Source organism: Amblyomma americanum, chromosome 8 (assembly GCF_052857255.1).
Source record: "Amblyomma americanum isolate KBUSLIRL-KWMA chromosome 8, ASM5285725v1, whole genome shotgun sequence".
NCBI classification, from domain to species: Eukaryota; Metazoa; Arthropoda; class Arachnida; order Ixodida; family Ixodidae; genus Amblyomma; species Amblyomma americanum.
Genome location: NC_135504.1, coordinates 95,452,987 through 95,582,074, shown reverse-complemented (window position 1 = coordinate 95,582,074; position 129,088 = coordinate 95,452,987). Strand labels below are relative to the sequence as shown.

The window sequence follows — 129,088 nt, the reverse complement described above, 5'->3', positions numbered from 1 at the left end:
CTCGCCCGTATTGCCCTCGTGTGGATTACTTTCCCGCTCAAAAAGGTTTTGTTCGGAATTTCTGGGCACGAATATGTAAAAAAATACATAGAAGTGTATTCGGCCAGTGCTTTGTGCTGCGCTGAAAAGTAGGGGCGAGCAGAAAGGCGGGACAACAATAAAGTATTGCGCACTGGGCTTTGAAGATCCAGACATTAGGTGTAACGTGGTTAAGAGAGTGCCCAGTAGACAGCAGAAAGTTACGCAGCCGGGAAGCTCAGACGCGTAAGCGGTGAACTTAGAGCAAACTTCATCTTGAAAGCATCCTCCATCTAGATCTTTCAATGTTAACACACTGCTGCCACTTTTTGCGCGCCCACTTTGGTGTCATGCAACCACAAACGGCGTGCGAGAGCTGCTGCTGGTGCTTTCGCCTCCCCGTCATCCTGATGATGGCTGTGGCTACTCGTCAGCCATCGCACACTGCGAGGAGCTGCTGCTAGCAGCACTGAAGAGCGCGCGGTGCTATCCAGCTCTGACGTCACGCCGACCACATTGCTAAACAGAGATGCCTAGCAGCGCCGCCCTGTGTTCGCCGCACGAGCCAGCTATTGCAGCAGCGGCGCCAGCGGTGTGAAGTGAATACATGGTTGCGTGCGGCTTCGCTACAGGCGTTCCCTTATAACAGGTTCGCAACAACCGCGTTCACACGTACACCTCCTGTCCATCTGCTCATTGTCGCATGCCATAAAAGTACGATTACAGACAAGTAATTCATGAAGTTACATTTATCTGGTATGCCAATAGAAAATTCATAAAAAAGGTGCATGCGCAGTCTTTAATGGCGCTGTGCTCGATAATTGGGCCAAGTTTTTATTGTAGTAGATCGGTGCGAGCTGTCATGAAAGTGCAGTCAGTAACATGTGCCAATACCCTGCTGCGCTGCCAGTGCCTATCGAAAACTTGTGGTCAACCTCTGGTCTTCAGATCCTTCCTGTGAAAGCTTTTCCTGCAAACAAATGCGATCACATTACTAGTTTACCCTCACGGAGCACTGCAGACAAATTTCAGTTGATCTGTCATAGTACATCGCCGCGTTCAAATGAAAACACATTGCGTTCAATGTAAACAAGCCCTTTGTAAAAAAAAAGATCCCGAAAATGAAATATATCTATGAGCTCCAGCAGCCCGTTTTTAGGTAAACTGAACTGCGTCGCTAGTTTTTGTTCTCTGCTACCGGAGGCTACGCTAGAGTGATATGCGCTTCTAAACGGCGATCACATCCATTTTGGTCGTACAATGTGGCATTAATAAAAAGTATAATGGTGGAATGCAATGCGAGGCTATAGCAATTCCTAGAAATAACTGCCATGAAAACACTTTGCACTCGTCGGGCATGAGGAGACCAAGAAGGGGTTTCTAGTAAGGCATTTAAAAAATGACCACTCATAGTTTGCTCAATAGGCACCAGATTCCACGAGACGCGCATAGTGAGCAGTCAAACATCAAGATATCCTCAACGTGCATTGTAAGGTCTCAGAATGCACGCGACTAGGTTTTTGTGTGTACCTTGAGTCACACAGAAATGCCTAAAGATTGTTGAAAGTTTTGTAGAATACTAATTTTGACGTGACTCCGAAATTCTTGAGAGTGAGTGACCCCATGGAGCAGTTTAAAAAGAAATGTTGGATCTGCTTCTGTTGTGCGACTATATTGGGAGGATTCCAATGCAGATAAGCTTGTTAGACGGGAGGTAGAGAGGTTGATGTTTGTCTTTCTGGAATAACGATGATTAGTTATGGCGCGCAACATAGATTGAACTTTTTTCAATGAACTCTTGGTTATACTGGCAGGTGATCTCTCTAGTGACGGACGCATGTTGTTTTAGTTGTCGCCATAAGCAGGAATAAAATTGCATAAATATCTGTATGCTTCTAAATGCTCTGAGTAAACGACTGACCGCACTGAGCATTCTCATGCCATTCCTGGTGACGCGGCTCACGTGTGAACAGAAGCCAAGTGAAGAGTCAAAAGCAATGGTCGGGACTTTAACCTCGCGAGAAAGCAAGTCACCAAACATCCAATATGGAACATTTTTTGGAATTACATCTGACAGCGAAAGCAAATGTCTTCTTGCAGTAATGGTCAGTCATATAAGTAATAAATTCTGTAAACATCTCATTGTCTTTTGAATCCAGTGCAGCGGGCGGTTCTGCTTACTCGAGGTAGCTGGCTGGGCGTCTGCGCCCGCGTGTGCAGCCGATGTCTGGAATATCAGTGCTGTTCACCAATATACGCGGTGTTGTTCGCAATCGCAATGACATTTCCTGTGCCGCCGTTACCACATCGGCCGACATTATTGTCTCAACTGAGACATGGCTGAATGATTCCGCAAGAAGCACCAAAATCATCGCTACCCAAAAGCTATACTCTATATTTCGCTGTGATCGAGGAGTGTTCTGGTCACCGTCTTCTGCTGTGTTCTGGTCACCGCATAGGATCATCTTCGCATTTATATTCCTAACACACTGGAGTTTTTTATGTGTGGAGATCACGACTAAATATCAAATATTTTTTTTTGTTCCTGCTACCGCTCGCCCTCAACTCAAATTTGCTTTTCCAGAGAACTTCACGGCACAGACATCTGTTCAGAGCAATAAGGAAAGTGCTTTGATGTTGTCTGTTCAAAGCACTTTGGAAAGGACTGGTAATACCAATATAGGTCTGTAGTTACTGACTGCTTGTTCATTGCCACCTTTAAAAATCGAACAAACGCGCCCTATTTTTCAGTATTATAGAAAAACTCCAACTTGAAACATTGTGTTCATTGTATGGGATAGAATTGGGTATATTGCATCTCAGAAATATTTATAGCTACAGGTTTTAAGTCAAAACCAGCAGAAACTTTGTTGTTTATTTTGCTCACCATTCGTTCTACTTCATGTGGAGTAACGGGGACCAAATGTACAGATTTTGCAACATAGGGGTCTTGTAGCAGAAATTCATCCGTGTGAACTACATTCGTACTAATGATCTCACAACTATTCAGAAAATAATAATTCAGTGCTGACACGGCGTCCTTCCAGTTTACTAAAACTAATCGTGTTATAATGTTTACAATTGGATTGTATTTCCACGATTGATGTTTTTAACCTCGGCCCGAATTTTTCTGAACCGTTTCTTATTCTGTATTTCTGGATTTACACGGGTTGAACGTCCCAAAGCAACTCAGGCTATGAAGGACGCCGTAGTGAAAGGCTCCGGAAATTTCAACCACCTAGGGTTTTTTAACGTGCACTGCCATCGCACATTGCACGGGCCTCTAGAATTTCGCCTTGATGGAAATTCGTCCGCCGCGGCTGGAATCGAACCCGCGTCTTTCGGGTCGGCAGCCGGGCGCCATAACCACTGAGCCGCCGCGGTGGCTTGGAACTTGGAGTGGCTCGGAACTTGGCTTGGAATACTTGGAGCCTGGAGCTAACGCAGATTACGCAAGTAATCTGTAATTCGCTGATTAAATCGCTTTGCTAAGTCACTTAAGTTATGAATTGCAAATCATGCTCAATGATTTAGACGAGCGAGGAGGATGGTAGGTGTAAAAATTAAAACGCAGAAAACCAAAGTAATCTTCAGCCAAAAAATTTAACATAAAAAGTATAATTGATCCAACCTGAAAAAACTAAGAAAGACACAGCCAAAATTAAACATGAGAACAATGCCACAAAAAACTATAAAGATGCCGAAGCGTACCTTCTGTATACGTGAAACACTGATGCTATAACCAGGATACAACTTTAACCTTTGGCAACTTGGCGATGGAAGCTGGACCATTTTACCAGTGACCCAGACGCAGCCTGTTCAATGCTATCGCATTTCGTCCGCATAAATCCAATTTACTGCCGGCCGCCGCGTCAGATGAGTGGTTATGGTGCTCGGCTGCTGACTCAAAAGACGCGGGTTCGATCCCGAGCGTGGCGGTCAAATCTCAATGGAGATTCCCGCACAGCACATTCCCGTGTGCTGTGCGATGTCAGTGCACGTTAAAGAACCCAAGGCAGTCGCAATTTCCGGAGCCTTTTACTACGGCGTCCCTCATAGCCTTAGTCGCTTTGGGACGTTGAACCCCATAAAACAACACCGACAATTTATTGCTACTCAATTCTTTTCAACTTCCTTTTTACACCGAAGAACGCACCAATTTATTCATAGCGCAAAGTTTGCTATGCATCGCTTTTACCATTTCTTTTTTAAGTTTTTTTATTAACGTGTTTCTTCTGTCTGCAGCTGCAGCTAGATAGCTTTATGCTGTACTTTTACTGCTAATGAACCGCGACTGAATCAGAGCAGTGCGTATGGTTGCAGTAAAAATGTTTTGTTTATTTCTTCTCCACGAAGCACAGTGCCTCTGAGTGCTTTCAGGAAAGAGAGGCACTCTATTGTCGTTGACCAGATATATGCTTGATTTATACTGACGATTTCGTAGAGACGAAGTTGGTGGCAGCGTCTGGTTTCACTGGACGGCCCCTGGACTGATTAGCGGCTACTCGAAGGCATGAACTGTGTGCATGATCGGCAAGAAGACCAGAGTCACTGTGCTGTTATGGCGACAAAAGACAGTACGTTTCGATCCCCTGCTACTCAAGGCAAATTAATGTACGTAAATCGTATGGCCCTTTTGACATCCCTGCGGCAGTGTAATCATGGATTTCCATTCACCTAAATTGACGTTATGGTTTTTTGCTCACACTAATACACGTCGGCTCAGGATTGTGTATAAGACCCTTGAAATCATTCTCAGGTCTGCTGAACGGGATCAGCCTCCAAGCGAGTCGGATGCGATCTGCCAGGCTGGAGGAATCCGACACCTTTGCCGCCTTCAGTGAATTGTGAAACGGTACTGCTCGCTGTACGGCGGTTAATACGGACGAATCTGACAGAAGCTGCGTCAAACCTTACACTTACGTCAGATTTTAAAATGAACCACAATTTCGCGGCCCTTTCAAGCTCTACGAATACACTAAGTTGTCATACAACTGTCAAGCATGACTTTTATCCCACAGTTCTTTTGTAAACAGCTTATTTACGAAAACCAGGTGGTACGTGCTCCCAGGCTCTCTTTTGTTTTTCATTTTCCTAGCACCCAAGAAGTTACGGAAATTTCAACATACTTAACTACCCTTCTGAAATGTAGAACAAACCAGTAACTTCATGACCAGTAGCAGGATTTGTAGGCATGACCCGTTATCTGTAACTCTCGGTACCGCATCATATGTAGGCTACCGGCCTTTACTTGAAGTAGGCACGGTTGCTTGGCATCCAGCACCACCCAGGCTTCAAAGCATTGTAGCACCGCGAGGTATAGCAGGATCTTACAGCTATGGCTGTTTTTAGAGGGTGTTTTACTTAGTTGCACTGCGAGTACGGACAATACGGTTACACGTGGCTGTTTCTACTGATGCGCCGTGCTAGCAGGCATTTATGTGCGCTCGTGGTACCGTAGCATATTTACCATACGAGAGTCTCTGCTGATGGCGAAAAACTCTTTACGCTGTCCTAGGGCACTAAGGCCCGTAATCAAAAGAGTGCCAGCAGGGTGCAGCTGTTGCGCTGTTGGTTCAAGACGCAATGTTAAGGGTCGTGAACCCGTCAAGCACATGGTTGGGGGCTTCTGCCTGCAGAACACGACAGTGAGAGCAATAGGCGGCGGGTGCACACAACGAAGATGTTAAGTGAAGGGAACAGCGCAAAAGTCAGGAACGTATCACGAATACACAGGCACTGAACCAGCAACAGAGGTTAAATATCAAGTGAATCAGGAGAGAACTTAATGGAGGCAGTAATTACTTACTGACCTCTGTACCATGTGAGAGATATCTAAACTGGTAAAGTGGGTACAAGGAGCAAAATACCTGTTTTTCCAGTCGGTATGAATTTTCTTATAAATCTCAGGCCCATCCAGATAATTTTCACCAAGTAGGAAACTCATGATATATTTTGCAAAGAGCGATATTTATCAAGTAGTAGCACTAACGATAATGTTTCAACCAAAGCACTAGAAACCATTCTGTCATGAAGTCAAAATTCCTTGAAGTTAGTGAAAGTTTCGCAATTTCGCCTGCACGAGCAAGAATTCTCCTAGTGGTTCAAGTACTGTACTTCACTTCCTTTAAAACACATTTGGCCGACTCGTATGCTTTATGCAGCAGGTCTCGCAGCAGAAGCGCCATTCCCGTGCACTCTTATTCTGCGAAAAAAGCATATCTTGGTTCTATAATGGGTAGAAACTGCGGTAGGTTCATGCTTGCTGGGAGAAGTTTGTGCTCAAAGAAAATTAGTTGCGAAAGGTTTTTTCTTCTAGAAGAATTTGTACTAGAATGGCTTCCACCAACGGAGTGGTTAGTGTGTCACATTTACAACACGGGCAAGATAGAAAGTCAGGTAGGTATCTTCAATTCCTTTCTCATCGCCAACACATTTCTTGCTCTGTACTCTCCGGAGACCTGTGCGGAACCAGTCACCATATTGGGTGCAAGCAAATTGCATTCGTGGCATTCATTCTCCGGTAACCCGCAACCGAGTTCGCGATGAAATCTCGCATGGTGTATGCCTGTGTCGTCGCCAATGTAACGACTCATGCTTAAAATCGGCAGTGTTAGCAGCCCCACCACCGCGATTCGCGCGGTGGAGATCGTATCCAGCAGTATATGGTCCTCGTCGCAAAAGGCGCCCCGTCGGCGCCAGAGTGACGTTCACACGTTGCTTATAAGATTGAGACCTCAGTGGCTGTCAAAACGGATGTCAACACGCCGAGGAATGGCCAACACAACAATCTTATAACGAAAAACCAGGCTGGCAGGTATTTTTCTATTGTCTTCATTGTTTTGGCATTTCCCTAACTTCTCTTCAGTTTCAATGCAATATAGATGGCAGCCGCACCTGAGAGCAACTCTTGTTCCGCGCTTTTCTATTTCACAGAAATAGATTCCTGAACACAGTTCTAAAACAACAATTAAAGCTGTAATTGTCTGATATGAGCAAAACCTTACAACTGCACTGCAACTTGCATGATGGAGAACCCGCGGAAGATTATGCACCTTTACACGTGCATTGATTGTTTGAAACTTGGCGGTCGATGTGCGTCAGTAAAAAAATCTTGTTGTCAACGAGGCAACACGAGCCGCATAAAGCGAAAATAAAACGATCAACTGAAAAGATTACCGTAAAATCCACAACAGGAGGTGGCGAGTAAAGACGCAAGGATAGCGACGGTTTTTCGTAACGCTTTCTATTAGGATTCCTGGTTGCATCCTCAAACAATTGAGTTAATACAAAGAGAAAAAAAAACGGCAAGGAAAATTGTGCAAGAAAACGACGTTAAAAGCCGTTTTTTTTTCGAAAACACTGTTCGCTATACAAAGGGGCCTCTTTCCTGACATCATATTCTCTGGAGGGCGTCAACATGCCGGTCACTAGCTACTACCTCCTGACGACCTTTCTAGCCGCGATAATTCTAACAGAAATTTCTGAACAGGCGATGTACCGTGATGTCAGCGCCTACAAGAATGGTAAGCCTTGCAATTCCAATTAGCTTCATGCGCTTATTGTTCGTTATGTGAGCTGCCAATGACCGTGGCTTGCAGTGATTTTTTTCTAAAGGTGCAGGAAGCGAATTGCTTGTGGTCGTTTTCAAATTGATGTGGCTGCTATTTTTCTAGCGGTCTGCAATCATTGGGTTTTTTTTTTAATCACGTCAGTTTTCTGTAAACACAATGCCTGCACAAAAATGCAACTTTAGTTGGCATAAGTGAACCTATAGCAGTTACAAGGCAAATGCAGCCGTCAACATTTCTGATATGTGACTGCATTGTGCCTAAATTATCAAGGCTATGACTTTCTTATTCATAGAGCGGCAAGGCGGGAAGGGTTTTGCCTGGCAGAAAGGATATAAATTGACTAAGTCATTAGACGGATAACCGATCTTAGATGTCAATGTTCAAAACGTCCAGCAGAAAACACAGAAAATTTGAAGAACAAACGATGAACCATGCAAGAGGATAAGATTATTAGCTCGTATGTATACACATCATGTTCATCTTTTCAAAGCGATGGTGATGTGTCGTGACTTAATTAGATGGCAAACCGTCGCCATCTGCTAAGATAGAATTTGATACCAATAGCTGCCGCTGCAGGTTTATGTTATGAATGGCGGATGGTTGGCGGTACTAGCGACATTAGGTTTACGATTAGAAGTGTCCCATTAGCCAATTATTCCCAGCTATGAAAGATGAAATTTCTTTTTTCTTGCAGTATCTGCAGCTCTAAGCATGCATAACAATGACGGCTTATTACATTTTGTGCGATCAGATTGATTAATCATAACATGTGGTAAGTAATCAAGATGAGTTCCCACAAAGTATCGCACACTTTGGGAAGAGAAAGCAGTGTTTCTTTTTCGTCTTTTCTTACCTATTATAAAGCAGAGATTTCGCAGTGATCTTTAAAGAAAGTGTCCAACGGTTCCCGCCTCACAGCAAAGCCAGCGATTACAGCAGGTACAGAAATATGTTTCCTGTTGAACCACAGTCTTACACGCGGAGGTCTGATTTGTACTTTCGTAGAAAAAAGTTTCGTACGAGGCAAACCAGCATTTGCACGTTCCCGTTAACATGCCATGCGTATTCAGACTGAAAATGACAGACCGATACAGCGAGGTTCGTAACAGCGTCGATGTCTATTTCTCAAAAATATTCTTACAAGAAGGAATATATAAGTAGTTAATCAGAAAAGTATACTGCCAGGATGCATTCTTTCATAAAGTTGTAGTGAAATCATAGTATTGGGGGCAATCGCTACAGACTGAAGCAACGAATTTGAAGGAAGCTTCATGTTGCTGACCTGGAAGAATGCCCATATAATCGAATAGAAGCTTTCACAAAAATTTGCACGAAGCCCAGACCGATTTAAGAGCCTTGAAACACTGTTCGCGCTGCACCACCTCGAATTAGTTGACAACGTAAAATCGTGAAGTGTAAGATGCAGGTTTAGCTGGTTTTCAGTCATCATAGGATAAGCAGCGTTTGCAGACGAGGACAGTGAAGGAAGTACGTATACACAACTATGCTGATTTCTTATTTGAAGACGTCGAACTGCGCATTTTATGCGCCCTAGAGACAAGAGACGCGCACGCCCACCGACTACAGGTGTCAGCAGGAGGCCAACAAAACAAACAGCTGCTCGTGAAATGACAGCCTAGAACCTTTATCATCCCCCCAAAACAGAAGTAAATAACACGAAAGCAAAATCGCGAGATAGCGTGCCGACGGCCGAGAAAGTAAAAGCCAGCAACTACCACGGCTGTTAGGACCCCACATGCATACTAAACTTCTATTGCTAAACGCACGATGGAAGTGGAACAAAAACTTGACAGGCGTTGCGGAGTAAAAGTCGAAGCATGGGGACCCACAGCTGAAGCCCGCTTCGCCCAGTATTAAGCACTTAATTTTAAAGCGTGAAGCGATAGTCAACATATTTTGGAGTCACTCATGACTAGTCCCTTCGAAAATTGCGTGGTATGTGTTGTTCTCCGTCAGTCAAATTAAAGACCGAAATTTATGGCCACATTCGTCTGAGTGCCAGAGATTATGCTCAAATGATATATTGTTTAAACAGTTTTATCAGTGCTGCTCGCGTAACTGAACAAAAAATCTAGATCATCAACATAGAGAAGCATCCTGAATTGATTACCCATAACAGGGCAGCCAATCATACTCCTGATACCAATAACAATAACGCAAAGTAGTTTGAAGTGGAGACTGAAGAGTACCTGGGAGATCGCACTGCAACGAATTGGCATTTACCTAATAACGGTGTTATATTTAATATTGGCGCGCTCAAGAATAGAGCACAGAAAGGATTTGTGGACACGGTGAAATGCCTTCACAAGGCAGATGTGAAAAAAGGGAAGCTGCTCGTTGTACCAGGAGGAGAATCTATATTCTTATTTATATCGCCATTAGTACTTTCAGTGGAGTGGCCTCTAAAATCATACGTCTCGTTCCGGTCAATGAGCAGTGAGATAGCGCATTGGAGGCGATTTAAAGGGACTGGGTGAGGAAAAAATTTGAGAAAAGAACAATTTCTGGTTTGTTATAAACATGAAAGTACTATCATGAGCAATATGAGCAGCAACACGAGAGCGCGTGCCCGATAACCTTGAACCCTACTTGTAGCGATACGTGGCGGCAGCTTTCAGAAATAAATTGGAAAGGGAAGTGCGCCCTTCCATTTCTCAGAAGCAGGCAATGCAGCAGAACCCTTTTCACGATGTTGCGAAAAGCAGCCGCCGTGCATCGCCGCAAGGAGTGTTTGAGGATGCCTGCCAGGCAGTCTAAAGTTACTGCTCATATTGCTAATGATAGTACACACTTTTATGAATCTTTCGAAGTCTTACACCTAATCGTGTGCCATTTATATTCAACTCAAGAGGCGATCTGAATGTAAAGTGGTCAGCGACACACCACCATTTACGGACGGTGTGTTTTCTCTAAGCTTTGTTCAGTAAAAATATTTTTAAAAAACACGATATTTTTCATGCAACGGATATAGAAGCCCTAAAACCCATTTATGGGCAGCTTTCACAGCTAGAGCTTCTATCGAAGTGCCTGCACGGACGAACCCAGAACCCAAACGAGTCCTTGAACAGCGTTGTATCCAAAAAACGTCTTTGTGGGCGTACAGACATTGGAGATAGCTACATTAGATGCTGTTGTGACCTTCAATGGTGGTAACATCGCAACAATTAAGGTTCTTGGGGCATGAGGGCTCTGTCCGGACAACAACACTGTCCGATGGCTGAAGCAAGTCGACCGGCCTTCAGTTTACTTTGCTGATCGAGCTTCGCAGCAGGTAACAAAACAGGCACTGGAAGCTGAACGGCAAAAAAGAAGCGCCAACTGACCTAGATGATGACTATGCACTGGTTCTTACTAAATAAATTGGTGAGAATGAGTTGGCTAAAGGAAATTATGCAATTGAAGGTGTTGTTTACTGATCCGGAGTTCCCGGGTTCGAACCCGACCGCGGCGGCTGCGTTTTTATGGAGGAAAAACGCTAAGGCGCCCGTGTGCTGTGCGATGTCAGCGCACGTTAAAGATCCCCAGGTGGTCGAAATTATTCAGGAGCCCTCCACTACGGCACCTATTTCTTCCTTTCTTATTTCACTCCCTCCTTTATTCCTTCCTTTACGGTGCGGTTCAGGTGTCCAACGATATGAGACAGATACTGCGTCATTTCCTTTCTCCAAAAAAAAACAATTATTATTATATTTTGTTTACTTTAAACTCAGTTTTCTCGGGAAATTTTTGTTATGCCAGCAACATTTTTTTCAAAATCACAATAGATATCAAGCTGCTTTTTTCAGTGCGTACTGTATATATATGTGACGCTTTAGCGCAGTGCGTACTGTATATATATGTGACGTTTTAGCGCATTAAACTTATGACCGTGCGAGTAAAATTCTTTATTTTTTATTAATGACGTACAGAATTTGGTGAAACTTAGTGTAGGAAGTAAAAAAATCGCTAAAAATTTGATACTTTCTTCACTGAAGGAGGTTTCCTACAGTAGCTATAAGATAAAATTGATTAACTGATCAACAAAATGGCGTAAATATCTGGCCGCTAGTCTTATTAGCTGCTAAAAACAGTCAACCACACTATGCCCTAAAATACATAGGAAAGGTGGAGTTTACCCTGTCCCTCTTAGCGGGACAAGGAAAAACTGGAACTGTTCCTTGTATCGGGGAGGCTTAACATCATCATCAGCATGACTACACCGACCGCAGCGCAAAGGCATCTCCCACGTCTCACCATAAAACGCTGGCCTTTGCCACCTGCGTCCAGCGCATCCCCGCAAACTTCTTAACCTGATCCGCCCACCTAACTTTTTGCCGCCCCATGCCACGTTTGCTTTCTCTTCGAATCCGCTCCGTTACCCTAAGGACCAGTGTCTATCTTACATTCGCATAAATGACCTGGCCAAATCCGTTTCTTCCTCTTCATTTTAACCAGCGTTCGTTCACTCACGCACTCTGCCCACTTCCATTCTCTTAACACTACACCTATCGTTTTGTAATGATAGCTACATTACGGCAGCATTTCGAGCCTTCAGCGTGCCGACGCCGCCACGCTTTCACGTGGTGCGCAGCAGCTGCTGCTGCCGGCGGCGCGGCGCGCCGGCGAAACCCAGCTGCCACAGCTGTGCGCAAGCGCCTTGTCAAGCGGGACGAATCTGAAGAAGGAACTGCCAGCGAAATGAACCGAACCGGCGAGAGACCGACTTGCAATTCAACTGAGCAATTTCCACTCGGCCAGCTGTAGCATTCGCGTCACGCCAATTTTAACCAGAGCTAAACCACAGGCAATTTTTTTCTTTCCATACTTCACTCCGTTGTTCTCAACGTAAGCTGAACCTTTTTCGTTAGCCTCCGTGTTTCTGCCCCATATGGGAGTACCAGTGACATACAGCTGTTGTATGTATACTTTTATTTCTTTCTGTCAGCAACAGCGCGCCTTGTTCGTACAATTTAAGGAAACCAAACATATCTTGCTGGACACCCGAACCACACCGTAAGGCAAAGAAAATGAATTATTATTAACAATAATAATTGGTTTTGGGGGAAAGGAACGCAGTATCCGTGTCATATATCGTTGGACACCTGAACCGCACCGTAAGGTTGTAGTAGTAGTAGAAAACATTTATTCCAAAAAGGTAGGATAGAGAGGCGAAAATACAGATCTTGGGTGGAGTCCTTATTCAGGACCCCAATGTCCACCGCAGTTGCTCTTGCTTGGGATATCAGCTTTCGCTGCGTCGCCAAGTCAGAGCTGAGCAGGGCAGACTCCCACTGTTCCTTGGAGTGATGTTTGTCTAATTCGCGGGGCTTGGGACCGGAGCAGCCCCATGTTACATGATATGTTGTTGGAATTCCGCCACACCAGGAGCAGATGCTGTCATATCTGTCGGGAAAGATGATGTGGTACTTGTGTAGGTTAGGAAAGGTGTTCGTCTTTGACTTGTCTTTGTGTTCGGAACAGAAGGAGGCGCCGTACGTAGAGGGGAGAAGGGTGAGGTCGGGGAGGTTAGTCGCTCAGTTAGTATATCCTCGAGCTAGACTGTCCGCGGCCTCGTTTCCCTCGGCCCCGCCGCGGTGGCTCAGTGGTTAGGGCGCTCTACTACTGATCCGCGCCGTAAGGGACGGGATAAAGGAGGGAGTGAAAGAAGAAAGGAAGACAGAGGTGCCATCCTGGAGGGCAAAATTGGTGCTCAGGAAAGGAAAGGACGCCTGTCTCACGTATCTCGGTAGACACTCAAACCGCGCCGTAAGGGAAGAAATATTTCCGACGCGCGGTGCCCACAATTACAACTACGCGTTCCAGTAAACATTAGGTTTGCAGCTGCTTCGAAAGGGGTTGACGTCATGCGAAGCCCTCCAGTGAAGTGCGAACCGCGAAATGTATGATAATGGCTACTGCAAACATTGCGAAGCACGCTCTTTCTCCCCGCAAGTGTTCCCGGTATAGAATACGATTTCGTTTTCGTGTCGTTGTAGTAAGCTAAAAGCGCCAGGCTAATAATTGAATGCAAATAGAGCCACGTGTGTGAATTTTCAAGTGACGTCGCATCGGGTAATTGGGTGCCATTTTACAGCTTCGCTGTCTAACCACCTTCACAGCGTGGATTGGAGCCATAATTTTTTATTTATTGTTTCGCGCTTTCTTTCTAAACACACACCTATTAATAAGCGTACAGTTGTAAGGTAACGCAAATACTGGAATCACCTTTGTTCGCCCAAAACAACGTGGTTTTGTGGCCCATAGTTTGCGCGGTCGCATCGGTTGATAGCACCGTACTGGCTCCTGGGTTCAATTTTCCTGCATCCTTGGAAGAATTTTTTTATGCGTCGCATATTGCAATCACTCAGTTCAGCCATTGGGCGCGGCCGGGCAGCCACCAAACCACGTGACGTGACGTCACGACAGCCGGAGGAAAAGCTGGGCCCCAACTCGCGCGGTCGCGCGCGGCCGCAGCCACCACCTGACTCCCGCTCCTCCCGCTAGGGGCGCTGCGCCGGCGCGTGACGTAACGGAGGAAAAGCTGGGCCCCAACTCGCGCGGTCGCGCGCGGCCGCAGCCACCACCTGACTCCCGCTCCTCCCGCTAGGGGCGCTGCGCCGGCGCGTGACGTCACGGAGGAAAAGCTGAACCCCAACTGGCGCGGTCGCGCGCGGCCGCAGCCACCACCTGACTCCCGCTCCTCCCGCTAGGGGCGCTGCGCTATGATCGACGTCACGGCATATGTATAAAAGAGCTGCGCTCCTTCGCCGGAACAGTCTTATACCCCTGTCCCACGGGCATTTCGAGGGCCCTCGAGCCGATAGTCTATCGACTCAAAGGCGATCGAGCGCTGCTACACGGGCAGTTTCAATGGCGATCGAGTCAATAGCCTATCGAGTCAACGGAGCAGCACGGAACTCCATCGAGATATGCAACGCATTCTTGGCTTAACCAAGTTAAGCCTGGCCATTTTTTTTCTTTTATTACACGGTGACTCACTCAGACACCCAGTTTACTGTTTACTACTGTATTTTAAACTGGACTGCGGTAACTGCGTGAACGCGCTGCTGTAAAGTGTACGCGACCAACATGAAAATGGCCCCCACTCACCGAGAAGATCCATGACATCGCTACTGACGGAGCCGAGCAGTTCTTGAAATTACAACGTACACTACCTTGTAAGACGCCAAGAAGCGCTCAAGATCCACATTTATTCGGAGCAAAAAAGACACATGCATACAGCGATTTCTCAATACATCGATGCTTTATGCTTAACTGCTTAGGCAGCATTAACTTTAATTACAAGCTCTGTAATAACATGCTCGCCTGCCTTTGATATTCTCTCTATAAAAATAGAGAGACTGGAAAGCAAGTAGGGAAAGAAAAATTGTCAAGGGGCATAGAGAATAATAATAATAATTGGTTTTGGGGAAAAGGAAATAGCCCAGTATCTGTCTCATATATCGTTCGACACCTGAACCGCACCGTAAGGGAAGGGATTGAGGGGGGAGTGAAAGAAGAAAGGAAGAAAGAGGTGCCGTAGTGGAGGGCCGCGGAATAAGTTCGACCACCTGGTTATCTTTATTGGTTTTTGGGAAAAGAAAATGGCGCAGTATCTGTCTTACATATCGTGGACACCTGGGACGCGCCGTAAAGGATGGGACAAAGAAGGGAGAATTAAAGAAGGAAATATAGAGAATGAAGTTAGTGGTTTTTGAGGAAAAGATATAGCGCTAAAACTGCCTTACTTCTCAATGTACACCTCCAAGCTGTAAAGGAATGTTGGAGGCTGAAAGCGAAAAAAAATATTGGCAGTTGCTTAGCTCCTCTATGCTCTGATATACGTAGCGGGAGGTACGTTTCCCTGGCTCAGGTGCCGCTAGGGGCTCGAGTGAGCGGACGCGTCTCGCATCGACTCCGCCTATTTCTGGCTCCTGTGCCCAGCTAAATCTTCGCAAGGACCCATCAAGACCCTCAACGGATCCAGGAAGGTACACGGGCCCTAACCGTTATCATCTTTTGGATGTGCCCGATGATTCACAAGAACTGGCAAGTGAAAACTTCTCCGCCTGCTGAGCCGCTGCGCTAAGCCTCGCCTCAACGAGGCGAACCTCGCCGGCGCGCTGCGTTCCTCACTCACCGGCAGCGCGCCAACCCCTTAACAGCCATGGAGGTGCAAGCGCAGAGGGAAGACCTTCGTCCCAGTGAGTGGACCCCGTTACTCCGCGCGTAAGGGGGTGAAATCTGAAGCGCAGAAACGTTGGCCATATCCCATCAAGCAGCGTCTGTTCCATCTGAGCCTACGGCGTCCGCGTCTGCTACCCCTGCGACTTTCAAGCCTACATACAGGCCTCAACAAGAACAGCTGCGCGCCATGCACGCCGTCGCACACCGAAGCAAACAACTTGCTTCACTCCCTGCCGGCACTATACAGGTCGTTTACCGACCAAGAGAAGGCCTCGCTTTGAAAGGCACCATGGCGCAGCCACTCCTCCAAGCCCTGCAAGTCAGCGCTGCTGGCCGTGACCTCGGGGATATTCACCTGAGGATACACCTTACGAGTAACACCTTCACGATCGCTACCCCGCATGAGACAACCGCCCTTCACCTCGTCCGGCTCAGGGAAGTGGTCCTCCAAGAAACCGCTTATCCTGTCGCAGCCTACATTGCACCGCCGGCGGCTGCTGTGCGTGGAGTCATCTCACAAGATTACTGGGAGGAGATGCCGGAGCAAATGCTACGGGACCTCCAGACCCGTAACCCATACGATGATAAAATTGCAGCCCGCAGAAAGGGTAGGACTCATTCCGTACTGATCACCTTTGCGCACGAACCAGACCCCATACCATATGCTACATGAGTGTAGTGTACAGATGCACGCCGTACAAGGGAAGTCCAGACGCGTGCACGAACTGTCGTCGGCCGGGCCATAGGTATGACGTGTGCCCGCACCCCAAGACTGGTCTCTGCCCGCAGTGCAGAGACAACCATGAACCGCAAGCTGTGCCCTCCTGCATCTCTACCTGCATTCTCTGTGGAGGCCATCCCCTCACGGGCACCGGCTGGTGCATGGCTATAAATCGCACCGCACAACCACGCAACTCAACGCCCCAGAAGGCAATGCCCCCTAACAAGGATGACTATCCTCCGCTGAGAACGACCCTCCCGTCTACTGCAACATGGGTCTCCAAGGCTGCCGGGACGAACACCAGGGCCTCCCAGGACCCAGACATGAAGGCTCTGCGAGAGGAGGTAAAGCAGCTCAGGGCAGCCCTCTCTACCGCCACCTCTACTGTATCTCCCCATCCACCACCCCCTCCCCTTCACTCAACCAACCCGCCCAACCCGCCCAACCTCCCCGTAAAAAAGGCCTGATGAGAGCCCAGTCGAACCAATAGGCCTAGACGCCAAATTTGAGGCCTTTGCCCAAAACTTGGGAGTCAGGCTCACAGAGCGCATTACTGCGCAGCTCACTGCACAGTGCCAGCTTATGATTGAATCCACCATTACCCGTCTAATGGATAGTGTCATATGTAGCATCATGAACTAGGTAGAGGAGCGCTTAACTCGCCTCACTCCTGGACTCTCAACGGACTATCCTCCCACAGTACCACTCTCCACATCCCTCCTTCACCTCACTACCAACAACATGGCTCCTTCGATGGGCCTTAATTCTTTACAGATTATTCAGTGGAATTGCAGGGGCTTTCGGCGAAAGCGCGATCCACTGCAGAAAATCATCGCAACCTCGTCATCCCCACCAGACATTATCGCCATTCAGGACGCCAATGTTTGCAGGAAGCTGCCCGGATACGCTTTAATCCCCTCAGACCCCACTGATCCTAATCGGGTGGTCACATAAGTCCGTAAATCCTTGCATTACGTGGAGCACGTAATTACCTCCCCTATCACTAACAGCATTATTGAAGTCTTACCGCCCACCCCTGCAAAATCAAGCCTGCTCTTATTTAACTGCTACCTTCTCCCACGTCAGCCAATTAACTTACTCCCCTCACTTCTCAAATCCGCAACCCAGTTGGCCGGATCAAACCCCCTACTTATTGCCGGAGATTTGAATTGCGCTCACGTGGACTGGGGCTATCGGCACACCAACCACAGAGGCACAGGTTTATACAATGAGACGCTGGCGCGCCACCTGACCATCTTTAATGATTTCAGCTTAACTACGCGGATTGGTAACAGAGTTACTGCCGATACTAGCCCAGACCTCATGCTTGGTAGAAACTTGGACCACCTACAGTGGGAAAGAATGCTTTCCACACTAGGCAGCGATCATCACCTAATTCTAATAACGCTAAACTATCGCCGATCTCAGCGCAAATTTACCGTTAAACACACAAATTGGTACGCACTCCGAAAATTTAGACAAGCGCAGCCAACACAGGCCCCCTTCGACCTAGACACCTGGATTATTCAGTTGCAAAAAGACATTCGCCAGCACATTCAAACGCTCGACTCTACCCCAGACACCCCAGTTATTGACAGCGAGCTCCCTCACCTCCGCCAAGCACAGGATAACATAACGCAAAGGTGGAAGACTCAGAAGCCCAATAGGAGGCTAAAAATCAAACATGCCCAGATTCAATCCCAAATAGTACAATGTACTGCCACTCTTTGCTAAGCTAACTTGGCTAGGGTTTGTGACGGTCTCCGCGGCAATCTCACCACAATCCGCGCTTGGCATCTGTTACGGCACATGCTTGACCCTACGCAATCCAAATCTCAGACACACCTTAGCATTCGCCGCCTCGCTCACAACCATCGACAGAACACCGATGCCGTCCTCGCCCAGGTGAAATGCACCTATACAACCCCCGGTCTCGCTTGCAAGTATCCTGATTATGCAGGCTCACCCCAGCCCGAGCTTGATGCCCTTATTAGAGAATCAAAATTTCGTGCCGCCCTCTTGAAATTATGGAATACCGCTTCCGGAGATGATCAAATTAACAATGCAGCTATCAGAAATCTTGACGATGCTTCCATGTCTGACTTCGTCAACTACTTTAACGAATGTTGGGCGGCAGGTACTCTCCTTGCTTGATGGAAGTATGGAAAAATTATTTTTATTCCAAAACCTCACAAGCCTATCACCCTAGACAACATCCGCCCCATTTCTCTTACATACTGTCTAGGCAAGGTCTTCGAACTCTTGCTCGGCTAACAACGTACATGGAAGACAACCACCTTTTCCCCCACAGTATGCTGGGATTTCGTGCGCATCTATCTGCGCAGGACGCCCTACTTCAACTTACGCATGACGGGCTTGATGATACCACCCCCACCACACTAAAGCTATCCTGGCAGTTGACCTCACCAAGGCATTTGACAGAATTCGACATGATGCCATCTTATGGAAACTGCAGGCTCCACAGTTAGGCCCTAAAACCTACAACTACGCTCGCGCGTTTCTCTCGGGCCGCACTGCCTCCTTGCACATTGATCAGATTACCACATCCCCTTATACACTCGGAGAGCTCGGAACCCTTCAAGGGGCGGTTCTTTATCCCCTTTTCATTAACGTTGCTCTCATCCCCCTAGCTCAGAAACTGGCTCTAATCCTACACCTAAAGCCTACCCTGTATGCTGATGATATTATCACATGGACCACTCATGGCGCTGATGGGGAAATCGAGGAAACTCTTCAGTTAGCAGCAGACATCATATCCTCTCACGCGTCATTCATCGGGCTCGAATGTTCCCAACTAAGTCCGCGCTCTTCCTAATTAGGCCAAACTCTGGCGCTAACTCGCCCATCTAAATAAATTTAAAAGGATCCCCTATCCCCATCACACCCGCCCTCCGCATTCTTGGCCTCCACTTGCAGGATTCTGGACGAAATGAACACACCCTTAAAAGACTCAAGGACTCCACGCAATCCATGTTTCACCTTCTACGCCGAGTGTCCTCCCTTAACAAGGGTTTAGACGAAGCGGACAAACTTGAAAGTAGTGCACGCATTTACGCTTAGCCGCATTCTATACGCAACCCTATATCTCAAATTGAACAGCACGGAAAACGAAAGCGTGAACGCAATGATCCCTCTTGCGACTAGGGCAGCCCTAAACCAACCTTGTAGCACTAGCACAGCCAACCCTCTTGCACTAGGCATGCATAACACCATTCAGGAACTAGTTGACGCGCACCTTCAGACACAGTACCTTAGACTTGCCATGAGCGCCACTGGCCGCCATATACTCTCCTCCCTTCGCATCAACATACCCGCTGACCAGTCAATCCTTTTAGCCATCCTTCGACACATCCATACACCTCTCGTTTTGAAACACCTTCCTCGAAACGTCCATCCCCAATATCACATCCCTCGCCGCGTAGCTCGCTCTAATGCCCTCCATAAGTATTATGGGCAAGCCAACGATGTCGTTTGGGTAGACGCCGCATGTACAGTGCATGAAGCGGTAGCAGTTGCCTACAATCCAAGCATACCTCACCCCCTAACTCACCGTCCTCCCTCGTGATCTACCCCTGAGGAGGCAGAGGAGACCGCCATTGCCCTAGCCCTTGCAGATTCCCACCCCCCAGTACACCTTCAGCTACTCCAAAACGGCTCTGTCCAACTTTGCCAGGGGCAGAATTCACGCACCTGCCTGGCAATTGTTGAACACCTCTACCCAAAATTTACCGCGCAGGGTAGAGTTTCAGTGGGTGCCGGCTCACTCTGGGAGCCCTGGAAACCAGGCTGCCGATAAATTGGCCCGAGGTTAGATTTGCCTTGCTCAGGACAGTCTCGGTCCAAGATTCTCGAGGGAGCGGGCGCACAGCTTTGCGGAGCTCACGCAAATATCCCGTTTGGACCGTCGGACTTACCCTCCTCCCCATTCCCCTTTTACACACTTCCAACAGATCCTCTTCAGACGCCTCCAGACCCGCTCTCTGTCATCCCCTCAGCTTTTATCCCACTATTGCGGCACATCCCCTGCATGCTCCCTATGCGGTGACCCTCCCGCCACACTCTCCCATTTCCTTTTCGGCTGCCCTGTTGACCCTCCCCCGCGGGGACAGCACGTCATCTCGAGCTGGGAGGACTGGGAGGTCCTGCTTATGTCTGCAGACCCGACATCGCAGCTTGCTGCGGTGACTCGTGCTGCCGACTTCACGTTCCGGCATGACCTACTTGATACAGTGCGGGACCGCGCAGTGGCCCAGGGACCCAGCTGTGTCTGAAACTCACTTGCTCAATAAAGTTTTCCTGTCTGGCTGTCCCTGGCTGAGCTTCTTGTCCTGATAATGCCAAACGCAAAGTGTCATACAGTGGACTACTCACTGGTGTAAAGTCCTTCTGGTGCCACAGTCGGTCGCACACACTCCAAATGTGTCCAAGCGGATTGTTCACAAAGTCTGTTTCAAATGTCCTGGTCGCAGATGCACTTTCTGAAACTCGAATGGTGTGATCAGTCACACTACGGCCTTCACATCCTCTTCGGTTGGTTCCCGTTCACTGACGCCTTCCATAGGCTTCATCTCGGCGGCTATGCGGCGTCTATTACGCTCGGTTGTCTGGCGTCTCCGTTTGGCAAGGCGTTCCTCTCTGTTTTCGAGCGTCTCCGCTGCTCTCTTCGCCTTCTGACACCAATTCTGTTTGTTGAGTAGCCAACTGTCAGGCGACAACCTCAGGATCGGAAGAGTTATTGTTCTCTTTTCCATACCGCCGTTTAGCAGCGGCTGGACTCTCCTCCTGTGCATCCATATCAAGCGTTGCGATACAGTCGCCGATTACATCTCTGCCTTTTTTACGCAATGCTGCGCATGCGACAACGCGCGGTTCCGGTGATTGAGCGGCGTGCAGCGAGGCGGTGGTGACGAACGCGGCGCAGGTGTGAGGTCTCTGGCTACGTTAGTATCGGCGCATGCGCACAACTGCTCATCTGCGTGACGTCACATTCACCTTCGACGGTGAAGCGGGCGCGCGGCCGCGGCGACGGCGGTGACGAAGCGGGCATCGCACCCACTGCTCCTCTCTGGTTGCCATGGCAACGGCGCAAGCGCACAATTCGTCTCTCGCATGTACCGTGAAATTCTCGAATGATTGCCTAGTGTAGCTCCCGCTACAAAAGAAACAGACCGGACATAGAGAGAGAAAAACTTCTGAAGCAAGAGATTCACTTTACCAGTCCCAAAGGCCAAAGCGCTCATGTGATCACATATTTGCAACACGCGTGTCGAAAGTTCCTGAGAGGCCGAGTTCCCAAGCAATTCAGTCGGCCCATGGGCACTACGCCCCTCACCAAGCACCACCAAATCACCTGGACCCCAGGCCACAAGGGACTGGAGAGAAATGAGAGGGCACATGCTCTAGCTCAACGCATCATCAACCAAGCGGGGCCACAAACCATGCCTGCTTTTACCCCTCTACCTTCTAGGTATAACCAACGCCTCGAGTTTCAGCATCTTCAAAGGAGACACTTCCTTCCACCTCACAGGAAATTAGACACCCCAGATGTCATCTCTTGGCGGCAGATACAGAACAACACATTTCCAAACCTCCATGGACTACATCTCAAGCATCCAACATTGTACTCTGACACCTGTCCCTGGTTCCAGGCCTTAATTCCCTACATTGTTCCACATTTCGTGGGGATGTGGGGCTAACCAAACACTTAACAGACGGAAAACGTCTTTCATTCCCTCCTTTATCCCTTCTTTTACGGCGCGGGTCAGGTGTCCAACGATATATGAGACAGATACTGCGCTCTTTCTTTTCCCCAAAAACCAACAATTATTATAATTAATTGAGTGCTGGGAGGCGCTACTGACCACCGATAACCTGGAGGACCAACGAGCCCTCATACAAAAGGTCTGCAGGGCAGCTCAAGCAAGTGGAGCCCTGGAATGAGGGCCCCACCCATAAGCTAGCCCAAGTTCCCATCATTTATTAAGAATGTTCGTCCTTCTTTACTCACTGGGCTAGCTGCGGCATGTTTTGCATACGCCGGAGTTTGAGCTTCAGCCGAGCTTTAGCCGTGCCACAGATGTTCCACTGCGCGCCGTCGGGCGCGGTTCGGGTCTCCCGATTTATGTCAGACAGTTACTGCGCCATTTCCTTTCCTCAAAACCAGTTTCCAAAATCAAGCTACTGATCTGGTGTACCCGGATTCGAACCCAACCTCGGCGGCCGCGTTTCGTTGGAGGTGATCGAAATGATTCCGGAGCCCTCCACAATGGCGCCGCCCTCTTCCTTTCTTCTCGCAGTCCCTCCTTTATCCCTTCCCTTACGGCGCGGCTCAGGTGTAAACCGAGAGACTTTCTTCACATCCTCCTCACACGTCCTGCCTTCCCACAGCCTTCAGCCCCAACCACGGCGAAGTCATACCGGGAGACGCTCCTGACCAGCTCAGCTGCTGCTTATTATTATCGACGCCCTAGAGCGGATAGCCCTCCAAGGGCTGTCCTTTGGCCTGTAATGGCAGCCCCCTAAGGGTTGCCTCGTGCCGTGTTAGGGGGTTTGCCCTCCTCTGTACTGCTTGGCAATAACTGTTTTCCACCACCAGCGCCGAGATGTGAGAAAGATACTGCGCCATCTCCTTTCCCCAACAACCAGCCTACAATCTTCTTCGAAACCAAATGAAAGGCGCATAACTGGCCCCTGAGACAGCGGACACCTCAGTCGTGCTTTACCTTAAGTCGCGGTAGTAACAGATGCGCGCTGTATGCGTTGGCATTCACAACGTTGTAGCAGAAACGCGGCACTGAACCTAGAGGCTGTCGCCGTTCATTGTGTTCTTTGCCATTGGCAACGTTTTAGACTCCGATGATAGGAAGCGCATAACTGGCTCCCTAAGACAAAAGACGCCTCAGTCGCGCTTGGAGGTACGTGGCGGTGGTAAGAAAGAGATGTGGGCTGCGTGCCTTAGCGCTGACAACGTTGTCGAAGACACGCGACACTGCAGCAATAGGCCAGAGCGTTCATTGGGGGTTCAACCTCTCGCAATCAACCATTAATTTCACTGCCACCTTTCAGAGTGGCAGGATGGGTGCACTTCATATCCAGTGCGCGGAACGCACTCAGCTTTACATACGCCAAGCCGCGTCTAATTAATTACCCTATACATCACAGTTTTCAATTTCTAACCAGATGTAACAGTAGATGAACCACAGCTAATTTTTTAGTTTCCTGAAATAGCTTGCTGGTATCATGTCCAACCGTCCCATTGCCTACTTCTGCTTTCCGCTCTGTAATGAAAGCTGTTAGAATATCGTTTATTGTTTAAGATCGTCTTCCTGTGTCGGAGCCGAATATCTGTTCTGCAGCGATATCCTGAAATCCTCGACTTTCCCTCTTACCGCTAACACGTTAATGTCCTTCCGCTTCACTAATTTCTTTCATTTTTTCTTCAGGCCTAAGTTAATACGAGACCTTGCCTTTCTATGGTCGCTGGAACGCACATTTCCGATGACACCCACATCCTTCACGATACCAGAATGAGCACATACTATGAAGTCTATTAGATTATTAGACTCGCCAGGGGGCTCTTCCACGTCAACTTCCTGTTCTTTCGTTTCCTGAAGAAGGTATTCATGATAATTATATAATTTGTTTCAGCAAAGTCTACTAATAAATTCCCCTGCTCTCACTGGCTATACCCTGAGCCTGTTCTATAGTCGCTTACCGCCTGGTCTCCGGCCTGAATATTCCCTAGCGTCGCATTGAAGTCGCCCATTGGTATAGTGTACTTTGATTTTACTTTGCTCATTGCCGATTCCACGTCTTCACCGTAGCTTTGAACGATCTGGTCATAAGAGCTAGATGGAGGCGCGTAGACCTGCACCACCTTCAGCTTGTACCTCTTATTCAGGTAATTTACGGAAGCTTTCAACATCTCGTTAATAATATGAGCTACTCTATGCTTCAAGCTACGTCCTAATTGATGAGGAATCCCACCACTAGTTCTTGTCTGCCCGCTCATCAACGATACCACAGTACGTGCCCTCCCCTTAGTACTGTATACACCTCATCTGTCCTCATAACCTCACTAAACCCCATGACATCTCATTTGATATTCTAGTTCCTCGAACAGCACTACTAGGCTGGCCTCACTGCATAAGGTTCTAGCGTTACACGCTGCCACGTCTAGTTTCCAATGTCCGGAGCCAGATTCTTAGCACCCTCCGCTGCGTCACAGTTCTGGCCGCCCCCTTGGTCAGTTGCTCCGCAGCCCCAGGGAACTGAGGGCCGAGGGTTAATTGCTATGTTCGTAGAAGGCTGGGGTGAAGTACTGCACCAAGGTGGCCAAATCCTGCTCTGTCGGTTCTCTGTTAGTGAAATCAGCCCACATCCCAGTCCTGGTTACGCAAATCCATCGACACGCCGAGTTTTTTTAACCTGCTGTACCTTACTATAATTAGTATAATGAAGTATAATTTATTTTCTTTTAGCGAGAGATTATTCGAAGTATTATTCCCCAATTTATCAGCGCTACAAATAAAAAAATATAGAAAGATTCCCCTGTGCCCATTGGTTACGGTGACTGTTGGCTTTCTAGAGAAGTTTATTTTACGAGCCACTGATTTCCCTTCCCCTGTATGCTATATATAAACATTGAATAGTTCACCTCTGCTTCGGTGATTGTTGGCTTCATTGATATGTTTGAAAGAAGCAAACAGCCACAGATAGCAAGGAGCATAGGGGAATTTTTCATTATTTGTGGTGTTAATCAATGAAGAGTTTAGTAATATTTTGCTTAAAGATTATTCATTACAAAAGCAGATGCAAGGCAACCACATACCACCGGTGGGAGCCAAATTCACGTCCTCCGAATTACTGAGCTGCCGCGACTATTGTGAACTCTTCTGCTTTCTGTGGTACTTAAGTTTTTATCATTTTGCCGTCACATTGGGTGTATTCACCAGAGCCAGCCTCGTTCATAAACGGCAGACGTATTACATCCTGTGTTGCCGCTGGTGTAGCGCGCTACTTCACGAACGGTGAGAGCGAAAGCTAAGTGAGAACACTCTAATGCTTCCTAAGGTATCAAGGCTGCCAGAACCGAGGCCCTCGTTAAGCAATTAACCAGACAAGAGAAAGGAAATGAGGGGCTCGTTGTACAAATGACATAAGCCAACATGCACAGAAACGAAGGAGCATAGGAAATTGTTTATTTGTTGTGGTGTTGATTATTGCAGATTATTAGCAATATCTCACCGCCTAAAGATAATTAAGTTGAAAAGCAGAAAAAACACAAACACACACCACCGGTGGGAACCGAGCCCACGACTTCCGAATTACGCGTCCAGTGCTCTACCAATTGAGCTACGGCGATGGTTGTTAAATATTCGGCTTTCGGGGGTATTTAAGTTTTTACATCTTGACCTAACCTTGACAGTGCCACCCTGGTCCATATGCGGCGGACGGAGTACGTCCTGTATTACCGCTGGTGTGACGTGATACGCCACCGAAGTGAGACCCCTCTTATGCTTCGTAAGGCATCGAGCATGCGAGAAATGAGGCCCTATATATACCTACATATCGTGGCGGTCCTGCAGAAGACCTCACCGCGGTCGAAACGTTGACAATAAATGTGTCTGAGAGGTGCCTAGTTCACTTAACCTAAATGTATACTGGGTGTCCCAGCTAACTTGAGGCAAGGATAGTAAATAAAATATTGGAGTTAGGCAAATAAAGCTAGTCGGATATTGGTGACAGCCACCTTGCGCACCACAGTAAATTTTTGTTTCGCAATTTTTAATATTTTAATTAAGTTTGATAAACCAAAATATACCTCGTGACTAACGCACTTGCGCAGCACAATCCTACTGCTCTCAAGCATGGTTTGAGCAAACGAAATCACCTGCTGCCTTCACTCGACGGCCCGGCGCCAGCGGCAGGCCGATATGCTGGCGGCGGCTATTCGGACCGTCATGTGTGCCGCTTGCTGATGCAGACCAGAAACCACAACCAACATATCGACTTGCCGCTGCTGAGGAGCCGTCGAGTGAAGGCAGCAGGTGATTTCGTTTGCTCAAACCACGCTTGAGAGCAGCATGGTCGTGGGGAGGAAGTGCTTTAGTCACGTGGTTTATTTTGTATATCGCGGGCTTTCTTTGGAGCTGGGAAAAAAAGACGCACGTGAGGGTTCCCTTATCGTGAATGATAGAATGGGGGTTTCTGAAGGTCCTCTACAACTCTTCAGATGCAATTTGTTGTCTAAAGTCAAGATATATTATTTAGATTATTAAACGTAATTAAATGTTAATTAATCGTGCAACAAAATTATATGTGGTGCGCAAGATGGCTGTCACCAATATGCAACCATTTTCACTCGCCTGCCTCTAATAAGTTGTTGGCAGGTATACATATATGTAGATATGTAAACATGCCTGCCCACCGTGCCAGGCAGCAGCTCATTTAATCATAATTTGCAGGTCGGGAAGGACAGCCTGGATGGCAACGGTATAAACTGGCACCAAATAAGGCACCGCAAACTGTTTTGGCGCTAGTTTTTTCTGTTGAAATGCATCAACTAGCCCCCCAACATGTTCTACTCAGTTAAATGGATGGCAACCCAACCCAAGAAATTTTAAGTCCCGCTGATGACAGAACCTACCATAGAAGGCAGTGGCGCATTGCTTGACCCCTGCATCCCGGCGGAAGGAGTGGTAGGAAGACGCCCAGGTATATATCAATCTAGAGAATGACCGATTCCGCACATATGGAAACTAACCCATTATCGCCATCCGAACAAGTGCCATCCGTGAACTCTCGATCTGAGCACCGGAACCGAAGGGAAAGCGAACTGCCAGCCCATCTAATTCGCATTTGGCCGCACTAAGCAAATCAACCATACTTTATTGCGCATTTGCCTATGTCTTCGGCCTGTCGTCTTTCACTAGCGCAGTTTTGCATTATGACAACACTGATGTAGAAATAAATAAATTCTTAAGTAAATAAAGGAAGTAACGCCCACCGTTACACATAGCCCGCCCGTGCCAAAGACAGCGCAGCGACACTCCGGCGCTTCGGACCCGGTGGGTTTGAAAGTGGCTGCTGAGTACTGCCCTCCCCTGTGCTGCAAACATAAGAACAGCTCGCTAATATTGCTATGCAAAAGCACCGAAGTTTGGGCCAGTTGGTAATGATCCATCTTGAGAAAACGAAGCAGCACGAAAAAAACGGGGACGAAAAAGAAACACATACGACAGGACGAATGCTGCACTTCCAACTGATTTTTATTGAGAATACCAAAGCTTAAGTACAACGCTACTATCGCCTCGTGGCAATCAACCGCAATGATTCAAAAACGCCATTTCATTATCAAGATGAGACAAGGAAGCGGTGCTGACACACTGACCACCTGCTTTTCTGATGTGATATGCTTCAATAATCTCTCTTTCCATCCGATTTCTTCCACGCCCAAGAATTTTAGCTTTACGAATTATGGGTTTACACTTACAATCCCGGCATTGGATAGCAAGATGGCCACTTTTCCCTTCTTTCTCCAGATTATAATGCTCCCTAGCTCTCTCATTAAAACAGCGTCCCGTTTGACCAATGTACACTCTATTGCAAGTGAGCGGAATGCTGTGCACTACCTTAGTAGTGCAACGGGTGAAAACAAGTTGGTGGTTTATAGTGCAAATCGGCCATTTCCTACTAATCATCATTGGGCAAACTTTTGATAGCTTGCTTGGGGCGGAGAAGAGCACGTTAACACCGTATCTGTTTCCAACTTTCTTAAGATATGAGAAACTCTGTGAAGATATGGAATTACTTGAGTTGGCAGCTTCTGGTCTTGCTTATCCGTCTTTTTGATGCACTTTTTCTTTTGTAGCAGCGTCTCTGCAACAGCTGACAATAAATCTGGAGGAAAGCCGGACATGCGCAATCGCTCAGTTTGCATTTGGACACTCAAACATTTGATGAGGACATGACGTTTTCAAAGCGGAATTGAGGCAATTCATGGCTATTGCTGTTTTGATTATTTTTGAATGAGCACTACTGTAAGGGAGGATTGCCTTTTGTGACCTAGGATTGTACATTCAGCATATATGCCCTTCCAAGAAATGAATTCTCAGGTCAAGGAACTGTATACAGTTTCCACTAGAGAGTTCAAAGGTAAACTTTAAGCCTTTTGCAACCGTTTTGAACGATGCGAGAACATCAGCAACAGCTTCGTCAATAGATAAAACATGCGGCTTGTTCATTATCACCAAATAATCGTCAACATATCTAAAAATGCGTAGGTTAGGAAGTAAGCTATGCGAGCTTTTGTCAATGCAGGAAAGAAAAATGTCAGAAAGAACAGGAGCTACGCACGACCCGATGCATGTTCCTGCTTTTTGTGTGTAAAACCGGTTGTTAAAATTAATGGCAGTTGACTGTAGATAAAATTCTAAAAGGGCTAAGAAACGGTCGATGTTCACACCTGCCCTGTTTTGAAAAGGCGCTCCTCCCGAATCCTCAATTACGGATCTAACCGCCTTAAACAGTTCTTTGTGGGGTATGGAGTAATAAAGATCTTCTATGTCAATGGAGAACCCGAAGGTGGCTGGTGATTGAGGATTGAGGATTCGGGAGAAGTGCCTTTTCAAAACAGGGTGGGTGTGAACATCGACCGTTTCTTAGCCCTTTTAGAGTTTTATCTACAGTCAACTGCCATTAACTTTAACAACCGGTTTTACACACAAAAAGCAGGAATATGCATCGGGTCGTGCGTAGCTCCCGTTCTTTCTGACATTTTTCTTTCCTGCATTGACAAAAGCTTACATAGCTTACTTCCTAACCTACGCATTTTTAGATATGTTGACGATTATTTGGTGATAATGGACAAGCCGCATGTTTTATCTATTGAAGAAGCTATTGCTGATGTTCTCGCATCGTTCAAAACGGTTGCAAAAGGCTTAAAGTTTACCTTTGAACTCCCTAGTGGAAACTGTATACAGTTCCTTGACCTGAGAATTCATTTCCTGGAAGGGCATATATGCTGGATGTGCAATCCTAGGCCACAAAAGGCACTCCTTCCTTACAATAGTGCTCATTCAAAAATAATCAAAAGAGCAATAGCCATGAATTGTCTGAATTCCGCTTTGAAAAAGTCATGTCCTCATCAAATGTTTGAAAGTGTCCAAATGCAAACTGAGCGATTGCGCATGTCCGGCTTTCCTCCAGATTTATTGTCAGCTGTTGCAGAGACGCTGCTACAAAAGAAAAAGTGCATCAAAAAGACGGATAAGCAAGACCAGAAGCTGCCAACTCAAGTAATTCCATATATTGGGCGGCAAATAACAAAATCATCAGCCATTGTCCAAAAATAGGACCTGATTAGATAGTAAATCATTTATGTACATAAGAAAATGAAGAGGTCCTAAAAGTGGTACCCTGGGGAACCCCACACAAGACAGGAGAGAGGGATGACAATTGTTAATTAGCGTAGACGAGTGTTAATGTAGACGAATTGATAGCGATCAGTTAGGAAAGCTCGAATCCAATCCAGGATCGAGGGATGCAGATTTAGGCGTTGCAGTTTAGGTGTTAAGCGCGCTTAGAGAACTTCACCCAATGCTTTTTAGAAATCAAGAAGTATATACACTGCGTGAATGTTGCGATCGAATCACGCATGCATATCATGAATAACCCGCTTCAGAACGGCCGAGTATGAGGCTCCGTCTCCATGGTAAACGTCAAGCTCCGATCTCGCCTTGATGTCTCAGTGATCAGGGCGACTTTTGGCGAGTCGGCACATTGACCGCTGAGCAATGACGCCAAATGTGTCTGTATTCACAGTCCTTGCGTGACACAGAATCCAACCCAATCGAAAGTATTACGGAACATTACTAATATACAGTGTTTATCTGTTCAAACCATTTTTATTCAATGCATGAATATTGCCACTCTACTAACTCCTATAGTGGCGCTTTATTGCGGCTAAACTCTATTACCTGGCAGTTGGCAAGCCTTGAGCCATCTCGGGTCTAGATGTTTTTTCGCCTTCATCTCTCGAGCTGCCTCCTGCGTTGCGCGTCCCAACAGAGTCTTGCGTGCGTAAGTAAACTGGTCCCGCGTACGTCAACCGTTTCTCGGTTACATATTTGGGGGAGCTAGGTGCTGGGAGACGGCCCATGCATGCTGACCTCGAGGGTATCCTTCACATCAGTTCTGAACACGTGGCTACAACTTTAGTCCAAAAGGCGAGCCGCCTCCTGCGTGGCCTACAACAAGAGTTCGGCCAACTCACATTGGTAAGGGTCATGACGTCCGCTAAAGCTAGCAACACCAGTCAGCATTCCGGGAATGCCCCGCCGTTCGTCCTTCACACGCGTCGGTCGCCCCCATCATTCCACGGTGAGAGGTTTCAGGACGTGAAGACTGCTTGGCCGGCTTTTACCGTGTGGCAGGCTTCAACGAGTTTGACGGCGAGCGCGAATTACCGAACGTTTACTTCGTACTACGGGAATCGGCCAAAACATGGTATGAGAACCACGAAGCTGCGTTCACTAACTGGGAGTTTTTGCCGAGAGCACTTAGCCACACTTAACCCTAGCAAAAGAAAGGATAAGGCTGAAATCTCCTTTCAATCGAGGTCGCAGCAGCCGAACGAGAGCGTCGCCATGTTCATCGAGGACTTGAGGCGACTCTTCAATCACGCCGACCCTGCTATGCTCGAAGCCAAGAAGGTACGCCACTTAATGCGCGGCGTAAAAGAGCACTTGTTTGTCGGACTGGTACGTGACCCGCCAAGAACGGTGGCCGACTTTGCCAAGGAGGCAACAAGCATGGAACGTTCTCTGCAAGAACGGGGTGCGCACTATGGCCGTCAGGCTAGTGTAGCAGGCGCTCACCGCTGTACGCCTACCTCGCTACCCACAGAGAAGCATCGAAAGCTTGTGAGGAGCCTGGTACGCGAAGAAGTCGAGCAACTTCACTTCGAAGCTACACAGGCCAGCGTCGCTGCCATACCGGACGTGGTCCGAGATGAAGTCCGGCGAGTTGCTCAGTCGCCAGCAGCTCCGCAGCCGGCGCGCTATGTGATGACATTAAGTCAAGCATTTCAAAGCCGTCCTGGGCCACTGATGCAAGCCTTTTCGCTCGTCACTCCTGTGCCTTCACTGCGGTACCCAGTTGCAGCTGTACCCGCCGTACCGCAGGAGTCCCTGTCCACCATGAGCTAAGCGCACGTTTGGAGTACTCCAAGCAATAAGCTGCTCTGGTACCACAGCGGGGTACCCGGCCACATCCTCCGCCACTGCCCCCGCCGCAGAATGGTCTTAAGGGGGTTTTCACCTGACGCACCTCGACCACGCTACGGAGAACAGCCGCGGGATATCGAGCAGTACGTGTCCGATAACGTGCAGCCGACGACCTCGCAGCGACGCCAGTCCCGGTCGCCATTCCCAAGGCGGTTTTCTTCGCCAAGCCGCCCGTCTTCTCCTGGCTAGTTCAGAGGTAGTACGTTCCCACATGGGGAAAACTGAAGACGGCGTGCTCCGGGCCGCCGCTATTGGATCAAGTCCAGAGCCTTAAACTGACTATCCGCGGCTACGCTCCGACCTCCCGACCTAAACAACATGCTGTGACCGACTGGTTTCTGAAGAAATTGACGATTAACAGCTACTATCCGACCGAAAATGACCTCACCCGACGACCTCCACGATAACAACATGCTCTGACCGACTGGTGTCTGCCGAAATCCTAGTAATCGCTGATAATCGCAATGTGACCGAAATTGCCGATACCGGCACTGATTTTTCTGTAATGAGCAGTCGGTAAGCCACGGCCCTCAGAAAGGTTCTGACCGCTTGGTCTGGACCGCCGATCTGCACCGCCGGTGGCTATGTGGTTACGCCGATTGGCGTCTGCACGTCACGACTACAGATCCGCGGTGCTAATTTCCCTGGTTGCTTTGCTGTGCTGCTCGAGTCCTCCAAAGACCTGATACTCGGTTTAAACTTTAATTCGGGGGTACGGAGCCGTCATCAACCTTCAGGAGCTGGTAGTGTCATTTTCCACTAAACTCCCTATTGACGGCGATCCCGAGCCACGCGAGACTAAGTTACGCATCTTTGACGTCCACGTATTGATCCCTTCAAAAGCTAGCATGTTTGTTGCAGTAGATTGCGAAAACAGCGCCGGAACTCGTGGCATCGCTGAAACCAACATGTCCCTGCTCCTTGGTCGGCAAGTCTGTGTTGCTCGCGGATTTGTTGAACTGAACAAAGGCTGAACCGAACTCTTGGTGACTAATTTTGGCTGTGAACCTCAGTCTTTGGCTGGCACAAGAGCGATTGCGTATTTCGAAGAACTCAGCGAATTTGCGGCACAGCACGCTTTGTCCTAAGCCTCGGCATCAGTGGAGGCACCGACCCCTCCCATAAAAACTGACGTGAACCCGAACCTCCCGCCTAATCAGAAACTCTGTTTCGAAAGCGTTATCCAGTCTTTCTGCGACTGCTTTGCCTTCACCTCTGAGGTTAGGCAGACAGCGCTCACAAACCATCGGCGGCCGTTATATCAGCCGCCTTGCCGGATCTCTTCGAAGCAGCGTGATGCCATTTTCCGCCAAGTTCAAGAAATGCTCCAGGATGACGTGATACAGCCGTCGACGAGCTCGTGGGCGTCGCCTGTTGTTCTAGCACCAAATGATGAAGAAACCCAGCGGTTCTGCGTTGATTACCGACGTTTAAACAAAGCCACGAGAACGGATCTTTATCCTCTGCCGGGCATTGATGACTGCCTGGACCGGCTGCGCCACGCCAAGTACTTCTCATCACCAGATTTACGCAGTGGCTGTTGGCAAATCTAGGTCGACGGTCTCGACAGGAAAAAGACCACGTTTATTACACCGGACGGTCTGTACGGATTCCGGGTGGTCCCTTTCGGCCTGTTCTCGGCTCCTGCAACCTTTGAGCGGTTGATGGACACCGTTCCTGTCTCGTGTACTTGGATGACGTTGTCATCTTCTCTGACATGTTCTAAGAGCCCCTGAGACGCCTTCGCGCTGTGTTCGAAGCAATTCAAGCGGCCGGTCTTTCCCTGAAGCCCGAAAAGGGTCACTTTCATATCAGAGTTTAAGTTTCTGGGACACATCGTGAGTGCTAAAGCTGTTAGCCCGTTCCCCCGATAAGACGGCCGCCGTGGCTGTTTTTCCTGTGTCCACCTTATAATCGAAGTGTGCTCCGCTTTCTGGGTCTCTGCGCCTATTATCATCGTTTTGTGAAGATCTTCTCCCAGATCGCCGAGCCCCTCACCCGACTCACGAAAGATTCCGAACCGTTCTTCTGGGGCCTGGAGAAACAGCAGGCCTTTGAAGACCATCGAACTCGTCTCCAAAGTAAGCCCATCCTTGGACACTTCGACGAGTCGGCCGCCACTGAAATGCACATAGATGCCAGCAACATCGGCCTCAGTGCGGTCCTTGTGCTGTGCAGGATGGTCTCGAACGCGTAATCGTATAAGCGAGCTGCACCTTGTCGCGATCTGAGGCGAACTATCCTCCACCGAAAAACAATGCCTGGTCATTGTGTGGGCAGTGAGTAGAAGTAGTAGTAGTAAGTGGACGAAAGGGAAGAGGAAAGAAAAAGTGCACGGGCCTGTGAGTGATGTGATCGCAACACCACCACTGCCGGCGTGCAGATAGAGAATAGAAGGATAGGCAGAGATTGAGCGGCAAGAGGAAAACGGGAGTATAAAGATGCCGGAGACGCCGTCGTAGCAGTCAGATGCCTTAGGCTAGCAATAGCAGTCCAGGCCCGAGTCCTCCAGGAAGGCGAGGAGAGACCGGGGGGCCTTTGAAGCGTTGGGGAAGAGGAGGGCACTGGACGAGTCGGATGGTAAGCTCAGGTCCCTGTACCAGGCAGCCAGCTTTGCCTGGTGGATGGCAAAGGAGGGGAAATCGAGGAGGAGATGATCTCTAGCCTCCTCCGTATGTCTGCAGCGGGGGCAGTCTGCAGTGAGGGCCACACCCTTGTGAAGAAGCCTAGCCCTGGTCGAAGAACAGCCGATGCGGAGCCGGAGGTGGAGGTACCTCTGCCGTCTAGTGATCCCCTTGTCGGGCAGGCGTTGAGGGGGTGTCCCTTGGGCAACCCTGGGGTCGGGGTGCTCCATTAGCAGCCGCCGCTCCGTAATGGTTCTGGCAACATCCAAGGTGTTGGGATTCAGGTAGCAGCATCCCACCGCTTTCACCAGTTGTTGGTATTAAGGTAGCGTGATTGGGCCGGAGAAGAGACGAGGACGATCGGAGGAAGAAAACTTGGAAAACTTTATACAAATACTATTTACATAATGTACAAGTAGGGAATTGAGAGTGCTTCTCAGTAAAGAGAGCTTCTTAGAAGTCTGGAGTCGCTCCCAGCAAAGGGTATCTCTAAAGAGGGGGGATCTGTCTGGTACCAAACCAGCCGCTCGTTAAATACTCTTCGTAGTGCCCAGATCCCTAGCTGGGGAATACAGTGCGAAGAATGATGTCCAATCACACGATGGCACTGATGGTACCACGAATGACAGGGCGGTCCTGATGTTCTCTCGCAGCTCGATCGAGGGAAAGGGAACAGGACACGGTCACGTTGTCGTCCACGCGGCCTCCAGGTGGGTGCGCACGTGTGTACGGACCAGCCCATGTGGAGCCGGAAGGCGCCTGCGTGACACAGGAATGCAGGCTGTCTCCCAGCAGGGATTGAAAGATCTTGTAATGGTGACCGGAACACGGAACCTCTCTCGAGGGCGCAGCTCTCGGGCAATTGTTCAAGCCCAGCGTGACTGAAGAGGGCAACACTGATCTTGTACTTCGTCGTCTGATGACCAGAACGAATACCTGGGGACGCTATTATCGTCGCTGTACCCGATGTCCTGTTCGAACATGTGGGGGCGCTATTATCGTCGCTGCACCGGATGGCCTGTTCGAACACGCGGGGACGCTATTACCGTCTATGTTTCCGACCTTCCTGCAGCCATGTTTCTTCCAGAAGGCTCATTCACCTTCGTAACGGTTTACAGGGAATCCTCCCCCATGTCCAAATTCGCCGAACTCAACCGCAGGAAGGGAGCGCGAGCACAAAAGCACCCCCGCCGCCAGATATTGCGCCGGAAGATGAACTGCTCGCAAGTAGCTCGGCTGACTTGCCAGGAACCAGATGCTCTCTGGGAGTCTTTGGATGACCTTCTGTGCCGAAGCTCGGCATCGCTTCCCCTCGTAAGATGGCTGTTTTGGAAAATTCTCTGCAAAGCTAGCCAAAAGGAATTACAGACGCCAAACCACACCTGACAAAAGCAAGCGTCCTCAGAACCCACTCATCCCACCAGACCAAAACTGAGGGCGAAAACTGCACTTAGCTAAAAAAAAAACTTCGACTAAAACTTGAATAGATCAAATGGTTTGCCTGAATAAACACATGGTGTCTCCTGACTGGGAGTTTAGACAGGGCAACTGTCCAAGGCGTGTGCTCCTGCTCGAGGCGCACTTAGAAGGGAAAAAAATCGCTAAATGAAATCAAGTTGGTGCTTAGAGGGCACGCGGTACGGAAATAGATGACTGGTTTTGGCCGACGTGGCATTCAATTTTGCCTGGTCCAATGCCTCAGAGCCAAGGTACGTTACACCACTCGCTCTTACTTATCCTTGGCCGAAAGAAGGAAAACGTACTCCTAGGTATGTAACGTGATTATGAACAACATTACTATTACGAACAACGGTTATGAACAACAACATTAGAAAATAAAAGATATACGCTCTCCATTAGGAAGAGAATGTGAAATAAATCTCTAAAACTATAAATTTGGGAGACATCCACTTTGGTAAGATCTTTACCAGCTAAAACGCTCGGCTTAGCCCGTCGGCATTTGTGCGGGGCTTGCCTGTCTTGTAGCAAACCTCGAAGCTGTGGTGCTGGAGTACCAGGCTCCACCTCAGTAGACGACCAATTTTGGCGACATATTGTGCAGCCAAGTTAAAGGGCAATGGTCTGGTTCTACTGTTAAACGGGATCCTGAGACGTAGCTTGCTAGTTTGTCCATAGCCCAAAGGAGGCATGCGCATTCTTTTTCAGACGTGCTATACGCCTCTTCCCGCGCGCTGAGATTGCGGCTCAAGTAAAGGACAGGCCGTGTGTGCCTGCCATCGCTTTCCTGGCAAAGAATAGCGCCTAACCCGCGATCGCTGGCATCACATTGTATGATAAAGGGTTTTGAGAAATCTGGCGTTGCCAGTATTGGGCGCTCGCTTAGGGCCGTTTTCAGACTCTGAAATGCCTTCTCTTTCTTTTGGTACCAAGAAAGATTGGTAGGCTCACTTTTTCTCAGCGCGTCGGTCAGGGGGCCGGCTAAATCAAAGGCGTCCTTTACATAATGTTTATAGTAGCCTGCTATGCCAAGAAAAGCCCTGAGTTTCGATTTTGTGGTTGGGAGACGGTACACCACCACGGCAGCCACTTTAATTTCTGCAGGTCTGCGTTGGCCTCGTCTAACGACGTGCCCAAGATAGTTCACTTCGGCGCACTCCAGGTGGCATTTTCCCGCCCTTACAATAAACTTTGAAAAACAGTACGGAGCATTTTTCAAGCCGAAGCTCAACATTACAGTGCGAAACGTGCCCGCGGGGGACACGAATGCTGCGTACCTGCTGGCGCGATCAGTGAGTGGCACCTGCCAGTAACCACGAACTAAATCCAGTGTGGATGTATATTCTGATTTAGCGACTGTTTCAACCCTCTCCTCGATGTTCGGAATAGGATAGTCTGGTCCACTGTGATTGAATTCAGTCTCCGGTAGCCCACGCAAGGTCTCGGATCCTTTCCTGGATCCTCTACAATAATGATTGGTGACGTATAGTCACTTTCGCAGGGCACTATGACGCCAAGTTCGTACATACGGCGGATCTCCGTCTCAATGATTTCCTGTTGTCTTGGAGAGACAAGGTCAGTATGCGATTCTTCGCCTTTTTTTGCCTGCCTTAATTGCTGCCTAAAGACTTCAGCAGAAAGCCGGTACTTTCTAAGCAGTGCGCTCTTTACCTTCTCGTAGTCATCACACTCTTCCCGTGAGAGGCGAGCCAACACTTCGGCCGCCTCGCACGGAAGGAGAGGAAGTAACTTCTCCGACCAAGCGCTCTTGTTGATCTGCACCTTCCCGCATGCACGTTCGAAATTTACCCAAAAGAGTGAAATATCGCCTCCAACTCGATATGGTGAAACGAGATCCAGCAATCTCTGCCTCCCTTGCTCCCCTATCGAAGCTACAGGGCTAAGACGCGCCATATTCCCTCCGTTCGACGCGATTTCGAGCTCCTTCATTTTTCGAGCATGTTCGCTCGCTTTTTCCTCTGCCTCACGGACCTACCGTCTCTCCTGAGCCAACCGAAGCTCTTCCTTTTCTTTCTTCTCGCACAACTACCGTCTTTTCTGCTCTTTTTTTGCGTCCAACAATCGTTTCCCAACCCTCGTCGACCTCCTCAGTAGTCTGCTCCTCCTGCAGCATAACCTCGAGAATTTCTTTTTTCTTTTCGTAGGACGTAGCCAAATCTCCAGCTCCTGGAAATTTTCAAGCTGCTCCTGCACTTTTAACTTCTTCATCGTCAGTTCCACCATGCGTTAGCAAGCCCACTAAAACAAAAGCCCTAGCTTGAAGAGGACAAAACAGTTTCCCTAAATAAATTTCCCAGACAACAGGAATCCGTACCTAGCATCTGCCTGTGCTAGTACGGTCTGGCGAAATGAACGGCAAACATTGGGCACTCACCCTGCCATGGTATAGCTGACGCCCGTCAGTCCCGTAGCTGCCGAGGTCCGTTGGAGCCGGTAACTTCACGGGTACATCACACCGCTGGCATCCAGTTGTTGGGATTCAAGTAGCAGCATCCCACCGCTGCCACCAGTTGTTGGGATTCAGGTAGCGTGACTGGGCCGGAGATGAGACGAAGACGGTCGGAGGAAGAAAACTTGGTAAACTTTATACAAAGCATTTTTGTGTACAAGTAGCGCAACTGAGAGTGCTTCTCACTAAAGAGAGCTTCTTAGCAGTCGGGAGTCTCTCCCAGCAAAGGGCATCTCTCAAGAGGGGGCTCTCTCTGATACCAAACCAGAAGCTTGTTAAATACTCTTCGTATTCGCCACTTCTCTAGCTGGGGAATACAGTTCGAAGAATGATGTCCAATCACACGATGGCACTGATGGTACCACCCACGGCAGTGCGGTCCTGGTGTTCTCTCGCAGCTCGGTCGAGGGAGAGGGAACAGGACCTAGTCACGTTGTCGTCCACGCGGCCTCCAGGTGGGCTCGCACGTGTGTCCAGACCACGCCCATGTGGAACCGGGAGGCGCCTGCGTGGCACAGGAATGCAGGCGGTCTCCCAGCAGGGGTTGAAAGATATTGTACTGATGACCGAAACTCGGAACCTCGGTCGAAGGCATAGCTCTCGGGCAAATGTTCAACCCCGGCGTGGCTGAAGAGGGCAGCTCTGATCTTGTACTTCGTCGTCTGATGACCGGAAGGAACACTTGGGGACGCTATTATCGTCGCTCCTTCCGACATTCCTGCAGCCGCGTTTCTTCCAGAGGGCTCATTCACCTTCGCGGTGGTTTTCGGAGAATCCTCCCCCCATGTCCAAATTCGCCGAACCCAACAGCAGGAAGGGAGCGCGAGCACAACAAGGGGCACCACCTCAGTAGAGCAGGGGGTACGGCTTCTTTGGGCAGCCTTCGCCAGGGCGTCCGCAGCCTCATTGCTTGGGACTCCGACGTGGCTGGGAATCCAGGCCAGAGAGATAGAGCAGCCACTGTGTGCAGCGACCAAATTTCGCAGTACTTATATGGCCGCCCTTTTCAGGGCCTTCAGTGACCACCACTCGCTGTGTTGGCTGGCGAACCTCAAAGATCCCTCGGGACGGCTTGCACGCTGCAGCCTTCGACTTCAGGAATTTGATGTCACAATCGTCTATAAGTCTGGTAGGAAGAACAGTGATGCTTGCTGTTTGTCTCGTGCTCTTATGGAGGGCCCCCGAGCTGACCCTGATGACGATTCAGCAGCCTCCTTAGAGCGTCTTGCGCGTATAAGTAAACCGGCCCTGCGTACATCAACCGTTTCTCGGTGAGAATATCATGCACTAAATTGACATCTGAATTTTTTACCCCGTTATTGCTTCCAACACACCGAACGATGTAACAACGATACTATTCAAAGCGTTTATACTACGCCTCATAACTTGTATACGGTGTGCTGAGGCCGCTAGAAAGGTAAGTTGTGGCTTACAGGCATTTAGGTTGGGCAGTGAGCTGTTCGAGGGCACAAATAGGACTTACGAGCATTTCCATAAACCATCGCCTATATCTTGGGCGAAGTCGAGCTATTTTAGCTTTAGTTTCGAAGCTGAAAATCCTCACTCCTGTCAAGTATTAAATGCTTCCGCCGAACTTGAATTATGTGATTAAACTTTACCGACTTCGCATTGCTTTTGCAACCACCTTAAAATATTCTTATAATGTTTCTTTTTCAGAAAAGTGTCATTATAATGGCACAGTCTACAGTCCAGATGACACCTTCTACGATACAAAACAATGCGTGAAGTATATCTGCATCAAGGAAAACAGTACCTATGGTTACGTCGATGGCCTGACGTAAGTTTTTTTTTCGTTCTACAGCTTCACTTTTTGACCAGAGTTCTTTAAGACGCCGCAGGTTCCAACAGGAGACGGCAAACTCAATTTCTAAATCCTATATACATGTATACTCTGCTAGTTTGCAGCAAAGACTTCGTTTTGAACGCGGTACCATTAGAGGTCCCGTGCCTCGAAACATCCCGTGGTATAACGAAGTTTTGGTCAGTTGACAGTGTCGTGACGTCACAACAACGTGACTTCGTGCGGGTTTAATCCTCACTACGTAATCCCTCATTGGACTGCAGGGCCGCGACCTCATCCGATCACCATAATGTAGTGCGTCTGAAGTAGCAATTGCGCTCAAAAGAAACATGGTACAGCCAAGACTCTAACAGCTGCCCCTCGGGTCTTGAGCCTTCCGCGCCACCCCTCTGAGGAATATTCCTTCAGTACGATAGTTAGGGACTTTATGCCACCACCTCGTCATTAACTTTTAACATGCGTAGGGACCGCGGCTACTGGTTAGTGACCGCGGTAAAGGCGACGTCGTCGTTGCCGATGCTTTAGTGGTCATCTCAAGTCGACTTCAGCTCGTAAATGAAATCAGAGGAAGTGTCGGCCACAAATTCTAGATCGTCAGCGCCGCTGCTGTCGGAACTGCTCCTAGATGTAGCCCTTCCTCTTGGGACGTTGCGGCTACTGGGAATCCTGATGTGCGACGCAATTATGAAGTGACAGTTGACACGCACAAAACGGGCGCTAAAGGCGCGAAAGGCGCTTTTTCATGGCGAACTACGGCCCTCTAGTGCTGAAAATTGCAAGCTACGCATTTGCCGACCGCAATTTGTCTTTGGCAGTGGGCGCAGCGCAACATGGATTCAGACAAGTCTGGCTGGTCATTGGCGATATTGGTGCGGTATCGCACGATGAGTACAGCTTAGGGTTGGCCGCCAGCAGGGGGCCTTATCTATTGGGTCATTCCATACCAAACATCATTATTGCTTTATGTCAGCATTTTTCCTCAAAAAACGCCGTTTCTGTAATTTTTGTACTCTTCCGTGACATTGGCGAGCAACATCACAAGTTTCTTTGCTTCTCTTTAATATGTAATCTCTCATTAAACGATTTAAAGTATGATACAACGCAGTATATTTCAGAAAAATAATGAATTTAAAGAATGTGTGCTGTGCTGCGTTTTCGGGAATGCATTTCGTACAGAGCCGTTTCTAATAAAAACGTAATTTGCAGCCCAATTGATAGCTAGTTGCATTGAACTTTTGCTCAGGCTTTTTTCTCGGAGTCTGTTTTGTTTTAAGCAAGAAAAAAAATTAAAAGTTGTGCGCTGTACGCCGAGCCAAGGTTGCCCTGTACCGCTACTTCACTGAAAAACACAGCTGTGGCGCCGCTCACACGCTTGTGTAGGATCAGCATCTGAGCACCATAACCACTCAGCCAACGCGGCGGCCAGTAGAAAGATGTGTGGCCTTTATCTTTCTTAGTTATTAATAATATCAGCTCCTTAAAATATAGTTAGCGGCACTGCGCTTGTGTAATATTAAAGGATTTTAATCCTTGATTTTTGGGTACTAGTGGGGTCATACGTTCTTGATAACGCTAGGCGACTGAATGTTGCAGCGCTAACAACGGAGTCAAGAATCTTCGCTTGGTGGACACACGCGCACCATCGTGCGTCGCGTCGCGAAAAGCGTAGCCTCATGCAGTTCCTGTTCAATGTATAGGCAAAATTATGTTTATGGCCGGAGGATAGCTGAAATATGGTGGCTAACTTCTATGACGATTTTCAAAGGCCGTTCATTGAACTGCTTGCATAGGTTTTTGCCTTGTATTCATAACCACTGCCGAAGTCACGAAGCAGCTGCTGTCTTAGTACAGCGCGCAGTCTACTAAAGCCATCTTGCCGCCTCTATAACAACACCGCTTTTGCGCTACCTAGCGATCGGGCAATGTAGCAGTAGGGACGACAGGATTTCGTTTCCCTACGTCATGCTTGCTCACCCATTGCAATTAAACCTTCGCGACAGTAGTCATGGCCCCTTGGACTGATTTTGATTTTCCAGCCACAGGCTCCATTGACAACACAGAGCCTCCTGGTGCACTCTTATCTCTTTAATGTCAGACGCAGCGTGCTTACCGGACAGCGTATGACTTTCGGGAACTTTCGAAAGCATGCCGAGCAGTGCAGCGGCGGTACTGGGCGACCATAGCTCGAGGTGCAGCGCTGAAGCTCAATTCTTTTTTCTCTCTGTAAAAGAAAAAAAGACTCGATTCGATAAAATCGCTGACCAAAATTTCAATGCGACTAGTTATCAGTTGTGCTACAATTTATGTTTTCAGTAAAAACGCCTCTGTACGAAAAGTATGCCCGGAAACACTCCGCAGCACACTTATTTTAAGCTCGACATTTTTTTCTAAAATATGCTGTTTTATCATACTTTAAAACAACTAATGAGATAGTACTTATTATAGAGAAGCTGAGAAACATGTGATGTTGCTCGCCAATGTCGTGAAACAGTGTAAAAATAACTGCAAAAACCGTGTTATTCGAGAAAAATTATGAAATAAAACAACACAAAATTTGCGCGACAATTTTTTTTTTCTGCGCGAATAAAAGTCACAATGCATATTCCTTATCTCTAAAACCTTTTCAAGTGCAAAAATAAAATATTTATTTTTTGTAAATTTTCTCTGGCGCCAGCTTTAGAACTCCTCTCAGAATTTTGAAGGGCTGTCACATGACCAAGAATTTTTTTTACGTAGCGAGGGCTTCACAGATAGGAATCATGTGTGACAATAGTCTCAGCAACACTACCTACCCCCAACCGACGAAACGCTAACCTAAAGCCGGGCCACCGCTTGGAGTCGCCTGCAAACCAATACATTTCCGAACCCGGCGATGTGCAGCCTTTATTACCTGGTTCAATATTGAAATCTCTGTGAGACCTGTAAAAAAAAGCTAACCTTATTCATATCAATTGGGAATACCCTCTTGCCACTCCGGAGAGTCCCAAAACAAAGCCCCTTCACCAATGGGAGGCTTTTCTACTCAGCTTTAGTTCAGAGGTCAAATTAGAAGTCGCCCGACTGGCCGCAGCCGCCGCCAAGAGTCAAGATCTCTTGGGCCTCCTCTGGACGGGGAGCCTAATAACTCCCCTTTTTGTTGGACAATAAAAGTTTCACAATGCAATCCAAATCGGCAATGTCGTTGTGGCTTATTACTTTAGCCGCTTCAATAAACACACTTAAATTTTATCGAGAAAATGAAAGGGATTGAGCACGAAATCTGGTACGTTTGGTATCAAATCACTCCATTGCCATGTAGACAAATAAAGCCTAAACATCCTCTCTTCTGTATACGCAACTTGCGCACCAGAGACGGTAAGCTGACGGCGGTAAATGCGAGCGTGAGCCCAACTGCAAAGAATTACTTTCACTTATGGTCGTGGCTTTTCAAATCCTAAAATTAACATCAGCCGCTGGTCTCATTCGGACATACGCAATGAAGCAGGCCTGTGCTCTTAATAATATTTCTGGCGGCTCAGAATATAATTAACTTGCCGCCACGCTTGTTTTCACTCGGGATACAGAATAAAATGCAATCGCTGCTACACTCAGATGTCCGTGACTCTCGCAAGCGATAAAAATTACATCTGAATCAGATTTCTCATCGCCACTCTGGATAAGACGGAGCGTCTTAGCGGCTACGGAGGATATCAAGACATTGCTGCGCTTCTTCCATTCAGGAAAGTTATCTGCACGGCTCGAGAATTAAAGCTTTCCTGGTGGTCAAAGGGCGCAACAGCGTACGAAGAAAGGACTTGTAGCGCCACCGCATGAACCGGCGCTTTAAAAGAACAGGGGGGGGGGTGCCGTACACGCGCAGAAATGGACATACAGGGCACTCCAGCACAGAGCACTTGTGTTCTGGCCGCAGTGGCCACGGCTCATTGCGTGTGAAGCCGTATTCAGTAATATCGGGCGCATTGAGCCCGGACGCATGGAACCAGCAGTCGCGCCCCTTAATAATAATTAATAATTAGTTTTTGGGGAAAGGAAATGGCGCAGTATCTGTCTCGCATAGGGGCGGACACCTGAACCGCGCCGTAAGGGAAGGGATAAAGGAGGGAGTGAAAGAAGAAAGGAAGAAGAGGTGCCGTAGTGGAGGGCTACGGAATAATTTCAACCACCTGGGCATCTTTAACGTGCACTGACATCGCACAGCACACGGGCGCCTTAACGTTTTTCCTCCATAAAAACGCAGCCGCCGCGGTTGGGTTCGAACCCGGGACGCGCCCCTTCCCCGGCTGCGTTTCTCACGCCTGTGTGTCATCAGCTATCTTCCGGTTGATGGTGCGGCCATGCGGCGACGCTCCTGTTTTGAACGTTATGTTTCGTGGAACTATGATTTTACGTGCGTCGACCTCAAAGTCCAATTCCCCGCTTTGGCGGAAACTTCCGTACTAATTTACGACCGTGTGCGCCCTTCGAGGAGGGTGCCCCTCGTCTCCGTGCGCCGCGCCAGCCGCTCTTCCTGGAGAGCAACGCCCAACTTCGGAGGCCTCGTGTTGTGAGAGGAGAGGGGTCTGGTGGCTGAGACCGTGACAGCGACGAGACAGCCACGACAGCGTCTCGAAAAACGGACCTCGTACTCAACCAACCTTTTCTGTCAGCTATATTTGCCAGTATTACTTTTTTCAACGGTTGCTTATTCTTCTACGAACATTAAGGAGCTTATTTAGGATAGCTCCTTGCAGCTGTCCGGATCATTGAGCCAAAGACATCTATCCTACAGCCGCCGCGTCATGGGTTTTTCTTCATGGACGTCTTGGGACTAAGGTGCGTGCTTTCCACCGACAACGACAGGCGTTGCCTCGCTGAGCTGCCCGGCGTAGCGCCCTTCTATAAGACGAATCTTGTCATATGATTCCTTCTCCTAGACTCTTACTTCCTTCCATGGTGTTTCAGGCTAGGCCATCCATTGATACCTGACCGAAATGTATCTTCTAGAATCCCTCTTCAGGCGCCTTATCTCTCCAGAACACGGTCAGCCACTCTACTACGACCTGAAGATGGCGGTCATTGCCCTCTATGGCATTTCTCTGAGACCGCCTGCCGACACTTCCACTCCGTTCATCAAGCAACTTTGGCAGTGCGTAGCTTCTGTAGAGCCGTTGTGGTAACAACGCCATCCGCCCTCGTTCTTGAGCTGGCGTGCGTGAAAGCCGTTTGACGCCATAGCACAAGACTCCAACGTCTCCCTCACCAGTTCACGGCAAGCATTCTGTATATCATCTGTGGTTTCCTTACACTCCACTTACGCATCCGTGGATTTCTGCATCCTTTCTTGCTGTCCCCTCACCTCTTTCATTTCACTTCTTAAACTGCCTCCTATCCTTTATTTCCGCTGCCGCAGCTCAGGTACCGCCGCCACAGTGTTGGCAGATGCCGGGGCTAGCAAAAATCTTTTAACTTCCATATATATTATTATTTTTTGATAAAAACTTACTGCTACTTCCTGCTTTGCCGTATCTGTAGGCCATGCCTCTCCATCCACCACAACATCTATCTCCGCTGCACCGAGTCCCGACACCGATCGCAACCTCATGACCGCACTGTTCCACCACCAGCACCTCGTGCATACCGCGGTCCCGCCTCATGCTCGCCGCCTACGCCATCACGGCTTGCTTCTGTGGCGCCACCTATTGCACACCTTGCTCACCAGTTCTCATCACCAAACTAGTTGTTCCTTCCGCGCCACGTGCTTGTCGTTGGGCATTTTAACTGATAGAACTTCTCTGTCAACGTTCCCGTCATCCTTTTGGCGATGACTTTCGCCGCACCAGATTTCCCGGGTTCGAACCCCACCGCGGCAGCGCGTTTCGATGGAGGCGAAAGGCCAAGGCGCCCGTGACAGGACAGACTCCCATCCTGTGATACCGCGCACACTAGCACATTACATCTTTAGTGCGCATGTAGCGTCATCAGTTTCACTTACGAAATCGCTTCCCACGCAGCAACACCTCAAAGTACCTCGATCTTCTCTCGACTTGTCGCGCCTCTCCGGCCGATACATTTTACGGACCCGTGGGTCCGGAACTGCACTTTTCATGAGATGTTGGATGTCTGTCAGACTTGAACAAGCACATGGACTTGTCGCTACCTGGGTGTACAGCTCCTTGTTGAAAGTTTTCTCCTTCCTTACACTTTCATTAGAGGTAGATTACTTTTCATTCGATTCTGAGGCAAGTTGTTCTGTTGAGGGCTGTATAGTTCCGCCGCCGCACGGACGGGTACTCGAAAGAAACATGTGCCAGACGAGTGCAGAGCGAATCGCTTAAACAACTCTGGCGGACCTTACGCGGTGGCTCAGTGGCTAGGGCGCGCGGCCACTGCACCAGATTTCCCGGGTTCAAACCCGACCGCGGCGGCGCGTTTCGATGGAGGCGAAACGCTAAGGCGCCCGTGTGTGTGTAATTTCAGTGCACGTTAAACATCTTCAGGTGCTCGAAATTATTCTGGAGCCCTCGACTACGGCGCCTTTTTTCCTTTCTTGTTACAATACCTCCTTTATCTCTTCCCTTACGACGTTGTTCAGGTGTCCGCCGATATGTTAGACAGATACTGCGCCAGTTCCTTTCATTAAAAGACTAATTTCTTTCTCGCCGTCTTGCCGTCTTCAATATATATGGCGCGACGTCTAGCGCCCACACAGCTTCTCAGTAAACTTTTCGCATTTTACCACCTTCGATGACGTCACACCCTTTCCACCAATGTCGACTTTTACAGCGTTGCCTCTTTTTGGGCGATATCGGGTTTTCGTGTCGATGCGCACTCTAATGCTTTCGCGCTCATATGTATAAGCCACCATCTTCCAAAGGAGAAAAGCGAAAAAAAAAACGAGTCACGAATCACTAAGTGCACGTACGCATTAACTTTCGCGGCTTATGATAACGAAACCTGATCGGTAATAAGGAATACGGTTTAGTTTTTCCAAATAGAGAAATATATGACGCTCTAAACCGTAATCTTACCAAGCTTCTAAAGCGAAAGCTGCACTTCAAGGCTAAAGCTCCAAAAGCCGGTTCACCGCTGAAGCCTTGACATTCTGTAAATAAATAAACAAATATATAAATATTGCCTCAACTGGAATTCTAACGGAAACAGCGCAAATAGATCGGCTTCGTGACCACTGCTCGAGAGCGGTATACTATCGCCACAGCTGATCATGCATCGTGTCAGACTGCAACACACACTCGCGCTGTGCATTTATCATTGTCGTCTTCATCAACTTCCATCTCCGGAACAAAGAGATCAGATTATCTTCACCTCGATCAGAGCTCAACCGGAGTCTCATATGCTCGCCAGACGTGCCGACGACTCAGCAAAGCAAAACCTTGAGGCAATCAGTTAAATCACTTGGTTCCACACGTACACTCGGTTTAACTACCTTGACCCATTTCCCCACGCCATGATCATCCCTACAGTCTTTTTTTTTATTCGAGAAGTGTGCCATGAGGCATAAGTTGAAAAAAGAAAAAGGGGGAAGGAATGCACGGGATTGAAAGTTAAAAGAAGGAGTGAAGAACCGCTGCGCTGAGGTAGTCGCAGAGGTTGTTAATGAAACGGTTGTCCATAGTCCGCTTCACGTAGTCACATTCGCGGTTCCACCGCAGGCCCACCTCCCTGAGGAGCCGTTTTCTGATAGCAGCCGTCGCTAGGCACGTCCACAACAAGTGCCGCACATCACAAATGTCCGGTGCAGCGCTACAGTGAGGGCACCTGTCAGGTACTGGCAGATCTTTAGCACGCCACCGATGACGGACAGATGGTGTCAGAGCCGCCCCTGCCCGAATCCGGCGCACGGATACCTCCTCCTGTCGAGTAAGACTACGGGGGAGAGGGTGCGAACACGGAGGAATTAGAGCGCATGTTCGCTGGCGCAGGACTTCGGAATCGGAAACAAGGGACAGGAACGGATCTTAGGGAAGAGGGGAAGGTGGCGAATCGTCTAATGTATGAAGATGAGTCATAGCATCCGATAGAATGTTATGTGTATCCTGGGCATGGCCGCGAATCCAGTGTATGCGCACAGGACATGGATACTTTGCGCAGAGCACATGAATAGATTCTGAAATCTGGAACGTTCGTCGAACAGCCTTAAGCTGTTTAAGGGCGGCGCGGGAGTCGGTGTAAATACGAACTGTATTGAATGTTGGAACGATGGGAAGGGAAGCAATGGCATTATAAATGGCTTGAAGTTCCAATGCCAGGGGAGTGCACGTATCCGCAGTATACGTTGCGCGAGAGTTGAGATGCGGATGAGATGGACTATACGCTGCAGTAACTCCCCTCTCTGCAGAATGTGATGCATCCGTGTATAATATGCACCCTTCAGGCAGATACGCTGTTGATACCGACGGGGAAACAGTGGGGCGATTGTCAGTGAGCTGGCAATAGGACCAGGTGGAAGTGTCTTTAAACGATGAAGTTTGAGAGACTGTTTTCGAGTTCTATTTGCCAGTCGTTGGTCGATGATTTCACTCAGTGTATTAAGTTTGGCGAAACCCTGTAGCACAGGTATGGGTGTTAAACGAGGCAGATATGTTATGACGCGCATAGCCTCACGATTGATAGCTTCAAGGGAGTCCCACTGTCTGCGGGTGAGACGTTGAAATTGTGCCTGATATACTATCCGTGGCTGAAGGATAGAGCGCACAAGCTGGTGGGCCGTATGAGCACGTGCGCCACCAGAGCGCATAGCTATGCGACGAATCAGACCTAGAGTATCGTGAGCCGATTTACGGGTGGCTGTCAGCCACGGGGTGCCAGTTCCAGATGTATGGAGGAGAAGACCAAGCATACGAACAGTTTCTACCTGAGGAATCAGAGAATTATGTACCGCAAAATTTAAAGGGGGAGCTTTCCGTAAGGCGGCTTTATTTCCAATTCGAATGAAACATGATTTAGTAGGAGAGAGTGTTAGACCCCGAGGTGGGAGGCGAGATGTCAATACATCCAGCGCGTGTTGAAGGACCGACTGATGAATAGACGCGTCTGGATGACAGCACCACAAGGTGATATCATCGGCATATGCAAGCACGCGGATAGAAGGGATGGTCTCTAGGGCTCGAACAAGAGAAATTAAAGCCACATTAAATAATGTGGGGGCGAGAACGGAGCCCTGCGGCACTCCTCTATTGGAAGTGAAATTACCAAAGGGCTTTCCGTGGACACGCACGCTGAAGGTTCGATTTGCTAAAAAGGCGTGAATGGAGAGGAGGAACCGGTGAGGGAGACCAAGAGTTTGAAGGAAGGCAAGAATGGCAGAGTGAAGGATGTTATCATATGCCTTTGTTACGTCTGTAGCGATTACGGTTGTGCAAGGTGACTGCGGAGAGTGGTCAAGCACGTCAGCAGCCAAAGTAGCAAGGCCGTCCTTCGTTCCAATTTTTGGGCGGAAACCAATTTGGGAATCTGGGTAACAATCATGAGATTCCAGCCACCACGACAAGCGTGCGGCTAGAATGTATTCATAAAGCTTGCTGATGGTAGGCGTAAGGAAAATTGGACGAAGGGCCGAGAGAGATACTGGAGGCTGACCGAACTTGGGTATTGGGACCACAATAGAATGCTTCCAGTCTCCCGGCATGACGCCAGAAAGCCACACTTCGTTAAAAGTATGAAGTAGGGTTTGCAAAGCCCTCCCTTCCAAGCTACGGAATAAGGAGTTAGGTATGCCGTCGTGCCCGGGAGTAGTAGTAGTTCTTAAACGTTCAATGGAGGCCAGCAGCTCTGCCATGGTGAGGTCAGAAGTAATCCCATCGAGGGGCTTTGTTACCGATAAGTCAGGTGGAGACGTAGCGGGGCAGTTATGGTTTGGAAAAAATTGACGGGCCGCTTGTTGTGCAAATGTGTCCTCATCCACATTTAGCGCGAGAGGAATGCTCTCTGTGCAATCTGCAACCTGAGAAGGGCGCTCTATGGCGTGAAACACTCTTCAAATATGTCGATTGCCCTGCGAAGAGGACAGGCGGGCACACCATGCAGCCCAGCGTTGCCTGCCTAGCCGCTTTGCATAGCGCCGCGCCCGTGCGGTAGCGCGGTGAAGAGTAGGAAGAGCCGAAGGGTCATCGGGGTGACGAGTAGCGTAAAGATCCGCCTGGCGACGCGTAGCCCACAGATTCAAGAGATGTATGTCCGGGTTTGGGTCGTCTTCATTTACAGTAGTGGTAATAGTGTGAGTAGCGAGAACAGCAGAGAGAGTAGACAATTCTGAAGAGGTGTTGGATGTAGATAAATGATTGTCTGCGCGTACAGAGTCCCATGATGCTATTCATACAGTGCGGCGTATTTTCCGTAGACGCGTAGGCGTGAGGGAGATAAAAAATAGGGCTGTGATCGCTACCCCAAGTATCAGAATCAAAAGCCCAACGAGGGTTACCGGAGCCTAACCACCAAGTCAAATCAGGTGAGTACGGGCCACCTCGTGGGCGGGTAGAAGTAGTCGGGTGGTTTAAAAGTTGAAAGGAATGATCCGAAAAGCTCCCTTGGATGTGTGCACCCCTTGAGGAATCCGATGGGTAACCCCACGCAGTGTGTGCGCCGTTGAAGTCACCACCAACTAGAATAAGGATATCCGTGTTGGTAGAACGTAGAAAACGAACCTATCCCAGATTGGGAGATGCGGAGCCAGGACGACTATAAAAAGAAACTAGAATAAGGGTTGTGCGTGCAGGTTTTACGAGAAGGGCGACAACCTCTTGACGTGTGTTGCACCACCGTGAAAGGTCGAGCGGTGTGTGCGGAACTGAACTGTGAATATAAATTGCAGATTTACCTGGGCTGAGGGAGGAGGCGGTGCAACGGCGATCAGAGATAGAGGGTGAATGGTATGTGCAGAAACCTGAAAGGCGTGGGAGTGCATTATGCTCTTGCAGTAGGAACGACCATGCTCTCAGCTTTCCGTCGTGAAGGCGGATGTTCACTTCAGAGGCCTTATTAGCGAATCCTCGACAGTTCCACTGCACCACCACCGATGATGATGCGCTATTCATGACGTGGCCGAAGAGCTTCCACGATGAGGAATGTCACCTGCTTCATCAGCGCTAATATCTTATCCACTGTCGGAGTAGTCACGGCTAACATGTGGTCGGCACCTGATTGTGGGCCAGTGCTTACCCTAGGTGATTCCTCTGATGATTGCTCCCAAGGTATTAGAAATCCTCGAGAGGATTGAGAACGACGCTGTTCCCGGCGCTGGGTGAGTTCGTCTAGTCGGCGGCGAGCCTCCGCGATTGCATTGTCTAAAGCTGTGTCTTCATCTGTGGTATCCACATGTGATGGATGCACTGGACATTTTGGCGTACCATTTGATCCGGGAAGGTGAGCCGCTTGTGCATATGTACGCTGGTGAGGAGACGTGTGGTGAGCAGCGGGCTCAGATAAAGGAAGTTCAGCGAAGTCGTTGTCGTAACATGCGAGAGCTGCAAAGCGATTACTTGTGGGAACATCCATTTTTGCAGGCGACTTGTGAAACTTCTTCGCTTGCTTCTTCTTAGGACAAGCAGGGGAGTGAATGTCATATTCCGGCGATTTGCACAGGGCACAATGAACTGCTGGTTCATTCATGTCGGCCTCAGCTGCTGGATTAGGGCAGGTATTTTTCATATGTCCTTCTTTGTGGCAGTGATAACAAAAAATACGACGAGGTCGGAAGGGCTGTGGTTTGACGATCGCACCGTAGTAGGTAAGGTACTTCGCGAGAGTCAACGGGCCTTGCAGGATGAGCAGGTATGAGCCCCGGCGACCCATAGGCCGTGCTTGCAGTACATGAGTTGAGCAGCGAATATTTGCGCGCACCTCCTCCGGAGGGCTCGTGCTGTCGACATGATAAACCATGCAGCGGACTGTGTCAGGACCAGATGCAAAATATATTTCCACCGGGACATGTTTGCTGTCATCAAGGGGGACACGCGTAACTGCGCAAAGTTTCTGGGCGTCCATCAAGGATGACAAGTTTACCGTGATGGTGTTCGATAGGCGATAGACGACAAACCCGCAGTAGTTCGAAGAGCCAAGAGCGTGGTCAATTGTTGCTTGAGCGTTCCGGGCAGGGACGGATGTCATATCAAAGCGCAATGTAAGCTTGATGGTAACGCGGAACGAGTTCGCAGCAGGCGGAAGAGAGCCTTGACTCACGGGAGGCATCTGTGGAGGAGGCTCAGACGCTGGTGACGGCCCTTGGTGGGAATACTGAACTGGCGCGACGGGCACAGTTTCTTGAGGGAGTGCCACGGGCACGGAGGCGGTAGAGCAGTCCATGTCACAGGCCAAAGTCGTAGCATCGGAAGACAGCGCAGGCTGGAGGCCCAGAGGCGCTGTCGATTGCGTGGACGTGGAGGCTTCGTCAGGTGGCAACACAGCCGGCATCCGCGTAGCTGTCGTCGACAACGCAGAATCCATGCAGACGCGTAGCGCGGCCTAGCTCGGCAGCGCAGAGCTAAGCCTAGCTTGCCCCTGAGGGTTCCGGTTGGGTTTTCTGACTTGAGAATGCGCCCACCGTGCCGGGAATTTCTCCGCAGGGGAGTCGTCAGCATTCGGTCTCACGGAGGGCACTGTCCGACCCACGCCCCACGCGAGAAGATAACGAAAAGCGAAAACACAGACCTAGAAGCAGACACGTAGCCACCCACTAGGTCTTCGTCTGCTTCTTGACTTTTCCCCCTACAAAGTCAATCGCCCAGTCATCTCTTTACGCGCAATCATTCATACCTATAACCATAAGTGACTGGAATAACCTACCATCAGATATTGCTACCGAGGTTCACCCAGGCAAATATCACAAAATGCAGCATACGCACACCAGAATGTGACGTTTTTTAAAGCTGTTTTCATAACTGTGTCTTGTCTTCGTCTTTATCCAAAAACACCTTCCAGTTTTCTTTTCTTTTCTATCAATTATTACATTTTGACTAAATCATTAATATTTAATCACTCTCTTTATTATTATTCTTAAAATTTTAAAATCAAAACACTCATCCCTTTTCTGTTCATGACGAAAAATTCACCGGTGTTGCACACCCACGTGCTTTTCCTTTTTGTAAACTGCGTTCAGGTGAATAGCCACCCGATTCTTGGCCGATCCCCCAGTGTTGGTATGTGCCATCTTTTGATAGGCTAACAACAACAACAAAATGCGAACACTCCAAAACAGAGTGTTCTTGCTCATATTAATATAAAGCATCTGTTTTCACAAAATGGTTTATAAGTTTTTGCACTCTTTGAGCGTGCATGCGCACACTTCATAGTTTGCGCCTTTCGTGCTGTAATAAAGTTGTGCCGTACAAAGTTGCAAATCATATGCGTTAATAAACTCCATTTATCCGAGTCTCTCACTGGACATTGTTAATCTAAGGTGACACTGAAGAGCCCTACATTCAATTTTGTTCTGTATGCAAAGCCTTTCTAGTCCCTTCTAGCGCAAGTTTAATCTGCTGAAAGGATAAAATCTGCTTTTGAATTAATGACAATCAGTAGGCTAAGTAGATGTGATGTAAAAATATTACGCAAAATTATTCATATTTAAGCATAATATATTCGCGTCCACATTTGTGAGCATAGTGCCTTAAACCCTAATACATAAACATAAACACTGCTACATTTGCTTGCCTCTTCTAACTGATCGCTATACATGAAGAAATGTTTAGCTCTGACAATATACGCTCCAGGGAATTATTCTGCAGCTCATGAATTATAAAATAGATAAAAGCAGCAATTCTGTGAAGACAGGCAGAGGAATATTCGGAATTTAGAGCCCCGAACGTGGCTTTTAGATGTGCAGCCTTCACGTCTCCAACGTTGTTTAATTATTGCGTTCATAAGCTGGTTCCAATGGTTGCTTCCATCTTATGTTTTGCTTCAAGTACCGCTGCATCGAAGGGGTCACGAGTGATCTCAGCACAAGTGGCGAGGGAGAAAGAGATACCATCTTTCGCACTACCTTACACATGGTTTTGCAAAAATGAGAAATCATTTTCAAAGGTCGTTATTTGAAGGATTTATGTCAGAAGACTGAAACAAACTGTCCGCTCGCTCTACGAATGGGCTGATTATTATTTGTAGCCTTGAAGCTTAGCGGCCAGCTCTGAATTGAGCATGATGGGAGGACACGGGTTCCCCTTTTTCATTCACCGTTGTGTAGTGCTGCCGCTTCGTATTTTTCTTCGCCTTGGGTTTCATACATATCGTAATAATTCTTGCTAAAAACCGCAGCGACATTTTCAAAATGACAGAGAAAAAATGTTCTGACCGTCACTCAAAATGGTTGCTTCCTTCGATTTCATGCATTCTACAATCTACCACAAGCGGTCTCAGATCCCATTTGAATATTGGTCTCTCTGACTTGACTGGTCAAAGCGCGCTGTTTGACGGCAGCGGCTCAGCTATGTGGCGGATTCTTTGCGACCATCTGCGGGTCGTCATTGCTAGATCGGCCGCACTTTTTTGGAGGTGCTTCTCCATCAACTATTCTCATGAAAAACGCTTCAGCGCTAGACAGACAGTCAGAAAAACTTTATTGAGCAAGAGAGTTTTAGGCACAGTTGGGTGCCTGAGCCACTGCGCGGTCCAGCACTGCATCAAGTAGGTCATGCCGGGACATGACGTCGGCAGCCCGAGTCACCGCAAAGAGCTGCGATTTCGGGTCTGCAGGCATGAGCAGTACCTCCCAGTCCTCCCAGCTCGAGATGGCGTGCTGTCCCAGCGGGGGAGGGTCAGCAGGGCAGCCTAAATGGATATGGGAGAGTGTGGTGTGGGGTCCCCGCATAGGGAGCATGCAGGGGATGTGCCGCAATAGTGGGATAAAAGCTGAGGGGATGACAGAGAGTGGGTCTGCAGGCATCTGAACAGGATCTGTTGGAAGTGTGTAAAAGGGGAATGGGGAGGAGGGTAAGTCCGACGGTCCAAACGGGGTATTTGCGTGAGCTCCGCAAACGTGTGCGCCCGCTCCCTCGAGAATCCTGGATCGAGACTGTCCTGAGCCCGGCAAATCAAACCTCGGGAATTTTTATCGGCAGCCTCGTTTCCAGGGTTCCCTGAGTGAGCCGGCACCCACTGAAGCTCCACCCTGCGCGGTAAATTTTTGGTAGGGGTGTTCAACAATTGCCAGGCAAGGGCGTCAATCCTGCCCCAGGCAAAGTTGGACAGAGCTGGTTTTCGAGTCGCTGAAGATGTATTGTGCATCCGAATGTGCAAGGGCTAGGACGATGGCGGTCTCCTCGGCCTCCTCAGGTGAAGAGCCCGAGGGAAGACGGTGAGTTAGAGGGTGAGGTAGGGTTGGATTGTAGGCAACTGCTACCGCTTCATGCGCTGTACATGCGGCGTGTACCCAAACGGCATCGTGGGCTTGCCCATAATACTTATGGAGGGAATTTGCGCGAGCTACGCGGCAAGGGATGTGATATTGGGGATGGCGTTTCGAGGAAGGCGTTTCACAACGAGAGGTGTATGGATGTGTCGAGGGATGGCTATAAGGGTTGTCTGGTTAGCGGGTATGTTTATGCGAAGGGAAGAGAGTATATGGCGGCCAGTGGCACTCGTGGCAAGTCTAAGGTACTGTGTCTGAAGTTGCGCGTCAAATAGTTCCTTAATGGTGTTATGCATGCTTAGTGCAAGACGTTTGGCTATGCTAGTGCTACGAGGTAGGTTTAGGGCTCCTTAGTCGCAAGGCGGATCATTGCGTTCACGCGTTCGATTTTCGTGCGGTTCATTTTCGGATATGGGTTGCGTATAGAATGCGGCTAAGCGTAAATGCGTGCACTACTTACATGCTGTCCGCTTCGTCTAGACCCTTGTTAAGAGAGGACACTCGGCATAGAAGGTGCAACACGGATTGCGTGGTAGCCTTGAGGCTTTTAAGGGTATGTTCATTTTGTCCAGAATCCTGCAAGTGGAGGCCGAGGATGCGGGGGGTGGGGGTGATGGGGATAGGGGATCCTTTTGAATTGGTTTGGATGGGCGAGTTAGCGCCAGATTTTGGCCTAATAAGGAAGAGCGCGGACTTAGATAGGAAACATTCGAGCCCGATGGATGACGCGTGAGAGGAGATGGTGTCTGCTGCTAACTGAAGAGTTTCCTCAATTTCCCCGTCAGAACCATGAGTGGTCCATGTGGTAATATCATCAGCATACAGGGTATGCTTGAGGTGTGGGATTAGAGCCAGTTTGTGAGCTAGGGAGATGAGAGAAACGTTAAAGAAAAGAGGAGAAAGGACCGCCCCTTCAGGGGTTCCGAGCTCTCCGAGTGTATAAGGGGGTGTGGTAATCTATGTGCAGGGAGGCAGTGCGGCCCGAAAGAAACGCGCGAGCGTAGTTGCAGGTTTTAGGGCCTACCTGTAGAGCCTTCGGTTCCCGTAAGATGGCATCGTGTCAAATTCTGTCAAATGCTTTGGTGAGGTCAACTGCCAGGATAGCTTTAGTGTGGTGGGGGATGGTATCATCAAGCACGCCATGCGTAATTTGAAGTAGGGCGTCCTACGCAGATAGATGCGCATGAAAGCCGAGCATACAGCGGGGGAAAAGGTGGTTGTCTTTCATGTAGGTTTTTAGCCGAGCATGAAATATGTTCTCGAAGACGTTGCCTAGACAGGATGTAAGAGAAATGGGCCGGATTGTTTCTAGGGCGATAGGCTTGTGTGGTTTTGGAAAAAAAAAAATTTTCCATGCTTCCACGAGGCAGGGAGAGTAGCTTCCTCCAAACATTCGTTAAAGTAGTTGGCTAAGTAAGAGATGGATGCATCGTCAAGATTTCTGATAGCTGCATTGGTAATTTGATCGTCTCCGCGAGCGGTATTTCGTAATTTCAATAGGCGGCGCGAAATTCTGACTCTGTATTAAGGGCATCGAGCTCGGGCTGGGGTGAGCCTGCATAATCAGGATACTTGCAAGGGACAGCGGGCGTTGTATTGGTGCATTTCACCTGGGCGAGGAAGGCGTCGGTGTCCTGTCTATGGTTGTGAGAGAGGAGGGAAATACTAAGGCGCGTCTGGGATTTGGATTGCGTGGGGTCTAGCATGTGCAGTAACAGATGCCAAGCGCGGTTTGTGGGGAGATTTGAGAAGTGAGGAGAGTAAGTTAATTGGCTTACGTGGGAGAAGGTAGCAGTTAAGAAAGAACAGAGTTGATTCTGCAGAGGTGGGCGGTAAGACTTCAGTAAGGCTATTAGCGACAGGGGAGGTAATTAATTGCTACACGTAATGCAAAACTTTACTGACATATGTGACCACCCGAGGAAGATCAGTGGGGTCTGAGAGGATAAAAGCGTATCCTGGCAGCTGCCTGCAAACATTGGCGTCCTGAACAGCGATAATGCCTGGTGGGGATTACGAACTTGCGATCAATTGGTGCAGATGATCGCGCTTTCGCCGAACGCCCCTGCAATTCCACTGAAAAATCTGTAAACAATTAAGGCCCGTCAGAGGATCCATGTTGTTGGGTAGGGATGGGAAGGAGGGGTTGTCCAACGTTCTCTTTGTACAAGCATAGTGTTTAACGCCCCTAAAGAGTAAGCCCATTTCGTACCATACATGCTCAAAAAACGGCGTGTTCTGCGGAGAAAACGCCACCGATAATTTTGGCATTCTTGACGCGCCACTCTAAAAAGTCCACTGCAGCACTCTTTCTTCGTCAATGACAATGAAAATTTGCGTGCCTTTTCTACACTAACCTGTCGACAGATTCCGAGCCCTAAATTGTATCATTCCCTATGATTTGTAAAGATAGAATGGCAACAGGAAAGGTATTTACTCATTCCGCCATATTTGCTCATATTTTCTTTTTTTAACAAACGCATTTCGCTCTAGCTACAAGAGATGGCGCCACAAGCTTGACAAGGAGGGTCAAAATGGTAAATGCGTGATATTCAAAGGTGGAAATGCGCCTTACGTGCGAAAATAAGAGGAAGCTTAGGTCGCGTCTACACATGTGAACCGAGCGCCTGAAGGGGCTATACCGATTTCTGCGTATGCCGATGTTTTTTTGAGAGCTAAAGACGCAATTTATTCATGAAAAAATATCATTACTATCTCTGCCGCCTATCAATTCAAAACTCGTGCCACTCATACCAAATACGCCCCCTCGATTATCGCTTTGGAGTGAATGACGCCGTAGTCTAGATCCTCTGGAGGCCGATTGCAAAAAAAAAAAAACGAACTTGGCCCTGATTTACCGGTTTAAGGTAAAAGCGCAGCAAAGTTGCAACTTTTTTTATACAGGCTTTTTATAACATTCAAATTTCGAGTTGCACTCAAGTGTTCGACTGCTCGTTCCCACAGCGACTTCATCATTCACCTATGTCAGTGCACGTTAATGAACCCAAGGTGGTCGAAATATCCGGAGTCCTTCACTACGGCGCCTCTCATAGCCTGAGTAGCTCTGGGACGTTAAACCCCCATAAACCGAAACAAACCAAACCATCTGTTTCCTTATCCAGTTTATCAAGGCTTCACCGTTTTCACCGCTCTGCTTCGTCTTGCCACATCGCTATATCCTCTGGATCGGTTCACTCACGCATACGCTCGCTCCTTCTGTGTTGCTAATCAGCTCACCGTGCACGTCTTCCGGCTTCGGAATCTATCTCCGGACAGCCGTTACCCGCGATCTACCTTTTGCTGCACTGCGCGTTCCTCCGGCGACTTGTCCTAAAGAGGATAATGGCGCATAGCCACCGGGGGGATTGGCCAAGACACAGGTGGCAACTGAGAGGTGGGAAAACGGTAAAATAAAAATGTTAAGGAAATAAAATTAAAAATAAGAAGCAAGATTTGTTGTTTGAGCCGAATAAAAATCAAACACTGTGAGATTGGTGACTGAAAAAGAGAACGTGGCTAACCGTGCCGTGTTTACTAAGGTACTGAGAATGATGAGATAAATTTTCCACACAGTAGCCAGAAGATGAAATTCAGAAAAATTTCAGGATGACAGCCATTTCTTCTCTGATACGAAAGTTTGAATAACGGAGAGCAAATTCCTGTTACTGCTCCCAATGGTGGTGGTGGTTGTGGTGGTAAAAACATTAATTATAGAGAGAGGTGTTGGGGTCCGTGACCGGAAGGGTCACGCCCAATGGTACAAGCAGCAAGAGACAGAACAAACCCAGCAGACAGGTTTAGACCTAGCTGTCTTAGCGGGGGCTCTAGCAGGCGCCTCCCCAAAAAGGAGAAGCGGCGGCAGGTCAACAAGAAGTGATCTATCGTTTCGGGTTTCGCGCAGAGCGGGCACAATGAGCACACCGCCAGGCCAGACCTATGTCGGTAGATGTTGAATTGATGTACGGGACAACGTAAATGCTCTTTCATGTTTATCTGCTTGTTGGGCTCCTTCGCATCTTTCGCCCTCCTCCCACCGGCTGCAGCTGATGCGAAGCTCCAATGAGATTTTACTCGCGAAGCGGCTAGGAAGGACCACAACTACATATTGTTTGTCAACTTTTATAGCTAAAAAAAGTTCGATTTCCGTGAAAGTGGAGCATGCCGTTATAGCTTAGTAACATAGTCCTCAATGGCAAGGTCGGCTTGTCCTTAGTATCCTATTATCCCTCATGGACGTTTTCTGTTTAATATACAACCCAGCGCCGTCGCCCAAAAATGATACAATTTACAACGCCCTGTCGCATTTCATGGTTAACGTGAAGGAAAATCACTGCTGAATAAGAATCCTTATATCAAAGCGTATCAAACTGCTTAGATGCATCACAAATATGATTGTCGCTATGAAACTAATAAAAGTGATTATCAGAACAGCAAACCAACAATAAGATAACTATACATATTCCTTGTCTCGTGCAACACACGCCTTGGGCGGCTCGCAAAAGGCGACGAGAAGTGCTTTTTAGCTTTCCCCTGCTAGCCAGATAACTGTGAATAAAAGCAAGAAATGAAGTGCTCCGTCCAGCGCGGCGGGGCTGCCGATAAGAGTTCTACTGTCCGCCAGTGTGGGCTATCATCTACGACTGCCCTGGTGGAAATGCCAGCAGGACAAACACTAGAACAATAAAACCAGCGACATCCTCTAGGCGAACGCTTCTTGGAGCTGAACCTACAACCAACATTGCTGGCTAAGGAAGATGTTCAATAATAAAGACAAGTTCAGTCTTGTCTCGGGCTAGCGCCACCGCGCACGCGCTCCAGCTAGATGGCTTCCAGTAATCAGCGGGTGGTCCCATGGCGCTCTTTGTTGACCTGCAATAGCCGGTTGACACATGTAAAGAATAACTATAAGCATCTAAGGCATGTATATATATATATATATATATATATATATATATATATATATATATATATATATATATATATATATATATATATATACATCCAGCGCTATGGACGAGGGTGGCGCTGGTGAACACTCTCAAGGTTCGCTTACACCCAATAAACATATATACCCACGAGAGCAGCAGATTGGACAGCCGTCGCCGTAGCTCAGTTGGTAACAGCACCGGACGCGATATTCGGAGGTCGTGGGTTCGGATCCAACCGGCGGCATGGTTGTTTTTTCTGCAGCTTTATAAGTAATTTTCTTTAAGCGAAAGATTAATCTAAGTATTATTAACCCAGTGATTAGCACTACGCATTAAAAAAAATTAAAAACATTCCCCTGTGCACCTTGGTTTCGGTGACTGTTGGCTCCCTTCATAAGTTTGTCAAAAAACGAGTCCTTCATCTCCTTTACCTTGTCTGCTCATTGCTTAACGAGGGTCTCGGTTCTGGCAGTCTTGATGCCATAGGTAGCATAATAAGGCTTTCGCACAGTTTCCGCCCTCGTCGTTAGATGACGTTCCACGTCACACCCGCGGTAACACAGGACGTGCTACCTCCGCCGCTATGGACGAGGGTGGCGCTGGTGAACACTCTCAAGGTTCGCTTACACCCAATAAACATATATACCCACGAGAGCAGCAGATTGGATAGCCGTCGCCGTAGCTCAGTTGGTAAGAGCACCGGACGCGATATTCGGAGGTCGTGGGTTCGGATCGCACCGGCGGCATGGTTTTTTCTGCTGCTTTATAAGTAATTTTCTTTAAGCGATGGATTAATCTAAGTATTATTAACCCAGCGATTAGCACTACGCATTAAAAGAAATTTAAAACATTCCCCTATGCACCTTGCTTTCGGTGACTGTTGGCTCCCTTCATAAGTTTGTTTTATATATATATATATATATATATATATATATATATATATATATATATATATATATATATATATATATATATATATATATATATATTCAGCTTTGGAATCTACAGAGGCTGGAGCTTAACAAAGAAGACGACGAGAAGCGACGAACGCTCGGTCCCTCGTGCGTGCTCTGGACTGGCAGCTGAATCTGGTCTGTGCCTGGACTGTACCGCTGGTTGTTGTCGACGCTATGCTTTGCAAGACGTTACTTATTACAAGTGGTGGAGGTGCCAACGATCCCTTCGCCCTGGAGCTTCGCACCCGCGCATAGCCTACCGCCTCTGCAATGCCTGAGACAGTCACCCAAACCGCTTTACCGCTTCCGTAGGTTGTCTCCTGTTCCGGCATTGCGCGCCAGCGTGACCCGCCCATCTTCAGCGGCACAGATGACACGGATGTGGAGGATTGGTTGGCCTCCTATGAACGCGTAAGCGCATAAAATAAGTGGGACGATACCGTCAAGCTCACCACGTTATCTTTTATTTGAGCGACGTAGCCAATCTTTGGTTTCGAAACCACGAGGCTGACATCTCAAGCTGGGCAGCTCTAAAAACCAGTCTGACAGAAGACGTTGATCGTCCCGCAGTGCGTAAGCTTCGCGTCGAGCAACGCTTGCGAAGTCGAGCCCAGCAAACCGGTCAAAACTTCACCAGTTATATAGAAGAAGTCGTCGAACCCTACAAGCGTGTCAACCCTTCTATGAGCGAGGCCGACAAGATCAGGCATATTATGAAAGTCATTCAGGATGATGCCTTCCAGATGCTCGTCGACAAAGATCCCCAGACTATCTCCGGTGTCATCTGCTTCTGCCAAAGCTTCGGTGAGCTGCGCACACAGCGCCTTTCTGCCCGGCGTGCAGGTTTTCAGGAGGCCACACTTTCCAGCTTGGCTCTCCCAGGGGACGGTACCCTGGACCAACCTTCGCGCCTCCATTGCATCCAGCAGTTTGTACGTGAGAAAGTCGCACGCCAGATATCTTTGTCTACCTGCCCGCCTACGCCTGCGTCGTACCTACAGCGTGTTACAGAGGAGCAGGTCGCTGAAGTCCTACCACCTCCTCTTCAGCCACCGCTGATCGCGGCTCCTCAGACGTACGCCGATGCCGTGGTGCGTTCGCGGCCCTCACCTGCTGCCCCTGTCAGCAGAAGTCTGTTTTGCTGCCCCATGCAGCGCTGACAATTGTTCCTGGCTCCAGCGCTATTTATGTGGCCATCCCGTTCTCCTGCCCTACCACTTTACTCAGTGGTCAATCGCTTGGTAGTGTCGCCTTTCTCTATCCCGCCTCAGCATACCCCCTTGTCGATAGCACGACAGGCCTTCACGTCACCGCCATTACGCCAGTTCTCATAAACAATCAGTCTTCTGTCGATATTTTTCACCGTTCCGTCGACGACGCCCTGAATGTCTACCCAACGAGGCCAGCTTATCTCCGTTCTGCACCATTTTCAAGCTTCGTTTGACTAGCATCAACCTTCCTTGGGCCGCAAACCACCGTCGCCCACTGTATTGACACTGGAACCCATGAGCGTTTGCGCCAACGTCCGTACCGCGTGTAAGTCGCTGAGCGCCGCACCACTGACGAGCAGGTGACCGACATGCTCAAGGGCCACGTGATAAAGCCGTCGCACAGCCCGTGGGCATCGCCAGTGGTCCTGATCAAGGAAAAAAGGACGGTTCCATCCGGTTCTGCTTGGACTACCGTCGTCTGAACAAGATTGCACGCAAGAACGTTTACTCTCTCCCCCGTATCGACGATGCCCTCGACTGCTTGCAGGGCGCTGAGTTCTTTTCTTCATTGGACTTGCGCTCCGATTACTGACAGGTGCCGATGGCGGAGGCTGATCGGCCAAAAACGGCATTCGTCACACCAGACGGGCTCTATGAATTTAATGTCATGCCCTGCGGCCTCTGCAGTCCACCCGCCACATTCGAGCGCATGATGGACAGTATACTCCGAGAACTCCAATGGCAAACATACCTGTGTTATCTAGCCGACGTTGTGATATTTTCAAAGAAGATTTTGTCTCACCCCCAGCGCCTTGCGACTGTTCTTCGCTGCCTTGCCGACGCTGGACTCAAACTCAATTTGAAAAACTGCCGCTTCGGAGTTCGGCAGCTCACTATTTTCGGGCACGTCGTGTCGAAGGATGGCGTTCTCCCGGACAAGGCTAGGTTGCGTGCTGTGGCCGAATTTTCGAAGCCCACTTCTGTAAAAGACCTCTGCAGCTTCGTCGGCCTCTGCTCCTACTTGCGCCGCTTTGTACGCAATTTCGCCACTATCATCGACCCACTGACCAAGCTCCTTTCCAGCCACGACCTTTCGGCCTCTTCGCCAGCCGGTGGCGAAGCGTTTACGATGCTCCGTCGCCTCCTAACCACTCCACCAATTATGCGACACTTCGACCCTCGTTCTCCGACGGAACTCCACACCGTTGCGAGCGGCGTCGGCCTCAGTGCAGTACTCGCTAAGCACAAGCAAGACTTTGACGAATACGTTATCGCTTACGCTAGCCGGACACTAACAAAAGCTGAAGCCGGCTATTCTGTCACAGAGAAGGAGAGTTTAACCATTCTTTGGGTGATCGTCAAATTTCGCCCCTACCTGTATGGGCGCCCTTTTGACGCTGCCACCGATCACCACGCCCTCTGCTGGTTGTCCACTTTGAAAGATCCCTCTGGTCGACTGGCGCGCTGGGCTTTGCGACTCCAAGAGTACGACATTCGCGTTATCAATCGTTCCGGCCGCAAACATGCTGATGCTGATGCCCTCTCACGTTCCCCTGTACCATCTGAGGCAGTGCCTTGTACATCCGCCCTGCCTTCTTTGACGTTTGAGTCCGCTGATATGGCAACCGAGCAACGCAAAGACCCGTGAATCACTTGCCTCTTAGATCTCTTATCTGGCCAATCGTCTAGACCTCCTTCCCGTGCTCTCTGTCGTCAGTCCCACCATTTCGCCATCCTAGACGAGCTTCTTTACAGCCGCAACTACCTCCCGTATGGTTGCAAGTGGCTTCTCGTAATTCCGACACAACTGCGCTCTTTCATTTGCTCTTCGTACCACGATGATACCCAGTGTGCCCATGCCGGATTCTTGAAAACCTTCAGCCGCCTACGATAGCGGTACAGCTGGCGTGGGATGGTCCGTTGTATCCGCAGTTCGCTCAGTCCTGCACCGCATGTCCGCGACGCAAACATCCACCTCGCCGACCCACCGCTGCTATGCAGCCGCTGCCTTGCCCAGCACAGCCTTTCGAGCGTGTTGGCCTCGACATCTACGGCCCTCTTCCAGCACATGAACCGGGTACCGCTGGATCATCGTTGCCATCGACCACCTTACACGCTATGCTCAAACGTCGCCTTTACCATCCTCTACAGTCCATGACATTGCATCCTTTATTCTTTATCGCATCATTCTTCGCCATGGTGCGCCCAAAGAGCTTCTCAGTGATAGAGGCCCGGCCTTCCTCTCTGAAGTTGTAGAAGCTCTCCTTCCGGAATGCAACGCCGTTTATCGCACCAGCTCCGCCTACCGTCCTCAGCCGTCCCCAGACAAATGGCATTGTTGAGCATTTTGACCGTACCCTCGGCGACATGCTGGCCATGTATGTTGCTTCCGACCATTGTAATTGGGACCGTGTTCTAAGTTTTTGTGACATACGCATTTAACTCCGCTGCTCAAGCCACCACCGGATTTTCTCCGTACTTTCTCCTGCACGTCCGTGAGCCTTCTTGCACAATGGACACCATTCTACGTTACCGCCCTGATGCTTCCGAATTTACAACTCTTTCTCAAGGCGCAACTTAAGCCGAAGAATGCCGACAGCTTGCCCGGTCCATCACTTCTCACGCTCAGCAGCAGCAGAAAAGCACCCGCGATCCCCCGGCACTTCCTCCCGCTTACCTTCCTGACCCTTTGGTCTGGCTCTGGGTACCCTCCTCATTTTCCGGCCTTTCCTCCAAAGCTATTAGGAAGTACCAGGGACACTACCGTATTCTTCAGCAGACATCCCCCATTAATTTCCTCATCGAACCCCTTACGCATGCCCTGATCAGCGTGGCCGAGGATGCGCCATATTCCACGCGACCCGCCTCAAACCATACTACGACTCCGCCGTCGTCACATCGCCCTAGGCCGCCAGGATGGCGCCCTTCCGTCCGGAGGGAATTGCAAGACTGGCCTTCGTGTTTGGAATCCTCAGACGCTGGAGCTAAACGAAGAAGACGACGAGAAGCGCCGAACGCTCCGAAGCTCGAGCGCAGAACGCTCGGTCCCTCATGCGTGCTCTGTGGCTGACTGCTGCGTCTGGTATGTGCCTGGACTGTACCGCTGGTTTTTCGTGACGCTGTGCTTTGCAAGACGTTTCTTATTACAATATATATATATATATATATATATATATATATATATATATATATATATATATATATATATATATATATATATATGGTTGAAGCGAACAGTCACCGAAACCCAGATGCACAGGGGAAGATTTCAATTTTTTTAATTTGTAGTGCTGATCAGTGGGAGAATAATACTTACATTAATTCGTCGCTTAAAAACTACTTATCAAGCAGCAGAAAAAACAACCATGCCTCAGGTGGGGTCCGAACCCACGACCTCCGAAATTCGCGCCCAGTGCTCTACCAGCTGAGCTACGGCGAGGGCTGTCCAATCTTATGCTCTCGTGGGCATTTATGTTTATTGCGCGTAAGCGAACCTTCAGAGTGTTCACCAGCGCCACACTCATCATAGCGTCGGACGTAGCACGTCCTGTATTACCGGGAGTTTGACGTGGAACGTTATCTAATGTCGCGGGCGGAAACTGTGCGAGAACCCTCTTATGCCTGATGGCGTCGAGACGGCCAGAACCGAGACCCTTGTTAAAGGGACACTGAGGAGAAATTGAAGTTGGCTTGTATCCATAGAATAGCAGCTCCTGATCACAAAAACACCACTCTTCCTGAAAACAATGCTCATGTAATGCAGAAAATAGCAAGAACCAAAATACAGGTATCGCCGCCACAGGCCAATCTCGCAAGTACAAGCGTGATGCTTCCTAGGACAAGAGTCGCCTCCTTGGAGGAATTTTCTTTACCTCATTGAAGTCACGAATCTCTGAGGCTTGCAAAGGAAGGTTGCACATAGCACCGCTAGCCGTCAGAAATCATGGAGTCTGCGTTTACGTGATAATAACATCATTCCATCTTTCAGTCTTCCTAATCATGACCGTTCTATCTCTGATATCACGGTTAGCACTCAGGGCGTTTTAAATCTTATCTTGCACCTTGACTCGAAAAAATGCGTTGGACCGGAAAGTATCCCAAATACCTTCCTTGCACGTTATTCTCTTTGGTCGTGTCGATATCTCTCATTTATTTTTCAACAATCCCTTTCTACTGGCATTGTCCCTTCCTCATGGAAACTCGCCAATGTACTCCTACTCTATAAATCCGGCAACAAACAACTTCTTTCTAACTATAGGCCGATCTCTTTAACTGCACATTCATGTAAGATCCTAGAGCACATTATTTATAAACACATCATGGAATTTCTTGAAGCAACTAAACTTCTGTCAAGGGCTCAACACGGGTTTCGCAAGGGATTTAGTACAGTGACTCAGTTAACAGAATTTGCGCATGACATTTTTCTCAGCGTAGATGCCGGTAACCAAATCGATGCCATATTCATCGATTTCTCAAAAGCTTTTGACACGGTTCTTCACTCTAAACTGTTATGCAAACTAAAAGTCATTCTCAATTACTCTCAATTCGTTGACTGGATTGCCGATTTCCTATCGCACCGCTCCCAGTCTGTTCGCTTCAATTCCGTCGATTCTTCGAAAGCTGACGTAACCTCAGGTGTTCCCCAAGGCTCTGTCCTTGGCCCTTTGTTGTTTTTACTTTATATTAATGATTTGCCTGACAGTATAACCTCAAAGATCCGTCTATACGCCGATGATTGTGTATTGTACCACACTATTAACTCTGTCAGTGATCACTTCCTTCTGAATGAGTCTTTTGGTATATTCTGTGATTGGTGCAATACGTGGCAGATGAAAATCAACTTCAGCAAAACAGTTGTCATGTCTTTCACCAACCGCCTATGCCCTTCTAATTACAATTATTCATGTCCTTCTAATTACGATTATTCATCCCTAAAAAGGGTACATGAATATAAATATCTTGGCGTTGTTTTTTCACACAATATGTCATGGTCAAAACACATCGATCATGTCACAGCTAAAGCTCTTAAAAAGGTAGGTTACTTGAGGCGCACAGTACGGGATGCTCCTAAAGAGACGAAATTGGTCATGTATAAAACTCTAATTCGCCCTATTCTTGAATACGCTTCCAATGTTTGGCATCCATATAAGCAATGTGAAATTGATCAAATAGAATCTGTACAAAGAAAAACTGTAAGATTTATTTTTCGCCGCTACGACTTTCATTTTTCACCCTCATCTGCGATATCTTCCTTAAACTTAAGTCCGCTCGCATCCCGCCGGAAAACTGAGTCCTTAAAACTTCTTCACTCAATAGTGCATTCTGCTAATTGCCTCTCAGAGAGTAAGCACGTTTTCAAAACCATCACTAACCAGGAGCCATCACGATCTTAATATCCAACCCTTTTTTGCCCGTACTAACGCTTTCAAATACAGTTTTTTTCCGCGTACCGTGGAGAGTTGGAACTCTTTAAATGGAAATATACGTGCCTTTTCTGTGTCTGATTTTGCGTCCGAAATTGAGACGTAGCATTATATGATGTTGTATGCAGCGTTTGTTTCACATTTTGCCATGTACCCCTTTATGCGCGCAACTGTACCGCATGATATATGTAACCACTCCTGATATAGCCCCTGAAATGGGGCTGCAGTATTTTCAAGTAAATAAACAACCTGACTTTAAAAGCAGCTGCGCCACACTTCGTAGCGCCTTCATTAAACAAAATTACTCCCCTCAGCTGATCGATGAAGCCATAGGGGGCGCAAATACACAATCCCGAAGGATTCTACTCGCTTAAGAAAAACCAGATACTTCCTACTCGAATACCAGCCTTGTCCTCCCTCATTCTGCATCCGCATCAAAAGTTTCGGCAATCTTAAAAAAACACTATAATATTCTCATTCAAAGTGTTCGCCTGAAGGAAATATTCGTAGAGTCACGAAGGGCTGTTTATAGAAGATCGAGAAATCTACAGGACATATTAACTTCTTCAAAATCTACTGCTCCGCAACCCACAGGCTACCACCCTTGAAACAAGAGCCGCTATAAAGTTTGTCCGCATATGACAACGGCTCAGAGAGTTAGCAGTACGGGTTCTAACTTTCATTTAGAAATTCAGGATGACTTCACCTGCGATAGCGCGAACGTTATTTACCTACTGCAGTGTACCATATGTAACCTTCAGTATGTAGGCCAGACAGAAACCACCTTTAGATTACGCTTCGATAACCACAGAACCCATGTTAAATCCCTCCCAAACCTGCCCCTATCAAGACATGTTCAGCTCCCATGTCATGCATTTGATCATATTACAGCTACTATTCTGGAATCTGCATTTAAATCTAAACACGACCGAGAAATTAGAGAGTATTTCCTGATCTATAAGATTAATACAGTATCTTCTGGCTTGAACGAAAGCACGGGGAAATTGAGCACCCTACCAGTTCAAACACGGTGATATCCACAGATGTTAAGTGCTATTCTGTTCGTGCTTTTTCTTCATGTATATCACGCGCCGCGTTTGCGTTTCATCGCACCTGTATGTTTAACTTGCCGCTGCATCATATAGCTAAAATTTCGCTACGTTCAACTTTTTACATCACCGCAGGGGTATGCTTCTTATTTATTCTTTTCTTGTGCTCGGACAGAACAGGCAGATAGCGTCTTGAGTTATTTTGTCAGGATGTAATAAAAACTAATACTGTTACCGTTTATGCTGCTTTCTCGTGACCTGTGTTTTTTAGTGACTGTTTTTTTAGTGTTTTTAGATTGTACAACATCCGGCTTCTTAAGTTTTGCTGTCTAGTGATTCTGGTTTCTCATCTTTGCACTGTAAGCATGACACGTTTAATCATCTGTCATCGCATTCTATAGCTGAGATTGTTAACGCACTAAATTTCGCAACGTATCCCTCCTGTTCAGCCATTGTGACCTGCATTCACGTTCTATTCACGTGTGCCATACGTTTTTAATATTCTGCGCATTATATGTTTGTACGTTTTTTTGCGCACCATCCGTCATATTCTGTGTCCTCCGTTCCTATTCTGTTATTCTGATAAAAGCCATTCTACGGCCGAAACGTCAAATCACATTATTCCAAACGGTGGTCTATATATGTATATATATATATATATATATATATATATATATATATATATATATATATATATATATATATATATATATATATATATATATATATATATATATAGTTAAAAGAAATGAGGGGCCCGTTTGACAAATTTATGAAGGGAGCCAACAGTCACCGAAACCAAGGTGCGTAGGAGAACGTTAATTTTTTTTTAATGTGTTATGCTTATCAGTGGGATAATAATACTTAGATTAATAAATAGCCTAAAGAAAATTACTTATAAAGCAGCAGAAAAAACAACCATGCCGCCGTTGGGATCGGAACCCACGACCTCCGAATATCGCGTCCGGTGCTCTTACCAACTCAGCCACGGCGACGGCAGTCCAATCTGCTGCTCTCGTGGGTATTTATGTTTACTGGGTGTAAGCGAGCCTTGATAGTGTTCACCAGCGCCACCCTCGACCATAGCGGCGGACGTAGCACGTCCTGTAATACCGCGAGCGTGACGTAGAACGTCATCTAATGGCGAGGGCGGAAACAGTGCGAGAGCCCTCTTATGCAACCTATAACATCAAGATATCCGGACAGGCCGCCATTGGAATCTGAACCTGGCAACGTTTAACGCTAGAACTTTAGCTAGTGAGGCTAGCCTAGCAGTGCTGTTTGAGGAACTAGCGGGAATTAAATGGGATGTGATAGGGCTTAGCGAAGTTAGAAGGACAGGTGAGGCATATACAGTACTAAAGGACGGACACATACTGTGCTATCGCGGGTTAGAGGATAGACGAGAACTAGGTGTGGGATTCCTCATTAATAAGGATATAGCTGGCAACGTAGAGGAGTTCTACAGTATTACCGAGAGGGCAGCAACTATAGTAATTAGGCTGAATAGGAGGTACAAGCTGAAAGTGGTGCAGGCCTACGCACCCACATCCAGCCATGATGACCAGACCGTTGAAAGTTTCTATGAGGACGTAGAATCGGCAATGAATAAAGTAAAATCGCAGTACACTGTACTGATGGGCGACTTCAATGCGAAGGTGGGCAAGAAGCAGGCTGACGACCACGCGGTAGGTGACTATGGGATAGGCTCTAGAAATAGCAGGGGAGAGTTATTAGTCGAATTCGTGGATAGAAATAATTTACGGATCATGAATACCTTCTTCCGCAAACGAGAAAACAGGAAGTGGACCTGGAAGAGCCCCAATGGTGAGATTAAAAATGAAATGGACTTCATACTATGCGCTAAACCTGGCATCATTCAGGATGTGGCCGTCCTCGAAAAGCTGCGTTGTAGCGACCACAGAATGGTGAGGTCTCGAATTAGCTTAGACTTGAAGAGGGATCGGAAGAAGCTAGTGAAGAAGAAGACCATTAACGAGTTAGCCGTAAGAGGGAAAGCACAGGGGTTTAGGATAGCGCTGCAAAACAGATATTCGGCTTTAACTGAGGAAGATAATCTTTATGTTCATTCAAAGCACGATAATCTGACAACAATAATTACGGAGTGCGCAGTAGAAGTAGGCGGTAGGACAGTTCGAAAGGATACCGGGAAGCTATCTCAGGTGACGAAAGATCTGATTAAGAAGCGCCAAAACATAAGGGCATGTAACCCTACAGATAGAATAGAACTAACGGAGCTATCAAAGTTAATAAATAAGCGCAAGGTAGCCGACATAAGGAAGTTTAATATGGAGAAAATCGAGCATGCTATAAAGAACGGAGGTAGACTAAAAACAGTGAAGAGGAAACTAGGCATAGGTAAAAACCAGATGTATGCATTAAGAGACAAGCAGGGCAATGTCATTAGCAATATGGATAAGATAGTTAACGTAGCCGAAGTGTTCTACACAGACCTGTACAGTAGCCAATGTAATCAGAGCGTTAATGAGAAAGACAGCAGTGCACAGCAATGCGTCATCCCGCCAGTAACGAAAGATGAAGTAAAGAAAGCCATAGAAGCAATGAAAAGGGGAAAAGCAGCTGGGGAGGATCAGGTAACAGCAGATCTGTTGAAGGATAGAGGGGACATCGTGCTAGAAAAACTAGCCACCCTGTATACGCAATGCCTTATGACCTCGACTGTACCAGAAGCTTGGAAGAATGCAAACATTATCTTAATTCATAAGAAGGGAGACGCCAAGGACTAGAAAAATTACAGGCCGATCAGCTTACTATCCGTTGCCTACAAAGTATTTACTAAGGTAATCGCTAATAGAGTGAGGGCAACGTTAGACTTTAATCAACCAAATGATTAGGCAGGCTTTCGTAAAGGATATTCCACAATTGATCATATTCACACTATCAATCAGGTGATAGAGAAATGCGCAGAATATAATCAACCTCTATATATAGCTTTCATTGATTACGAGAAAGTATTCGACTCAGTGGGAACCACAGCAGTCATACAGGCATTGCGTAATCAGGGGGTAGAAGAGCCTTATGTCAAAATACTCTAAGATATATAGCAACTGCACAGCTACTATAGTCCTCCATAAAGTCAGCAATCAAATTCCGATAAGGAAGGGCGTCAGGCAAGGAGACACGATCTCGCCAATGCTGTTCACCGCATGTTTACAGGAGGTATTTCGAGGCCTGAATTGGGAACAGTTGGGAATAAGAATAAATGGAGAATACCTAAATAATCTGCGATTTGCTGATGACATTGCCTTGTTGAGTCACTCAGGAGGTGAACTGCAAATCATGATCAATGACTTAGACAGGCAGAGCAGATCGATGGGTCTAAAAATTAACATGCAGAAAACCAAGGTAATGTTCAACAGCCTAGCAAGGCAACAACAGTTCACAATCAGCAGCGAGAGCCTAGAAATTGTGACGGAATACATCTACTTAAGGCAGGTAGTGACAGCTGATCCGGATCATGAGAGGGAGATAACTAGAAGGATAAGAATGGGGTGGAGCGCATTTTTCTATGTCAAATTCTCGCAGATCATGAGTGGCAGTTTACCAATTTCCCTCAAGAGGAATGTGTACTACAACATAATCTTACCGGTACTCACCTACGGAGCAGAAACTTGGAGGATAACGAAAAGAGTTCAGGTTAAGTTCAGGACAACGCAGCGAGCCATGGAAAGAGAAATGATAGGTGTAACGTTAAGAGATCGGAAGCGGGCAGAGTGGGTGAGGGAACAAACACGGGTTAATGACATCCTAGTCCAAATCAAGAGAAAGAAATGGGCTTGGGCAGGGCATGTAATGCGAAGGCAAGAAAACCGCTGGTCCTTAAGGGTAACGGAGTGGATTCCAAGAGAAAGTAAGCGGAGCAGGGGGCGGCAGAAGGTTAGGTGGGCGGATGAGATTAAGAAGTTTGCCGGCAAAGGGTGGATGCAGCTGGCAAAGGATAGGGTTAATTGGAGAGACATGGGAGAGGCCTGTGCCCTGCAGTGGGTCTAGTAAGGCTGATGATGATGATGAACATCAAGACTGCCAGAACCGAGACCCTCGTTAAGCTATTCGCAGACAAGTTAAAGGAAATGAGGGGCCCGTTTGACAAATTTATGAAGGGAGTCAACAGTCACCGAAACCAAGGTGCATAGGGGAACGTTAATTTTTTTTAAATGTGTTATGCGTATCAGTGGGATAATAATACTTTGATTAATAAATCGCTTAAAGAAAATTACTTATAATGCAGCAGAAAAAACAACCATGCTGCCGGTGGCATCCGAACCCACGACCTCCGAATATCGCGTACGGTGCTCTTACGGAGTAAGTTTTTTTAAGCGATTTATTAATCTAAGTATTATTATCCCACTGATAAGCATAACACATTAAAAAAGATTAACGTTCCCCTATGCACCTTGGTATCGGTGACTGTTGGCTCCCTTCATAAATTTGTCAAACGGGCCCCTCATTTCCTTTAACTTGTCTGCGAATAGCTTAACGAGGGTCTCGGTTCTGGCAGTCTTAATGTCATAGGTAGCATAAGAGGGCTCTCGCACAGTTTCCGCCCTCGCCGTAAGATGACGTTCTACGTCACGCTCGCGGTATTACAGGACGTGCTACGTCCGCCGCTATGGTCGAGGGTGGCGCTGGTGAACACTCTCAAGGCTCGCTTACACCCAGTAAACGTAAATACCCACGAGAGCAGCAGACTGGACAGCCGTCGCCGTAGCTCAGTTGGTAAGAGCACCGGTCCCGATATTCGGAGGTCGTGGGTTCGGTTCCCACTGGCGGCATGGTTGTTTTTTCTGCTGCTTTATAAGTAATTTTCTTTAAGCGATTTATTAATCTAAGTATTATTATCCCACTGATAAGCATAACAAATTAAAAAAAATTAACGTTCCCCTATGCACCTTGGTTTCGGTGACTGTTGGCTCCCTTCATAAATTTGTCAAACGGGCCTTTCATTTCCTTTAACTTGTCTGCGAATAGCTTAACGAGGGTTTCAGTTCTGGTAGTCTTGATGTCATAGGTAGCATAAGAGGGCTCTCGCACAGTTTCCGCCCTCGCCGTTAGATGACGTTCTACGTCACGCTCGCGGTATTACAGGACGTGCTACGTCCGCCGCTATGGTCGAGGGTGGCGCTGGTGAACACTCTCAAGGCTCGCTTACACCCAGTAAACATAAATACCCACGAGAGCAGCAGATTGGACAGCCGTCGCCGTAGCTCAGTTGGTAAGAGCACCGGTCCCGATATTCGGAGGTCGTGGGTTCGGTTCCCACTGGCGGCATGGTTGTTTTTTCTGCTGCTTTATAAGTAATTTTCTTTAAGCGATTTATTAATCTAAGTATTATTATCCCACTGATAAGCATAACAAATTAAAAAAAATTAACGTTCCCCTATGCACCTTGGTTTCGGTGACTGTTGGCTCCCTTCATAAATTTGTCAAACGGGCCTTTCATTTCCTTTAACTTGTCTGCGAATAGCTTAACGAGGGTTTCAGTTCTGGTAGTCTTGATGTCATAGGTAGCATAAGAGGGCTCTCGCACAGTTTCCGCCCTCGCCGTTAGATGACGTTCTACGTCACGCTCGCGGTATTACAGGACGTGCTACGTCCGCCGCTATGGTCGAGGGTGGCGCTGGTGAACACTCTCAAGGCTCGCTTACACCCAGTAAACATAAATACCCACGAGAGCAGCAGATTGGACAGCCGTCGCCGTAGCTCAGTTGGTAAGAGCACCGGACGCGATATCGTGTGTTCGGATCCCACCGGCGGCATGGTTGTTTTTTCTGCTGCTTTATAAGTGATTTTCTTTAAGCGATTTATTAATCTAAGTAATATTATCCCACTGATAAGCATAACACATTAAAAAAAATTAACGTTCCCCTATCCTATGCACCTTGGTTTCGGTGACTGTTGGCTCCCTTCATATATATATATATATATATATATATATATATATATATATATATATATATATATATATATATATATATATATATATATACATATATATATATATATATATATATATATATATATATATATATATATATATATAATAGATACGTAGGCCAACGTTTGAAACTTAAATCACTATTTCGAATAATGGCCTTCGTTTCACTGTTAAAACGTCAATGCATCATTTTAAACGTTGGTCTATGTGTATTGTACTACTGACGGTGCCAATATCCTGGATTATATATATATATATATATATATATATATATATATATATATATATATATATATATATATATATATATATATATATATATATATATATATATATATATATATATATATATACATACATAATGTAAGTTTTTCGCAAAAATTAAAAGAAAACTTATGAAGGTCAGGACACGAAAACACGGCAATAACCCGCAGAGCATATGGCATTGGCGACAGAGTCACAACTGGGCTTGCAAAACACCAAAAAAAGTGAAAAAATCTACAAGCTACGGTAATAACAGCACCAGTGGCGCTACAATTTAACCAACAGGACCTCAAAAAACGTGGTACTCGTGTTACATGGTACACGGTACTCGTGTTAAAATGCTCCGTGTCACAATAATCAGAAGTATAAAAGTGAACTTAACAATGCCGTCTTTATCTTCGAAGAACTAAAATATTTTTTTGACATCACTATAAACAGAAAACCAGTGGTGCATAAATTTATCGACATCCTGTGAGTTGGTAGTTGGCGATCGAACTCGCGCTTATGTGCTTTTCTTCTTGCACTTTTTCGTGTTTCTTGTCTCCTTGAAATTTATATCTGCCTTCAGATTTTTGGAAAAAAATTTGTTACAGGTGCAGCCCAATGTCTGTAAGCCCACCGTGTTTCCTCACGCCGCAGACAGAAGGAAAATACCCCTCCTGCTGTCCGAGAGATGTATGCCCGGTAGTCCTGTGATTGCACTGGCAATAAAGAAAATGTGAAACTGTGAAGCGTGCAAGTGAAATCTTTTGTATACAAACCCGGTTTGAGGAACCGAATTTATAAATGTCTTGGTGGAGAAGTTAATACATGGGGCCGGCTGAGATATGTTATTTCAAGAAAAATAAAGCTACTCTTCTATAATTCCCTTTTCTACTCCTATTTAAACTACTGCCACTTAGTGTGGGGTACAGCCACGGTTAGGTGTCTTCAACGTATCTATATTCTACAGAAAAAATTCCTTCGTCTTATTTACAATGTCCCCTGGAACTCTCCAAGCGCAGATCTCTCTTTTGAAAGTGGCGTGGTAAAAATTCACAACTTGTATAAATATCGTCTAAGTATCCGGTTTAAACATGAAACACGTAGGAATGTAGACAACATACGTAATCTTCCTGAATTACATGCTCGAGAAGCCAGCTACACGACAAAGTATGCGGAGACTTGGTTGGTGCCGACTCCTCGAATAAATTCAGGTAGAGAACACCTGCCAATTCACTCTTCCTTCTCTATTAAATACATATGCATATAATAATTTTTACCTCTTTAGTTCGTCAAAGAAATCTTTGCGTGCTATGTACGTTGACATGTAGAATATGTTCTTTTTCTTTGCTATCGATCTGTGTTTGTCGAGTGCGAATGTCGATTCAATATTGTATAATGTTGTTTCACTTTATTTTGTACTTTCATTATTGATTACCTGTTAATACGTTAACCAACTGTCTTTGTATTATATGCCTTGCTGTCAAGCCGCTGCCAAGCTAAAGGGAGCTGCGGCTTTGTCAAGCTGTATCTTACAGCTTTTCCTCGCCTCCGCTATCTGTACTTTTTCAAGGCAGATATAAAATTTTATTTGATTTTATTTGGCTGAAACACACGCCACGTGGAACTGTTCCAGAAAGGCCAGGTTTAGCTATTGAAAGCACTTCCGTAGTGGCGCGTGTGGTAGGCTGCTAGAAGCAATATGCAGGACCTGACATGGTGGAAATTATTCGGCACGTATTGCCATAAGTTCCGTGATGGCCACAGAACAGGCTATCAGAAAAACAAAAATACGCGAGCTACAAGGCATGACATTTCGAGTTTTCATCCTCCAACTGCCAGAATATGAATGCATCAAAATGAACAATCTCAACCTCAATATAAAGTCAGGTACTGCGTAAATGTTGAAAGCGAAAACCAAATATTTTTTACCGCCGCTGAAATTTGAGATATCGGTAGATCGCAATATCGGGACAGTCATCACTCCATATATTTTGTGGAACTAGTCTTAGTTGTATTAAAAAGCAAATACAAGAGAATAATTGTTGACGAATAGCGATCAGTAAAGTCGTTCTTGCTTAGACCTACGCAGAGATTGTTTCTAGAAGCGAGTAATCCACTGGAACATTACAGCACAGTTTTATTTACTACAGTAATTGTCCAAAGTATGTTTTCTCTACAGTTTATTCTAATTCTCTTCGTAACTTCTTTTCAAGCGAAAAGCAATTTAGACTGTCTTTTCCCTCCCAAAAGAACATAAGACGCTCCTCTCCGTGTCGTCAGTTCACTCGTTCCAGTGCCATAGAGCCGGTCGTGGTTGCGAGTCTTTCTGCAGCTTCAGCGTTAAAGCTGTAAGCCGCCAAGACTTAGCTGTAAAAGGTGTTGCTGAGTAAGCGCAGCGCACACAGGCAAACGATTCCTACGTTTCGCCCAGCGGTGGTGATTTTATGCGGTACGGAAGGAAAAACCAGTTTGCGCAAAACGACAAATGCTGGTGTTTATTTTGCTGCAATTTTTCAAAATGAGTACAGTGTAACATACACCAAAAGCACACAAGGGAATTGAGAGAGGTGCTCGTTATGACATTCTTGGCATTCATAAGGTGGGTTGAGAAACATTCACTAAAACTTTTGGGAACGATTAGTCAAAGATTGTTGAATCAATTTGAGAACTGAGGGAGGCAGACCAACGCATGAAAGTTTAAAAAGTAGAAATAAGTAAGGTGCACTATCGAAAGATTTTTTTTAATCGAACAGGACAAAGCAAACTTGCATGCTGGAGGCAAATGAAGAAAATTTCTAAAACTCATTGAAGCTGGAAAAACATGCTCTGACATCATGTTGAGTATAAAAAAATGTCAGTCTGCAAGTTATGTACAACATTGGAGTAGATTATATGTTCTAAGGCTTCATTCACAGCTCACACAGGTCAGAGAAATTGGTTTATAACTCAAAACAAGGCAGCAACGACCTGCTTTGTGCACCGGTTCAGCGGTCGCCGTTTTCCATTCTAAGAGCATTGCACTTGTTTCTGAAGACCTATTAAATGATAACGAGGAACCTGCATACATTTATTCCACAGCCCTTTAAAACGGAGCATTGAATAAGATCAGAAGCAGAGGCAGAGTTTGGCTTTAAACCAGTGATCAAGTTAGCCACTGTTTCATAGGTTACAAAGATCTAAGATATCAGAGGTAGGTTATAGTTCGGTGGAAGTTGGTTGAATAAAGCTGTGGAAGCATAAAAAAATGATTAAAAGTTACTTTTGAACCAGTTCTCTTTCTCAACATCGTCAGTAATAAAAGCCAAATCATAACGCTCTTAAAGTACAGACGAGAAGGAACATTCATCTTTGACGCCGGTCGTACGAAGTTCCAAAGCTTTTGGGTTTTCAGTCTTGATGACCTAGCAGGGGTCAAACTTAAGCTTATCGTTGTTCATTTTAACTTAATTTCATGCTCAATTGCCCGTAAACTCATCAATATCTCATCAGTTTAAGATCTTACATATCTACTATACAGACGAGACCTTATACCAACTAACTGCTTTTTTTTTCGCGAAATGCCGCAGTCGATCGTCTGCTACTACGCGAGGTAATTTTAGAAGGTACGTGGTGATCTGTAAGTTGAAGAAGTATGTCTTTGAAAAAGTTTCAAAGGACATCAACACTATATGAAGCATTCCCGTGAATAAAGTTAAGAAATTAATCATCCGGTTTCTGCGACATGAGAGAATATTTTCCCTCATCCTCTTTTCTAAAAACTTTGCTCGAAATAAGGGCCGCTTATATCGGCTGAGAGCAGGAAATAGCTGCAAAGTCACCGTCATGATCCCTGATGGAAGGAATAACAAAAATAGAATACATCAAGATGGGTTGATGAAATGCCTCGTGCTCATTGGCATGGAAAGAAAAATACTAAAAAACAAGCTGTCATTGCAACAACAGAGATGCAGTCTTAGGAGATTAAAGACACTCTTGGAAATGCGCAAGGCACTGGACGACGCGCCTCTGCACTTGCCGCCCTTTTTACTGGTCACCGAATTTATTTCGAGTTTGCTAAAAACTGTATCGCATTGTAGGATTGTATCGCAGTGCAATCTGCGTTTGGCACTTGCCCTCTCTTACCGCTTGTAGGTATAAAATTCTTGTCGCTCAATAAAACTTTTGTTTTCTCCCCATGGCGTATGGTGTACGATGACTGCCATACATGGCGTCAGAACAGGCCAAGATTGAAACTCTCTCCGAACATCTGCATGAAGCGAACAAACAAGCACCGCAATGGTTTCTCTAAAACCACCGGAGGTAATTCACCTCGACGGGGACATTGCAAAAATTGGGCGGCTATTCAAGAAGCAAATGCACCGAAGTTTGGGCCAGTTGGTAATGATCCATCTTGAGAAAACGAAGCAGCACGAAAAAACGGGGACGAAAAAGACACACATACGACAGGACGAATGCTGCATTGAGAATACCAAAGCTTAAGTACAGCGCTACTATCGCCTCGTGGCAATCAACGGCAATGATTCAAAAACGCCATTTCATTATCAAGAAGAGACAAGGAAGCGGTGCTGACACACTGACCAGCTGCTTTTCTGATGTGATATGCTTTAATAATCTCTCTTTGCATCCGATCTCTTCCACGCCCAAGAATTTTAGCTTTCCGAAATATGGGTTTACACTTACAATCCCGGCAGTGGATAGCAAGATGGCCACTTTTCCCTTCTTTCACCAGATTATAATGCTCCCTAGCTCTCTCATTAAAACAGCGTCCCGTTTGACCAATTGTACACTCTATTGCAAGTGAGCGGAATGCTGTACACTACCTTAGTAGTGCAAAGGGTGAAAACAAGTTGGTGGTTTATAGTGCAAATTGGCCTTTTCTTACTAATCATCATTGGGCAAACTTTTGATAGCTTGCTTGGGGCGGAGAAGAGCACGTAACACCGTTTCCAACTTTCTTAAGATTATGAGAAACTCTGTGAAGATATGGAATTACTTGAGCATTCGTCCTGTCGTATGTGTGTCTTTTTCGTCCCCGTTTTTTCGTGCTGCTTTGTTTTCTCAAGATGTATTCAAGAAGATGTTTCAGCTACCCCTGATCTTGACAGAACCAGCAGAAAAGCTTCGACCAAAGATAATGAAGACTGTGTATGCTGTCCTTGGCAGACACGATACGTCTTTCTCCTGTTGGAACAAAGAATGAGGGTGCAAGAAACAGAAGGAATGCAAAAACGCAACATCACTTCACAGAACAGAATGGTCACTTAAGACACGTGCTTTGTTTTTGCCGTATCCCAAACGCCACCTGGGTACATGCTTTCTCTGCGATCATCTTGGCAGCGATCACTGGACACTACATTATTGTCCGACGTTACTGATCTGCTTGATTGCGGAGGTGAAGACGCCATTGAGATTTTTGTTACCTAGATGCCCAAATACCTTAATATGCCTTAATACCTCAATGCCTTGGTACACCAACACCCACTACACGACAGTAGACAAAATGTTTTACAGGACTGCGACAGGCGAAGCAAAGAGTTGTCTGAGTGCTACCTGTTAGGCGGAGAATGCTGGAACAGGGTGATCCTTTCAAGCACATTTTAGGAGATTTGAACAAGCGAGTACGACTTTGTAGCTTTGCAGACTTGCTCGAAGCCGTAATAAGGTACCGAATTATTTTTGCAGCAAGTCATGACAAAATACGAGACAAGTTATTAGGAGACAACAGGTATACCGTCCAGAAGACATAACAGATCTTCAAATTTGCCGAAACTATAGCGGTGCACCAGGAAATACGGGAACGGCATCATAAACAAGTGAACCAGGTTCCAAAGATGCGTTTAACCTGTCGTTGAGAGCAAGTGGCCTAAAACTGCCAAAGATGCGCACGGACGCGCCCACGGCTAAGCTCTCGTGCATATGGAAGGAGTGGTCAAAATTGTCAAAAAATAAACCGCTTCGCCATCTGCTGTACAGCAAAGCAACGAATCGACAAGCATACTGGTGCCAAGGAGGAGTTCGACATACCCAACTTGGCTGTGGGAAGCACATTCAGGGAACGTGACTGGCTTGTCCGGGTAAAAGTTTGTGCCTCGTCAGTTCGCCCGAGAGTTGACACCGGTTCACAAACCAAAATCCTTCCTCTAAGCATATCCAATAACTTGCAAATAAAGGCCCCACTAAACACCAACTTCGCCAGGTTGTCGTCTTTCGGGAACGAAATTTATTATTTCGTTGAGCTAAACGATCACAACGCAGTGCAGGGGTTTTCTATCGCGTAGAAAAGGCAAGCAATACAAGGGCTTAATTTATGCGAACGCCTTGAGCTTCTTTCCCGGAAAGTGCACAGCGTATCGCAAGATACACTACGAGGAGTAGCAGACGAATTCCGTCATCTGTTCGGCGACACCGGTGGCGCTAAGCGTCGCTACCACATGTTCCTGTGCAATGACGCCGCACCGGTTGTACAGCCAGCTCGAAGAAATCCATTCTCACCACGGTAGCCACTGCGCCAGGAGCTGCAGCGCATGTAACAGAGCGGAAAAACTCCCAAGGTGACTGAGCCCACAGACTGGGTTAGCCATCTGGTTATGGTTCGGAAAAGGGATGTAAAGCTTCGGGTATTCAAGGACCCCAGGAAGATTATTTACTGCATCAAATCGAGCACTGGCGGATATTTACGCGAGAAGACATCACAGTGGAAATGGCCGAAGCAACAATTTTAACATCGCCTTAATGTAAACGCTGGCTCCCATCAGAAACTCTTGGAAGAGGAAGCCTCTAAATCGTTCACATCCGCTAAGTCTTTCAGACGAGACCAGTTTTAAGTGGCTGACTTTCTGAATTTCAACCACACCGGAAGCTTTTCAGACGATTCTGAGTGAAATCTTTAAGTGTCTTCCTGGTGTTCTAGCAAACGCTGGCGGTGTATTAGTCTGTGGCGCGTCGACAAATAGGCCCGATGAAAGACTGAAGCTAGAGATAGAAGTTGCAGAACGAGCTGGGTTGGCTTTCAGCGCGCTCATGTCCACAATCGACGTAAACGAGGTAGAGTTCCCAGACGATGTAACCAGCAAAGAGGATGTAAAACCAAGTTCCTTGCTGATAAAATGCATGATTCATTGCCGGAGCCGAAAGACAAACAGTCTGTGCAAAAAATGCTCGCCTTCGCAAACTACTTTAGCAACTTTTTCTGTCAGTGGTCCTCAGGACACCACTGCTGCAAAGTTTATTAAAGCGGGGCGAAGTGTTTGAATTGACTGCGAACCACTCCAAAGAATGGAAACAGGTATGCAAAAGCTTGGCAAACAACCGCTACTGTCGCATTTCTACTCTGCGATGGAAACTAAGGTATCTTGCGATAGATCGCAGGATGGCTTAGGTTGTGCTTTGCTGCACTATCACGATAACGAGTGCAAGCTGACCGCATACAGGTTGAAAGCGCTCACGGAAGCCCAGCAGCGATATTCAAAGATATAAAAAAGCGATGGCTATTCAGTACTGCTGTGAAAAATTCAAGAATGTCACGCATAGGTTTAAGGTTATTGTGACGACCTCTCATCGACAATTATTTGCGATGTCCCATGAAGCAATTGGTGACATGCCGTCAAGGCTTCGACGCCTCCTGTTGCGCCTGCTTTGCAAAGATATCAGAATTGTTTTTATTAAAGGAAAGCACCAATTTCTTGCTCACTTATAACAACGCTGTCATCGACAGTGAGGATTATAAGAACTTTTTGTTGGGCTAGAGGGTGCATTTTGTAACAAAAGAACAGTAGCGCAACCAAGACGAACACAAGAAAGAGGCACACAGGACTTAGCGCTAGTCCTGTGTGCCTCTTTTTTGTGTTCGTCTTGGATGCGCTACAGTTCTTTTGTGACAGTGAGGATGTAAGAAGTACACGCCATGATTGTAGTTTCATCTTGTCTAAGCCACATGACTGCGCCTTAGCGAAACTGTCACCGAGCAAGTCATGATGAATACCTAAGCAGTGTGCTCGAACGTCTAGGCAGGGGTGTACCGGTTAAAGGTTACCTGAAACAGTTTATTGGCGAGCTTTCGGAAGTGCAGGGTATCCTATAAATGGGGTTGAAAATTGTGATTCCCGCAAGCAGGATGCGTGAAATACTAGAAAACACTCACTATGGCCACTTGGGTATAACCAAATGCAAGGCGAGAGATAGAGATGCGGATTTTGGCGGGCGATGAATAGCGACATTGAAACCTTCCGAAATGTGCAGCCTGCAGGAAATAATCGCACAGTGAGCCCAGGGGACCGCTGATAATGCTTTCAGTTACTTAGCAAGCTTGGTAACAAGTTTGCATTTTTTCTACTACAACAAGATGCACCGGCTAGCACCTGCTTCAGAGCACGGCGCCGCTATGGTGTTTTGTTCGGATAAAGGACCGCCATTAAGTAATCACTCTGCCGCGCTTGCTTGAGAATATGATTTTTCAGCCCATTACTCAGAGCCCCGGATGCCTCCAGTCATATGACCCAACGGAAAAGTGTGTGCAAGCGGCTATACGGACATTAAAGAAAACCGCTGAAACCAATTTAAATTTGCGGATAGCTTTGCCTGCTTACAGAACAGCACCACCGGAAAGTGCCGCGATGCGAGCAGAGATTCTTTAGGGCTGTAAGCTAGGAGAAGCGCTGCTAGACATTAAAGATTCTCCTAGTGCACGCATTATCCAGCACCATCTGACAAGGAGCAAAAGGAAACCACTATCATCGTTGGGCCAAGGTGACGTTGTGCCCATGAAGTTTTTCTGGCATAAAAGCATGGGTATTTCAGAGCTGTGCTCATCCAAGGCCCTAAAACGTTGCTGTGTCAAAGTCTCGAGCATCTGATGCCTACGAAGGGGAATTACACAGTGAACTTGAGGACGACAGCGATGACATCACTGAGACCAGTACATCGGCGGCGCACCAGAGATCAGTAACGTCGGGCGACGATGCGGTGTAAACCGCGCTGTTGCAAAGACGATTGCAGTGACATGTACCTTAGCGGCGGCTGGGATAAGGCAAGCATTTGAACCATATTTCTTAAGCGACTGTTCCATGCAGTGTACTGATGTTGTGTTTCTGCCTTTATTTTTTTTCTTGTACCTTCATTCTTTCTTCCAGGAGAAGGAAAATGTATGTGCGATGCCTACCATACGCTGTGCCCCATCAAATGATTTATCCGATACGCGTTGTGATCTCCGTATCGCACTTGATGTCTCTTGCCGCTGTCGGTATTAAATACCTCTAGCTCAGTAAAGCTGGGTCTTTTCCCGCCTTGGCATCTGGTGTACGATGATCGCGATATAAGGATTACCATACATTATCGTGTGGAATGAAATCTTATTGCCGCTGTTGAGAGTAAGTGCGCGATAAGATTGTTACATCTCGTCATCTGTTTGTTTCACCGTATGGCTAAATTTGCTTCACGGCAGGATGCCATAGGGAGGATATGTTCTATTTTCGGAAACACCAAAAGCATCCGCTGCGATGACGGCATCAAATCATGCGAACATAATGAACACAGCCAAAATATAGAAACACTAGTACAGGGAACATTTTACTGCATCTCAGAGGGTCCAAAAAGTTAGAACAGCTGAAGATGAATTAAAACAGTTCTCCCAGGTGGAGAGGAACTGAAGCTCTTGGCTTGTTTCTACAAGTATTCATAGTCAAAACTAAAACATGATTTTAGTCGCACTGCTACAACAAGCACTAAGAACAATTAACGCGACCCCCCCCCCCCCCCCTGAAAAAAACAATAAAACTTAGGCGGATTGCAAGACGTTCTGGATATCAGGGACTCAAAAAGCAAGCATTTAACAGAGTTCTGTCTGGATTTTAAAGAAACCGAGTAGCTTCTTAAACATAGTGTTTTTTTTTAAACTTACGACATCAGTTAGTTTTCCACAGTCACTAAGAAAAGTTGAGCACCGCGTTGTTTTGTCCCGCACCAAAATTCATTGCTGAATAGCAGAGTTATAAATTATTACGGTTTCGAAACTAAAAGTTTCGCTCGGACTATGGAACTGGTAGCGTATGGAGCCGTAAAGGTCATCGGTACCTTTGAAGTGGCGCGCAATATTTATATGTCACCGGTTCAGTTGCTCAGTTGGCAAGGCAGGGATAAAGTTCTGTCGAACATATATATTATGAGAAATCACCCAGTGCCAGTAAAAAGACTGCAGCTAATAAAATCAGGCTGATAGAGCTCCAGGATTCTCATTTTCATGATAGCTGTAGCGTCACTTAAAGCATCTGAAAAATTCCCGAAGCTTCAACTAGACCAACATTGAATCTTAAACGTACATTAAACCAGCACTAAGTGAACAAGCGGCAATGCTATTTACGGAACAGACCTTTTCTGAAACTTTTGGCAACCCAAGATAAACAAGAACGGATGTCAACGTGGAGCGAGACAGCCGAGTAAAAATGTTTTGATGGAAGGCCCGACCGGTAGGTATTGTTGAATTGTCTGCATTGTCTCGTTTTTCCCCTAACGCCCCTTCGCTTTCAGTTCAATAGAGATTGCAGGAAGCCACCTGTGAAAGCAACATTTCTTCTGCGTGTTTTGGTTTTCGCACAGGCCATTTTATGAGCATGACTTAACATAATACGGCTGTAGTCATTCGTTGTGAGTGAGCCGTCTTTCAGAGTTTCGAGATGTACTTTATCTGTGTGGTGTGTAAATTTTTTTTTTCGTGGTATTTGACAGTCAATGAGAAATCATGCAAGGATACCTCTCTCTCTGAAGTAAATGAACAGTGTAAAGCAAAATAAAATTTAAAAGAGCAGCATTAAAATAATTGAAAGAGCTCCTGAGGACATCCGCAGCGAAAGCGAATTTCTACTTCGATCATTTAAAAAAAATGCAAAGATGCATCTGCAAACAATAAGATTAAATCTAAAAAAAGGAAGGTTAGAGTCAACAAAAATATTTGAATAAACAGGTATAAAGCCCGTTTTTCCAAAGCTAGTTTGCACCATTGACAACGACATCATCTCGGACATCCTACTTTTCGATCGACGACAACATGCCGGCCCCCTGGCGGTACTTCATAATAACTGTTTTCACTGCATTCATCTTAATCGATTGTTCAGAACAGGCAACCTTTTTTGATCCCGAAGCCTACAAGAATGGTAAGCCAAGCTGTTGCAACTGACGCTATATGCGCATATAATTCCGCATGTAGTGGGTGCTGCGATCGACATTGCAGTGAGTTTTGGTGACGCTATAAAAAGCGGGTTACAGTTTATTTCCTTACAAATGATTCTGAAGGCCATTTTCGTTACGGCCTGCACCCACTGGGATTGATTTTTACTTCGCTTTCGTCTTTTGTCAACGCATCTCGTGGAGAAATATCGCAACATATTGACACCGAGAAAACGGTTGACGTACGCAGGGCGGTTTACTTGGTTTACTTATAGGCTTAAGACGCTGTTGGGACGCACAAGGCAGCAGGCAGCACAAGAAATGAAGACGGCAAAACATCTAGCCACGAGATGGCTCAAGCCTTGTCAACTGCCAGGTAGTACAAGTTAGCCGCGATACGGCGTCATTGGAAGAGTTAGTAGTCTGGCATTACTCCCCCTGTCTGGAAGACACCGACTCGGTGCGGCTGCAATAGGAGGCAGGACAACAAGGGTAGTCGCATGTGTCTGGCGTGCGGTGTAGACTCACGCGAGGCGCTAGGGGCGTGGTACGACTTCATCCTGGCGATGTGGACAACTTCGGACGTTGGCCGTCTAGAAGTGCGAACTGTTCCCTGGGGGAGAACTTCGTAGGTAACTTCACTGAGCTGGCGGAGCACCTCGTAGGGGCCAAGGTATTTGCGTAAAAGCTTCTCAGAGCGCTCTCGCATGCGGATTGTACTCCACACCCTGACTTGTTAGCCGGGGTGGTAACGCACATTTCGGTGACGGAGGTTATAGCGCAGAGTGTCGTGGACTTGCTGGTGCCGGATGCGCTGTCGAGCGAGTGGCCGGCGGCCTCAGCGTAACGAACGAACTGGACAGCAACCATAACAGAGAAGATAGCGCTAGCTGAAAGCTGCACTCCATCCAGCATGGTTGTGGCTTCGCGACCATGTACTAAACTTAATGGAATGAAGCGTGTCGTTTTGTGGACCGCAGTAATAAAGGCAAATGTGACCTAGGAGATTATGGCGTCCAAATTCCTGTGGTCCGCGTCGACCTGCATGGAAATCATGACGGCCATTATCTTGTTGAGCCGTTCGGTGAGTCCGTTCGTTTGAGGGTCTTAAGTGGTTGTTTTGCGGTGACTAGTGCCGCTCAGGCGCATAACCTCCTGCGTAAGGGCCGAGGTGAACGCTGTTCCCCAGTCAGTTAGAACGGTGGTGGGTGCACCATGACGAAGCACAGTGTTTTGAATGAAAAAGTTCGCAATTTTGTCAGCGGTACCACGGTGAAGAGGTTTAGTCTCACAGTATCGGCTGAGGTAGTCAGTGGCGACCACAATGTAGCGGTTACCCATCGAGGACTCCGAAAATGGGACGAGTAAGTCCATGCCGACTTGATGGAACGAGACCTGAGGTGGATCAATAGGCTGGAGTTGACCGGCTGGCTTAGTCGGCGGCGTCTTGCGATGCTGGCAATCACGGCAAGTTCTTACGTAACGCTTCACAACGGCAGCAACCCTGGGCCAGTAGTATTTTTGCCGTAGCCGTGGCAAAGTTAGCCAGAAACCCAGGTGACCAGAAGATGGGTCATCATTGCATGCCTGCAAGAATTGGCCTCGAAGGACCGTAGGCACGACAAGTAGATAGACAGCTTTCGTTGGGCGGCAGTTTTTCTTATACAGGACGCCGTCGCGTGAACGGAACGGCGACAGCCCGTGCGAGAAGATTCGCGGGGGAGAGTGAGCGCTTCCTTCCAGATTCTCAATGAGAGACCGTAGATCACTGTCGTCTCTTTGGTGTTGAATGAGAATAGACGTGGAGATGGCGCCAATAAAAACAGAACCGTCGTCGGGGTCAGCTCGGGGGTCCTCGATAGGAGCACGAGACAAACAGTCGGCATCACTGTGCTTCCTATCAGACTTATAGACTATGGCGACATCGAATTCCTGAAGTCGAAGGCTCCAGCGTGCAAGCCGTCCCGAGGGATCTTTGAGGTTCGCCAGCCAACATAGCGAGTGGTGGTCACTGACAACTCTGAAAGTGCGGCCATATTTGGTCGAAATTCGGTCACTGCCCTCACAATGGCAAGGCATTCTTTTTCCGTCGTGGAATAGTTCACCTGAAATCGTGACAAGGTGCAGTCGCGTATTCGATTACGCGTTCGAGATCATCCTGCCACTGCACAAGGACCGCACCGAGGCCGATGTTGCTGGCGTCTGTGTGCAGTTCAGTTTCGGCTACTCGTGTAAGTGTCCAAGGATGGGCGTACTTTGGAGACGAGTGCGAAGGTCTTCAAAGGCCTGCTGTTACTACAGGCCCCAGAAGATCGGTTCGGAATCTTTCGTGAGTCGGGTGAGGTGCTGAGCTATCTGGAGGAAGTTCTGCACAAAACGCCGATAACAGGCGCAGAGACCCAGAAAGCGGCACTCACATCGCTTATCGGTGGGCACAGGAAAAGCTGCCACGGCGGCAGTCTTATCGGGGTCTGGGCTAACACCTTTAGCGCTAACGATGTGGCCCAGAAACATCAACTCTTTGATAGAGAAGTGACACTGCGGAATTCAGGGAAAGACCTGCCCACCGAATTGCTTCGAACACAGCGCGCAGGTGGCTCAAGTGCTCTTCTAACGTGTCGGAGAAGACAACGTCATTCAAGTACACGAGACAGGACTGCCATTTCAGATCGGCAAGAACGGTGACCATCATCCGCTTGAAGATTGCAGGAGCCGAGCACAGGCCGGAAGAGAGCACCCGGAATTTGTACAGACCATCCGGTTTAATAAAGACGGCCTTTTCCAGGTAACGTTCGTCCAACTCGATTTGCCAATAGCCGCTGCGTAAAAATAGCGATGACAAATACGTGGAGTGGCACAGGCAGTCCAGAGAGTCATCAATGCCCGACAGCGGATAAACATCCTTTTTTGTGACTGTTTGCACATCTGTAATCAACGCAGAACCTTAGGGTTCCATCTTTCTTTGCTACTATAACAACAGGCGGCGCCCACGGGCGCGTAGATGGCTGTATCGCGTCGTATTAGAGCATTTCTTGAGCTTGGCAGCGAATGGCATCACGCTCTTTCGAAGAGATCCAATAAGGTGGCTGACATAGCGGCCGCTGGTTGGCATCAACTTTAATTCTATGCTTTGTGAGCGGTGTCTGCCTAACCTTGGAGGTCGAGGCAATGTCGCCGAAAGATTGGATAACGCTTTCCAGGCAGCGTTTCTGATTAGGCGGGAGGTTCGTGTTCACGACAGTTTATATGGGAGTGGTCGGTGCCTCCACTGATGCCGGGCTCCGGACAAAGCGTGCTGTCACGCGAATTCGCTGAGTTCTTCGAAATACGCAATAGCTGTTCTCTCAGGCACTCAGGTTCACACTCAAGTACACAGCCAAAACTGGTCACCAAGACGTCGGTTAGGCAACAACAATTCCGCGAGCAACACAGACGTGCCAGCCAAGGACTACGGATATGTTTGTTTCAGCGATTTCATGAATTCCCGTGCTGTTATCGCAATCTACGGTAACGAACACGCTGGCTCTTGAAGGGATCAATAAGTGGTCGTCATAGACGCGTAGCTGAGTCCTGCGTTGCACGGTATGGCCGTCAATGACACGACCAGCTCCTGAAGGTTGATGACGGCACCGTCCTCCCGATGGAAATCCAAACCAAGTAGCAGCGCACACAGGACAGGGACCAAGGGAAGAACCGACGACACGAGCGCTCGTGTCGTCGGTTCTTCCCTTGGTCCCTGTCCTGTGTGCGCTGTTTTTCTAGAATGACTACCTACCAACTCGCCCAGTCTTCCACAAGTAGCAGGTCTTTGATGCACTCGGGCAGTACAGCAAAGCAACCAGGGAAAGTATAACCGCGGATCTGTTTTCGTGACGTGCAGACGCCAATCGGCGTAACCACATAGCCACCTGCGGTGCGGATCTGCGGTCGAGACCAAGGGGTCAGATCCTTTCTGAGGGCCGTGGCTAACCGACTGCTCATTACAGAAATATCAGCGCACGTATTCACAAGTGTGGTCACATCGCGGTTATCAGCGGTTGATGGAATTTCGGCAGACACCAGTCGGTCACAGCCCGTCGCTGTCGTTCAGGTAGTGAGGTCAAGTAGTCATCGATCGGATCGTAGCCGTGGATCGTCGGGTGGAGGCTCTTGACTTGATCCAACAGCGGTTACCTTACCACCGGAGGACGCCGTCTTCCGTTTTCCCGATTTGGGGATGTGCCTCTGAACTGGCCAGAAGACGACGGATCGCTCGGCGAAGAAAACAGCCTTGTGGATGGCGACCGGGACTGGCGTCGCTGCGAGGTCGATGGCTGCACGTTATTGGGCAGATATTGCTCGATATCCCGCGGCCGTTCTCCGTAGCGAGGTCGAGGTGTGTCAGGAGAAAACCCCCTTAAGCCGAATCCGCCGTAGGGGCAGTGGCAGAGGATGCGGCCGGGTTCCCCGCAGTGCTAGCACAGTGCCCAATTGTTTGGTGTACGCCAAACGTGCGCTTTTCTCAAGGTGGAGCGGCACTCCTGCGTTACGGCGGGTACAGCTGCAATTAGATACCGCAGTTAAGGCACAGAAGTGACGGGCGAAAAGGCTCGCATCACTGGCCCGGAACGAATTTGTAGTGCTTCACTGTATGTCATCACATAGGGCGCCGGCAGCGCAGCTGCTGGCGGCTGAAGACCTCGCCGGACTTCATCTCGGACCACGTCCGGTAGGGCAGCGACGCTGGCCTGTGGAGCTTCGAAGCGAATTTTCGCAAGTTCTTCGGCCACTAGGCTCCTCACAAGCTCTCGAAGATCCTCAGTGGGTAGCGACGTAGGCGTGCAGTTATGAGCGGCTGCTACGCTAGCCTGACGACCGTAGTGTGCGCCCCGTTCCTGCAGAGAGCGCTCCATGCTTGTTGCCTCCTCGGCAAAGTCGGCCCCCATTCTTGGCCGGTCACGTACCAGTCCGTCGAACAGCCGCACTTTTACGCCACGCATTAAGATGCGTATCTTCTTGGCCACGGGCATAGCAGGGTCGGCGCGATTGAAGAGTCGCGTCATGTCCTCGATGAACACGCCGACGCTCTCGTTCGGCTGCTGCGACCTCGATTGCAAGGCGATTTCAGCCTTCTCTTTTATTTCGCTAGTGTTAAACGTGGCTAAGAGCTCTCGGCAAAAAACTTCCCAGTTAGTGAAGGAAGCGTCATGGTTCTCATACCACGTCTTGGCCGAATCCTGTAGTGCAAAGTAGAAGTCCAGTAATTTGCGGTGGCCGTCCCACTCGTTGAAGCCCGCCACACGGTCAAAGCTGGCAAACCACTCTTCGACGTCTTCGAACCTCTCACCGTGGAACGATAAGAGCCAGAGAGGTGTGTGAAGGACGAACGGCGGTGCATTGCTGGAAGGCTGACTTGTCTGTCTAGCTGTAGTAGACGTCATGGCCCTTGCCAATGTTTTGAGTTGGCAGAACTCCGGTTGTAGGCATCGCATGCAACGGCTCGCCTTGTGGGCGGATGTTGTAGCTACGTGTTGAGAACTGACGTCAAGGGTGTCGTCGAGGTCAGCGTTCATAGGCCGTTACCCAGCTGCTCCACCAAATATGTCACTGAGAAAACGGTTGACGTACGCAGGGCAAGTTTACGTGAATTACTTATACGCGCAAGACGCTGTTGGGACGTGCTTAGCAGCAGGCAGCACAAGAGATGAAGGCGACAAAACATATAGCCCCGAAGTGGCTCAAGGCTTGCTAAATGCCAGGTAGTACACTTCAGCCGCAATACGGCGCCACTAGAGGAGTTAATAGTGTGGCAATATGTTGCATAAGTACTCCTTGCCATTCACAGGCAAATACCGCACTAAATACTGTTGATATTGGATAATGTTATGAGTCGGTTATTAATTGTAAGGTGATCCATCCACTAACGCGGAGCGGCGAGTCATGAGGCGTATTAGTTTAAGGTGTATATTTATTATAGATGGTAAGTAATTAAAATCTGAGAAGCATACAAAAATAGAAGTTTTAAAGATTGAGGAGACGCTGCCGATCTAATTTATATAAGCGCATGAGCCGTAAAAACAGTTTTTTAACAACCTGGTTTATGGTTTATGGGGAATTGAAGGTCCCAAAGCGACTCAGGCTATAAGGGACGCCGTAGCGAAGGGCTCCGGAAATTTCGACCACCTAGGGTTCTTTTACGTGCACTGACATCGCACAGCACACGGGCCTCTAGAATTTCGCCTCCATCGAAATTCGACCGCCGCAGCCGGGATCGAACCCGCGTCTTTCGGGCCGGCTGCCGAGCGCCATAACCACTCAGCCACCACGGCGGCTTTTTTAACAACCAAACGTAAATATTACCCCGAATAGATGCACATTATGTGCATTTTTTGTACCAACTATCACGTGCTGTGGAATAAATGCGTAACCTTGAGTCACCTATTAAGAAGAACTGCAATCAGTTAGTCATAGCTTTAGCTCTGAGTTGCTTAGTGGGCCCGGGTAGTGGCACGGCGGACTTTCGGTCGTGGTTTGAAAGTTCTGCCAGTCCACCTGTCAATCCTCTGAAGAAGGATCAATCTGCATTATTATCCCACATATGCAATTTCCAAAATGGCTCCTTTGAAATGTTAGATAAAGTATGTTGCCCAGAGTTGCGCTAATAAATATTGCAGGAAGAAAGGCCAAATCGCGCTCAGTGACAATTTATTTTATTATTTCGTTGCGCTTAGTACGCCATTACAAATACTCCCTTTTACGACCGACCAAAGGCAGCATTTTAGAGCCTTTGGCACGAGTCATAAATTACTATGTCGTTCAGTCAAGCGAATATGAGTTACAAGCTTCCCGATCTATGGACATCGATTTCCGCAGAGGTAGATGATGAATCAGGCACATGGCACTGTTCGTGGATCGCAAATCTTTGAGAGCACTGACGAAGTCTAAGTTCCATTCCTCATGCATAAATCCCTCTGCACAAGCGCAAGAGAGTGTAGAAATAACTTACCTGTTATTCGCAACCAGAGCGCTAATAGAAACATTGCAACAGATACCGGACATGGGTATGGGTATGGGATATGGTATTCATTGATTTGCTTTGTTTACAACGAACGCTTTGTTAACACGATTCAAGCAAAGCATGATAAAAAGTATCTGCCTTGCTGAGGGTAATGCTCAGCATTCTCGGAAAGGAACAAGTTTACAATTAGTAGCATGTTGCAGGAAATGGCAACTCATACTTAAGGCTGGTAGTGACAGCGGATCCGGATCACTAGAGTTCACTGAATTAACTAGAAGAACAAGAATGGGATGCAGCGCATATGGCAGGTTCTCTCAAACCATGAAAGGCAGTTTACTAACATTCCTGAAGAAAAAACTATAAAACAGCTGTATCTTACCGGTACTAACTTATGGGGAAGAAACTTCGAGGCTAACGAAAAGTGTTCTAATTAACTTGACAACGCAGATGACTACAGAAACGAAAATTATACGTGTAATATTGAGGGACAGGAAGATGGCAGACTGCATCAAGGAACAAACACGGATTTATTACATGGTAGTCAAAGTCAAGAGGAAAAAAATGTGCTTCGGTAGGGCATGTAACGCGAAGACAAGATAACCGCTGCTCCGTAAGGGTAAGCGTGAGGATTCCAAGGGAAGGCAAGCGTAGCAGGAAGCGGCAAAGATAGGTTGGCGGACGAGATTAAGTAGTTTGCCGGGATACGGTAGCCGCAGCTGACACTGTAGAGGGTTAACTGGAGAGATATGGGAGAGGCCTTCGCCCTAGAGTTGGCATTGTTAGGTAGATAATGATAATTTGGAATGTATTTACGCAAAATTAATGAGAAAACAAGAGCACAGGAGAGCACGATGCGGCTTTTAACGCGATTTCGATGCGGTTTGTCATGTATGCGTCGTCCTTTTCTACTACCGTGCTTCATTGAGAGTTGTTCCAACATGGTTAAGCGGTACCTGGTGGCCCTGTTCTCAGTCATTCAAAAGCCTCCGTTTGGTAACAGCGAGCCTCTATACGTCGGTCACTGAACATGCGCGTATGATATATTTTAATTGCACTGAAGGATAACCGTCCATAAAGAAAAATTGTGTCATCCTTTGCCGTAATTTGGAAAACTGAAACCTTCAGAAAACAGACAGGAATTAGCCCGAGAGCATTTTGTGTTAATATATACTTCTTTTGATCTTTCCCATTATTTAGCTGCACGTATATAGATGGGTCCTTGCTAGACAGTGCCCAAATTCCCGCCACTTCAACGATGCTTGATCAGGAAAAGGTTTTTGACTGGGGCAAAAGTAATGGCTGATGCGGTAGCAGCGCGAGCTTTTTTTAAGACGTATACAATATAGCCAGTGTGCTGTTTTCGTTGCGTGCTCATTGAAAGAATTACTTGGCATTCCACTGCACTAGAATGAAGCGCAAAGGGGAAAGAGTACTGGGCTCGCATCTATAGTTTTCATCACATCTGAATGCTCCACTCGAAGACTCCAGGCGTTGCTGTGGTGATATCTGCGCAGGTTCCTGCACTTCAAGTGGGCGGTTCTTTACAGCACGATCAGTTAAGGCAACGGAGACAAACTTTTCCCCTACAAACTAGGAAAAGTGAAGATCAGTCCAAAGCGAATTGCTTTTTGTCGCAAGTTATAGTCTAAGTTTTTGCGAGATATGCCGGTGGAACACAGTGGCTGAGATCGCCAAGCAATCGTTGTTTTCGGGGTTCACTCGCGTGTTGCATCCAACATCACCTATCGATAAAAGTTGTGCGTTATCCCCGCCTAAGCCAACTAGCTAACACTTCAAGGCGTTAATAAACAGAAGAGTACAAAGCGAACTGCCACTTTTTTTTTTCTCACAGAGAGTCCTGCATTTAGCATCGATCTCTTTTATTTGCTTTCAGGTCAAGTCACCATTCTTAAGTCGGAAATTAAGTTGACTTCATGTTATATAGTGAATGTAGTAAACTATATTTCGCGAAACAATGAAGGGAATAGCAGGTTATCTACCATTTTTATGGACACAGATTTTGTCATGAGTTATGGAGTGAATTTTTTCCCGTGACATCGCGTGCAATGCGCCTCTAAGAAACAAATGGTTTCCGCGATCCTTTTTATGTGTATTTTATAATCGCTGGCTTTACTATCTTCCTATATCTATATGTTGTGACACTATAAAATTACCACATCGCTGAAAAAATTTTACCGCGGTTTTGCTCTGGTCAACTAAGAAATTCTTTCCCAAGTCTGCAAATACTATATAGGCGGAAAATGTTTCTTTTCTTTGAAAACAAAAACTGCGCGCGGAACGGTTAAAGCAAACCAAAGGAGAGCTCTATGCTACTGCGCCGCACGGACACGGCCAGGCAGTTCGCCACTGACCGGGCCCGCCCAGGTCATGAAACTCCATAACTCGTGAACGCATGGTGCAGTGGGGTCATGCGGTGACGCAGGGATGTACGTGTCCCAAATTCCTCGGTAGTTAAAGTTAATTTTTTCTTATTCTATGCTATTTTGTTCTTGGTAACTATTTACAGCTGAGCTTCTTCAGGCGTGGCATCGATTTCTGCGTGGCATCGAAAACGATCTAGATTTTGCAGAGCCGTTGATATGTACAGACATACCTCCATTCTAACCATGTGCAGGACGATAACTTCTAAAAGGATTTCATAATCCGCGATGAAAACTGTCTCGATGCATCCCTCTGCTTGCGAAAGCAATCGGTGTTGGAAATACCTGTATTTTAATTTTTAACTCCTTTACTTCTTACCAACTTTGTTTTCAATGTATGAATAGGGTTCATTGCTAGATTCCAGCCTTTTAACAAATGCGGGTAACTTCAATTCGCTTTCAGTGTCCCCTAAGTTGTTTATATGAAATTTCAGGTTTATCTCTTTCGTTTTGTCAGAATGAACTTCCTATGGGAAGTCGAAAACAGAGACGAAACAGATATGTAAATGACGAGTTTAAACTCTTACATTTTGCGTAGTTTTGCTACTCCAGCTAGCGTCAGATAAACATTACTGTCCTATTTACACAGAAAACCCTGATAAAGGGAAGGGGGGATAATATACCTTGAGTAACAATCCAGGCCATCACAAAAAAATAGTGGTGGCTTAGCTCTGCTATGTCTAGTATACGTTGCGAAAGGAGCCATTAACTGATGAAGCCGAACTGATATCAGCCTGTGAGTCTGTCAGTCGTGCCGAAGAGCCCGGGCAATGACTTCTGGGTCTGTCGAGTTTATTTCCCGAGGCCTACATTGCTGCCGCAACGAGCAAGACTTCTCCCATGGCTTGCAACTGACGGCCGAGCGCATCGCCTCCCCTATTCAATCAACCTCACGCGCATGAGCAGTAAGGCGCATGCGCGGCGCACCTGTGGCGAAACTCGCGCTTGCGCAGTAGGAGCAGACGGAAAAGACCGGCGAAATCGTTCCGGCTAGGGTACTGTACCTTTCGCTACAAAAGCTGCAAGCAGCCAGCATGCGAATCACGAGAGAAACTTATTGCATAGTGCTGATGCAACGGCACAATATCTGCGCCACTAGCGAAGACGCCATATTACCCCCTTTCCACTCCTAATAAGAAGCCAAAACGGGAGTAAAAAGGGAGTGAAGTGTTCTCTAGCGCAATCTCTTTTACGGGCAGGCTAAGATGCCGAGGTTCCAGGGTATAATTTGATCGCTGAGTATACATAATGCTTTCTATATATCGCCACCCTAAAGAGGAGGGACGGAATGCAGTTAGCAATGGGGAGGTGGCTTTTAAACGCATGATCTGAAGACTTGAGGTTAGCAAATAGAGGAGACTGAAACTTTGGTTATAATCTCCGTAACCGCTGTACTTGGCCTATCTGCTGCCAACCTTAAGTATTCTGGCCTTTTGGCAATAGAAATCTAGCTCACGACTTGGACAGAATGCTCTGCCCCCAAAAGAGAGTGCCTAGAAGACTGCTTGGTCCTTTGTTTTATTCCAAAGTTGGTTGATTCGTGTTTCGAGTATAGAGCAAGAGCGAATAGACACAGCGCGCAGGAAATCCTAAGAAAAAAACACGAGATGAAACAGTTTACGGAACGTTCTATTCGCCTTTTGCGAGAACGCTTAGCGCCCGTACGTAGCGTGCAAACAAGGCCGTGTTTTATGTAACTACGATTCATCGTTAGTTGCGCTGCGACCAACGTAATGGCACGGTGGGGCCCAGCAATTGCCACCTTCACGGCCTTATCGCAGAATTTTTTTTTTGGGGGGGGGGGGCATTTTAAGTAGACTTTTTTCATTTTGCTCTTTATTTATTTTCGGCGGAAGCAAATGCAGTGTTTTGAGGACGCAAAAAAGTGGCTGAATGGTAAACATATGCCATGGTAAACATATGCCCTGCCCTCCGCGGTATATCACTGCCTTCTCGTACAACTGTTCACCACGGGTTCTACCAATATGGCGTTTCAGTACTGAGCACGGTTCGATACCGGGCGCAGTGGGCGCAATAAATTAACGCGAAAAGCAAGATCGGCCATATTCGATGACGGTGCGTAATAGAGAATGAGAGCTAGTGCAAAAGCTCAAGGAACATATCGAATGTAGCCTGTTGAAATGGGCACTGTGTTTTTCAGCTCACGTAATCCTCAACGAGAATTTGCTGTCTTCTAATACACCTTGCAATGTGGTGCCACCCCAATTATAAGCAGTCTTTTCACCCTTTAGCGATATGCTACAGCTGCTACAAAGACGAGGCAGGAGCACGCAAGCATCTATGGTTGCGTGGAAAGCTGTATGAGGGTCGCAATTATTCCTGAGAGCGCTTCCAAACACCATTGCGACCGGCTTGTTCCGTCTCCTGCATAGGAACCGACAATGCCGACGTGTTCTGATACTTTCTGACTAGTCGGTATCGTTCGAGGCGCACAGAGCTCATATTTGCGCGCAACGAAGAAAATAGTGACTCACTTCGAACACTCGCTATGAGGTTAAAGCTTACAGGCTTCGCAGTGTTTGAAAAACCACGTTAAAGCTGTCTTGTCTTTTTTCATTTCCAGGAAAGTGCTATTATGAAGGCAAAATATACAGTCCTGATGATCAGTTTTACGACATCAAAAGCTGCGTGCAGCGTAGTTGCGTCAAGCTAAACAGCACCCATGGTCACATCTATGGCGTAACGCAAGTTTAATCCCTGTACACCCTTACAAAAATCGGTGTGTTGTTTTAGTGATCGTTTCGTGGACTTCCGTCAACACAGTCAATGACATGGCAACAAAATGGCTATGCAACTTATTGTTGCCAAATTCTTGCATATTGGCACACTTTTTTTGTTGACCATCTGTTGAAACCTGTTGAGTTGAGAAGTTGTTGCCATTTTGTTGATGCACACAGAAAGATAATCTTGTGTATCCCCTGTTCAACCATTGTTGAATTGAGAAGTTGTTGCCCTTTTGTTGATGCACACAGAAAATAACCTTGTTGATCCCCTGTTCAACCGTTGTTGAGTTGAGAAGTTGTAGTCATTTTGTTGATGCACACAGAAAGGCAATCCTGCTGGAAGGACATATATATGCAAATGAGGATTGTGGCACACGTACCTGCATGCACTTCAAGATGTGCAAGAAAAAAATGTTAAAAATTGTTTTATTTGTAAAATATCACAGGTGCCTGACTAGAGCTGAAGTTATAATTAAGAAATAAACTAATTAAAAATTATATGTTGCTGCCGGCCCATTACAGTAGAACCCCGCTGTTATGTTCTTCACTGCACATTTTTCCGGCTGCTGCTCGGTTTCATCCAGTCCCAGCAATATCTCCCAAAGGATCCAATGTATCGGGAACCCCACTGTTATGTTGTAGGTGTGAAACCATTCCAGAATGATATGTCGCAACCTGGCACCCCGAACCTGTCTGGGCAATGCGCGCCAACCACCACTTTAACTTTTGACAAGTCTTGGCCAGGCTTAGCTATGCAAGTGGCTGCAAGAAGCCGCACAAGAGCTGGAGAGGTCGCCACTAGATCGCCATCTGCCCCGTGAACATCGAACAATGTAACTGCAATTTTTGTCGTGCTTTGATGGCATCAAGAAAGTGGAAGGCGCTTCCCCTTGAGCAAAAACTGGACGTACTAAACACAGTCGACAGGCAGCCAGCAAGGAATATAGTCCACAACGCCAAGACTTGGTCTGCCTCCCTCAACGCTTAACAGCAGTCTCGAAGCATGCCGATAGAAGCGAATGCCGCGATGTTTGGCCCGAAAGCTAAGCAGGCTGGTGGCGCCAAGTATGAACGACTACGTCGCCGTGGATGCTGCCGTAGTGATGTCGGGGTGCCAAAGCATGATCGAAATCGTCGCGAACTCAGTCGCGAGTGAAGCCGCTGACTGAGATGATGATGAACAGCACGAGCCGCATGATTCCGGGGAGTTGGCAGATACAAGTTTTGGAGAAGTCATCGTGGCTCTGGACCACCTGCGCAGGGACGTCACACCTCAAAGCTACGCTGACAACAATGCGGCCTTCCAGGCTATTAGAAATGCGTGGTGCTTTCCAGCGAGCGAAAGAAACAGCAATCCATCATTCTCGATTTTTTATGTGGAAATAAATAGTTTTAAAGTCAAAGCTGCACTGTTTTCATTCATTTTCGGAGCTTTCCTCACTATTGCAGTTTCCCGGCTGTTATGTGGTTTTTTTCACTGGTCTGGTGAAGAACATATAAACGGGGTTCCATATAATGAGGCGCGTCACATGGCGTGTGACGCTATTTTTCAGATGGCGTTGCTGCTGCCGGGCCATTGTTGAGGCGAGCCAGGTAGCTCGCCAGGCTATTCTTGATTAGGGCTGCACTTGCATCTGGGAACTTCCTGCATGTAAAGCCTGAAAACAAAATAGCAAACTGATGTTGAACAAGTAAAAAAATCTTGTGCCAAAGCACTTGATGTGGGGTATCGCCCTCCCATTTCTGAAACATTCATATATGCCTTTGCCAAATCGACTTGTCCTATCCTTTTCCTTATCTGTACAGTAAATCTTGTTTGCTCCATAAAACTATAAGCAATGATATAATGAATACAGCCATATCCCTCTCAAATGTGCAGTGTGAAGCTATTGCTAATAAGGGCAAATATAATAAGTTACTTCATGCAGTTTAACAGATACGTGTCACAATAGTGGGAGCAGTATTCTTGTATGCGTGCATGCAATCTGCAATTTCAAGGCATTCAGCAATGACATTTCTCATTCTTTCCTATTCTGTTCTTTTTTTACATACCATTTGGTTTATGCTTTATGGGGGTTTAATGTCCGAAAGCGAGACAGGTTATGAGAGACGCCGCAGTGAAGGAATCCGGAAATTTCGACCACCTGGAGTTCTCTAATGTGCACCAACATTGCACAGTGCATGTGCACTAGCCTTTAGAATTGCGCCTCCATCGAAATTTGACCGCTGCGGCCAGGATCGAACCAGCGTATTTCGGGTCAGCAGCCGAACGCCGTAGCCACTCAGCCACCACGGCGGCCACATACCATTTGGTGAGGTCTTGCTATATGCTTTGTGTTAGGTGTGCGCGAATATTAGAAAATCAGTTTGATTTGGATTGGCTTATGGCGTTTAATGTCCCAAAGCGAGTCAGGCTATGAGAGACGCCGAAGTGAAGGGATCCGGAAATTTTGACCACCTGGGGTTCTTTAACGTGCACTGACATCGCACAGTACACGGGCGTCTAGAATTTCGCCTCCATCGAAACTAGACAACCACAGCCAGGATCGAACCCGCGTCTTTCGGGTCAGCAGTTGAGCACCATAACCACTCAGCCATTGCGGCCAGTGGACTATTATAAAATATCGAACAAGTCAAATAGTGTATTTTGGAAATTATTTGAACCGGATCGAATTGGCTATGAACTTTCGAACAGCTTTTGAACAATAGGTATAATGTTCAAATAAGGCTTGGCAAGGTATATTCCCTCAATGATTGTTCTTTCAAAGAACAGGGCACACACTAATGCTGGGGACCATCCTGCGGTGATCAATATCTGCGTGATGAAGGGTCTAGTGCCACTACATGGTCCTTTCGTGTGGCAGCATTCGTAATGCTCATACATGACCTCTAAGACACGACAACACGGCTAGGCTTCGCCAAGTTTAACAGCCATGGAGGCCATGGCTAATATATGCTTTTGCCCCTCTCATGCCCTTAGCTGTGGCTCTGGTTTATTCTCTATCATTGTCAATAAGAAAATAATTTTTGTACACGCATAACTTGACGTTCATAGAGTTAACATAATGAATTCGTGTTGCAGCACCTTAGTAGAGATCAGTGCTGCGTAATTAACAGCTATAGCTTTAACTGCGTAAGTTAGAATCGTACTGCAGCGCTGCCGCTCAGTGGCGTTGCCAGAAACTTTGTTCGGGCAAGGGGGGAGGGGCTCATGTCGAGCCGCCCTGTATTGTGTGTGTATACATATATATGTACGCACGCACGCACACACACACACACACATAGGGTCTCGGTTCTGGAAGTCTTGATACCATAGGTAGCATAAGAGGGCTCTCCCACAGTTTCCGCCCTCGCCGTTGGATGATGTTCCACGTCACACTCGCGGTAATAAAAGACGCGCTACGTCCGCCGGTATGACGAGGGTGGCGCATGTGAACACTGTCGAGGTTTGCTTACACACAATAAACAAATTACCCACGAGAGCAGCAGATTGGACAGCCGTCGCCGTAGCTCAATTGCAGTGGCACCGCCAGAAATTTTGTTCGATGGGGCTCATGTCAAATTTCGGGGGGGGCTGAAGGCCCATAAGCACCCCCCCCCCCTTGCTACGCCCCTGCTGCCGCTATCACATCAATGTTTAACGCTATTCTTCCGTTTTGTCCGATTATTTGCACAAGTAGCAAATATTGCCACAAATATTCTATTTGTTTTAAACTCGGTAGGCCAGTTACACTACTCATGTTCAATTTAAAAAAGTACCATCTGTTTCTCTAGTTTGGATTCCTGTTTTGTTTGCAAAAAAATCTCAAGTGCTTTCAACCTAGGATATTGAATTTTTTTACCCTCAGCAATAGAGTTCTAAGCTCTAAATGAGCAATATGGATTTATAAAAAGTATTTTAGATGGCTTCCTACATAAAGATATGTCTGAAAAAGACACTTACCAATTACTGCCGAGACCTTCTCTTGGTCCAGTGACCCACGTTTGGAGTGTGTGCGAGTGTTCTGCTGCCCGAAGAGAGAGCTGCCCTGCAGCTCCTCAGGCGAAAACAGATGGCGGAGCAGCGCACGGGCATACATCCCAGGCCCACTGTTCGAATGGTTCAACAGCCCGAGCACCGATTTATCAACAAGAACGCCACCACCAATATCAACCTGCAAAGACAAAGCATGTTCCACCTTTGTGACAAAAGCATTCGCAAGACAGCAAAAGAGAAGAGAACAAAGTTTTATAGAAGGCCTTGATTTACAGTGACCACACAGAAACTGCTACCTAATAATGAAACATGCTCCTGCTATGGGGTTGTGCCATAAGATACAGTATAATTGGCTTATTTATTTACAATACTGCTAGTCTCAATACGAGACCATAGGAGGTGGGCAATCAGTATAATACAAAGTACAAAACAATAAAGAGAAATTGCTTCCAGAGGATGAACAGAAATGAAACTTTGAAAATAGATGTTATATAATACTAGTAGGCAGGTTACCAAAGAATACCTTAAAAATTCAGAGCAGCAGAAAAAAAGAAAACAAAGAGAGCAGCACTCTTGTTAGTAAGCATGCTAGAAAAAGAAGGTAACAGGTCACAATGGTCCACACAACCATCTGTAAAAATAACATATCAAGACATGGCAACACAACAAGTAATGGCTGCGCAGTCATCTGGTAGAATGTAGGACTATGACCACTTTACTGATTTTTGTTGAATCCTAATCTAGAGGTGAAGGAAGATAGAGATAGTGAGTACGCACTAGTAATCAATGGATTGAGGTAATTCCATTTGCTGATGGCTAAAGTAAAGAAAGAATGCTTGAGAATGTTGGTTTGACGTGAGTATTCAGTCAGCATATGTGCATGCTTGTGCCGGGATTGCAGTGAGTGTCAGAAGGATGCATATTTAGACACATTTACACTATAGCTGCTGCATAATAATTGGTATAAAAACTTCAGGTGAGATTCTTTTCCCCTAGGTGATAGTAATGGAAGGCCAGCTAATGCGGTAGTATCAGTAGGGGAGTCAGAGGGTTTGTATTTGTTATGAATGAACCTTGCAGCTTTTCGTTGCATTCTCTCAAGCTGAGTGACGTCAGTGATTGATTGTAGGAACCAAAGAGTGCTTGCATATTGTAAAATCACTCTTACAAGGGCAGTAGGCAAAAGAGCTTTGTATTTTGAGGGGCTAATCATAAGCATCTTCTGAGGAAGAACAGCTTTCACAAGGTGGTGGAATATAAACATGGCCCAAAATATAAATAATTCAAATATCAATAACATAAAAAGAGTCAAATGTGATGAACTGGTCATTACAAAAGCCTAACTTTCATCCAGCGATTATGTAGCAAAATAGAAAAACAAATTTAGGAGCCCTTCCGAGAACTGGTCATCACAAAAGCCTAACTTGCATCCAGCGATTATGTAGCAAAATAGAAAAACAAATTTATGAGCACCTTCCGAGGTAAAAGCAGCCCAAGAGCAACAACGTAAAAATTAAATCAGTCAACAGTAGCACTGAGCTCCCATTTAAAGGCATATGACAAAAAAAAAAGAATGCTCAAAGCGAGACATGACATGACCTCAAAAGCAATTCAGCAAACACCCCCCCAAGGTGCTCCTCTACTGAGCCAGAGTACCCAGGTTCGAACCGGACCTTGGGCGGCTGCGTTTCATTGGAGGTTAAATGCAAAGGCGCCCGTGTGCTGGTAGGTAGGTGAAAACTTTACTGATGAGCCTCATGGATGAGATAATGCCAAGGGTTGGTCTGGCTCTTGATCCCGGGTGGTGGCCAACAGTCCATGACGTGCGGCGACCTCTCCAGCCCACTCTACCAGCCACCTTTGTGAGGCCGGTTCGAAGCTGGAGGCCGCGATCTCCCAACCCTCTCTGTCTGTGAGGTTCCAGCAAGGTGGTGGTTGGAATTCTCGGCAGAGATATAAAATGTCTGTCCCTGATGTGTGTTGGGATGGTGTGGGAGTTGTTGTGGGGTGGACCTGTTGGCCGAATTTTTAGAGTGGCGGGAATGTGTCTACCTGTATTTGTGGAGGAGAGTCTGTTGATCTGAGCCGTGCAATTAGCTTCAGTTAGTTCTTGTAGTGTACTGCGTACTGCCATGCATAGGAGATGGGTGGTGGGAGCTCGTTGTGGGAGATTTAAGGCTGCCTTGTATGCCTGCCTTATTACTGCATTTACCTTCTCCTCCTCCACCTTTGTGAGGTAGAGGTAGGGAAGGGAGTAAACCATGCCTCGGGTCATGCTCACGCATGCCTCGGTGCTTGTTGGCTATTCTAATCAATCAGATGGTTTGATGTGTCCTGATTGTTAGTTTGGAGATGGTCCCATGTACTGTGTGATCTCAGTGCACATTAAAGGTCCCCAAGTGGTAGAAATTATTCTAGAGCCCTCCACTACAGCACCTCTTTCTTCCTTTTTTCTTTCCGTCCCTCCTTTATTCCTTCCCTGATAGCACAGTTCAGGTTTCCCCCCAAGAAGTGAGACAGATACTGTGCCATTTCCTCTCCCCAAAAACCATTTTCAAAAAGAAAAAAATACCAGTTCAGAAAACATGGCAAATATATTCCTTAGAGTGCTAGCATTAGTGACTGCCCTTTTGCCAAGGAACAGATGGCTGGTCAATACATTTACCTTTCTTTCTGGGAACACGGAAAGCTTCAAGCCACAAGCCACAGACAACCCTCCGGCACCTTGTGCACTTGAAAAACAAGCACCAAAGACCATGCATGGAAGCATGGAAGGAACGGGCACCCGGCATCATTTACGAACTCAACTATGCTGACTGATCCATTAAACCCTTCTGACACAATTTATTGTTTTTAATAAATTTGTGACACCACTTAGTTTTTAAATCTGTAAGAAAAATATTTGAAGAAATATTTTTCCACCTAAATGGTATACAATACCCTTAATAAAGACAATTAGTTTTCCAGCGTACGATATTAGCAGGTAATCTTTTGTGGGGATGTCAAAAATTTCATTCAAAATGTCATGGCTAATGGAAATGGTACCATCGAAATGCAATTTATCAAATTAATACCATAAAAATTGCAAAAATATTTTCAATTTAGTATGTATGCATTATGCTTATGATTATGAAAGAAAAATTACAGGATTGCACTTAAGTCTGCTTAAAAGTTTCACATTTCCATTTCTTTTCTTCCTCCCTCAATTTCTCATTTTTAAAAAGTTCTTGCCTTTTATTTCATTTATTTATTGTTTTTCATTTTATTTTTATTCTAAGTAAGCCTTCTCATGCATTTATATAAACTTTCTTTAAATCAGTCAAGCAAAACCTGCTTCAAACACAGCATTTACAGATATTAATTCAATTAAATTATTTAAATAATAAAATTCCTCAACCAAACTCTTTTTCATTTCAAGACCTACTCACGCACTACCTGACACAATCAAGCTTTTCCAGATTTATCTCCACACGACATAATCATGCAGACAAAATTTGCAGACACTTTTTGCTGACACGATGCAACCATATAGTGCTTTCGCATTTAAAAAAAGTGATGTTACTTTTGGTGGTAGATTATATGCCTCCAAAAAGATATCAAACAAGCTGCAACATTCACTGTTTCGCAAAATATAGCTTACTGCATTTGCTACATGACATAAGAAACCACCTTATTTGAAACATGAAGTATGCAAAACTTACCTGAAACAAGGAAATCACAACTAGGTGCAGCAGTCTCAGAAAAAGCTATGAGTTCGCTTTGTGCACAATTGTGTGCAAAGCATGCTAAAGGGTTATTCACATTCCTTTGGTATCCAGTTACATGTTTAAAAGGGACACAAAGTTATGACAGCAATCTGTGAGTGAACCTCAAATGTCATCATTATCCCTGAAAATAGCTGTGGAGCACTGCCGAGCTTTGTCTAGTCCGAATGCCACCTGATCAAAATCCAGTTGCAATGAGTCTGTCTAGTAGAAATATGAGAATGCCTACACACTGATGGTGACAAGTGAACAAGCACACATACCTTATCGGCTGGCGTGCAGGGACCAGGACTTTTTTCGAATTTGGCCATCATCCCCTTCAGCCTTTTCACCATCTTGTATGCATCTGCAACAAGCACAGAAATGGAATCATTGCCGAGTTAATCAGTGCACACGAGTTCAGCTGATTACATTCACAGTGCTAATAGGGTTGAGGGCGGCATTTTGTTTTCTTGTATTCTGAAATTTCTTCATTGAATAACTCCCATTCCTTTGCATTCCCTTAATTCTTTTTGAGTCAGCATCTGCATGACAAAGAATCCATCTGAAGTATAGCCGGCATCCATTCAAGCAGTCTTTTGCACCCCATTAAGAATATTTTTACCAGCAAAATGTATTACAGTTTATGGTACGCAATTCCTCATTCTCTGGCATATCTATTGAATTTCCTGAAGAAATGGTATCAAAGCTACGCATGTAGACAACATGAAGTATGTCTGCACTGCATGAAGCGAGTTTGCCCAGTTCCCTTTGAGGCAGCTGTGTTCAGCAGTAAATGTTACTAGCAGTCTGTTCGATTCGCCTGCAGTACATGAGCTGTTTCTCATAGTCGTACATGAATTGTTCCTCATCGGTTTCAGCAGTGCAACACAGTGCCCTCTGCAAGAAGCCATTTGTTTAAAAAATGCAGACACTATGCAGGTTCAGATAAGGAAACATTCAGGTAAACCTTCTTATTGGAGAGTGCCAGAACGGTGCAGCCAGTGCAAATGTGGCAGCAGATTATGCAGCTTGCGTGTTAGGACAAAAAGTAAAAAACACATCATTGAGAACAATGCCCAAGTTGCAGCTATGCTTACATGGCACGACTAAATGCAAGCAAACGCGTGCACCATACTGGCACTTCAGTCATATTCAGAAAAACCGCACGTGTGTTTCATGCCAGCTGCCATGCAATACGCATGCACCCAGGCTGTCTCACGGCAACATTCATTGCAATGTGCTGTTTGAAAATTCCTCACGCAGTTTGGGATGTTGGCAGCTGTTGATATGGGCAGCACACAGATGGCTGCAATTTGCCAGCAACGCTAAAACTAGCCGACAACCAGACCTGCATCCGAACTGCCAGAACTGGTGCTCAGAAATATGAGACTTCCAAATTCAAAGGCTTCAAGGACCTGTACGCACCCTCATCGTTTGGTCAAAGGCCAGTTTCAGTGACCTATTTTCTGCTTTTTAACACAACAGCGTTAAAGACTCCATTTCCCAAAAAATCCGATGTCAGCGTTGTGAGCGAAAAATCACAGGCATGGCTCTGGCAGGTGGTGCCTGCCAGCTGACATGACCAGGCACTGATCCGACATAGGGTTGTGCAACGCCATGCGACCATGTAACATGGCTGACTTGGCAGGAGCTGCGAACTCGTGCTCCTTATTTCAGATGGGAAGTGATGGGGTATGAACCCTCCAGGACCCTTGCATTCGGAGTCTGACATGCTACCTCTAGGCCACACAGGCACGTTCATATGACCTGGTTAAGCAGGGCTTCATATCTGTCTGTGGGTCTTTCACATAATGTGGTAGCTTACAAGTGCATGCTGAAGAATATGTGCGAGTATGTGTGAAGCGCATGTACGCGAACGAGAATCTGCAAGGGAATCCGCAGACGGAAGCCACCAAAGCTGTCGCATCATAACCTTAAAGGCGGAGCTTAAGTGACCTGTAAGGAATGCATTTTGATTATTAACTGAGAAGGTTCTATAAGAACCTTCAGAGTTGCCCTTCAATAACAAGGGTACAGAAGCATGATAGATGTCGTGGCAGAAAGTGAATGCCTGTGCTTAAAATAGATTGAAAAAATTAGACACCACGTGCTGAGCCACTGAGACAACATAACGCACTGATGAAAACTATTTACCAACTGTAGTCTCTGCTGACTCCAGTTTCCTTTTCAGCACCTCATTCTCTGCAGTCAACTCCGCAATTTTCGCCAAGAGTTCAGGCATTTCCAGTGCGGCACTGCAGCAGAGTTGCTGCATTGCACAAGGGGGAGCAAAATCAAGGCCCAAAGAAAGAAAGAATAGACTCATAAAAGTGAACAGTAAGAAAAAAAAACAGTATATAACAGTTAAATAATCTTGTGACGCGTATCAATGCAAAGTGGAATGCATGGGATCGAAACAGGAAAAACAATGCAAAAGGCATGACATAAAAAAGAAAAGCAACAATAAACAGCTGTTAAAAATGCCGAGGTGAATATGGCAGGAACTTTTTGCCCTCATAAAAAATGGTCGTTTAGTTTATACTGGAATGATTTGCGGTCAGCGCATGATGTGATGGTATTTGGCAGGCCATTCCGTAGTGCTATTGCGTCCGGAAAAAATTATGACTTTAGTGCTAAGGTGCGACAGCTGATGCGTGCAATACTATGGTCATAGCTTAGGTGGCTAGACGTCCTGTGCGGGGGTTGTAGCTTTTCGTGTCTCGTGCGTGAGTGATAATAGAAATGATGAAGGCAGAGGCAAGATATGATGCAGCATGACTAGAGTGATGGAATGGCAAGGGAGTGTGTCAGTGCGGTGATACTGGTTTTCCTTGAATAGCAAAGACGTTATAAATTGGATGGCACGATTCTGTACGGCTTCAAGGTCAGCGGCGAGGTATGCTTGTGATGGGTGCTAAATGGATGATGCATATTCTCGTATAATTGGCCGAATGAATGTTATACATGCTAGTTTTTTATGTCAGGGTATGCAGCGTTCAAGTTACGACGCAGGTACCCGAGTGTGCGAGAGGCTGCAGCACAGATGTTTTGAATGTGAGTGACCCATGATAGCGATGGTGTTAGATGGAGGCCAAGATATCTGTAGGATAATGCGGAGTGAATGGAAAATGAGTCAATACTGTATAAATGTCAATAATAATAACAAATGCTTATCATAATTGGTGTCCATTTCTTTTGTGCAGTCATTGCACTGTTGCTGTTAATATGAAAGTCCGTAACCAACTCGCCCAAATTATTCTATTATGTATGTATTTTGAGACCAATTGCTAACCAGCTATGATAAGGTGCATGCATTAAACGAAAAATAAGCGATAGGAATACACATTTCAGGAAAGACTGGTGACCACCCATTTTAAACCTTCAGTTAACACAACTAAAAACTTCAGAACCTAGCATTTGTGATATCCCTAGATGCACGCACATTTCTTCCACAGCCCTAAGAAAGTAAAAATGTGAATCTGGTTTGCCTTATGGGAGCTTAACGCCCTAAAGCAACTCAGGCTACGAGGGACGCCGTAGTGAAGGTCTCCGGAAATTTCGACCACCTGGGGTTCTTTATCATGCCCCGACATCGCACAGCACACGGGCCTCTAGAATTTCGCCTCCATCGAAATTCGACTGCTGTAGCCGAGATCGAACCCGCGTCTTTTGGGTCAGCATAGATCAGCATGTTTGACACACAACGAATGATGTTTAAAGTAAAGCCAGGAGTTACTACCTGTACAGGTGATGCTGCCCCACTCCCTTGAACACTTGTTGAAGATGCAGTCGCAATCTCTTCAGCGCTGGCCGCTGCAGCAACAATTTTTTTTCTCTTCCGCTCAAGAACAGTTGGTTTCCCTGAAACAATGCATAAACAATATTATGCAGCGTGGTGTAATGTTTTGTAAATAGAGATGGTACATAATGCACAAAAGTATGTCATGAATGCCCCTAAAGGGCCTTCGGGTGGCACAAAATATGCTTGCAAGAGAGCCCTCAATCTTGATCTTAAAGCATGGTTTCAAAATCATCTGCACTAAAAACGTCACATCAGATAGCTCTTACAGTGTAGTCATCAGCGCACTAGCCTAGAGTGTTCGAGCGGTGTTCTCCGGAACAAGGGAAGCGAAATTTTAAAGAATGTGCTTAGTTTCAGAGACTGTTTGCACTAATGATATGACGCGAAGCACACAAACGCCATAGAAAATCGTCAAGCCCATAACAGGTGCACAAATATTCTGCTTTGTTAAACTGCTTGAGCACTCCAGCCTGCTTACAGCTATATATGTTAAAAAAAAATACAGCACAAGGCGCCTTTCACACAACATATGACGACAAAGGAAGTGATATTACATCGCAAGAGTTTCCGATGTGCAAACGTTTCGACCCTAGCGAGTTATCGCGAAAACTGGCAATTTAGGCAACTAAAGAAAGCAACGTAAACAGGCCATTCGCTGGTCCAATTTCTTTGCGCGTTGACTATAGATGGTAAGGACTGGCGAGGTCCTTCTAAAACAAGCTCCAATATGAACTCAACCTACCCAGCGCTTCATTTTTGCGTAGTCATGCGCTGGAACGTTGTTACGGACAAAACTTACCGAAAGCAAGCAGCTCCGCCGGTGCAGCATCCTGACCCTCCTCCCAGCGCACCCGAACTTCTTGGCCGCGCAATTCACTAATGGCGTTCTCCTGGGTTAACAGGCGGATGCCCACAGCGGCATCCTCGATCATTTTCACAGGGTACACGTCCCACTTATTTTCGTCCTTCCACTTCACAAGTATGTGCGTCATTTTCCGGCACAACGTCAATGCAAACTTTCCCGCGGGTCGCTGTGGGTACACCGATGGGAGTCACGAACAAAGCAACGTCGTCACGACGACAAAGCCCACCTGCGTCTTCCCGCCAACGTCTGCCAAGCCCGCCAATTTACCGTCCGCGCTGTGTTGGTCGCTGGAGCGATGAAAAGCGTAGAGGGCGCTGGCTGTAAGAGAGTGCTAAAGCTACTATATAGATGCATATAGTAACTGCTCGGTCGCATCGGTCGCGGCGCGGAGATAACACGCGCGGCGTCTGCTTCTGTGCCTCATTGGTTTCTGCCGAATCGCGTTGTTTTACGGTCGTGCCATCGTGCAACGTTTACTAAACAAAACTGCGGAGACACGGTGGGCTAAGCGAGTCGGGCATGATCACCCGCGCATGATGGAAACCCGTAATCGTCTGCCTCGAAATCGAAGAACCGAAAGTCGCAACTCATGGTTTTCGCCAAAGGGCGCTAACGGTGCCATCTGTTGTTTTCGTAAGAAAGCACCACGACGCGAGGTTCGCCGAGGTCAGCATTACAACTGTACAGGTCATTTGATGGCACCACTTCCGCCCTTCGCGGCAATCCGGCGCTGGCGGCTTTCAGTTCGTCAATCTCGGCGAGACGATTACAGAGTTGCATTATACGCGGCTGAATTTGTAGCTGCGCATAATTTTGAGCCGGTTTTGTAACTGGAAGTGGAATCGCTACTATTTCGTCTGGGTTATCACTTGTGTTTTGTATAAAGTTCAGTTCAGCTATTCGCCGAGTGTGATCGGCCAAGCTTCGTCTCCGTGTCAACTACTCATCTGCCAAGTCAGCGTGCGCCTCGAAGAACCGATGGGCAGGAAAAGAAAAATTTCTTACGTTTACTGAGCAGTGCCAGCACTAGTGCGGCGGTGCGAGTGATATCACCGCTACAGCGTGCAACAGGCGAACGACTGCCGCATGGTAGACAATTTACAATGTCCCGTAAGCGAGAATTCGGCAGATATCTTTGGGACGCATCCGCTGACGTTCCCTATCGCTCGAAATGCCATTTCCATCGTCGCAGCAAATCTGGCGCACTGCGTGCAAGTCCTGAAGATTCCGAGTACCGTGATTCAGAGTGATTGAGAGGTGACTCTTACCGTCATCTTCTGACACAGAATTAAAGGTGGCAACCCTTATATTCCCAATATTTCAAATAAACAGTGTTGGTGGACTTCCCCAAAATTTTAATCTGTCATTACCTCTTACTTGGCTAGAAGACAGTTCTACATAATGCAGCAACTAACACAAAGCTGTTGGCACAAAAGATATATATATATAGCTTTTAACTATATCACCTGTAAGTTACATCTTGCATTTTTAAATGTGCAAGGACCTTCTTTGGGGTTTTGCGATATTACTGAATTTTTATCTACTTTGCACCTATGAACACAATAACATTGAAATATACTTTAAAGCTAACAGAATTACATGCTCAAGGACAGATTTTTGGAAATCGCCTAACTAAATGTCGCACGTCCATGGTGCTTTTTTACACATGATGCATGATCCCACCTCATCCTTTTCAAGAATCAGCAAGATATTGATAGTCTTTCCCAAGGGAAAAGAGCAGGCATGTATCAGCCTATTTGAGTGCTAATAAAAGGTTTTTATATATTAAGGCATTGCTCCTTGAATACCTAAGTTAAATATATATTCGGCCTAGTTTACCCATACTATGCTTCTGTAATTCAACGCGTTTTTAAGAACAGCTTTTGACAAGGTAAATATAAATCTTGACACTCACTGATTTTTGTTAGCAGCATTGACAGTGTTGATAAAGTTGAGTATAAATTTTGTTGACACCTCTCGAATGCAGTCAACAGCATCGACAGTGTTGACAAGGTTAAGCATAAATTTTGTTGGTACCCGTTGAATGCAGTCAACAGCATCAACTTTGTTGACGAGATAAATATAAATTTTGTTGACAACCGTTGACTGCAGTCAATGGCTTTAACAGTGTTGGAAATTTGAGATAAATTTTATTGACTCCTGTTGACTGCAGTCAATGGCACTGACAATGTTGGCAAAGTTAAGCATAAATTTTGTTGATACCCGTTGAATGCAGTCAACAGCATCAACTTTGTTGACAAGGTAAGTGTAAATTTTGTTGATAACCGTTGATTGCAGTCAATGGCACTGACAGTGTTGGCAAAGTTTAATATAAATTTTGTTGACTCCTGTTGACTGCAGTCAATGACACTGACTGTGTTGGCAAAGTGTAATATAAATTTTATTGATTGCTGTTGACTGCAGTCAACAAACATTTTGTTTTTGTTGACTAGTTGTTGATTCTATAAGGTGTCAACATTTGGTCAACGAAATGGCAATGCTGATTTTTGTAAGGGCACCAGGCCCTTTCGAGCTCATCTTTTAGACATTTAGCGCAATTTCCTGCGGCAGACCACAAGCTTCCTTTCTAGGGTATATGCTTGCAGGTTGCGCCAGTTTGAAAGCGGGGGTTTCCTTTTAATTGTGTGTAATAACAGGGATAACCTCGAAGCTGTCTCTTCCCGATGGCAGTCGGTATTTTCTATGTTTAGGGATACACGCAAACTACGTTTAGACGGTGCCCCCTGCTACAAGCCGACCAGTAAGAAGCGTCAGATATTTAACAAGTAAGATGCGTTTCCATTACTCTTGCTTTTAAGCGGCAAGAAGTAGCGGTTCTTGGTGGGCAGCGTCGACAACGCTCTGTGGCGCCGTGCAGTCTTAATAATAATTGGTTTTTGGGGAAAGTAAATGGCGCAGTATCTGTCTTATATATCGTTGGACACCCAATCCGCGCCGTAAGGAAAGGGATAAAGGAGGGAGTGAAAGAAGAAAGGAAGAGGAGGTGCCGTAGTGGAGGGCTCCGGAATAATTTCGACCACCTGGGGATCTTTAACGTGCACTGACATCGCACAGCACACGGGCGCCTTAGCGTTTTTTCTCCATAAAAATGCAGCCGCCGCGGTCGGGTTCCAACCCGGGAACTCCGTATCAGTAGTCGAGCGCCCTAGCCACTGAGCCACCGCGCAGTGCAGTCTTCGAAAAATTATTCTCCTTGTCAGCAGAGACGCACAGAGACGCACATAGACGTACAGAGACGCACACCGTTTAGGCACAAAAGCATTCAATGTTATTTGAAATCTCTATCTCCTACTAAACAGCATAAAAGCCTGAAGAAAGCTCCCGCTTACGGCTGGCACCACTATCAGCCTGTTGTGCACAGTATACTGGCTACTTTACCAAAAATAGCAGTGTGCATTAGCAGGCCGGTAGCTGGTCCCTTACACTGTACAGACGGAAATCACGCAGCGCAATAGAACGCAACATCTACTTTGCGAATGCCATGTCAATGTTATTGTACTCTGCGCTTATTAGTAGCTCACGTAGACTAAAAAACAGTATGACTGAGCGTGGAATTAAAACAAGTGAGTTAGACTCATTATATTAAGCTTCATGGCTGTTGGGCAGGGACTAAAGTGTACGACGCAGACGTTCATCGCTGTGTCTTCACATCTGAGAACGCTGCATTGTACTGAGAACATCGCATATTTCGTCTGTTAATTAGTGTAATTTCGTCGGCTTAAAAACCGGGTCGCTTGAAAATCTGCTGCAAATTTTATCACTTATAAATTACCGAAATTATATACAAATATATCCCGAGGTAAGAGTGACTTTTCGCAAAAGTGTCTTTAGAGGGACTATCAGTTCAGTTTGCTGTACTAATATTGCACTGTAAAACATCACGCCCGAACTACTTCACAGAAAAATGAATCCATAAAATAAGTCAATACTCTCCAAAATAGCAACGTTGAAGTTTTGACGGATAATACAAATTACTCCAAATCATGATTCCAAAAATAATTTCACTTAGACATTTTCACTTGAAAACCGGTCGTTGGAATTTCAATCTGATCTGGATTTTGCAAGCCCTTTTTGGCGCATTGTGTTGCGATTCACTTTACGTGTCAGCTACGTCTACATGGAAGGCGTCTGAGATTGTCCTGTCGTCATCGATAAAGGTCGCACAGCCTTTTAACTTACCCACTACTTCCATATCCGTAACTACTTATTGCACTCGCCCCCTTCAGTACTGTCAGCAGTGCAGCCCCACAACGCTTAAGTGGAGTCTCCCCATTATTGCTTGCGCTCTTGTACGTGTGCGTGGTCTTCTCTCGTGTCCCGTCATGTTTTGCGCGAAGTTTACTTGAATATGTCTGCTTAATGCACTGTGCGCCATTACTTCTGTTAGAGCCGCATGCCCATGAACCTAGACTACCACCACATGATGTGAATGACGCTCGCGTGCCGTGTCTGGTCGCGTGTGTGGTTCAGTGATGATCTATCCTGGACTCACATATTAATCACCTTCTAACTGATCTGTCACGTGCTGTGGGCTGTATGAGTCATATAGCTCCACTTATCCCTCTCTGGCTAAAAAAGACTTTATACTAAACGTTATTTTACTCACGGCTACTTTATGCAATAATAGTGTGAGGCACTACGACGAAAGGAAATTACGACACGCTGCTCGTACTGAAAAAACGCGCTCTAAGTTAATTTTAGAATTATAAAGATAGAATACGTGACCTACCCACCCAACCTGCTTTAAGACAGGATATATTACCGGCCAACAAAGTTTATTACTCGAAACTGATGCAAGTAATCCATACAAAATCTTTACACTAGATTTACAGATACATCGCCATACTATACCTTTTGAACCGATAAACTTAAAACAAGAAAAGTGAGAACAAATTCCGGGAGACATGATGTTTATTATCAAGCAACAAAGTCATTTAACCATCAAGAGTTCTACATTGATATTACGCTACCACTTAAGCCCTTCAGATTGCAGTACAAAGCATTCTTAATGATCACTGAAGACATCTTATATATATAGATGTACTCATATGGCCATGGAAATCACCAGTTATGCACAAATTTTTTTCCATGTTTCTGTCAACGTGGGATCCATCTCAACTGCGCTTTCTTTTTCTCGCCAGTGTGTTGTCGCGGATCCACTGATGTGTTTTGTTTCAATGCGAATCCTTTATTGTCTTCGAACGTTGCGTTAGTCGGCAGCCAGCATTTTGTGTTTATATGTACTTTATACTTTATTTCTATGTGTACACTGTTTCATCAGGTGAAATCCCTGCAAATGTATTGAAGTTTGCCCGCTCCTAACTGCAGATGTGAGACGAGGCCTTGTCAGGCTCCATACCTTTTGCCTCATCTTCCACTTTCAACTGAAAGGAATTGGAATGATCTAAATCTAAATAGTTTCCCACACCAGTACTCCCGAGCTATTCACATGATGTGCTGAACCCGGCTACTCAAGTACTCAGTAAAAGGTTATGAGCGCGAATACGAATAAAGGGAGCTAAATGCTACACACATCTTCCACATCCACCCAGAGGTGCTAAACATTCCTTCCTGACATCAGCACACCACACAACCCAGAGATTACAGGGATTCGCATTACCACTTGGGAAACGTGAGGTCTCTTGCCATAGTGCATTTGCGGAAACCATTGTTTTAAGTTTATACTTTTTTCATTGAGATCAGTGCATTCCCTTATCATTGTGCACTTTGGTTGAGCTCAAGTCTTGCGGATTACATTACAAAGAGCTTAATTCCACAAATAATTTTAAAATTGCCTGAGAAAGCTTATTTTGTTTAATTCTTTGATGCTGCAACGACGCTTGTTGTGGTTAAGTTTTTGGAAAGAGCTTTCTTGAATCGTTTGTATGGAGCACACTGCTTGTATTTGTACGTTTTCACTGCGTTTTGTATTTAGCTTGAAATTATACAGCACGCCGAGTGTTGCGTGTAATGCAAAGAGAACAACTTCCATCTAAAAAAACAAAAACAGGGATAGCAGCGTTACCTCCAGCCAGTGCCAACGCACATGGTTTTGGCTGCCAGAAGTGGCAAAAGCCGAGCGGCAGGTTTCGCCGCTCTACTTGTTTTTTTAAAGAAAATATCAGCATCGACAGAAGCTTTGATGACATAGTGGCCCCAGGCATTTCTCAAATGGACATATTTGCAACAAATCTCACATCTCCCTGTACGTAGCAAGAAGCTGCCTAACGCACATTGAGCTGCGTTCCTGGCGAGAACAGGCCACAATCCCCAGTGCCTCGTCTGGAAGAAACAAAGAGTTCTCTCAAGCAATTCGCAGACTCTTTACGCCAGTTCCGCAATATTTTAAAAATCCGCATCTGGCTCCCAAAAGCTCACTATCTTCCTGGACTATTTCCTCGCAGACCGTCACGAGGGTCACCACCGCTTAATCGGCGAGCCCAAAATCTGTTTAATACATCAATTAATTATCGACGTGAAATCTCAGCGGCTTTTCTCATCGGCCGGAAGCCCATTAGAAAATGACTGATAATTGGGAAGTAGAAGACAACACATCACTCGTGCGCCGAGGACACAACCGCCATTCTGAAGCATTTAGACGGCTTAGCCCTCGGCGACACAGCAGTGTTCGAAGGGGATGCCATTAGCGTGATTAGAATACCATGCTGCCCAGAGAACAGAAAACAATTCCGGGGTCTCTGAGTGGCTAAGATTGCACAGTCAGTCTACGCAGCCACTAGCAGCTACGCAAAGTGATAATATACAGTGAACGCTAACGATCAAAAAGGAAATGCAGAAAAAAACGATGATAATAATAATGATAGTTTATTTTTATGACGCAAGGGCATCTGCGGCCAAAGAACGCATTGGCACAAGGTTTTTTTGCTTTGCTCAAGGTCAGGTCAAAGACCCATTTTCCAAGCATTTCACCCTGAATAAGCCGAGCACCAGGGTAGGGGAAGCTTGTACCCATTGTATGACTGGTGGGTACGCGGCGGCACTGGGGATATAACGCCGCCCCTGCCGCATGCGATGCTGATGCTCAACTACTTAGCCAACCGACCGAAAGGTAAAGCATCTATGTCACGTGTGAGGCACAATATATTCAGATTCCTTGCCATTTCATGTCACGGAAGGGCTGCGGATGTATTTTTCTTCAGGATTGTGGTTGTGATATGCTTCCATGATTACGCCCCTCACCTTGTTTTTATGAAAGAAAAGCAATGCTGCCTCCACGGCCATCTTTTTCTAGTTCCATTTTATGTTGTCTTTCATGCTTGCACTTCCACCTGGCACAGTGAGCGGCAACACGGCCAAGAGGGTGATTTTTTCTTGGGATTTCATGCCCTATTGACCTCTTATTTAGGCATTTGCCTCTTTGCCCAACGTAAGCAGCACCGCATCTGAAGGATTTCTAGCATACCACGTTTTCCTCACAGTGAGGGCAGGGCGACACTACACAAGACAAAACACCACTTGTCTTGTCTTTGTTACGCCTTTGTTGTGGTGTTCACCCTCCATGAACGCCTACCAACTCGTCCAAGTGTCAGTTTTGCTCTACCAACTGCCTTCCGGACGTCCCATTACGAAGCATATCAAAGATGGCACTAGAGGCTACGAGTGCGAAAGATGCCGAGTTCGAGAACTTCTTGGCCGGGAAAGAACTGCCGGAGAACAAGACAGGTAGCGAATGCATATATCGAAAATGAGGAATATGGAATTATCAGGCTGTTTTCTTGATGTGCTGTATCAAAACCAGAAAAGACCGTTCGTCATATCATTCCTCCATAAGTACGGATAGTGATGGCCACAGCTCACTGGACTCTTAGTACAGCTCCGGTATCCTCATGAAGCTGCCAACTCCATGAAAAGGAAGAGTTTCGCATACCTCAGCTACAGGAAAAAATCAGCACCTGGGCCAGGAGCGATAGACCGTTTGCTCTCTATACGTGAACGAAACTGGCTGCACGATGTACCTACAAAAGATCGAGAAATTTGGTCTTGCATCGAAGAGTACGTCGGGTGCTTGCTGTGAAAGCCCAAAACAAACGTAGCAACAGATCATGAAGAGCCGTAAGGTCCGGCAGAATGGCGATCGTCACACCTGTCTTTGACAGCTCACAGATAGCGGCGAGAAGCGGTTTGCAGCTCTCCGTAGCCAACGATAAAACATTCAAAACTGGAAATAATGCATGAAGGCGCCTGCCACTTCAGCCGCTACGAAGTGATGCTGCCGTCACACCTCTGCCCTCTGCCACTGTGTGGGCTCGCCTACGACTGGCCGCAGCGGACATGCGAGGGACAAGCATGGGAACAGTAAATCTACCGACATCCTTCGGGAAAACGCTTCCTATACATGATAACAATAATAATTGTTTTTTGGGGAAAGGAAATGGCACAGTATCTGTCGCATATATCTTTGGAGACCTGAACCGCTCCATAAGGAAAGGGATAAAGGAGGGAGTGAAAGAAGAAAGAGGTGCCGTAGTGGAGGGCTCGGAATAATCTCGAGTACCTTGGGATCTTTAACGTGCGCTGACATCGCACTGCACACGCGTGTCTTAGCGTTCTGCCTCCATAAAAACGCAGCCACCGCGGTCGCGTTCCAACCCCGAGAGAGGCGGTCACTCTCTCTATTTCCAAAGGAAATACAGATTACACTTTATGCACAATATACAGGCCACCAAATCTGAATGCCAGTGCATTTCTAAATTAGCTGTATACGTTTTTTTCATAAATACATGAATGAGAAACACTTCATCATTGCAGGGGATCTAAACATAGACATGATGAAAGACACAAAAGGTATCACAGCAGATTACCTCAATTTGCTTGCAGAATTTGCACTTGTGGACGTAATTAATAGATGTATGGGAAAGGAATACCTAGGTGCTGATATTACCAAATCATGCATTGACCACATAATTATTCGTTTGCAAAACCAGCAGTATGTTTCGGGAGTTATAAAAAAATACTAGCTGATCATTACTTTGTAACGGTTACAATTATGTTTGACAATCATACAACTGATTGAGGTATTATTACAGGTTGTGTTCTAGATAACACAAAAGTAGACAAATCAATTCGTAATGTTAACTTAAGTTCCTTTTTAGGTTTAGATCACATCAGCTTTTACAGCAAAACTATTGAAATCTTTCGCAATGTCTATGCGCAGTCAACTAAATCTGGTAACATCAAAATAAGGAGACCAGAGAAGAAGTGTATAACTCATGAGATAACGGAGTTGGATTGCGCGAAAGACAAAGCGTGGCAAAAATGTAGGAAGCAATCTAAAGATAAAACTTTAAGAGATGAATATTCCGCATTGCGGAATCAGGTAACGGCGAAAATGCGACTGGCGAAAAAGCTCCTTTTACACACGACCGTTTTCACTGAATAAACATGACGGAAAGAAAACGTGGGAAATTGCCAATGAACTGACCTGTATACAGAAAAGGACTTAAGATACTTAAGATCGGAACTTTGGAACCAAGTGCGCAGGTTCCAAGACCTTTTGCGCTCGATTTGCTTTGCGATTGACCCCACCTGGATAGCAGAAATTAAGCTGCGTTGTGCCAGAAAAGTTGCCGCCCAGATGTCTGAATTTTGGTGGACCCAGTGTCTTCAGCAGGTTCTGGTTCACAGCAGAACAATGAGCAAAACTGCTGGCACCAGCAGCCTTGTGGTCCCGAATGACGTGGTTTTGCCTGAAGATGTTGCAAGCGTTCTTAGCAAAGGCCCCAAGTACAGTCTTCAGCCTTTAGTCCCAGCCCATTCCGCTAGCAATCAACCGACGGATTTCAAGCCAGGCTGACCAAGAAGATCAAGAAAGGTGCCTGCTGGAAGGTGTAGAAGCCTTGACCAAAAAAGTCAACACGGCGTCTACCAGGTGTGCCAAAGACCCTACCAAAAGGGTGGTCTCGTTTTTTAGGCAAAATGAGTTGCGATTGCTTCAGGCAGACAAGAACGGAGGGTTCGTCGTATTACGTGATAAAGTTTTCAACGAGAAGGCGCTCCAAGCCATCGCAAAGAACTTCGTCCGGGTGAAACCCAGCGCCACAAGGATCAAGACCAGAGCTGCTACTTTGTGCAGAGACCTTGAATTGTCCAGGCTGGCAAACTCAATAACTGCATGTAAGACAAAAGCGCTGTTTGTGTTCTTTACTGCAAAAACGCACAAGGACTCAATGCCGTTTAGAAAAATCGTCAGTGAGAAGAGATCATGGCAGTTTCTAATTAGCCAGTATTTACTGAAGCACCTTAATACTTTACAAATTGAAGACCCCTTTTTTACAAAGAACTCGACTGATGTTGTTACCTTCTTCAACTCCAAAGACCATATCGGCTACGCCTTTTCAGTACACGTTGAGGATTTGTTTTATTCAGTGCCGCATCAAGGTTTGTTTGTTGCTGTCCGAGATTGTATTGAAAGAAGCGGTTTAATAGGCTTCCAAAACTCTGCTGGTGTTTCAGCAGATAGCTTCATGTCTTTGCTCGAATTTTATCTGCAAGCCACCTTCATTTCTTTTAAGGACAACTTTTCTATTCAAAAACAAGGAATTTGTATTGGTTCTTGCGTCGCCCCTGTTCTTTGTAACATATTTTTAGCCGCCATTGACCGCTCCCTAATGGACGAGCTTACTAATCTGGGGGTATTTAAGTGTTTTAGATACGTGGACGATTTTTTGATTGTTTTATCCAAACAAATACCCTTGACCCACACTGATTCAGTGAGTAGAATTTTAACTGTTTTTAGACAGTATGGGCGAGGTCTGACCTTCACGCATGAACTTCCTTCTAGTGGGTCGTTGCAGTTTTTAGATATCAACCTGAACTTCGGCTCACAACACGCCTGCTGGCACTATGCCCCACGAGCAAAGAAATAGCTACTGCCGTTTGATTCTGCGCATTCTAAGGTAGTCAAAAGAGCAATTGCAAGCTCGTGCCTGGAATCTGCCATCACCAAGTCATGCCCGCATGCAATGCATATTAGTTTCAATAATCAAATTGAAATGTTGCTTTCAGCCGGCTTCCCCTGCGATGTCATATCAGCCGTGGCCGAGAATCTTCTTAGGAAGATAAAAAGAAGAAATCGAGGTAGTGTGGATGAGCCGCCGCCAAAAAAGAAGATCGTGGTGATGCCATACATACACATAGTGGCGCACAATGTAAAAAAAGTGGCCAAGAGGCATGGCGTCTCTGTCGATTTTTCTGCCCCACGGAAACTCGCAGCCTTGTGCCCGAGAACCGGCACCCAAGGAACTAGAGGCAGTGGATGCGCATCAAACAAGCTGAGACGTTCGTTAAATGTGCCACTGGTGTGGTGTATGAAATCCCACTCAAGTGTGGAAGTGCCTACGTGGGCCAAACAGGCCGTTGCGTGAATGAACGCGCAGGGGAACATGCCCGATCCATTCGGAATAAGGAAGGAGCTAACTTGCCTGCTCATTGCTTTGATTGCAGTGGATGCGAGCCTTTGCTTAAGCAGAATAAAATACTAGGCAAAAGTAATAACAAAACAGCGCGTGAGCTTTTGGAGACCTATCACATAAAAGATAAAGGTGATAAATGTATTAGCGACACTTCCGTCAAACTTTACAACAAGGAAAAGTATTTTCTGCGCACCTGTTGTTGATCAGGAGTTGCTTGGATATATCCCCTCTCTCAACCTCCTTGTTCTTTTGATGTGAATTTGCATATATAAGGCACTTTCGCACAAATAAACCCAGTTGATAGTTTGCGCTCTTTCTGTTCCTTTGGCCTTTCCTGTGGTTGTCTTTTTATGCGCAACATGGTTTCTTCAAAAGCATTGTACCAACTTGCCCAACAAGAAGTTCTTCTATACATTCGGTTGACATGAAAGAGAAATACGATGAGTTAGGCATCCTTCAGAATTGTGAACTCTTCAGCTTTGTTGTGTTAACGCGGTATTATTATTTAAACGAATATAAGATTCGCGTAAAAAAGATGTCACTATGCGAAAAACGGAACGTTTTGTTAAGCCACGGGTATATACAAATTATGGTAAAAAGATGCGCAAATATTATGCACCAGCTGTATTTATTAAAATTCCCGATGATCTATGTATTGCAAATAACAAGCGTAGGATGATGATGGACATAACAAATTGGTAAAGCTTTGGTATTGCTTGAGTTCTTTCATATCGACTATTTTGTTTTCAGACTTTTTCTCTGTGTTAGCATGACTGTTTCGAAATGTATTCATACAGAGTTATTTCTCTACCTGTTGCCTAATCAGCCAACAAGCAAAATGTGCTTATCAAGATGTGAATATATGAATATGTACGCATACAGACGAATAAATTTTGATTTGATTTTATTTGATCTGTAAACAGCGGATCCGTAGCCGAGCGCCCTAACCACTGAGCTAGCGCGGCGAATCTAGACATGGGCCCAGAATCAGCATTGCGGGCTCAGGATGGTGTTTTAAATAAAGTGAAGTGCCGCCTTGGCTCGAACTAGCGCCACCGAGCATGGGCTCCAAGATGGCTTCCAATGGTCGAGTCCTTGTTACCTCCCTCTCTTTGTTCTACAACGGGTTCGCACATTTAAGCCTGCCTTTGAGCAGCCGCAAGTGATCAACTCATAATTCTTTAACTTTTATTATTCTATCCATAACGTTATATATATATATATATATATATGTATATATATATATATATATATATATATATACGTGCTCGGCTGTGCTCGATTTAAAGCTGACAACAGACTTTCGAAGTACGGCTGCAAAGTAAACATAACAGTGTAGATAATACCCAGCAAATCTGGACAAAAATATTTTTGAGGGGGTAACCTTTTATGAACGCAATTATTTCTTAATATGTAAGATTTCGCGATAAGAATCACTATATCTAGAGATCTCCCGGCGGTTGTCTAAAATTTTTGCTTCTATTAAACTTATTGCTATCGTCAAAAGCATTCCCCATTGGTTTTAAATAAAACTTAAAAAAGAAATTGCTACATATCAGAAGAATGAACCATAACCATCAATGCTACCGCTAAAGTATCTTACAATTTTGCATTATTCAAAATTTTTGTCCGAAATTGTTGGACTTGAACGGAGAACGGGCTTCGCCTGGCAACGTTGAAGCGAGATCATATTGCTCGCGTCATGCATCAGAAACGAAACAATAAAGCCTCGTCAGGCGCCTTTGAAGAATGAATGACGATCATAAATTATGCATCGTACCTCCCCTTTTCCTTCTTAACGAAGCATCGACCCGATGCTACCCAACGAAAAGAAATGTGGGGAAAAATAAACAATGAGAATGCGAAAACAATCACAAAAAATGCAAGCACAGTGTCCAATAGCATGCATACGGTGGCCTTACGTTCAAAACATATGGAATGTTTAAAGTTTAGAGACTAACGGAAACCCGTTTGGTCGGGATGTTACATGGCGAAAGTGACAAGCCTCCCGTCGGGGAGCCGAAACGTCATCCCATCGTTTCTTTTAGTCGGCGCCTTCTACTTCTTCATATAAAATGTTTGGTCGTGCACGGCGCTACAGAGACGCTGACGCTTTCGCTCCTTCGGGGTCTGCTTCGTAGTCAAGCTCTCCAAGTCGATGAAAGATCTAGTACGAGCCGAAGTAGCGGCGCAAAACCTTTTCACTCATTCCGCAGCGAAGAGTGGGCGTCCACGCCGACACACACTCACCCGGCTTGTATTCCATACCGGGCGCTCTGGAGCCTTATGTGCTCAGGGCAATTTTCAAAATAATGAATAAACTGCGAACTTAGGGCCACTTTGAACCAGATACTATGGGGACGTCCTCATGCCCCCGGGAGGGACGAGGCATAAAGACGAAAGACCAATGGGACGCTTTACTACTGAGCTGCGACCCGGCGACTCAGATACAACTCGTCCGACTAGCCAAAGCCACCGCCAATAGTCAAGATCTTTCGGCTGTCGTCTAGGCGGGTAGCCCTCTGGCTACCCTCTTTCTGTTAGACAATAAAAGTTCTCCTGTCCTCATAGCACTGTAGTATATTGAAGCGTAGAGCGTCGATGCGCAGTTGTCTTTAATGCGCGGGCAGTCCAGGTGCCGTGCTCGATCTGCGCGCTGTAGGTAAACGGCGGAGTCGACGTTATCTTCACCAGTAACGTAGGGCCTCATGGCGCTCAGTGTGCTCGTGGTCTCCCTACCATGGACGAGCCTAAAAGGAGTCATGTGGGTGTCCTCCTGCAGTGTGCTATTGTAGGCGAATGCGATGAAAGGCAGCATGACAGTATGATGTCCAATGTCTTGTGTTCGGTATCGACATACGCAGTGAGCATAGAACGATTGTTTTGTTCAGACGCTCCGTAAGTCTATTGGTCTGCGGATGGTATGCTGAGTTCCACGGTTGCTTCTTTGACTGTAGCGCAGATGGCTTGCGTCAGCTCCACCGTTAATGCTGTCCCTCTCTCCGCGATGAGCAATTGGTGTGTGCCGTGTCGTAGAAGGATGCATTCCACGAAAAATTTGGCGACCTCTCCTTTTGTTCTGTTTCGCAAGTCCTTTCCCTCGGCGTAGCCAGCAGGTAGTCGGTATCTGATATGATCCATTTATTTCCGATCTTGACGCCGGAAGAGGCCCAACCAAGTCTGTGCTGATCTGCTGGAAGGGCTCTGACAGGGCTCAGTAGGGTTCAAAATGGTCAGGGTTCCGGCCGGTGGGTAATAAAGATGAGGTTCCATAGTGTACAACAAGGAAAGGACACAACACGAGCGCTATTTTGCCACTCCGATCGAATAATCTTGCACACCCGACTCGCATGATTGATGGAAAAAAGAAAGGCCCCAAACAGCGCCTGGACATCACTGGGTTCAACCTTGACACGAATGCAGTAGGCGAACGTGCTAACCAGGGAAACGGGATGGCGATTAATGTCAAAAGCAGGGAAAAAACGCATGCATATCATAACTGGCATAATTTTTTCGATTGGAATGGCAGAATAGCGCTCGCGTTGTGTCCCTTCCTTGTTGTGCGCTAAGGAACCTCTTAGGGTTCAGATTCAGAAATACTAGTGGTGTGGTGGGAGGGGTATTAAGTCGCTGACAATTTAAGAAGTTTTTCACACAACGTGCGGCATTGGCAGATAGTTGGGGCCAGGAATACTTGTATGTCATGAATGCGGCGGACGCACAACTGTCGACTCTTCGCGTAAAACCTGAAGAACTTTGCGGCGAAGCCTCGCGTGTACAACAAGGAGATAAGCTGTTTTGTTACGTGCGAAGGTATTCTTCACGAAAACATTATTCTGTACACAGAGCGAGGATAACCCCTCCTGAACGAGGTTGCGGCCACAGTGGCTGCATAGCTACGACGTAGTGATGCAAACTGTGTAGATGACGGCGACTTTGACGGGTTTCCTAGCGGGTAGTCAGCTCGACGCAAGTAGTCTTCTACCTCTCGTGGCCGCTGGCCAGGTTGGGGTTGGGATGCGTCCTAGTAAAAGCCACGTAGGTCCATTCTTTTATAAGGGCAGCGCAGGAGGATGTGAGTCGGCCCATTGCAGTGGAAGGAGACTGGACGACGCTGGTCGGAGGTCCTCTAGAGGTCTGCTTTACTTAGCTGAGAAAGAGAAGATAGAGAGAGAAACCAAAGAATGGAAATGCAGGGAGGTTAACGAGATGATGCCCAGTAGGCTTCACTACACGTGGGGAGGGAATTAAAGGGGAAAAGGAAAGAAAAAGAACAAAAGAGCGGCAACAAAATGAGTCAATCACGAGTCTATCGACCTCTACGAAGAGAATACAGAGGGCGCAATCTGAAAGTGCAATGTTTATAGCCCGGAACGCAACCCCGAGCCCTTTAAAAACTTCCGGAGCGCCTTCACCGCTTTCGTTTGTGTTCAAGGTTCAGACCAAGGCCTCAGAATCTTGGTTTCTGTGAGAGAACGAGTCCAAGCTGCGGAGTGTAGCAGCCAGGAAGGCACGGTCTCGTTCAAAACGAGGGCGGTCACTGAATAGGTGCCCCATCGTTTCATCGCATCTGCACTCTTCACCCGCTGGAGAGTCTGCGATTGCGATGGGATTGGAATAGGCGTTTGTGAACGCCACACCCAGCCACAGCTGGCACAACAGCGTGGTATCACAGCCGGAGAGGCCGAATGGTATATGATGTTGAAGTAAGGAGTCGATATGGCGTGAGCGGAGTGTCCAACCACCAGGAGCCGACCACGACTGTATACTCACGTGTCAGGCGAGCAGTTGAAGTTGCCTTGCTGCGTCAGCTCGTTTTAGTGGTATGCGGACAGCGTTGGTTGTATTGTGAGCCGATCGAAAAGCATCGTCTGCTAAGGCGTTGCCAACAATGGCACTATGGCCTGGTACTCACTGGGAGATGATTTCGTGACCCTCTTTTATTGCCTGGTGGTTTAGTTGCCGCACTTCCACTACAAGTTGTTCATGGTCGCTATGTCTCAATGATGATTGAAGACATTGTAGGCTGCTTTAGAATCACTGAAAACAGCGAATTTTTGAGGAGATTGTTGGGAGATGTACTTTACCGCCGCAAGAAGCGCGGCCAATTCTGCTCCAGTAGAGGTAGTCCTATTCGAAATTGCATATTTTTGTCTGTCTCGCTGAAACAACCACGCCGCAAGCAGAACTAGTAGGGGCTACCGAGCCATCCATATAGACTTGTGTGCGGTCCCAATATTCAAAGTGTAGCATGTGCAGTGTTAGTTGCTTGAGGGCTGGTGGTGATAAATTTAATTTCTTAGCTATCACAGGAATGAATATCAAGGCGCACATATGGAAGCCGCAGACACCACAGTGGAGAGGGAAGTCGTGCTTCCGGGGTGTATTGTTTTGGGATGGTTGACTGTTGCATTGCTATTACTTTCTCCAAAAGCAGAATGTGGTCTCTGGAGAGGTGCATGCGCATACTGGCAGGACCGCCCTTTGCTGCTCACCACGGCGGCGTAGCTCATAGCCTGGTGTTCCGTGGCTCTCGGAGTAGGCGTGGGAAATAACTGTTGCACTTCTTCTCCTACCACATCCATTATAGTCCTGGGTTCAGGCTGTGAGGAAGATGGAAGAGCAGTCATCGCAGTTACTCGCGGACGATTTCGCGGATGCCTTCCGGCTAAATCTCGCTGGTGATTGTCGTCGTGTTCCGGTAGCTGTCGGAGAAGAATACTAGCTACCGGCAGTACTGAAGAGCTCTGGTATCTAGAGTCTTCTGTGTGGTGGCCGCTTCCGTAGTGAATTCTACGAGCGTGTTGCTTGGACTGTAGACCAGACCGGCGAAAAGATGCACCTTAACATCTCGCATTGTAAGGCCCACCATCTCCTCTTCGCTCTTGATGGGCTCTGCACATTAAAAAAGGCGGTTCATTTATTCGACGTACGCAGTCATGGCCTCATTTTGGTTTTGCTTTTGTGACTAAAGTAGAACCTCCGCTTTTTTGCCGACGACGCTCCTGAAAGGCCCTAAACGGTCTCCCAGATGGTGAGGGAACGCTCGTGGTTTTCAAACACTTCCTGACAAGACAGCCTAAAGCAAATAATAGGGTACTAAGTATGGCGTTGTAGTCCCATGCGTTCAGTGCGGCCACGTGGTCGCACACGTCCAGCCAGTCTGACATCTCCATGTAGTCTTCCATGAAAAGTCAGTGGCTACGAGGCTGGCGAAGCACGACGACAGTAACTATGCGCCAGATCTATCTCATAGGGAATAGCAGTGCTGCAAGTCATTTCCTGCATCAGGTGTAATGTAGTGGTAACGGCAGTCCAACTTGCACGAACACAGCAAGGCTTCCCAACGAAATTCGTTATTGGGCCGACTCCCGCCCAAAAAGTGCTGAAGAATTCGGCAGCGGCGTAGAAAGAAGACAGCACGGTGGTCGTCGAAGAGAATGCCGGCGCTTTTGGCTGTGCTCTTTATAAAGTTGACACACAATTTTTCGGAATACGGCGTGCAAATAACCACAACAGCCTGGAACAAAGGAAAATCGGCTCCGCCTGGGAGAGTTCAATCGAGATGAATCTGGTCGCATCTTGCATCAAA

At 46.8% G+C, this 129,088-nt stretch overlaps 2 protein-coding genes across 2 annotated transcripts; one reads left to right on the top strand and one right to left on the bottom strand.

Annotated features, from left to right (window-relative positions):
• Positions 1 to 7,405: 7,405 nt before the first annotated feature.
• Positions 7,406 to 76,061, top strand: LOC144100561 (uncharacterized). Its single transcript, XM_077633468.1, has 3 exons — positions 7,406 to 7,544; positions 40,038 to 40,158; positions 75,924 to 76,061. Exons 1-3 carry the CDS (start codon positions 7,439 to 7,441, stop codon positions 76,024 to 76,026), a joined length of 330 nt encoding a protein of 109 aa, XP_077489594.1. The 5' UTR covers positions 7,406 to 7,438; the 3' UTR covers positions 76,027 to 76,061.
• Positions 76,062 to 99,108: 23,047 nt separating this feature from the next.
• Positions 99,109 to 108,618, bottom strand: LOC144102627 (uncharacterized). The gene is made up of 4 exons (XM_077635846.1): positions 108,531 to 108,618; positions 106,658 to 106,740; positions 102,598 to 102,808; positions 99,109 to 100,312 (listed from the first exon to the last, which is right to left on the bottom strand). Exons 1-4 carry the CDS (start codon positions 108,616 to 108,618, stop codon positions 100,197 to 100,199), a joined length of 498 nt encoding a protein of 165 aa, XP_077491972.1. The 3' UTR covers positions 99,109 to 100,196.
• Positions 108,619 to 129,088: the final 20,470 nt, after the last annotated feature.

What these genes read in the sequence shown, in the direction of transcription:
- LOC144100561 (XM_077633468.1), top strand. Translation starts at nt 7,439, where the DNA reads ATGCCGGTCACTAGCTACTACCTCCTGACGACCTTTCTAGCCGCGATA. An exon ending in TGTCAGCGCCTACAAGAATG is followed by an intron (nt 7,545 to 40,037) that starts GTAAGCCTTGCA and finishes TTTCTTTTTCAG; the next exon opens with AAAAGTGTCATTATAATGGC. An exon ending in GGTTACGTCGATGGCCTGAC is followed by an intron (nt 40,159 to 75,923) that starts GTAAGTTTTTTT and finishes AATTTGTTACAG; the next exon opens with GTGCAGCCCAATGTCTGTAA.
- LOC144102627 (XM_077635846.1), bottom strand. Translation starts at nt 108,618, where the DNA reads ATGCCTGAACTCTTGGCGAAAATTGCGGAGTTGACTGCAGAGAATGAG. An exon ending in GTCAGCAGAGACTACAGTTG is followed by an intron (nt 106,741 to 108,530) that starts GTAAATAGTTTT and finishes TGCTTGTTGCAG; the next exon opens with ATGCATACAAGATGGTGAAA. An exon ending in CCTGCACGCCAGCCGATAAG is followed by an intron (nt 102,809 to 106,657) that starts GTATGTGTGCTT and finishes TTGTCTTTGCAG; the next exon opens with GTTGATATTGGTGGTGGCGT.